Source organism: Vanellus vanellus (genome assembly GCF_965231255.1).
Source record: "Vanellus vanellus genome assembly, chromosome: 1".
NCBI lineage: Eukaryota > Metazoa > Chordata > Aves > Charadriiformes > Charadriidae > Vanellus > Vanellus vanellus.
In genome coordinates, this window is record NC_138905.1 from 2167688 (window position 1) to 2268654 (window position 100967).

General features: G+C 44.1%; 2 protein-coding genes across 2 annotated transcripts; one reads left to right on the forward strand and one right to left on the reverse strand.

Moving 5' to 3' along the window:
* The first annotated feature begins 19789 nt into the window (after nt 1–19789).
* On the forward strand, nt 19790–34461 carry SLC35B4 (solute carrier family 35 member B4). The gene is made up of 10 exons (XM_082498232.1): nt 19790–19891; nt 24822–24935; nt 25970–26072; nt 27197–27246; nt 28445–28526; nt 29922–29982; nt 30769–30878; nt 31100–31175; nt 32672–32747; nt 33682–34461. Exons 1-10 carry the CDS (start codon nt 19815–19817, stop codon nt 33926–33928), a joined length of 996 nt encoding a protein of 331 aa, XP_082354358.1. The 5' UTR covers nt 19790–19814; the 3' UTR covers nt 33929–34461.
* Nucleotides 34462–45949: 11488 nt separating this feature from the next.
* Nucleotides 45950–100398, reverse strand: LRGUK (leucine rich repeats and guanylate kinase domain containing; the record flags this gene model as incomplete). The annotated part of the gene is made up of 20 exons (XM_082491463.1): nt 45950–46101; nt 46498–46646; nt 51995–52129; nt 58633–58721; nt 61515–61669; nt 65375–65488; nt 66523–66724; nt 71681–71794; nt 72987–73083; nt 75780–75899; nt 80122–80228; nt 83224–83310; nt 84580–84660; nt 86869–87012; nt 90485–90609; nt 95930–96011; nt 97042–97142; nt 98177–98258; nt 98927–99034; nt 100174–100398. 20 exons carry the CDS (start codon nt 100396–100398, stop codon nt 45950–45952), a joined length of 2469 nt encoding a protein of 822 aa, XP_082347589.1.
* Between the last annotated feature and the right edge of the window lie 569 nt (nt 100399–100967).

The window sequence follows — 100967 nt, forward strand, 5'->3', positions numbered from 1 at the left end:
CCTGCGAGCTCAGTGCTTGCTCTGATGGGCACTACAGCACAGCTGAAGGACTGATCAGATGCCACTGAATTGTAAAATCACAGTTTAGGTTGGAAAGGGAGCCCCAGAGGACCCTTCTCCAAGCTGAATGGACTCAAATCTCCAAGCATCTCCATGTACGTCAATGCTCTCCAGCTCCCGTCCATCTCAGTGACCTCCACCGGACTCACTCCAGTATATCAATAACCCCCTGTATTGGCGAGCCTGAAATTGGACATCGCGCTCCAGATGCCACCTGTGTGAGGTGGTCTCTTCCCCCGCCTTGCTGGCTTCACTCTTAATAATGAAGCCCAAGATGCAATTAGCCTGATTTGCTTCAAGGACACACTGCTAAGCACAGCATCCAACCCTCCTTGCTTATTCTGGGTGGTTTTTTTTTTTCCTCATTCTGTGTGGTTTTTTAACCTTTTTAATGTGTATTTCTTGGAAAGGAGGCATGTTGCTGGTGTGTTATACCTCCGCCCAGGGCTCCCCATTCACAGAGATCACATTTTACATCAGCTCCTTCCCCCTCGAGCAGCCGACGCTGCCTGTACTTGACAACCTTTCCATCCATCCCTGTCCCACGCCAGCTTAAAATTACACCTTTGAAACTTAATTTGGAGATGTGGGGAGAAACAGGGGAGCTCCTGGCCTTTAAATTTAATGTTGCTCAGCAAGTCCATTTATCTTCCCTGTCAAACCGCACAGTTCGGTAGCACGCAGCCCCGGCCATTCCCATGCCCGAAAGGAAAGTATTAAACACCTGATCACTTCAAGACCTCAGAGCCTCCTCTTGTTCTAGGACATAGAGCTGGAAGTGGTGGGAAGGGTCATACATATCGCTGTCTTCGCATATACCCTGAAGAAGGGCTGGGAAGTGGCTCACCGAGAAGCCAGTCCCTGTGGGATGGGGAGGGCAGCCGCGTTTGCCCTCCAATTCATGCAACAAATGCATACTCAATCCAGCACCCACAGCCTGCTGCACCCCGATTGCAACCAACAGATGTTGAGGTTTCACCAACTGAGTGTATGGTCCCCATTGGAAGCTTGTGAGCACCCACCAGCAACTTACACCTGGTTCAACTGCTCACGTTCCACTTTGCTCACCATCAACACCAAAAATTCCTCTGCCAAGTTTCATGGTAATCCCTACCCACAGCTCTGCTTTTGAGGGAGAGAGGGTTGGAGGCACCAGACGTTTGAAATCACAGCCAGCCCCACCTCAGGGCAATGCACCACGTCTTCCAGTCCACAGCAAAACCGTGCAGCAAGGGAGGTGAGTCAAGATGAATGCAGAAGAACGAAACCCAGTAAGGTTCAACATTTTCATATCTCACATCTTCCCCGTGCATTGTTTGGAGCACATGAACCAAATCAACCACTTCCAGCCCGTGCCAGGTCACAGGCTAGTGGAGGTGTTTTCAACAGGCAGTGATCAAAACACAACCTGCACATACTTTCTTCTCATACCCTTTCTGCTCGGGCTCAGGCTATTAAAGCAACCGTAGCGTGGGGCTGGGGGCTGCTGAGGGGTTATGAAATATCTCCTCTCTGGACTTCCAGTTCACCATTCTATCGGCTATTTGATGCCCCATGGGAGGGGAATCCAGTGGCTAAGATACCACATACACATTGGTGATGGAACATGGAAGAATGGTTCCCCAGTATCCGATAGGAAGGCCACTCAAGGGGAGGAGAGCTCACCCTTCTACTCCCTCTAAGTGCTGTTTGGACCCAGACAGGCTGTGCAGCACCTTGTGAAGAGCCAAAAGCATTATCACATCAGTCGAATACATACTGGGTCAAACCAGACCCTCATGAAACATCAGTGACTCTGATGGATTGTCACCTCTGGATCCAGGCTAACTCCACACAACACAGATCTTTTTCTGTCTAAAACACAGTTTTTTGGGGGTTTTGTGGGTAGACTTCATGTGCAAACTTTCTCTTCTTAGAGCATAACAGGTTCACCAGTTAAAGAAGCTTTCTTCACTGTCAGACTTTTAGGGTGCCAGACTTGCCTTACACAGATATAAAGGGCCACAGACATCCAGTCTGGAGAGCAGTGGTCCATGGACCACTTCAACTCATGCACAGCAGCTTGTGAAGTGCCACTATTGAAACTATGGATGTACTGAACAAAGCCCAAACCTCTGGGCACTGGATGTTCTCCTGTCTGGTATTCCACGACACCAACCCAGCAAGCACTGACCACCGAGAATGACCAAAGCAGACCCTTAGAGCCATATATGAAATATATGGAAATGGTTTGTGCCCCCAAACCAATGTTACCACAAGCATCCCTTTTGCTGGAAAGGTGAGAGATGACGTGTAAAGGTCCACGGCCTGAATGGCCCTGCAGCAAAGTACCTGGAGTGCCAACGTGGAGCATCTCTTGGTACTTCTGAGGTTACTGTGGGGAAGAAGAGGAAATTTCTCTCTTGTGATGTTCAGCCACACCTCCAGACTGGCATATGCCTCTCTCTGGAGGTACCCACGTGCTGCCTGGAAGCCATCAAGATGCTCTATAGCTTCTGTTCCAGCATGATCCCCCTGCTTCCCACAGGACCGTGCATTTCCCTCCCCAGCCCAGCCTCGCTGCCTCTACCCCTGCCCTTCTCTTGCAGCATCACCTGGAGCTGAAGGGACCAGCCCTTTGCTTTCTGTTGAAGACACCTGCAAAGACATTTTCATATGTCTCAGCCATACCCTTTTTGCTCTCGTTAAGGGGCTCCAAGTCTTTCCTCAGTACCACAATCTTTGAAAACACTCCTAGCGCGATTTGCTCGTGGGAACAAAGCAAATATGGTCAGCCTTTGGGCTTTTGCCATCTTCCCTACAAAAGTCCAAGCCCAATTTCACAGAAATCAGCAACCAGGGAGAGGCTGTAAGTGCCTCGGCACAAACATCCCAACTACAGGAAAAATCAGCATGTAGGTCCCAGAGAAACCAGACAGAAGGGGGAACTCAACAGCGAAGGCAACATCACTTGGCACACCATGGAGGGGAAATACCCCTTATCCCCTTATTAAATTGCAGATGAATTAGAAACCACTTGTCCACTTAAATCCCATAATGTGGAAGGCACGTGTGCTTATGCTGGATGGAGAAAATGCCTTGAGATTAAAAAAAAAAAAATCCTCTAAACAAGAAATTACTAAATAAATGAAATTAAGCCCAATCAGAAGAAACAGGGACCTCCCCCATGCCTAACCCTTGGAAATAATACAGAACACATTTCACCGACTGTAGCTGAATGCTCTGCAGGAGGTACAGGGAAATACCCTGCTGGGATCCCACAGCAAGATGGGACTGGGAAAGCTGGGCTGGGGTCTCTGTTGTACTGGTCACACATCCCGTTTCAATTACTGGCACCATTTGGGAGCCCAGTTCACTGTCACGTGAGGCAATCGGACACAAGGCAGATGTCAGAAACTGGAGACACGGCAGTGAAGAGGTGGTAAGTCCCAAGACTGCACAGGGACAGTTATGCAGGGAGCATAACACAATGTTTCCTCACGTGATGGCAGCATTTTGTGCCTCCTGGTGGTGTGCTCTCTGTTAGGGACTGCTAATCTAAAGCAGTTGGGCGGTTTTCACCAGATGAGGATGTGGTTATGATATGTACTTACTCTGTCCATCCAGCCTTTAGCAAGGCAACGTGGACACACTTGGTAGAAGCAGAAGTAAAACCTTCTCTAACTCAGATACAAGTGCTTGTCCCAAGCTCGCAAGATGCTTCAAGTCCAGAAAATAATTTTCTTTCAATTCCCAGCAGTGACCACCCACAAAGCTCCATGGATCTTAAAAACGACAGCAACTGGCAGATCAGAAGAGTAGGGGATAAAATATGCAGTGGATCATGGCTTGCTTGGGAAATACTTTCCTGAGTTTATTGAAAACAAAGAACTTCTAAACACCTCCAGCCAGATATGGACTATATCCCCCCAAATATTAGTGAGAGCTATGACGGTTTGACCTTTTCCATCAAGTCCTCAAAATGAATGGTGAGTGAAGGAGACTCTGTCTCCATCACAAGCAGATGTCGAAATAAATGTAGCATGCTTGGTCACTCAAAAATGGACCTTCTAGCTGATAATTAACTATCAGCAGCCCAAGGCTGGAAGGCAGCAGCTGGATGCACTGCCAAGTTGCCTCAGACACAAGCTATGCCTAATTTGATCCTATTCTTCATTATTTAGAGCAGACTTTTTAAAAATTCTGTGTCTCAGCTGAATTTTAGATGGCTTCTAGCAGTTTACACAATTTTGAGAACAAGTGTAGATGAAATGAGCGCCTTCTTCATCTGAAGGGAGACAAGGACAGAACCCTTCACCCTTCAAAGGTGGTGCATCGGGATTCACTGGGCTGAACACAATCCCACAAATTGGTAATTAGCATCCTAGCAATTACTGTCCTTGGTCTTGTGGACAATACCCACTGAACTTTGCTTGGTCACAGATTTATGCGGAAAACCGTGGGGCGGGCTTTTCCCCAACCACTACTGATGGCCAACGTGGCAAATACATCATGCGACACAGTCACACCGCTGTTCAGCTGTCCTGGCCCTGCTCCCTCTGGGCTTTTAGTGACCACAGGCTTATGTCACAGTAGGAAACATCGAGCCCCTTCCACTACAGCTGGTTAGGGTGGGTGATGGGTTAGTGCAGGCTTAACTACCCATAAATCATCAGTATGGCAGCCTGCTTGGAGATGTCTAACCTGGTGGCAATGACAAGAAAGCTGGGTAAAACACCATGTCTTTGGGGTACGGAGCATCATTCCCAGACCGTTAAGTACTTTGGTGCCAACACCATTGCAGGTTAAGAGTTAACAAAGGATGTTCTTTCCATAGTGGAACAAAGGCAGATTTCGTGTTTTCAGCAGGAAGCTCCTTGCTCTTGTAGTGGGAGCGTTCAAGAGCTGTGTCTGTAGGACAGCAGTTTCCATGTGGGGTCATGAGTCTGGAAGCACAAATGGATGTGGGATCACATCCCTGTAAGTGGGAGCACAGAGGGAAAAGTGCAGGTAGCAGGAGCGTACAAGGGCCGTGCAGGAGTGAGTGAGTGTACAGGACAGTGCTGTGTAGTCCCTTGTGTTCTTCCCTAGGAGAGCTGGGGAAGGACGTTTTACTCGGGCATGCAGCGATAGGACGAGGGGGAATGGCTTTAAACTGGAAGAGGGCAGATTCAGATTGAACATTAGGAAGAAGTTTTTCACTTTGAGGGTGGTGAGGCACTGGTACAGGTTGCCCAGAGAGGTTGTTGAGGCCCCATCCCTGGAGGTGTTCAAGGCCAGGCTGGACGTGGCCTTGGGCAACCTGGGCTGGTGGGAGGTGTCCCTGCCTATGGCAGGGGGGTTGGAACTCGATGATCTTCAAGGTCCTTTCCAACCTAAACCATTCGATGATTCTATGATTCTAAAAAGCAAGAAAAGACCGACCTAAAAACCATCATCATCATCGTTTTTTCTCAGATAAGAGTACCTACAGTTTGCAAGGCAAGAAAAGGAAAACCTTTTTAGTGCATCCCAAGAGCAGCTCCCATACTCATGCCTCTGCAAAATGAGCAAAGAAGAGGCTTCAGTGCTCAGCCTGCCGAGGTATAATTAGTGAAAGGATGCCCAAGTGGTCACATAACCAGGTTGGGTAGCTCTGCTCAGCACCATTACTTTTTCCAGGAGCAAAAGGGAGCCCCAAAGCACAGCAGATTCCTGTCATAACTGCATTCACTCGAGATGCCTCTCAGAAGGAGCAAATCCTCACCTTTCACCTGGGCTGGCATTTCTATTTCACACTCGCACATACACACCTGCAACCTGACAATCCTGTGGATGCACTTAAGGTAACAGTAAACGCAAAGTGATTGATCTACAGATAATTTACCTTGGCAAGGAGGGCTACAAGTCAGCTATCAAGTGGAATGACAGACGCTGCGCTCCCATACGCAGGAGTGAACGGCTTCCCCGGATACGGGCATGTCTACAGCATCAAGAAACTGAATTAGCAAGAGCAAAGATAGCGGTGCCTTAACATAAAGACTGATGAGGTCATGCCCTAAAAGGACCCCAAGTCACGTTCCCTCCAACCTGCATGTGGACAAATGCCATTTTATTCTGTATCGTGTCGGCCAAATTAAAAGAAGAAGTTGAGAGGAAAAAGAATAAATGGCTTCTTGCCTTCTTGTCTATGTTTCTTGAACAGAGAAAGGGTGGCCTCTGTTATCAACCCTTCCTGGGGTCACTGCATGGCTCTTGACGTGGCTCTACCATGCACAAAAGTGCTTATGGCCGCTACAGAGAATTAAATGGACAGTAGAGGTGAAAAAAGGGATAAAAGCCATTTATGTCATGAAATACCATCAGGCTGAGACTGCTACTTTAGAAGAGAAAGAAATGGGGACAGCATAAAATTGGGAGCCACGTGTCAAACTCTCCACATGGTCAAGAGCCATTTGACCACATACCTAGCATGGCTGACGGGTGGGAGATGGCACCATCTTCACTGGCCTCCCACCACTCCTCGGCAGGGCACAGGCAGAGTCCCACATTGCCCAGAGAGGCAGTAGATGCCCAATCCCTGGAAACATTCCAGGTCAGATTGGACGAGGCTCTGAGCAACCTGATCTAGTTGAAGATGTCCCTGATCATTGCAGGGGGTTGGACTAGATGACCTTTAAAGGTCCTTTCCAACCCAAACCATTCTATGACCCCAACTGCAAGCCAGGTGCAGCTGAGAGCGGTACATAGATTGCAATTCTGAGTTACACGAATAGAAAGAATAACCAGTGATCATTAAAAATAATTAAAGCCACCCTTATACACAAGATTTTAAGCCTCCACTTCAGATTTTATATATTCTGTAAATATTAGGGTGCAAATCTAATGGGGGGGGAGCAAATTATCCCTAAATGTGCATCATACCCAGCAGACATCTCCTGAATCCAAGCACCCCAAAGAATATTTAGGGGACCTCACAGATCTCTTTTTTGCCCTTTTCCAAATACGTTTTGATAAAAGTAGGATTTACAAAACTGAAAATTCATTAGAAGGTCACAGTATAAAACTCCAGCACAGAGACAATAACAAGATACAGAATCGCCCTCACTTTCCCCCTTTGCAATATTTTTTGCAGTAATCTGAATCAAAATGAGAGTCACATTATCTCATCTCACTTTGGACTCTGACCCACAGTGACTACAATATAGCGCTTCCAGTCTCACTTACCTTGTCCATAAGAGACAAAATGAAAGGGGAGCATCTGAAATTCGGCAACCCACGCACCTGTAACGCATTTCGGATGGCTTCTTCCTCTGAAGCCTCGCCAAAGACTGAGACGGAGCTTGAAAAGGGGAAGATGAAAACTCCAGCCTCTCTGGAGGACACACTGAAAATCCTGCAGACTCTGGGAAAATTAAGATAGCTGAGAGTCAACCTGCTGACTCTCGTTCTGCCAGAGAGCTGCAGCTGGTGCCAGTGAAATATTTATGCAACGACAGCAGATGTTGCGAGCAAAGTATGAAGAAAGACATGAGAGCTGCAGTATTAGGTTGGGGCACCCAGTGGAGTGTTTGCTTCCCACAATGGCCAACAGCAGATGGTTAACAAGAGTGTAAGAGCAGGAGAAGCACATGGAGATACCTCCATCTTCCCAGCCTCCAGTGACCTATGACTTAGGGACCTTCTGAGGGACAGACTTGGAAATATCTTTGCATTCAATACCCTGTACAAACTTTTCTTCTATGGATCTTCTTACTTTGGAAACCACTTAAATTTTTAGCACTCCCAATGTCCCAATGAGTACTATGGGTTTACTACATGCTGCAGGAAAATGTTATGTCCTTTCATTAGTTTTCAACCTCCATCTTGCTTGTTTCCTTTGTTGCCACTCATAAGAAGAAACACCAGAAGTTTTTAAAATCTGGGAGAAACGTTGACTATTTCTTCCATATCCCCACTGCCATCTCTACGGCTTGGGAACATTTGTCTGTACATCAACGGCAAGATCAGGAATAACATTTAAGCACCAACAGCGCAACCTGGATAGTACTGAGGTGCCTGTGCTCACGGAGAGACTGAAGAAACCTGGAAGATCCACACAAGCATCTCCTAACACAGAGGGCAGCTCAGTTCAACCCAGATCCTGGACCAGCAATAACTGCAAATGAAATGTTGGCCCAGCAATAAATGCAAATATTTAGAGCCCCTGGAAATCTCCAGTGTTGGCCTGGTATCAGCCCCTTCTCGGAGACCTTGCAGCTAAGCAAAGTCCACAAGAGTACAGCGTGGCTGCTGCCCTAAGAGACCCGAGCTTAGCTCCCTCCCACATGGGTCAGAGATGATGGCTAGGGCTCGTCTTCAGACGGTCAACAAACAGGTTTCCCTCGGGGCTGAACCACGGGGAAGCTTTACCATGAGCCCAGGAGACAAGGGGCAGACTAATTGATGTACAACTGGAGAGGAGACCAAGTGTCCTGTGCTAGGAGCACCTGATGAGAAACCCCCAGCAACTTTCCCATTGCCTTCAAACCGTTCTCCCAATTCTCCACCCCTCATCTGGAAGCAAACAAGGATCATCCATAATCTATTCACCCTCACCAGCGCAACAGCCCCACCATAACTGCCCTGTACAAAAGAGGAAATAAATCTCAAATTGTTCATTTCAGTAAAAAAAAAAAAAAAAAAGGTATGAGGGAGCTGCAGTGCTGCTAGCTAAAGGGTTAAATGTGGTGCTACCCAGAGATAGCTCCTTTCCTAGCTCATCTCCCAGCTGCTGGGCTCTGGCCTGTTTAATGAAGATTGATTGCCTTCAGGAGGCCATCTCTGTCTAGACTGCCTATGGCCCGTTTTTATTACCCCCACCCACGCAAGTGAACCCAGGACCCAGGCACGGAAAAATTCCAGGCAATGGAGCAGCAAGAGATTAAATTGAGTTTTCTCAGAGCAAACAGAACCAGGTCTTCCCTGGCCCCTTTTTTCTCTTGGGTCTAATAATGGCTGAGACACCAACATCATTTTGTCAATGGGGGCCCAGAGAACATACCATTTTTCTACCGTGACTTATAGTCATGAAGTTTGCAGTAATCTAATCTACTGCCTCTGAGGCCTCTTGACTTTAGGTTATGACAGCACTAGGGAACTTGTGTCCTCACTGCAGCAGCTTTGCTGAGCTATCACAGACCCAGACCCGCAGCCTGTGCACACCAGCCTGAAGAAAGGCTGAACATGTGCTGGGTTTGCTGCAGAGAGCTCCCTGGAGTGCAGGACATCTGCTTTGCAGCCCCACCATGAGCCAGTGGAATCCCCACAGAGACAAGGAGGACATGAGATTATTGATGACTTGGCCAACTGAAGTCCTCAGACCATACTCATGCTATTGAGGAAGTGGACCATGGAAATATCTTCTGGCCCCGAGGCCAACAGACAAAATATAGTTTCTATCCACAGAGCTAAATTATCTTTATACTACCGTCCCCAAATAGGACTCATTGCGGGGCTCTTGGTCCATGCTCGCCCCAGACTGGTCCTGTGCATTATTTGGGAGTGGGATAGTTTGCTTGAGCTAAAGCCGTGCCAGGAACTGTGCTAATAATAGTGGAACAAATTTTCCATCCACTAATCTAGGAGTCCCCCAGTCCTGTGGCATGATGTGTCATCAATCTCCATAACAGGAGTGAACGAAAGTCACGGGTGGAGCAATAAATAAGGTGGACATAGACATCATGGCTGTTCTCTGAACACACTCTTGGAGACAGTGCAAGCAAAGAAGTGGAAGAAAGAGCATTGCATAGGAAAAGATGGATGAGAACCAGACATGGGTATATTTCATTTGGGGAAAAAAAAGTTTAGGGGAGTAGAAAGTTTCTAGCCCTCTCAGAAGGGATCTTGGAGCAACTTCCCAATACTTTAATGGAGCCCCTGTGAAGTCATGTCAAGTTACTCAGGGAGTGCTCTGGTTTCAAAGGTCTTTGACCATGAGACTTCTTCTGAATAGACAGGTAGGTCCGATTTTCAAAATCCCACACATCCCACAGTGCACAGAAATTAAAGCTCGGTGCCATGAGATCAGGAAGAACTCTAATTCCCATGACGTGGGAGCCAGAAGCAACGCAGCTTGGAGAAACATTAATAATGGACACAACACCAAGATAAAACCATGTTAGTGATGGTTTTCCTGGCTTTCACTGAGGGAAAAGTGAATTTGGGTCCAAAATTTGCAACACACTGAATCAAAACCACAGTGCTGAACAGAAGAAGGTCTGGGAAGTGGACTGCGATGCTGCAGCTTGCGAAACTCTTTAATACCTAAAGATGTATTCCCTTTCAATTTCCTTGTCACCAAAGGCTTTTAAAGCAACAAGCTCTACCTGCGGTGAATGCATAGTTTAGATGTGTAATCATAATGATTCTCTCATGCCTTGAGGATATAGTGAATTAGTGCATTAGTTCTTCATCTCAAGGCATGGGGGGGGGGAGGCAAACCCAGCATTAAATCATAGAAAATATGAAAAGATTTGCAAAGAGGGAGTGTTGGCACAGCTTAGCAGGGAGGACAAGCTGAGCTCACCACAGTGCCCCTTTCCAGGAGCAAGGTGGATCAGGACTTAGCATACGGAGGGAAGCCAGTTAGATGTTAGGCTCCAAAGGAGAAGAAAACATGCCCACGTTTTGCTACAGATAACTCTGATCCACTTTCTGGACAAGAGTACAAACAATTAAAAAAAAAAAAATCTCTTTTCCTCTTCTTTGCATGTCTTTAGGTTATTTTAATTGAAAGAACATTTCTATGAGAACCCATCAATCACCTCTGGAAAGTCATGCTCACTTGCCTACAGCATGGAGAGACATATCCAATGTGGGGAGACTCTCAGAAGGGAAAAGCGCTTCAGGTTGAAGTTCTTCCAGCTCATTTAAAGAGATGTCAAGTTTAACGATCTTAAGGAATGAGGAGGAGGAAGGGGGAGAGGGTTAACAAAAAAATGAATTAAGCTATTTCCAATTTTCCCCCATCTCCCCTCAAAATATGCCTGGAGTTTTTAGCCTTTACCATTTTTGACAAGTAGCAACACAAACAGGCAGTTCCAGCACCAGTACCGCTTGATCAAGGAGTTCTGCCTTGGAAATCACCCAAATAAAACTTGGCGGAGAAAAATAAAAGGAAACAAAAAGGGGGGAGTTTAAAAAGTGACAAAGAAGAGAGAGAAGGTCAGATCCTCAGCAGAGCAGTTTCTTGCATCTCCTCTTTGTCACGGGAGCCCCGCTGCTTTACACGAGCAAGGGACAGGCTTCGAGCGTGTCAGAGAAACATCTGTAAGCCAGAAAACCAGAAGAAAATGAAATGTTTGAGACAGCAGGAATGTCTCCTGCTCCATCCAGAGAAACAGCGATCATTTCTGAAATGCTAAGCTGAGAACGTGCAAGTTGCTAAAATGCAATGCTTTTAGCAAATAACTGAAATTGCTGAGAAAATATCTACCGAGGAGGGGGTGGGAGGAATACTTGGGGGACCTGGAAGTTTTTGATGGAACACATAATCCCAAGAATGTGACAATTTAAGGAGAGGCGAGAGACTTATCCGTTTTAACAAACCTAAAAATACATCAGTGATTTATTTTAGTTATTTTTAAAGCGACGTGATATCATAAAAGAAATGGAAATTTTAAGCTGACTACCACAAAAGGCTTCCCAACAGAGAAGCAAAAGACTCCTCCCCTGGCCAAAGCTGCAAAAATCCAGGGGTTGGGGACATTTCAAACAAAGCTGGTGAAAGTGGAGTAGCGCTTCTTGAATTTCTACTGCTGCACATTCTCAAAACAAAGGTGAAGGAGTTGAGACGGGAAGTTTTGGAGAACTGCACAGCAACAAGATGGCTGTTGGCAGAGCAGACTGTTGTAGGACATGAGTTGTGTCTCCCAACTTGTTGACACCTGGGTTCGATGAGTTTATGTTTCAGGCATACAAAAAGGACCTATTCCTTCCCATTGCTCTCCCACAAATATACACCTACTGTGGAGATACATAATATTGGAGAGGAGAGACAGAAATCCCAGGATCTGTTCCCTTCTTTTGCCCCGACCGATGTGACCTAGTCTCTGCCTATGTCTGCAGCTTAACTATCCCCACTATAAAATGAGATTAATAATAATAATAATCTGTCAGGCCTAAGAACTGTGAATGAGAAGCTCATGTTGGAAAAGCTAGGGTGGGTGAGAAGTCCCCATCTTCAGCTTCATGTTCTCACCACTGCAGTCTGAATGCTCCTAGTTCATATCAGCGGGGATCCAGCTCAACTTCGCCTACGGTAGGTTAAGCTGCGAGGGTCTGCACTTTCGGGGGTGCTCAGATCAACAGTAAATGGCATCTTGGCCATGGGATGACAATATTTGCTTACAGGTGCTGAAGGGGTGAGGGCAATAGTTCCCCTAGCAGTAAAAGCCTAACTCTCAGTACTTCAAGTCCCACAACCAGTTGCTCTCCCACTAAAATCCAGTATGCTCTTTCCTCTTTTGCCGACACACTGTTTCATAGAACGGGCTTGTGATAAAAAACAGAGGAAATAAACCCAAGAGTTCACCCTCTGCATATCCCTTCCCAACTTGTCAGAACTGTCATTGCTTTAAAATCTTTTCTTTACCTCGCAGGGAATTCAGTTTTGGGGAACAATTTCCTGGAAGAGAAAACAAGTCCAGTCTTGTCCGCAGAGCCAAATACCACAGGAGTTCTTCTTCTTTTAGTAGAAGCAGCAGGTTTGGATCCTGACATGAGCAGCATCACAAATGGAAAGGAGAGGAGCCAGATGATGTATCTCACCTCAGAAGGAACCTTGCTGGGTCTTCAGGGAAATCATTGATAGGTGCCTAAGTGTCTTATTCAACTGCTACTTGTTGAGTTACTCAACCCCACCACAACCAAAGCCCTAAATCTGGCACCTTCCTCCCACACTGTGGATTTTCAACGTGCTCAAAACTTATAAATCATCAGGAGACATCTTATCTCGTCTCTTAAGAAAATTGCAGAGAGAGAAAACAGTAAAGTCCGGGTCATGACAGACACCAGTTAAAAGGCAGTGAGTCCACCACTGCCGCCCACCACTCAACAGTCTGTCACTTTACCAGTTTTCCCATTCTTTGGACATGCCCTGAACGCAGGAACACAAGCCCACGGGGACTGGAGAGAGACCAATTTGCCAGATCTGAATCCCACCTCCAGAACTTCCACCAAGAAAAATATCGTTATCATTGTCATAACAACATTGTTATTGGAGATGACACATCACGCTCCATTTCAGCAGAGACACCACTGCTGGTGGGGAGAGGAGAGGTTTGCATGAACAGTGTAATACGTAGACAGACCAAAGATGCTGGTAAACAAAGGAAGGCCAAGGTGGAGCTCAGATGTATTAAAACTTGTTAATGTCTCCACTTGCAGTAAATCTGCCTCATAAAAGGCTTCTCTTTACCTGTGGCATCTCCATCTGACCACAAAGTCAGTGGTGAAGTAGTCTAAGGTGTAGCCAAAGGTGAAACCTAAGGTGAAATACTGAATTATTTGCAAGTTGTAGTTTATGGAGTTACAAATCAGGCATTATGTTAGCTCACTCTGTCTGCATCTTTCAAAATCTGCCAGGACTGAAGAACTCACCGTCTCAGAGATGCTTAAATTAAACATGCTACCTTGGCAGATCAACTTCAGAGATAGTCACACAATACTGGTGTGACAGCTCTGCCACCGCTGATACCCCGCGATTTGAATAGGCATTTGCAGCACTAAAAGTAGAAGTGGTTTCGGGCTGAGCCAAAGGTCAGTAACTGCTCTGCAACAGATTCACATCCCCTGTGGACCAGGCGGGGCAGAAGCCCTACAGCCTCTGCACATCAGTGTTTGTGTCAGAATTACCTGCCTTTTCCTGGCACCCGTCACATACGTACTGATTAGGAAAACATGTAAAATTGGTCTGATTGATTTGCTTCCCATGCATTAAGAACAGGATTGGTTTACTTCTTGGAAAAAAGCCATGCTTTAGAAAACAAGAGAGCAAGAAAGTCTTTCTGGGAAAGCTCAACTTTGAGAAACAAGGTTTTACCCATGTCAAAATGTTCCTGGTGTTTTGTCCGATTTTGCCCCACCTCGCAGGCTCAAAAAATGTTTTTCTGGAAACAAAACAAGAGAACTTTTCATGCAGGAGCTTACAGCTCTGTCTGTTTTCCCCCATCACTGCATCAAGAAGAGTGTGGCCAGCAGGTCGAGGGAGGTCATCCTCCCCCTCTACTCTGCCCTGGTGAGGCCACATTTGGAGCACTGTGTCCAGTTCTGGGCTCCCCGGGTCAAGAAGGACAGGGGAACTGCTGGAGAGGGTCCAGCAAAGGGCTACAAAGATGATGAGGGGATTAGAGCATCTCTCTGCTGAGGAAAGGCTGAGGGACATGGGGCTTTTTGGTCTGGAGAAAAGAAGATGGAGGGGGGATCTTATTAATGCTTATAAATCCTTAAAGGGAGGGTGCCAGGGGGATGGGAACAGGCTTTTTTCAGTGGTGCCCAGTGACAGGACAAGAGGGAATGGGCACAAACTGGAACATGGGAAATTCCATCTGAACCTGAGGAGGGACTTCTCTCCTGTGGGGGCGGCAGAGCACTGGCACAGCTGCCCAGAGAGGGGGGGAGTCTCCCACTCTGGAGCCATTCCAAACCCGCCTGGACGTGTCCTGTGCCACTGCTGGAGGTGCCCCTGCTCTGGCAGGGGATGGGACTGGGGGAGCTCCAGAGGGCCCTTCCAACCCTGACCAGTCTGGGATTCTGCATGATTTGTTCCCAAAGCAAAAACCAAAAATCCATGACCCTTTGGGGAAGCAAGTCCTGACTGTCTGCGCATCGGGGGCTGGGAAAAGTGGCAAACCACTAAACAAATTTGGCTTCCTGAATTCCCTGATCTTTTTTTCTCACCGGCAGCTGGAAGATGGCTCACAATGTGGTTCTGGGGCAGAGCTGCAGGAAGGATTCACTCAGCCAGCACAAACCTCTTCACCCAGTGCACTAAGAGTCCACAATTTTGCTTCGAACTGCATTTCAGAAGTCAGGAACTCAAAATGCTGCTGGGGCTCATTCAAACCTTGAAGTGTTACAGATTTGTGCTAGGGAAGACACCACCACCCCGCTTTTGAGCAGTGTTTCCATGATGTGAAAACCTGTTTTGTTTTATTTCAGCCATCTCTGAAGAAAATCAAAATAACACCGGCAGAAGCAAGACGAAGTTTGTAGGTAGAAGTAATATCTTTTATTAGAGCACCTGCTGTTGTTGGAAAAAAAAAAAAAAACGGATACGCTCTGGGCAGTAAAGAAAAGCTTTTTGTCCTATAGCTGAAAGCTTATTTAATTTCCCAGCTATATTATTTCAACCTACAAACCTCATCTTGTCTGTGTCCTCAGACCATCCTGGCTGCAAGAACATGGCCCCAAGAGCATCGCTGTCCATTCACAGTATGCAAGACAACTGGGCTGCGTTGCCAGTGAGTTAGTGTTCGCTCCTGGGAGAGAGACAGGGCTGAGAAATCGCTCTTGCTCAACGGATGCTTCCCCTGACATCCCTGGCTGTCCGCCTTTTGATACAGTGAAGGTGAACTGATTTTTAAATTCTTTCTGATATTGTATTTTTTTAATATTAATATATTTTTTCCTGTTTTCTGACATTGTCATTCATTTCGATATCACAGAATTGATACAAACTGAATTTTTAATGGATTTAATTTTTTTTTTTATTTTAATGGGAGGGAATTATACTAGTAGACCTTAGATCCGTGATCGGGATGACTTGTGAAGAACGTGCAAACAAGGAGCTGGGCAAGTTGGTCCAGCCTTACAGCAGGGATGAACCAATCTCACTCCATGCAAAGGGAAAAGGGCAAGACCACCAACAACATCTCTAGCCCCATATTGAGGTGACCTGGAAGTTTTTGCAGTGATCACGGAATCACAGAATGGCCGAGGTTGGAAGGGCCCTCTGGACCTCCCCCACTCCCACCCCCTGCCAGAGCAGGGGCACCTCCAGCAGTGGCACAGGACACGTCCAGGCGGGTTTGGAATGGCTCCAGAGTGGGAGACTCCCCCCCCTCTCTGGGCAGCCTCTGCCAGTGCTCAGCTGCCTGCACAGGAGAGAATTCCCTCCTCATGTTTATATGGAACTTCCTATGTTCCAGTTTGTGCCAGTTCCCTCTTGTCCTGTCACTGGGCACCACTGAAAAAAGCCTGTTCCCATCCCCCCCGGCACCCTCCCTTGAAGGATTTATAAGCATTGATAAGATCCCCCTTCAGTCTTCTCTTCTCCAGACTAAAAAGCCCCAAGTCCCTCAGCCTTTCCTCATAAGATGCTCCAGTCCCCTCATCATCTATGTGGCCCTTTGCATCATCTTCATGAGCATCATCTGACATGAGCCCCCATCCCCTAAGAACCAGACCATGAACTCAACAGACTGAGCGCTCTCCTCAGCCAGACAATTCATCCCAGAACCTACCTCATAGTTATAACATCAGAAAAGATGTTAAATACTGACTAGCCCAGACAAGACGGCCCTCCCATAGGTGCCAGGCTACAATGAACAGCTCAAAATGCTTTATGAGCTGACATTTGGGTTTTACTGTTACACTGGAGCAGTTCAAAAGAAGCAATTTGTTCTGTGGCTTAATGCATTTAGGAACCGAGGTGCGGCACATTTATTGTGGCAGAAAAACAACCTCCCCCCAGCTCCCCCTCAGCCTTTGGAGCACAAAGAAAGCGAATTAAAGGTGAAGAAGTGAGCACCCAAGGTAGCAAAAGCTTATTAGTGAAGGGAACAGAAAAAAATCGATCATTCTGACCTGTGCAGCAGCTGAGGATGTGGAAGCAGGAAACCCTGGAGACGTTACGCAGTGCCAGCAAGCCTGAGCAATCCTCTTTGTTTGTTGCTAATGAGCCATGGTGCTTTTTAATAATATATAAACCATTTAAAAGGACTCGATGGGAAGACCAAGGAAGCCAGTCGAAGCGTTTCTACCTAGAGCAAGGTCAGAAAACACTGAAATGTTTTGTGAAATGGGGGAACAATGAACTTCTGCCAGATACAGACCAAGAGCTCAGCAAAACTGCTGGGGTTCCCAGGGGGTGTCCCAGATGACTGGATCCCGAAAGTGTTATTTTTTGGCAGACCATCCTCCTGGAGGGTACACCCCAAGTTGAAATTCCTGGAAACATCACAAGAGAGGCCCCAGATCCCTTCAGTCTGTGATGCTTTTTTCAAGAGGTCACAGTGTCGGGGCAATCCCCAGCAAAAATACAGGGTGGGCAGAGAATGGATGGAGAGCAGCCCTGAGGAGAAGGACTTGGGGGTGTTGGGTGATGAGAAGCTCAACATGAGCTGCTCAACATGAGCAAGCAACATGCGCTGGCAGCCCAGAAAGCCCCCGGCATCCTGGGCTGCATTCCCAGCAGCGTGGCCAGCAGGGCGAGGGGGGGATTGTGCCCCTCTACTGTGCTCTGCTCTGGGGAGACCCCCCTGCAGTGCTGCCTCCAGCTCGGGGGGCTCAGCACAGGAGAGACATAGACCTGGTGGAGCGGGGCCAGAGGAGGCCACCAAGATGCTGCGAGGGCTGGAGCCCCTCTGCTGGGAGGACAGGCTGAGAGAGGGGGTTGTTCAGCCTGGAGAAGAGAAGGCTCTGGGGAGACCTCAGAGCCCCTTCCAGTGCCTAAAGGGGCTCCAGGAGAGCTGGGGAGGGACTCTGGATCAGGGAGGGGAGCCATGGAATGAAGGGGAATGGTTTTACACTGAAAGAGGGGAGATTTAGATATTGGGAAGAAATTCTCTCCTGTGCGGGTGGTGAGCCCCTGGCGCAGGTTGCCCCGGGAAGCTGTGGCTGCCCCATCCCTGGAGGTGTTCAAGACCAGGTTGGACGGGGCTGGGAGCAACCTGGGCTGGTGGGAGGTGTACCTGCCCATGGCAGGGGGGTTGGAACTAGGTGATCTTATAGGTCCCTTCCAACCCAAACCATCCTATGATTCTATCTGCAGGCAAAGTCCACAAGGTACCTGTGGATTCCTGATTCATACCTATAGTTTCACAGAATCATAGAATTTTTCCAGGTTTTCAGCCATAGCTCATGAGGACACATGCTCCAACCACCCCAGGTCTCCAGCCCTCAGATAAGGAGTCTGGAACCCTTGGATCTCCAGCTTGGAGACAAAGAGCCTCAAAACTCTCGCAGTGAGCAAAAGAAATGGGCAATCCTGGCAGTTTCGCCCCTGTCATTAGCTGCTTTTAGCAGCTGAGAAGCTGCCAAGGATGTCACATTCCCTGAAGAGCTGGAAATCATGAAAAGAAGTGCTTCATTTTTGGACTTATCATAGTTCTTTGCAATGTGTTAATGAGATTTCACAGTTGTGGTATTTAAAGAAAAAGATTCGGTCTGATTCAGATCAAAACTTTATTAAAAACAAAAGGAAACATCTACAGCATGAAAATTCCACTTCTTTATCAATATGGCTTCAATTGATCACAGAAGGCTTTGACAGATGCTTTGCTGGGCTCTCCACACAACTTTAGAACAGAAGATGCTTCACCCCTGATGTGCAGCCACGTTAAGAGAAAAAAATATGAATTGCTCCCACTGCAAGAATGCAGAAACACACTCTGTGACATGGCGATAAGGAGCAACAGGGCAACAACACAACCTAACAGGGACAAAACAAAACTGGAGGTGCCACAGAGGCTGTATTAAGCCCTACAGAAAGTCCTGGAGAGTCCACACGTTTGCGGCTGGATCCTTGGAGTGGTTGTGCTGGTTTAATTCATGTTTTTACCATGACTTGACGCGTTGTCTTCATCCTGACAAGAGAAGACAAAGTACCCGGTCACGCAGGCAAATTAATAGGTACGTCACTGCAGTGGCTGCAAGCACAGCAGCTTGGGGTGCAGTTTGTCGCCACACCACACCCCTCCCACCCAAACCCTCCATCTCCAGCACCGCAGGGCCCTTCTCTCCCACCTTGATGTGTGCGAGAAACACCACCTCCTCCATCGCTCTGAACGGGTTATTTTTTCTCTCCATCCCCCCTTGTGAAGCCCTGGGCGGCTGCTGGTGCTGTGGGACCCACACGGTCCCCAAGCCGCCCCAACACCACCATTTGTGCACCTTTTCATCCTTTCTCCCCTTCCCGGACCCTCCCTGTACCCCCCCACCATCTCCTCCCAAGTGCACAATGGCTTTTCAGACCCAGTTTTGCTGCCTCAGTATCCAGTGTTTTGACACCAGCCATGGTGACACTGACTGCATGGCCGCAGCAGAGCTTGCCTGTGGCCCTGAGACCACGGGAGGACCTCCCAGGAGGCTCCACCACAGGCCTCAGGCAAGCTCCATTTCACGTCGAAGCCATAATTTCATTATCTAAACCCAAACCGGCAATTAGCGGCTGTTCGCAGCAGCGCAGCAGCGCCTGAGCTGCGCCTCCGCCTCTTTCGCCTCACGCCACCTCAGCGCCGGGCCCTGCGCCGCCATTACCGCGCCCCCCCCTCGCGGAACTACAACGCCCATCATGCCTTTCGGCGAGGCGCCCCGAGGGAGGTGTGGTGATGAGACGCGGGGGCCGCTGGGAGTTGTAGTCCCAATCCGACCGTGGCGGCGGTATCGGTGAACGAGCGGCGGGCGGGGAGCGAACTACCGGCGCCCGGGAGGAAGCGGGGGCGGCGGTGGGCCGGGGCCGGGAGCGGGGCAGCGGCCCGGGAGCGGGATGCGGTGGCGGTCCGGGAGGCCGCCTCGCTGCTTGTGGCGGTATCATGCACCCGGCCGTGGCGGTGGGGCTGGTGTTCGGCGGCTGCTGCAGCAACGTGGTGTTCCTGGAGCTGCTGGCCAGGTGCGGGGCCGGGGAGAGGCTCTGGGGACAGAAGGAGAGGTTAGGGGCAGGAATGGGATGGGGGGGTCGGGTGAGGGTCCCCGGGGCTGGGAAGGCCGCAGGGTCTCCCCCCACCGGCTTCAGGACCTGTGAGGGGAGGGAGAGGCAGCGGCACCCAGGGGGTCTCCAAGAGATTTGGGGGGGGATGTTGTGAGAGGATTTGGGGGGTTGTGAGAGGATTTGGGGGGGTGGGGGGGGCTGGCCCTGAGGGGATGTGCGGCCCCAGGAGGGGTGGCCCGGCTCCTTCACAGCTCAGGGAGGCAGCCCCAGGCCTCGGGGCCCCTCGTCAAGGCTCCCAAGAGGAGCCCATGTGCGGATTGCTGAGCCTAAGCCTTTCTGTGTCGCCGTCTGATGGGTTTTGGGGGGTTTTGGGGGGCTGTTCCCCTTGGCTTGGGCCCAGTGTGGTCCTTCTGTGGGCCACTTTGGCATCTTGCACTGGGGATCTCCCATCACTGCCGACACAGGGACCATCGCATCAGTTAGGCCCTAAAGCATCCCCACTACCCCAGCTCTCTGATCCTTGTACAAGTAACGGCTGAAATCCCAAGGAGAAGACGTGCAGGAGCTGGCTAGGGGTCCCCGGGGACTGCAGGCAGGGCTGAGGGAATGTCGTCCATCTGGAAATGTGATCTTCGGCAGCATCACGCGGCTGCAAAGCCAACACAGTGAGGGCGAGGAGTCCTTTGTGGCACTCGGAGCGAAGGTGAATTGCCAGGTTGCAGAGAGAGGAGGGCTGACATTTGGGGTATGTCTGATCCCTGTGTCACCTTCCTCACCCTGAGGGGAAGGCCAGCATGGCTTAGAAAAGGTGATGGTCTGTTGGCTTTGTTTCCACGGCTGTTCAGCAAGCCGTGAAGGCAAAAGTGCTAGACCTGACTGGAAAAAAAGTAATGATTGAACTGGTTCTGTGTCTACAATCATAGTAAGTCAGCGTGGAGCTGCATCCCCTGATCATTCAGTACTATATCCACTTCAATCATGCCAGGCTTTCAAAAACGGTAGTTAAAACTTGTCCTTATTTTCTCCTTACCCATCATCATCCCAGATTGTTAGACTAAAAAGGGAGAGCCAGACTCAAAGCCAGCAGTGGGGATATTTGCTTTGAAGCCTGAGGCCAGGACAGAGGTACCTTAACACAAGGTTGCACAATCACTCAGCAATCACTGGAGAAATCAAGAAGCAGTTCCTGGAGGAAGAGACCTTGCATGGCAAGTTGTCTTTCCTCTTTGGGATTGCTCTAACCTCTGCCTTTCCTGCCTGGCTTGTGCTGCAATATCAGTGAGGGAGGAGGAATGGGCCCTGTCAAAGTGAATAAGGCTTCGGATCTGGCTTCTTGCATTTGCTTGCAAGATGCTTGCAAGACACACTAGGCTTGTGTGTCCTCCAGCCAGACCTTAAAACAAAAGCAAGCCATTTGGCCCTACTCAAAGGCTGCATTAGGTGTCTAAACCTCTGAAGGGATTTTGAGCAGCGAATCCTAGAAGTCCAATTGCAGATATCTAAGAAAAGCTGCTTTTTACACACAAGCTTCTCTTAAGCACTGCCTCTCATCCACTTTAGAAATTCCCCTGCTCCTGACAGCTCAGTTCCTGTGCCCCTTCCTTGCCCTGTTCACCTTTGGTCCCTAAATTGGGGTAGCACTTGTTATTTCTTTGGATCTTGGTGTTGTCTAGAGGGAAAAAAGTCCCTCTTGAAAATGAATCTTCCCATAACAAGCAAAGTCCTCGAGCAGGGTCACAGGAAAAGGCAGTAACCAGACTGACAGTCTGGTGGGGAATAACAAAAGTGATTGGAAGAAATTTGCTCAAGATTTATGAGGAAAGAATAAAGGAATGAGAACTGTTTAGTCTAGAGATGCCTGAGGACAGACAAAAGACTTTAAACATGTGGAGAATGGCTGTAGAGAAGAGAGAAATTTTTCTGCTGGGCTCTGGAGACAGAACAAGAAATAAGGGGTTTAAATGGCTGTGAAAGGGATATAAAGCAGGCCAAAACCCACGTTTGCTCCCTCTCAGTGTAGTGAAGTGGGTTCGTAAGAGAGAGAGCAGGAAAAATCCTCGATGGAGGTTTTCAAGAGTAAGTTAAACAAGCCCCTGTCTGAATAACAGAAGGAGGCCTGGACAGGGCAAGAAGCGCCATCCAGTTCATCCCATTTCCCCTGTCTGGAGCAACCCAACCTGCTCTGCTGGTGTCCTTTACTAGTTATCCTGGGGGGGGGGGGGTCTGTCTGAGCCATGATGCCAAAGCTCTGTGTGGCATGTACATACAGGCCTGGTTAGAAAGCCGGTGATCTGCTCTTTGCCTTCTGAAGCTGTGTCCCTGTGAGTTGCCTTCTCTGTAAAAATGGTTGAGACTCTGCGTGGTAAATCTCAATGGGGTTTCTTTCCTTTATGGTGCAAACGTGTGTGGGGGGGTTGTTTTTCTGCAGGGGCCTTTGAAGGAATTCTCTATGAAATGTGGAGTCTTCTGCAGTGAGGGACAGAAATCTTTCTTGGAAAAGTGATTTGGATGTGCTGAGCTTGGTCTGAGTGAGTACTCTGCATCAACGTGCCCCAAACTGTTGTGCAGAAATTGGGCTGATCTGTTTGTGCTCTGTTGATGCGACCGAGAGCCCCACTCTGGGCTGTTTCATCCTGCCGTCTGCTAGGGCTGCTAGACACTAACAGCCCAGGCAGCTCCGTCCTAGGAGTCAGGGTGACAGTTGAGTCGTAGTGTTTCTATGTATTGCTTCTGGAGGACTCTATCAGTTGGCTACAGCTAAAGCAGATCTTTGGTTGATATATCCAGACTTCTTGTCACTTCTTTTAGGTCTATCAGTGTGTTAGGATTGTGAGTCAAAGACATGGACAGACACAGCCTGGGATTTTTTTTTGCCTTTTTACTATCAGTCAACACACAACCTTGTGTCAACACCTTACTGATAATGTGAGGTCATATGTACAGCAAGTGACTGAATGCAAGGATCTGTGAGTTGGGAGGAAACAAAGTGTGGTGCATGGAGACAGTTGGTGTATTCCAAGTTTACACTTGCTTTCTATTCCCCCACAGAGATAAGGTTTACAGTCATGGAGCCCGGTCTCTGTCTACGGTTCAGTATCTTTTCTTCCCTCAAGTAACTTTTGAACCTCTTAACCTCATGGCACAGCAGGGATTGAAGTCTCATGGACAGTTAAGCTCTGAAAAATGTGAAAATTGGCAAATGAGCGGAGGGTAGGGGTTCAGGCTGGTACCTGCCCCGTGGAAAGGTGGCCTTTCCAGGTGCTGTTTGGTGGCAACCACATGCCAGCTCTGCATTAACCAGAGCGCTGCTGCTGCTTCTGAGAACTCGGGGGGGGGGGGGGGGGGGGTGGTGACATAGGAGATTTTGGAGGAGACCAGACCTTTGGCTCAGCTATCCAGGGGACAGTTTGGTTATTCCTGTTCTTCAGTGCACCTCTCAGCTTGCATTCTGCAAAACTGTGTCTAGACCCAGCCTCTGACTACTTGTGATGGCACGTCGTGTGAGCAAGCTGCATGCTTGTGCAGCAGGGTGGGGATTGGGACTCAGTGGCGTGCAGCTTCTCCATAAAGTCCTTGGCCTCAGTTTCCGTCTTGCACCACAGAAAGGAGAAGTGCTTGTTCAAATTCCTCTGTTTCCTGCTGCAAATAACAGTGAGCTTTCTGATTATCTGATGTGTCACAGCCTCCTCTGAGCCTGTGGCTGACTGTGTGCCTCCCAGGAAATCCTCCCTCACTCCCTGTAAGCTTCTTAGGAAGGAGGGAGGGTCTGCAGCAGGCATGTCTGCTAGGAATGGGTGAGCAGCATGCAGGGAGTGTTTGTTTAATGTCAGGCTGTTACCGGCTGTCTTGCCCTTGTGTGTAGTTCCTCTTCCCCCAGAATAAACACACAAGGTTGATTTGCTCAAAGGTGGTGTCATTTCCGCTACAAAGGTAGTGATAATTGCAGTGCCTGGGTCTCTCTGGGAGGACGAAGATGCTCAGCTAAGAGGGTCTCTTTACAGGTCAGACAGTGTTTTGTGGCTTTCTAGACCTTATGGAGTTTGAAAACTTCAGTGCAAAGCATGTGTCACATTAGCAAGCTCCCTGGCTTGTCTGACTGTCATGTGGCATTTAATGTCACAACCTTTTGGGGGTCCTGTGATAAGCTGTTGTGGGTTCCTTCTTGAACCTACAGCCAAGCTCTTGGCATCCAGCAAATGCAGGAGGGCAGAGTGCTAAAGCTTGCTGGAGAAATTGAAAGCAGGTTCGAGCTCATGCTCACGTGTTGTGGGGATAGGGTACAAGCAGAACTGTGGACACTACACTTTGGTCTGCAGACACAGACCTGACCTCAGCCCTTCTCTCGTGCAGTGGAAATAAGGGCTGTCAGAAATCCTGCTGCCTTCCTCCTGGGTGGACTCATCATTTCACCTGGCCTCTAACACACACAGTAGCTTGTAGGTACGGAGAGAGCCCTATCAAAACCACTTCCCCATGAGAAAGGGAGATCCAGCTTCATTATGGTTATGTTGGTGCTTGGTGTTGCTCATTTAGATTCTGTACCCTGGTGGGATGTTAGACAGACCGGTGAGATGCAACTGATTTCCTCTTTCACTTCTTGACCCAATTCACCGTGTGCCCCATCGCGGGGGTGGCTGCTCGCTTCCTCTTTGGAAATGGTTGAGGAAGGGATTGCTGCTCATCTATCTACAGGTAGAGATGAGTAAATATCTGCAGGGAAGTGTTTAATAAAGGCAACGTGAGAACCTGGACAGATTGAGTGGTAAAGCCCCTCCAGATTGATGCTCACTTTGGGATTATGAGCTGTTAGCCTCTTTTTATTGGACCCCAATGCAGTGTTTGTTCTCTGTGGCATTGCTCTTATGCTTGTCTTTCTTCTCCGTGCCTGCAGGCAGTTTCCAGGATGTGGGAACATAGTGACATTCTCCCAGTTCCTGTTTATCGCAGTGGAAGGCTTTATCTTCGAAGCCAACTTTGGGAGGAAGAGGCCAGCCATACCAATAAGGTACAGTCAATCTGAATGTTTTTGCTAGGCATGAATTGACTAGCTATCTATTATCTCAAGAAGTGTTTAATAAAATGGCTTATCCATTTATCCTGTCTAAATCCCATCCATTCTGCAGCATTTGCGAAGCCTCATTGAGAACCTGTCATGCCTGATAAAATATGAACTCCTCGTTTATCGAGAATTCTTAATAGGAAATTGCCACAGATACTTTCCTGTCCAAGAAACAGGGCAGTATTTCGCACAGTGAAGAGTCTGCTGCGTTTGAAGAGCTCACAGTCTCTTGGGCTTGGTGCAATGGGCGTGGGAGGGAGAGGTTTACTGGAAAGCCAGCCAAATTCTCTTTTGCATTTCTCCATCAGGGGTGATCTTGTCCTGATGATAGCCTGGCATGTTTGTGCTCTCCTCCCTGGCACTCAGTGGCTGAAGTGAAGTGAGGAGGTTTCGTGGGGTTCCTTAGCAGACTGCCTAGTCCATGGCAAAAGAGTGCTGTGCTGAGTGCTTGGGACAGAGATCCTCATGACAAAATGCTGAGGGCAAGTTTAGTGCCATTCATGGCTGCATCACAGCAAGGAATTTCTATTTGTGGAGGCTCTCTAGCTTAGGTTTAGAACCATGGAGGTGTTCAGCCTGGATTTGAGTGTTTTCTCCTTCCACTCAGGGTAGCGATGCCTGCTGGCAGAAATTGAATCCCCTTAAATCAAACCTTGTCTTATGCCACTGTCCTTAGGAAAGAGGGGTCTGGAGGAAGTCCATGCTAAAAGATCCCATCTGGGCTCTCCTCAGTTCCCCTTTGCTTCTGGAATTAACACAAGCTGAGCCAGTGCGTGTCAGCCTGATTCCTGTTCTAAGGACTTCTTTGCTATGTCCAAACTTGATTGATTACCTCGTTAGTCCTTGTCACAGACCCAAGAGCTGAGTGGGCGCCTGCTCAGGTCCAGACCTTTCTTTTTGCTGCTTAATCTGTTTGCAAGGTGTGTCTTGGCATCCCAGGGAGGTATATGCACAGCCATCAGCTGTTTTGTGTGTTTCAGGTACTATTTCATCATGGTGGCCATGTTCTTCACTGTCAGTGTGGTCAATAACTATGCCCTGAACTTAAATATCGCCATGCCGTTGCATATGATCTTCAGATCAGTAAGTACCGTCATACCATCCTTTTCCTCCTCATGTGACATCTCTTTCCAAAATCTCTGTAGGCGCTTTCCCTGATGCCTGTGTTCTGCCCACATCTCTTTCCCTGCAGGCAGCAAAACCCTGTGCAAATACTAAACTCCAGCTAACTTGTGGGGAGAGCAGCCTTGCTCTGAAGGCTCAGCTCACTTTCACAGTGTTGACTGTTAAATGTCAATGTAATGTCCCTGAACAGATGAGGCAACTGAGACTGAAGCAGGCTTCATGTTTCCAAAGGTGATGGAGAAATAACAGTGACAAAACCAAGCCCAGACTCTGGCTGTCAGACCCGGATGGTCTGAATTGCTGGCCAAAGGGACACAGCTTTCCCTTTCACACCACACAGCCACACCAAGTGGCTCATGTCCTGGTGTACATGTCTTTGTTAAACACCCCAGGTCAGAGGGCACGGATTTGGCCTAGTTCCACCTGCACTGTTACTGCATAGGCCTTTGCTTTGGAAAACACTATTAAAATGCATCTTCGCTTAAGTGTAGAAGAGTGTCAAGCTAAAAAGTCTGTTAAAACCAAAGAAAATGGAGCTTCAGCTGTTGGGAATAACAAAATCTGCTGGGCGGATCTGCTGTTCTCCCACAACACATCATGGGGTTAAGATACCTGAAGTCAGGAGAGCTTAAAAAGAAGAAAAACAGAGAACAGTCTAGGAGCCCTGTCCCGCATTAACCGTGAGGGATGGTTTTTGTATTGCAGCCCTGCAGTCAATCTATGGAGCCATACTCCACTTCCCAATTAAAAACAGGGATTTGGCCACGTTCTGGCCTGTAGCACACACCGAGTGTCATGCGTGGGCCAAAAAAGGGGGAAGCCCACTGGCCAGAAGATCCTAGCAGCCTATTTGCCCCAGCATCCCCGTTCCCAAGCCACCCAGCTCGACTTCTCCTCTCCTCCTAGCTGAAGTGAGACTCTTCTCACCCTGTCAGTCTCCCTGACCCTGTTCTGGCATTTCTGTTGGTGTTTTGTCGTCAGTTGTATTGAGTTTGTGGTGTTTCTCTAAGGCAGGCATCCCAGTTCGGGGAATTTTGTCATGCTGACCTTCTGTTTTGTTTTTCTTCTCTCTCCTTTCCCAGGGCTCTCTCATAGCAAGCATGGCTCTAGGTATCGTAATTTTGAAGAAAAGGTAAATCACAAGCCTCTTTCTTATATCATCGGAGAACACTTTGCTGTTGACTTAATCCTGACTGGTGTTTAGTACCCTCCCCTTTACTGTTAAGCATTCTTGTTTTACTGATGGGGAGACTGGGGCACAGAGGTGTGCCTGGAGTAGAGGCTGGAGTAGGTCCCTCTTCTGCATTTTCACCACCCCTCACTTCTTCATTTAAGGCAAACATGGACTGAAGAGAGAGCTTTTACACGTGACTGCAGCCCTCAGTGTTAGCTCTTTTCTTTCCTCTTACTTGTGTGAGGCCAGTACTGCTCCTGATGGATGGGTGTACTGGGTCTGGCTGGGATGGAGTTAACTTTGTTCATAGCAGCCCATATGGTGGTGTGTTTTGGATTTGTGGCTCAGTGTTGATAGCACGCTGATGTTTTGGCTATTGCTAAACAATGCTTACACAGTGTCAAGGCTTTCTCTATATTCCATTCTGCCTGCCTTGCCAGTGAGTAGGCTGGGGGTAGACAAGAAATTGGGAGGGGATGCAGCTGGGACAGCTGACCCAAAATGGCCAAAGGGATATTGTATGCTGTATAATGTCGTGCACTGCAAGAGAAACCAAGGTAGAAGAAGAAGAGGGTTGGAGGGATTTGGCTTCTTAGCTGGCCATGCTTGTGGGAGGTGGTGAGTGACTGCTTTTGCATTGGTTTTGTTGTTGTTCTTTCCCCCCCCTCACCTATTTAACTAGCTCGACCCATGAGTTTTCTCGCTCTTGCTCTTCTAGTTCTCTCCCCCATCCCACAAGGTGAGGGGAATGAGTGAGCGGCTCTGTGGGTGCTTGGCTGCTGGCTGGGGTCAACCCACCACAGTGGGCTAAGACATCAGGACAGGAGGGCCCTCCCAGCTGCTTGGGGTCTGGCTGCGGGACCAATGTGGGCATGTCCCCTGCCAATCCATCGCTATGCAGAGATCTGCACTGGCTTTGGTCTGAGAGGGTTCCTTTGCCACGGGCAAGGAGATCTTGGTCCAAATGCTTCTTTTTTGTTGCAGTTGGAGTAAGTTGGCCTTCCCTGCCAGCAACATCCAGCGTTAGGTAACGGGTATGTGCCCATTACCCCAAGTTCACACCGGTATAGTGGAGCAAAATGCAGTGCAAGGGAGCAGTAGATGAACAATGCGAAGCTGGGCTGGATCACTAACATTTTTCTTCTCCCCTGTGCAGATACAGCGTATCTAAATACATGTCCATAGCCCTGGTGTCGCTGGGGATCTTTACCTGCACTTTCATGTCTGCAAAGCAAGTGGTAAGGATTGGAAAGGGCCTGAGGTCATAGCTGTGAACTTTATTGACAGGAGGAGCTGCTGTCAGCACCTTCATCAGTCATTCCCTTTGCCTGACTATTAATGGGGAGACAAGATGTCTCCTGGCTCTAGATCTGCTCCCCAAAAGCTCTTGTTCCTGGTCTCATTTTGATGTGGTTTGGAGGGAAGGGATGCACACACATGCATGTGATTTAATTTAATTACAGATTCCTTTTATCCTGTGTTGTTCAGGTTGCTTTTGCTAAGAGTATACCATTATTCTTTTACCACAGAGATAACAGCTAGAAGTTCCTTTCTCTTGCCCTTACTGCAATGTGTTGCTGTTAGGAGCAGGTGAATCTTCAACAAAACTCAACTATCCTTGCTCTTTTTATCCCAGAAGAGATTGTCAGCTTTCAGGCTAGATTTTTCCAGCCCTGTTGTCATCCAACGTGACTTTCTGTGACCCTTGAAATAAAGTGCATGTATTTGGAGAACAGGAAGGAATGAAGAAAATCCACGAGTAACACCACTTTGGGCTTTTCCTGGGTCAGCACCCGCAGCCTGATCTTGTCAACTGAAGGCAGAAAAATGCCATAAAGTGGTAGTCAAGTGAAAATTGGTTGCACTTAATCCAGCTCTGAGAGACTGGAAATGAAACAGGGCTGTCCAGCCTCCAAGTCCCCCATCATTTAATAGCTTTCTGTACTTTCAGAATGTCTGAGGAAGGTCTGTGCTGTGCAGCCTTGCTCTGTATTAATCCAGATAAACACTCAGCAGGCATGGATGGGGTTTTGGTATAGAACGGACAGTTGTGGCAAAGATGAGTAATCTAATTTGCCCTAAACCACAGTGTGGGAGAGTTGAGCCAAGTCATTCTACCTAGAGTTTTACCCTCGGCTAACAGCATCTACAGGCCTGATTTCCTCAATGTCTTGACCGCAAGCCAGAGCCCTGGGTTTAGTACCTGACTAGGGCTTCGCCAGAGCCCTTGTTCTTTCCTGCACGCTCACCTCTGAGATGGGGACAGAGAAGCCGGCCAACGGGCTGTCTGTGGGAGCTTTCTAAGTGGCACTGATTATTTTTGTGGTTGAGTTCTGTCTCTGGCCAACCCAGGGCATTTCTTGCAGAAAAGCTATTTTGTTGATCAGACATTTACACTTTTTTCCTGAAATCTGGTGCATTCCCTGAAGCAGAGTGGAGAGCAAAGTGTGCTGTAGTTGCTACACCTTCGTTCAGCCAGGGAAGCGACTGGAGAATGTGAGGCCTTGGGCAGTCTTTGCTTTATGGACTTCCTTGGAACACAACGCACAAACCAAGACTGAGGTACAGGCAGGTCTGAATGAGCTCAGGGACATGGTTGCTCACGGTGGTTGTGTTATGTCTCCCTCCACCAGGCATCTGACTCCAGCTTAAATGAAGAGGACGGACTCCAAGTTTTCTTGTGGTGGCTGCTAGGTATGTGAGTGCTACATCTCCAGTCGACCTTGCTGGGATAATGACAAGACTCAGCTCTCTGGTGTCCTTGGCCATGTGGGTTGTGCAAAGAAGGCTGCGGTGGGAGTCCCTGCACTGAGGTTAAGTTGTGCTGAGCATCTGGTGGATGTTGATTTGCAAGGAATGGGGTTTTGTGGCCCTCATTAGCACCTTTGGTGGAGGAGACGCTCTTCATTTGTCCAACGAGTCAAATACGGGACCTAAAGGGTTTCTACAAGGTAGTGGCTTAGTGACGTTATGAGACTATAGCCACACGTGTTTGCAGGTATCTTCTTGATTTCTCTCTGCAAAAGCAGCCCTACCTGATGCTGTGAGCTGTGCTGCAGAGAGGGAGAGGGGCTGTAGATGGTTCAAGCATTCATTCAGCACAGTATTTCATGGAGGAGCCTCTAGAGTCTGGCACTTGAGTCTATTTTTATACCTCCAACATAGATTTATTGGTGGCTTTTCAGGGAAACTGGGATTGATGTATTGTCAGTAGTGGCAAGCAACTTTATCCCTGGTATCCTGCCAACTCTGCTTGCCAGGGCTGAGTCTCTTTTTAAAGAGATGATCTTTTCAGAAGTCTCTTGGCTTCTCAGCCTTTGTAATAAGATACCTGTGTCCCCAAGACCAGTGTCAGATTTTTGCCCATCTTATCAAGTCTGGGTGCTTTGGCTTTTATCACTGAAAGCTAAATTGCGGAAGTCTTCAAACTTGAGCTATGCCATGCCTGAGCAGTGTTTTAAGGCTGTGATTCTGTTCCAGGTATTGCTGCGCTCACCTTCGCCCTCCTCATGTCTGCCAGGATGGGCATTTTCCAGGAGATGCTGTACAAGCAGTTTGGGAAGCACTCCAAAGAAGCCCTTTTTTACAATGTAAGTCACCGAATCTTTTCTTTTGCTTTTCCTGGGCAGATAGAGCTCCTCAGAGAGTCCCTTCCCCTCCCACCCTGTACTCAGCACAAATCCAAAGGATCACACGCTGCAAGGCTGGAGCAGTGAAGGGAGCGCCCTCATCCAGATGTGTGAGGCCCAGGGTGAGAAGTGGGGTAGTTTCACGTAATCTGTTAACATCATGGCTTCGTTTTTCTCTCCAGCATGCTTTACCACTCCCTGGCTTTCTCCTCCTTGCCCCGAACATCTACCACCACGCAGTCCTCTTCAGCCAGTCCGGTAAGTATTGCACAGATGGATCCTTGCTCTTGTACCTTTCTGGTCCTCTGGAAAACGCTGTAGGAGGCTTTCAATCCAGCAGTTGCCCGTGTCAAACTGTCATCTTGGGATGTTCGAGCCCTTTGAATTTTTTGGGTTTGATAGAAAGCTGAAAAAAACCCACACTGTCTTGAGGACATAGTCCAACTTCTTCCCCATGGTGGCCTGGGTGCTCAGCATGCTTGGACAGGCGGTGACAGCTGACTGCTGAAAGCCCGGTCAGGGACAGCTGACCATTGGTGCCACAGCAGCTTGCAAAGCTAAGCCATGGAGTTACCATTTGGATCACTGTGGTTAAAGCCCCGGCTTCTCACTAATGCACGCGTTGGGCCCAGCCAGATTGCTCATCCATCCACCTTGAGCTATACATCTGCTTAAGTTTAATAGTAAAAATTCACCAGGCTTTTCAGTGCCAGCAAACTTCCTATATCCCTGGTTTTGTGAAATTACAGGGATCTGGAAAAGAGAAGGCTCCAGGGAGACCTTATTGCGATCTAGAGGGGGCCCACAGAAGAGCTGGGGAAGGACTCTTTACAAGGGCATGTAGTGATAGGATGAGGGGGAATGGCTTCAAACTGGAAGATTTAGATTAAATATTAGGAAGAAATTTTTCACCGTGAGGGTGGTGAGACACTGGCACAGCTTGTTCAGAGAAGTAGTGGAAGCTCCATCCCTGGAGGTGTTCAAGGCCAGGCTGGATGGAGCCTTGAGCAACGTGGTCTAGTGGGAGGTGTCCCTGCCCAGGGCAGGGGGTTGGAACTAGATGATCTTTAAGGTCCCTTCCAACCTAAACCATTCTATGATTCTGAGATCTTTGCTGAATAGGTTTGCTGGTTCTCTAATCCCCTCTGGGTAGGGGCGATGTTTGCATGCATAGATCGCTTTAACCTGTTCATTCATATCATTGTGAAATATTTCTAGCTTGCTACGCCTTTCTCAAGGAAAGCATGAGGTGACCCCTGGGGAAAGCAACACAGTAGTTCACAACAGGAGTAACGGGACCAAATCCTCAACAACAGGTGTAAACATGGACCCGTTGGCTTTTGTTTTGCTGGTGCTATGGAGGCTTTCTCATGCTAACTCTCTCAGCTTCTCAGAGCTGTACAGTTGATTCATCCAGTTTTAACAGTAGGACAGCCCTGGCACAAGAAAGCAAGACAGAGCTTTTCGTTTAATGGCTTTTTTTCCTTAGCCTCCTTCTTCCTCCATCTTCCTTTCTTCCCTACAGAAGTCCAAGCAGAAACATCTCTTGTATTTTCATTTATCACAGTACGAACAAGATAACTCTCCATTTGGAGCAAAATCAAAATATGCCCACACCTCAGTCTGCCTAATGCAGCGATGGCCTCCTGGAACTACAGCGTGTCCGGTGTCACGGTCAAGCCAGGACAGGAGGGAAACACCTCTCCTTGCATGTTCTTTAAGCGGTGACCTTGCTCCATCCTTTCTCCCTGCAGAGCCGTTCCAGGTCCCGGTGATCGGGCTGACCCTGCCGATCATGTGGTTCTACCTCCTCATGAATGTCATCACGCAGTATCCTTTCAGAGCTTAGCTTGAGACACGCCGCGGAGCTGGCAGCAGGGTGGGAGAGGAGGAGTAGGGTGGGGGTGCCATGCCCTTGGAGCCTTCCCTCCACTTGGGAGCTGATGTTCGTGTAACTCTTGGAAAATATAGAGTGAAATATAACCTGGGTCTTAAGATTTTCTCCCAGGATGGTGGAACCACCTGGCCACAAACACTTGGAAAATATACAGTGGAATTTAACCTGGGGCTTATGCTGTTTCCAGGGTGGCTGAAATCTGCCACTGCCTCCCCAGGGACAGACTGGCTGGTATAAACTCATGGTGGTTCTTTTAGCCAGCTCGAGGTAGAAGGGACAGATCAGGAGCCATTTGTGTGCCATATCAGCGTGTAGATTATTCTAGGAGGACAGCTCTGAAAGTCTGAGGAAGCCGAGATGGCATTGAAAAAGGGACGGACTGTTCAGTCCAAGGCCCTCTTACTATTTTCCTCTCACTGTTGAGAGAGTACGGTGCTCTGTTGCTGCTCACGCTCCTCCATGAAACCCCCTTGTTTAATCTGCCTTTCCCATGCCCCCTCAGGGGGAAAGGAGGACTTTTGCTGGGTATAAACAGAGAAGTCTGATTTTAACTTCTCTTGGCACCATGGCAGGGACTGTAAATGCTTCACGCCATTAACCTTTTGCCAACACATCAGCCCCAGCTGCTCTCCTGGGGTGGTTTTGCTGTCCCAGAGCAAGCTTGGGGGCAGACTGGGAGATGTGGGGTATTCCTGGGGTTTGTAGTCAAGCTCTTCATATCTGTAGAAATGCTGATGTAAAAACAGAATTTTATTCCCTTTATAACCAGACTGGGGCTATCCATTCCTCAGTCTGTTTCCTTCCCGAAGGTCTGCCCAGGTGGCCTTCCTCTTCAGCCCTGATGTCCCCTTACCTCCACCCACCCAGATACGTCTGCATCCGCGGTGTCTTCATCCTCACCACAGAGTGCACCTCCCTCACTGTCACGCTGGTGGTGACACTGCGCAAGTTTGTTAGCCTCATCTTCTCCATCCTCTACTTTCGCAACCCCTTCACAGCCTGGCACTGGCTGGGCACCACCTTTGTCTTTGTGGGGACTCTCATGTACACGGAGATGTGGAACAGCCTCGGGCCCTTCCTGGCCCGCTGGAGGAAGAGGCCGAAGGAGGAGTAACAGCCAGCAACTCTCTGCAGGGACCTTTTTATTGTTTTATAGAGCAGAGCAGCAGGGAATCCCCCAGAGGGGGTTGTTTTTATAACACAGGGGAGGTGTTGGCTGTGCCAAGCTCCTGGAAAACGTGCAGCCTCCGCTGGGAATCTACCTGCAATGGATCATGGAGAGATGATACGGTTATTTTTGCAAGGTTGCATTTTGGTTTTTATGCAACCCTTTTTGCTTCCAACCTCTCCCCCCATTTGTTTTTTTGTTTGTTTATTTGAATAACCCTTTTTAAGTAATGTAAAAGCTGACCCGGTTCTCTGTTAGGAGCCCAACCTTGTTGTGGTGCTGTTGTCCACTCCTAGCTTTGATGAGCTGGACCCTGAGCCTGTTTCATGCTGTCCTTTAATGTCCAGGTGGCCGTAACAGTTGTCTGATCTCCGGGGAACTGCTGTTTGTGCAGCAGGTTGTTAGTTACACTGGAAATGCTGTTAACCTGAGTCCTTGTTGTGTGATTCTGCCACCTGTGCTGGGATGACATTGGACATACCTGTAGTTACCACCTTCTCTAGAGCCTTCCAGTCTGCCCAGTAGATCCTCCACTGGGGAATGGCTCAGGGGGCTGATCCCCAAGCCACCAAGCCCCCATCACTAGCAGCAGGACCTAGTTGGGAGCCTGAGGAAACCAAAAAAGGGTGATGCTAATGGGACAGAAAGTGCCGCTGTGTGACCTTCACAGCCTTCTCAGGGAGACGGTGAAGTGCTGTTGAGGCTTCGCTGCATCCTCAGATGTTGCCCTGATGCTTCACCAGCCGGAGGGTGTTGTGGGTTCCTCCTGCTTTGGTTAGGTCCTCAGTGCAGGTCACTTTTCAGTCGCTTCCTACTTTTTCCCTTATTTACAAGCGTATTCAGTGGGTTTCGTTACCAGTAGTCTGCTGCAAGGAACTGTGCTGAGCCCCCACCGCACCTGTGGGCACCCAGATCCAGCCCAACCTCAGGGTTCAAATGATGCCAAGAAACTTAAATAGGGCCGGTACAGCTGAGCTTATTTTTGCTGCTGGGGACACACACACTGGTTTTGGTGTCCTTTCCCTCAGTTTTCCTCCCACTCCCTGGCACAGGACAGGTGTCCCTTAGTGTCACCCCTCACCTGGGGCAGGAGAGGCCTTCAAGAGCTTTGGGTGTGTCCCCCCATGCATGCAGGCAACACGTGTCTCCCAGCAAGGTGAGGAGCAGCAGACACAGCTCTTCTGGGAGCTGCTCGGTGTTGAGCAGAGCAACGGTTAGCGCGCAGCCTTGCCTTGGTCTCAGAGCAGTGGGGAGCACTGATTTGTGCTGCCTCAGTTTTCCTGGAGCACCTGGTTGTCATCAGTGTGATGCTGTTGCTGCTCAGTGGTGGTAATCGGGGCATCCAGCAATGTCAACCTGATTCGCATCAAGCTTGGCTGAGTATATATACTCTGTTATTCCTCCACCCAACATCCTGATGGCATCCAGCCTTGGTGTTTACAGCCCCTCCAATGTTAGACCTGCACTTGTGGTGGGTCATCCCCGGCTGGCAGCAAAGCACGACACACCTCCTCACTCACTGTCCCCCTCAGTGGGACCAGGCGGGGAGGAAAAGCAAAACCAAGAAAACCTGTGAGTAGAGATAAAGACAGTTTAATAAGCGAAAGAAAGAGAAAGGGAGGAAAAAAACCCAAGTGATGCCAAGACAACCACTCGCCACCTCCCACCATTAGACCTATGCCCAACCAGGCCCCGAGCAATGGCCATCTTCCCAAAAAAAAACTCCCCTCCGTTTTTATTGCTGGTTTTTACCTGTGTCAGTTGTCCTGGCTGTGCCCCTTCCCACCCTCTAGCCCACCCATGGCCTAATCACCCGTGGCGGGGGCAGAGTGGGGAACGAAGGGAAAGCCTTGATGCTGTGCACACGCTGGAACGCTGGTGCGTTGTCAGCGCTGTTTTAGCCCCAAATGTAAAGCCCGGCACCCTGCGGGCCGCTATGGAAGAAGTAAACTCCATCTCAGCCAGAGCCAGTACGACGCTGACGGAACCTGCAGCGTCCTCTTTCCTGAGAGGCTGAAGGGTTTTCCATTCTGGTTTTGAGTTTTTCCTGAGCCTGAAAAACCTCTTTTATTTTGAGTGTCACACATGGGATGTTTCCAGGGATTTTGTAGATGGGGAGACCGTTTCCCACCAGCTGCCCCAGCGCCTACCGCAGGTCAGCTCTCGCTTCCAGCTCTTTGCACGGGCTCCGGGAAGGACCCAGAGAGAGGTAAACCCTCTATCCTTCATCTTGATCTTCAAAGGTATTTACACGGTGCTTCAGCGGAGGCAGCGAGGTAGGGGAAGGCAACACAAAGTCAGCGTGAAAGCATCAGGGACAGTGGGGTTCATCAAAGCTTAAAATAAAGCTTAAAACGCCAGTGTAGCGTAAGGCTGAAGGCAGGAGCCGCGTTCCTGGTTGAGCAGCAGGAGCTGTAACTCCCGTTGGGTGGCCACGGTGGCTGTTGCGGTAGCCTGGGTTGGGGATTTAGCAAAGCAGTAGCTTTTTAGCATACAAAGTATGACTCTATGTAAACTGCTTGCTATGTCGCTCTTCCTATCGCCGAAATCTACATGTCGTCTCCAGTCTCTGTGTGACGCTGGGAGGTTTGGGGAGGTTCGGGTTTCTCTTCTTTTAACCATGTGCTATACTTGGTCCTCACTCAAACCAGGTGTCAACAATGGGTTATTATTTGTTGGCGTCAGGGGTATTTTTTTTTAACTTTTTACAGTGTGATCTGTGTGTTTCTGAATATTTATAATTGTTAGAGCATAGCAGAAGTGGCAGCGATTCCCTTCTGGCTGTGGGAGAGCAGGTGAGCTTGCTCAGTTGCGAGATGGAGGAGAGGTCCATGCAGAAGAGCCCCGTTAGCCAAAACTCATATTTGAATCCAGGGCTCCCCACCCCCAAAAAGGGGCTACGGATTTGTTTGGTTTCAATTTTTGCTGTAGAGATAATAGCACATATTTTTTAGCAGAGGCTGGAAAAGCAGGTGAGCCAAAATACTTCTGGCTCAGTGTTCTGGATTTGTAGAGCTTTTGGGTTGGCTGGTTAGGTTTAGGGTGGTATTTTTTGTTGCTGTTTGTTTTTCTAAAAAGAAAATAAATATATATCCTCTTCCAAACGTGTTGGTCTTGATTCTCCTTTCATGCTTTGCTACTGGTAATAAGCTGCTGGTGACTGGAAAATTAATGGGGCTCTGAAATCAACACACAACTTCTGCATTTAATATGAATATGCCTTTATTGTTCTCCACAGCTCCCTGAAAGGAGGGTGTAGTGAGGGGGGGCTCGATCTCTTCTCCCAAGGAACAGGTGATGGGACAACAGGGAATGGCCTCAAGTTGTGCCAGGGGAGGTTTATATTGGATATTGGGAAAAATTTCTTCACCCAAAGGGTTGTGAAGCACTGGAACAGGCTGCCCAGGGAAGGGGTGGAGTTGTCATCCCTGGAGGGATTTAAAAGATGTGTAGATGTGGTGCTGAGGGACGTGGTTTAGTGGTGGGCTTGGCAGTGTTAGGTTGATGCTTGGACTCAATCCTAAAGGTCTCTTCCAACCTAGACGATTCTATGATTCTACCCAGAAAGGCCATGCCCCTCTTGCTGTGCTCCTAGCTGCTGCCACGAGGCGAGAAGCTGCTCTCCTCAAATCCCACGTGCCTTCTCCTTCTCTTGGTTTGTAGCAGCTGATGGCAACTGCACAATGCAAATGCAGCCACACCGATGGGGAGCTCCGGGCCCCCCACGCCAGTGGACTCCCCGGGATGATGTTTGCCCCCATTATCTGCAGCCCTAAGCTGGGACCACCTGCCTCGTCCAGCCCTGTCAGCTGTGGTTCCTACTAAAGGGACTTCAAGATGGTGGGGTGTGGGAGGTGTAGAAAGGCAGGAGAAGCGAAGGGTGGCCTGGGGGAGGGAGGGCTCCTTTTTAATTGCACTTACAATAACTCCTATCCATTAACTTGCTGCAGATCATCTCTAATTGCACTCAGGTGGGTGAGTTGGGGCAGCCAAAGTCCCCGGCAGCACCCGCAGGGGTTGGGGGACCCGGCTCAGGGCAGCAGTTTGAGCTGAAGCCGGTTGGTACTGAGGACACCACCAGGATCTGAGGTCCCCCAGCAAGACCCAACAGCTGTTTTAGGCTCCCGATTTCCAGGATTCTTGTCCATGCAGTGCAGAATGCCGCTTCGCTTGCTGTGCCGTTATCCCAGGAGGGGTCAAAATAGGAACTGAAGCCTCCTGGCACCAGTGCTTAACCATTACCTCAGCCGGGACCTGGTTTAAAAAAACCCCAGCGAATATAGCAAGAAATTGGTTACTGCGGGTTTTCCAGACCCCGGTGATGGCTCCATCACTGCAAAACCAGTGATGCGGCGTTAAAATCCCAGTCATTGCTTCACATTTAACACACCTTTAAACCTTCCCCATCTCAGAGCTTTAATGGGCACCCTTAATTCTCCAGCAGTTACCAAGTATATAGAGTTCTAATTTAACAAATCATCTTTCCCCAGATGGCAGCCCTTCGTTTAATAAATCCTCATCAGCCGGGCTCCGCTTTCATCAGCTCGGAGATTTCTGTTCAAAAATCTTTTGCCTTTCATTAAATCTGGGCTGGTGTTTATTAATGCTTTCAATCTTCCCTCGGCACGGCGCAGCCTGGCTCGCCACGGTGGCTGGGAGAGAAACAAGGGGTATTTTTTTATTAAAGCGAGAGGGAAAGCCTTGAACTCCTTTGCGAAACGCGATGAAATCCTTGTCACTTCCAAGGTGTAAAAAAAAAAAACTTGCTCCCACCACTAAATTAAACGAGGGGGGCAGGAGAGGGATAAAGATGTCTCTGTAAATCACTGGGAGCCACACAGTTCATTTCTGTTCAGCGTCTTTCATTACAGCAACCGTAAATCAGCCGTCGGAGCCCAAGAGGGCAAGAAGGCGAGATTTATTGATGGGGGAAATTTGGGAGGGGAAGAACTCGGAGGATACAGGACTTTTCTTTTTTTTTTTTATTTGCCTCCAGCACAGCTCAGGCTCACAGGGCTCTGCTGGCACCTTCCTTCTTCAAAAGCTCTCCAAAGTTTGCTGGCAATTTTTAGTATTTATTATTCTTTTCCCCCTTCCATAGTTATAACCAGTCGGCTTTCACCCTCTGCTTCCCCCTCTCTCCTTGAGCGGCTGGAAGAGGGATGCACCGACCCTACGTTGACCAAAGGACCTCAGCACAGGGCATGGGAGCAGCTAATTTACCCCTTTCCAGCCTGAGAGGGAAGAGGCAAAGCAGGAACATCCTTAGCTCCACACAGCCCCATGTAGGAGGTGTTGGGGACCGGCCAGGGAAGGTGACACCATCTCTGCTGGGAAGACACCTGTGGTCGTGCATGCCAAGACGAGGGGCTGACCCTGCTTTGGGCCACGAGAAAGACCCTGGGTGGAAATAACCCCTGGTGTCCTCTTTAGAGGGCAAGAAGCAGATGCTGCCCAAAGCAGGACACAGTGGTGACACTTGAACTGCTGCTGAGAAAGTGGGCATGGCAAAGGGACCTAAACCAAGCAGAGGTGTCTTCCATCAGGACAGGAGGGGAGGACGCGGTCCCTGGAGAGTCATTCCTGCGGTGCCGGCAGCTGCTTCCACCCTTGAGAAGAGAAAGAAATACCCCAGCCCCCTCCATCAGCCAAGGCTGGTGGCTTGTTGGTAGACCTCCATTCCGGGAGCCTGGAAGACACTCATTGAGACGGTCGGTCGTGAAGGCGTGCAGCCACACACTAGCTGCATTTCAGGCGGTCTGAGGTCGTGTCGGCTGGGTGCAACCACTGACACGGGTGGGGAGTGCTGCATCACGGTGTGCAACGCTCGGAGTCCAGTAAATGTCAAGTGAGATAAGGGGAGGAGAGGAACATGGTCCTTCATAGTCCCCACAGTTGACAAATGGAAGTCCCCAAGCACAGGATTAGTGCAAGGAATACCACTCCAGGCTCCATTTTCCGATCAGACACAAGAGGAAGATTTTTCACACTGTGAACAATCCGCCATTGGAATAATATCTCCCCAGGGAAGCGGTGGATTCCCCATCATTGGACACTTTCAAGATTCAGCTGGGCAGGGTGCTGGGCCATCTTGTCATCTTGTCTAGACTGTGCTTTTGCCAAGAAAGGATGGAGCAGATGATCCTTGAGGTCCCTTCCAACCCAGGATTCTGTGATTCTATAATTCCTTTTGAACCCTACTAGTCTCCAACATATGGGAAATCATCTTTTTCCCGCTGGAGGATTTATGATGCCACCCCATCTCTGCTCCAGGCAGGTGTGAGCCTCTGTGCTGTTACCAGCCAGGAAAGCACTGGGGAATGGAGATGTGGCTCTCCAGAGAAGAACTCTTCTCTGGAAGGACCCTCAGCACAGGGGATTTTTCACTGTGGAGCCTTCATGCCTCTGTGATGGACGTTGATTTATACCTTCATGCTTCTACTTGCTCTGAGGTATGAGCGGGGAAAAGCACGAATGATAAAAATGTAGGAGCCGCCTCCTCCTCCTCCTCCCTTCAAGAAAACGAAATTCAGTCTTAGCTATGAAGGTTCCTCACCCTCCGCCTTACAGGAGGTAGAAAAAAATATCTCAGAAGCTTGAAATATTTCATGAGGGTTAACGAAAGGGTATGTCCAAGACACAAGATGTAGTGCAGAGCCTGCACGGGGTCTGCAGCGATGAGCAACCCGGGGGCTGCAGGGCTGACTCTGCACCAAGAGAGTCCTGCTTGAACTCCAAGCCCGTAGACCATGGGGAGAAGGTACGTGACTCCAGTTGGGCTGGCAAACGCAGCCAGCGTTGGAAGCAACAACTGGTAAATTGACGTGGGACCCAAAGTGGTTTGCAGGTCTGGAGTTGTTGAAGCAACACCATGGAAGCGCAGGGTGGGACCAGGGAAAGACCTTATGGGTCTCCTTGAAGCCCTTCACCAACTCTCCCTTGAGTCAGGGATGCAAAGAGAAACACGGGCAGTTGGTATAATCACACCGAGCGGCAACTCTCCTCACCTCCACCGCGGTACCGTTAAAAAAGAAATTATAATTCATTTTGACAGCTGCCAAATTAGCAGCATATTATGCAGCATATTCAATTAGACAAGCTCCCGAGGGAGCAGGCGGAGGTAGCGGGGCAGCCAGCTGCTGCTGGGACATGACGTGGTGCTTCAGGAAGGTATTTTTAGAAATGGACGTGTGTGGTCTGCAGAGAAATAAACAGCCCTTTGGTCAATACCGGCAACTCTTCCCCATCTGTTTCCAGAAAACTCTGAAAACAATAAAATAAAACAGTGCTGGATTTGCAGGGGTCTCACACGCATGTCAAGCTTCTACCAGTGGTTTCTATCTTCTAGGGTTTCTAGGGCCCATACCAGTGGGCTCAGTGGAGGAGGGAGGCCAGGAGATGAAGGTCAGAGTACAAAACCAAACCATTTACACCCATTTTTTCACAGATACAGCTACTAATTTGGGGAGCGGGTGCTGGAGAATCCGAGCTGCCACGTATCTCTGGCACTCATCTTCTACTGAGCCCGCAGCAGGTTGTCCCGGCTGCCTACGCACTCTGTGATGGTCTGTGGAGCATCTTGGCCTCTGGCACTCAAAAAGAGTTCAGCAGATTTCCAGGAGCAGCTACTTATGGACCTGTTCTGCAGCCCCTGGAAGTTGTCACTGAGCTGCGCATCGAACTTCTGGCTAGGAAACTTCCAATCTGCTCCTTCAGGCCCAGGTCTGTATTAACACACCATCCCCTTATGTCTAACAAAAGTGTCATTCCTTAATCCAGCAGCTCCTTATCCTGCATCTGTATTTCAGCTCCCACCACGTTGCTACTGGCCTTGGGGAGGAATCGGGATAAAACAGCTGCACTTAACTTCCCGAAACGCTTGTGCATAGAAACATAGAATCATAGAATGGTTTAGGTTGGAAGGGACCTTGAAGATCATCAAGTTCCAACGTTCCAACCCCCCTGCCATGGGCAGGGACACCTCCCACCAGCCCAGGTTGCTCAAACCCTGTCCAGCCTGGCCTTGAACACCTCCAGGGATGGGGCAGCCACAGCTTCTCTGGGCAACCTGGGACAGGGGCTCACCACCCTCAGAGTGAAAAGTTTCTTCCCAATATGTAATCTAAATCTCCCTTCCTCCAGTTTGAAGCCATTCCCCCTCGTCCTATCACGACATGCCCTTGTAAAAAGTCCTTCCCCGGCTCTTCTGGAGCCCCTTTAGGGACTGGAAGGCCGCAGTAAGGTCTCCCCGGAGCCTTCTCTTCTCCAAGCTGAACAACCCCAACTCTCTCAGCCTGTCCTCATAGGAGAGGTGCGCCAGCCCTCTCATCGTCTTTGTGGCTCTCCTCTGGACCTGCTCCAACAGGTTGATGTCCTTCTTATGCTGGAGGCTCCAGAGCTGGACACAGTACTCCAGGTGTTGTCTCACCAGAGCAGAGTAGAGGGGCAGAATTCCCCCCCTCGCCCTGGTAGCCACACTTCTGATGCAGCCCAGGATACGGTTGGCCTTCTGGGCTGCGATCGCACACTGCTGGCTCATGTTGAGCTTCTCGTCAATCAGCACCCGCAGGTCCTTCTCCTCGGGGCTGCTCTCCAGCCATTCCCCGCCCAGCCTGGAGCTGTGCTTGGGATTGCCCCCACCCAGATGTAGGACCTTGCACTTGGCCTTGTTGAACTGCATGAGGTTGGCTTGGGCCCACCTCTCCAGCCTGTCCAGGTCCCTCTGGATGCCATCCCTCCCCTCCAGCGTGTCTACCTCGCCAAACAGCTTGGTGTCATCGGCAAACTTGCTGAGGGTGCACTCGACCCCACTGTCCATGTCACCAACAAAAATGTTCAACAGTACAGGTCCCAGTACCGACCCCTGAGGAGCAGCACTCGTAACTGCTCTCCACTTGGACATCGAGCCGTTGACCACAACTCTTTGAGTGCAACTGTCCAGTCAGTTCCTTATTCACTGAGTGGTCCATCAGTCAAACCCACGTCTCTCCAACTTAGAGACCAGGCATAAGCATGGTCTTCTCTGCTTCACCCGAAAGACCTGGCATTTGAGCGGAGATGCAAAACTCCTGTGTTCTGACTCAGTTCCTGTTAAAAAAACTCATGAGATAACACCAACCGTTGGAATTTTCTCTGCTTTGATTTACCGACGTGTAGCACAGGGCAACGAGGCAGCACGTGTGAGAAGAGCGCAGCCACATCCTCCGGCTGGTAAAGCCATTTGCATTCACCAGGCAGCAACCACAGTTACTGGTTTTATTGAATGTTGAATGTTTAATTTAAAAAAGGGAAATTAAACAGCTTGTTATACTCCCCTCTGTAAAATTCAAGACTCAGAGACTTGTTTGACGATGACTAACTTAAGGTGTTACTCTGCTGTAATCCAAACACGCTTCCTGCCAATAAAAACAGAGTTCCCTGAAACAGCCCCGCTTTTATCTGCCAGTCTATAAATATATAGGCACCAAGTTACACGTTCTGTACTTTCAGCCAAAAATAAACGCTCTAAACTAAAACCCGACAAACTGCAAAGCTTCACAATCTGCTAAACGAAATGTAAATATTACATATCACCAATCCAACGGCACTTCTGCCCTCAAACTCCGCCAGATGTTCCACGCTTCAGGGTGCAGCAGGCGAAGGGCAGGTCAGCACCGTGCCGTTGTTTTCGGGAACCCGGTAAATCGGGTTAGCGATGCGATCTGCGGTCTGCTGGGGAGCGAGAAGAGGGCAAGTGAGAGTGTGTGGCCGTAAAAGCTTAGGGAGGGAAGAAACTGAGTATTTTGCTGAACTGACTTCAGCAAATTCAGCTGCTCCTTGTTTTTGTTTTTTTTTTTTTGTTTTTTTAAAATCATACTTCCACGTGTAACCCCACCGAACGTGCCACATTTGGAAGTATCTGAAAGCTGAGGGCCCAAGAACTGATTGCAAAATAGGAGATTCTCTTCAAACATTGTCGTCTGATACAAATGCGAGGAAGCTAACCAATACCCTGATCACAAGAGAACAAATCATTTCTTTTTACAACTGGGAAATAAGAGTAACTTATTTATACTCCACCTCTACGCTCAGCTCTATATAATCAAAATAGTGATACAATTCCTGCACTGGAGAGCTCAACATTTAAGACTGTTCCTGTAAATACAAGTAGTTTGAATCACTGCTCGCTCGCTGAAGGTGTACAAGGCTTTTGCAGGATTGCAGACTTTAAGCAGAGGAAATTCAGCACGGTTCAGGGATAACTTGTCATGTTTTGTCCTGTTTTACGCAGAAGGGAGTGACCGCTCCATGGGGTAAAGGGGAGAGCTGGGGCTGGACGTGAAAGCGGTTTCGGCTTGGAGCACTGGGCAGGAATGGAAGGAAAAGGGAAGAGACACCGCTGCGACTGGGGTATCACCCAACACCCACTGCCTTTATTTTCCAGAAAGTCTAGGTACACGGGTTCCTGCATTCCTGTCCAGGAGAAAGCTGATTTAGCTGCACCCACTGTACTACTTTCCCAATTTAAGCGAGGGGTGTGATCACCTCTGGCCCTGCTGTGTATGAACCACGAGTCACTTTGTACGTGCTCATTAACGGCGACACTGGCAAAACTACTACCAGCTGTAAAACAGCAAAAACTGATACAGTGATCAGCATCCATGTCAATCAACCCTGCAGCCAGCCCTAACAGCCAGCCCGGCTTCTGCAAAGGTATTTCTAGAGGCAAAGCGGCCATAAAGAGCCCCGTGGGATTTGGTGAAGACACTGAGGTCAGGTAGTCATTCAGCGGCAGTCAGGTACCCGCTTCGCTGGGCTGCTTCAGCAAAAAACCCACTAAGGCTGAAACTGCAGCTTCGGCTGCCTGAACTCCCTCTGAACCCAGGCCACGGAGCAGCCTTGCTTTTTGTTCTGCCAAAATCGATGATAAAAACCTGGTGCCACGGAAGAGCTGTTGTTCTTCAGCTTGAGGATACAGCCAGCTGCTATATGGAAAGGAAAATGCTTAAAAAGCTGAGTCGTTTTACAGGCTTCGCTGGAATTTAAGGTCAGGCTATCTGATTCTATCCATTACTTACCACGAGCTGTGTTGCCTCATTCCGTTCAACGAAAACCCTCGGCCACATCGTGAACATGCATGGTGAGGGAAACCGGAGCTCTTCCGTGGACATGACTTCACGCTGTGGCAACGAGGGGTATCTTCCGTGCACGCAAAGACCTCTAAGGCCACACGCAGCAGTAGGAACAGCAAACGCCCCTCCTTGGGGGAAGCTGCTCGGGGGAAGCAAAGGTGCCCCACTATCTGTTCTGTAAGTTGGTGGTAATGAAAATTAATCAGGACAAACATTAACTCAAGAGTTTTATTTACTTGTCAGAGCTCTGCTCCACATACAGAGAAACAAATCTTCACATACTACTTCAGCTAGTTCTTAATAATTGTACTGATTTTTTATTGATGACTCCTTACTAGGTTGTTTAAACACACTTGCAAATCAAAGAATTATGTCTCATCCCTTCAAAAAACCCCACATTTTATTAAAAAAAAGACTTGGAACTAGTTTTCACTCCCAACTTAACTCTGAACATTTCACAAAATCCCTCTTCAAAATAATTCAGTAGTACTACAATGCAGACAATATTATCAGAGGCCCTGATGCTTCCACACCTCAATTAAATCTATAATATCAGAGGAGGAAGAAAGAGAGAAATTAATGGAAGATACGGTCATGTGGCTGTTAGGAAAAATTCTATGCCATTTCCCAGCTGAGAGTGCCTGGGGAAATAATTTCGAACTTTGGGAAATACAGAAATTACTTTTTAATAAAGTTATAAATAAATAACTTTTGGGGGGAGAGTTAATCAGAAATGGATTTAGAAATAATATTTGATAGACTTTGCTTTGTTGAAGAGAAATGTATCAAAATCAGTGTTCCTGTTCGACAGAAAGATTCAGCGTAATCATGACAAAGCCTTGGCTAGTAGCAGCCATCAAGGGTTGGTCCTTTTCCGCCCAGTCGGGATTGGAGGTAGGACAGGTTTGAAGCGGGAGCTTGGCCAGTTGATGAGCTGAGGCATATGAGAAGAACCAGTGTTGGACGTGCTGTATTTTCTCTGAAGATTGCCACTGGGGAGTTCAGTCTCTGCAGAAGTTATAAGTGAAGAAGCAATTGAAAATGAAAAGTCAAAATTTACCACGAAGGACATCTCCAGCTGAAAAACCAGTGTTTTAGGGGGCGGGGAAGAGTAATATCCCCAGGAAGTCTAGTGTCTGCTCTGCCTCATACATGTGGAAGAATAACTTTACGCCTAAGCAGTCGCTATTTTTAATTTCCCCCAAAAGTTCATTGAGAGAAAGCTGCTGTATCGAGTATGGTGCATTTGCACTGTGGTGATTCTTGCACACCGAAACGTTGCTGCTTACGAGAGTGTTATTACCAAAAGCATGAAGAAGCTGTGCAGTCACCCAAATAAATCACTATAATTACAGTGAGACACACAGCCCGAGCAAAACTCTTACTTTGGAATATGTTTCAAACCTTTCAATCTATCCACTTCATTTTCAGCTCCTCTTGGATCGCGACGCTCAGCTTTGGCTTCTTCAGAGAGGCGAGCGTGGGGAAGAGGGGTCCGAACCTGCAGCCCTTCAGAAGTAGGCGCACCATGAGCAGGACCAGATTCCCTGGAGCTGAGAGAGGGAAATGATTCATGCTTTAAAACAGCAAAAAAAAAAAAAAAAAAAAAAGCCTATGCACCAAGTCTGACAGTATTACTGATGTTGCAGCCACACAGCTCAGTCAAAAGTCAGAAATAAATCCCAGTGCTTATCAATTACACAAAGCTTCTTCACACATTACAATTCTCTCAAAGCTTCCAGTGCCAGCAAACACAACTACGACCTCCCTCAATTTTCATTTATTGATTTAATTAATCAATCACACGGACAGGTGCAATAAAGAGGTTCATGTCACACAGTGAATCAGCTTCCCATCTGAGATCAGAACTTAGAGGTCCTTGTTGCCAAATCTGTGGTTCGGCACTGCAGACGATGTTCTCTCTTGATGAGTAAAAGAAAATAGGAATTGCCTTGAAAAGAAGCGTTTCTGTAGTAGCCAAGTGACAACACAGACCATGAGTAGCCATTTACCAGTGAGTAGTAGCCAAGGCTCCTCTGACCCATTACGTCTCTTGCAGAAAAACTAGTCAAAGCCAAAGCCTGAGTGGTCTGAGACCCTGACGATGATAACGACCATGTTGTAGCTTGTTCTAATAAAGGCTTTCCATTTCCATCTATATACTATCAATTTACTTCAAGAAAAGTAAGGAAAAGGCCTTGATTGATATGGAGAGATCAGTAACTACCTATTTAATGCAAAACTGTAATATATATCTGTAATATATATCTGGAGCAATGCTTAAGACATTTCATAATGTCTCTTTTCATACAGAAAGGACTGTTCCCGTCCAGGTGAGAGAAACTGATTTATGAATCTGGAAGGGAGTTCAAAGATCATCCACCCTGACCTTATCCGTGGTGCAGGCCAAAAGAAATTTCATCCTGTAATTCTTGCAAGGAGCATTTTAGCTTTTGAGAATACTGTGATTACAGTGTTCTGGGGAATAGAAAGTAAGTAGTTCAGTGGCATTTTAATAAATCCATACAATAAGAAGAAGGGACGATGAATAATGAGACAAAACAGTGTGGTACTCCCATATGAAACAGGTCATTATCTTCTCACTAGATGTACCGTGGAAGTCTGTGAGAATTTTGCCATTGCCTTCAAGGTAAAGGAATATTATATCCTGTAATGTACTGAGTGCTTGTGCCTTCCTCTGAGGTCTGCTGTGTCCAAGGATGCTCATCAAACGCTGAATGCTCTGGCCAAGTGCTTAACCCTAGTCGAAATCTCATTTTAGCTGCCTGTAATACACATCAGACGTAACTGTTGTAGGCATAAGAAATTACCAGGAGTAGTAAATCCAGGCTCAGTGCAAACAGCAGCTTGGACTCTTCAACAACATCTATTCCAATATCTAAAAGGCTGACTACTTCTGCTTTTGCTTCAGAGAACATAGTCACACAGTCGCCAACAAATAAAGGCATAATAGATATTATATAGCTAGAATTAACCCCCTGCAGATCTCTAGCTGCCACTACATGAACACGCTACGTTAAAATCCAGCATGCTAAGGTGTTCAACAAAAATCTTCATGGCCTTTCTCCCCAGCTGTCCCTTTCTTAAAGGGCAGAAGACGAGGTAAACTGTGGGAAATAATTTACATATCAGTTGGAAGGGTGTAAAGGGGAGGCAGTTACACAGGCTTTTCTAGTACAAGTGTCATAGGAAACATTTAATTTAATTAAGGATTCTTGGAAAACTACTCAATGAGAATAACATCAAAAATAAGTGGGAAAACTAGAGCTTATGAGGTTTCTGCCATCTAGACGTGCAAGGTATTTGGGAGGGGTGGGGCAGAGAAGTTGAGAACTTACCTCTCCTTTGTGCTTTTGCCAGGTGACCTGTAAATGAGTTTGGACAGCCTCACGCACAAAAGAGAACTACTATATGCAAAGCAGGCATGTGTTCCCTCTAGTAAAATTTCCCAGTCAGCTAAATGGAAAAGAAATGAAAAATAGGAATCTTAAGCCCCACCCAGTATTACCCCATGGAGTAATGAGGTAAATGGATTCTGTGTGCACTGAATACAAAATATTTTAGTAATTCGTTGAGAAGTAAAAAGCACTGGATTGCTACAGGTTCTGTTTAGATGATGGTTGCACTGGATTGCCAAACCCTAACATATATCATTGCACATGGTGATGTAATATTTCAGCTGATGGATATTTTTAATTTTATTGTGTTTGGCAGGAATGGGGACATGCAATTAAGCATTTGAGACAGTTCCTTGTTAAATGCACCTGTCAACGGTAGGTGAGGTTCTGACTCCACTCTCAGACTTGTAAATAATGAAGGTATAGTAACAGATTAAGAAGTTACAAATAATGAAGGTATAGTAACAGATTAAGAATTTAAGTTTCTACTCTCCAACTCACTATATTTTGCCACTCCTCTCTTCTCGTCTCCTTGTTATGCTGTAATCAGATCGTTTCAATATCCTTACTAACACCTCTACTGGTAAAAATAAGTAATGAAATACAGCAGGCAGGGACCCAAAGGATTTATCATTGCCTGTGATGAGTAGCAGTCCTTTAAAGTATAGTTGTAAGATATATTGCCCTAAAGGACTCCTACTCACCAAAGGCAATGATAAATTGTTTAAGCCTATAAGCAAAAACAAATGGAACCTCAGGCAAAAAAATTCCACACTTTCATGTGTGGGAGAGTTCAGCCTCCAGCAGAGGACTTCAATAATCCCCAGGAACTGGCATGGTAGGGTTTTTTTTGCGAAATCAGGAAAGACCAGGTCATCATAGGTCACTTCCAAGGAGAAGACCATAGCTATGGTCTTAGCAATAAAAAGAAGCCGTGGATGTAATTAGAAACTGTCCTCCCGAAAACTGCAGGTCGGTGGGCAGACGTCCAAACAAACCCTTTAATTTTCACTCTTGAGTAAATGCAGTCAGGATCACCTACTTTCCTTGCAAAGCAGATGTAACAGAACAACTGCAGGGCTTGAATGCAACAAGTGTTAGTGACCTGAAGAACAATGATGCCGTTTCCACCACAGCTCAAGCTTAAATAAAAACAGCCAGATTTGAGATAATGCAAAAAAAAAAAAAAAATTGGGATGTGGACAGGGTGCTCCCCAGTGAGATATCACACTAATCTGCAGTCCCTGATCTTGGAAAACAATATTTCCTTCATTGGTTGCGCCTGGAGGTCAATACATTCATGCTCTTACCCCTTGATGGCTTTTTTTAGTTTACTCTTTCTTCCATTCCAAATGTTGAAAGCATAAAATTGGAGAGAAAGAAAAAGAAAACATTAAACCACCTCAACATTCAAACAGAATCACTACAGGCTTTGCTACAATACTTCAGAAATGTGGGATTTTTCGCACCAATATTTCAAACGCGTCCACACAACAGCATTTCCATCAATCACGCCTATAAGCAAATTTCTTCCAAACTTTCCATATTTCTCTTGCAAAAGGATGTGACAACATGACTCTATATAGTTTTGCTGTAGGCCATGATGCATGCACAGAAAATGAATCAGATTAACAGTTTGCTTTTTCTCTCCTCACAGTTGTTTTTCCACTGTGTTATTAACAGTGCTAAACGAAAACACTGCTAAAGTCAAAACACCAAAATGTGGCGGAGTGGAAAGACATATTTATTCCCATATGTGAAGGGTAAGACCTTTACAACTCATCATAGCTTCACACTCATTTGAGTTATAGGTCTTGCCTCTTACTGGTAAGGACAGATGATGCAGAATCCCTCTGCAACCTATTACGCAGTTTTTTTCAGACTCTCACTCTGTTCCCCTTCAGCACACTCCACTGTGGCACAAATACTCAGGACAAATGAATCTGCAGAGGCCTACGGTTTCAACCTTTTTACAGCATGCTAATTAACTACTTGTAATTACAGTGGCAGGTAGTACATCACATAGAGGGAACTGGCAGTCTCTCTAGGATATAAAAGGAACAGGGAGATTTTTTTCAACAACAAGTTTAGCTCAGAATTCTGCTTAACAGACGAGGAATAAAGCGAATCTTACAAAGATGCTCAGCATTTCTCATTGGTCTGGTTTAACGTGAAAAGCTGCTTAGTGTGTGTTTAGGAGGTTATTTAACAGGGACTTTTAAAAGATGTGAAAACACATAGGTGAAAAATACATGGTATGGTATGTTTAAATACAGCAGGAAAGGTACCTTGGTTTGTAAGGAATGAGAACAAGATATCAGACATGGGATTGAACCCAGGATCAAATTCCAAGTTTACCAACCGCCATACAGCATAGGCATCAGTTGCAGCTTTCAGATGAGCTTTGTGGTAGGTTCCGAAGAGTGAGCAGAGAGTGGCTACAAGCGCACACCTATTTCCTAGAGTGGATGGGGGATCTGGTGTGTTATGCTTCACTAGGTCACGCTGTGTGGCATCCGGCTGCTTCTGTGTATCCCATCTGGGCATGAGATGACAACAGATGGCCAGAAGAGAGGAAAAAAAAGCTTATACAGGATACTGCATAGAAAGGCTGCAATGTCACTTGCCACAACAGCAGACAGGCTTGTTGGCAGACAGAGCTCAGATGTACTTAGGAAACAGGACCATTAGTGTAAGCCACAGCCATCTTGTAAGACACAATGTGGACCTGCAGAGCAAGTCAGGAAAACATAGCCTGCTTCATAGCTGAAGCCCTAAAAGACACAGAAGATGTAGCCTCTCCAAACCTTCTTCTATCCTCACCTCTCTACAAGCTTTAAATGAGATAGGAGCTGTTTCCCTCCCATGCCTCAGAGTCTGTTTAGCTGTGGTACAAATAAATGAGACTGTTCATCACTCACGAGCAGAGATGCTGGACAAGATATGAAGTGTAGCAGCAATGGCTGAGACAGTAAGAGCAGGTAAAGGTACTACAGAGCTCAGTATCCTGATGGGGCCTGCTGTTATCATCGATGAGATATGAATTTGAAGATGATGATATCACCCAGAGCCTCCCAAATGGTATTCAACAGTAACTATGGTAATCCTCTCAAGAGAGAATGAGAAATAACTCTGATAGCAATATCTGGTAAATTTGTCTAAAAAAATATTTATCACTCAAGTTCTGGTTTTCTATACCTGGACCAAGTTTCTTTCGGCATCTTTTTCCCTTCAAACATCCTCTTGACAGAAAACTCTTGACATTCCCTTTCTGTGTATGTGAATTATGGTGTCTAAATGAAACTATTCCCATGAATGACAAGACTTTGTTTTATGCTGCAGCGACACATGTTTAATAAGGCTGTTGATGTAACAGATGAGACAACTGCATTAGCTTGGGAAATGGTTTTAGATCTTGCACTTTGCAGCATTAACCTTCATTCCACCCAGCAATGAGCTGCTGTCTCAGAAACTGAACTCACCGACTCTCTGGGTTAGGCAGGGGGAAGCTCTGGTCTTGGGTGACATTCCTTCCATCTGAGAGCTGAGAAGCACGGGTTGTTGGTTCCAGTAAGTGTTGATGGGAGCCCCCTGGTGCAGGAGTGACTGCCAGGTCCCTGAAATGATACAAAAAGAAAATAAAGTGCTCGTTACATGCATTTATATACTGTGATAGCATAATTGTGCTTAATGAGTTAACAAGACCTGTTCAGATGGGGGAAGAGTGTTGTCTCCAGTGGGAGAGAAGCAGCAATAAGCAGTTGAGGGTACTAGTCCAGGCTCTATTTATAGCCAATGGAGAGGAACAGTCATGGCTACAGTATGAATAAACTCAAGCACAAGTAGAGATCTAAAGCAGGATGGATGAATCACTCTCCACTGAGACAAAACAGTGTAGGGCAACTTGTTGAGATAGAGACATTTTTATTAAAGACACCCAAAATCAGGTGAGATTAATCACACCCCTTGTAACTAACTCACAGGGTGAGAAGTTTCATCTTCACCGCCATTCATAACACCTAAAAAAAAAAATCATTCCTGGTAATTGCAGTATTGACACCACTTTATTTATAGACTTGAACCACAGAGGAAGCAGCACTGAAGAGTGCCAAACATGAGAGGACCTTAATGAAATGCTGAACTTAAAAAAATATGTCTTGAAAGATTCCATACATTCACCCCCTGTGCCAGAGCCGTCCCACTGACACACCTCAACTGACCTTTGAAGGAATCTGTTTTTAAGGGCCGTGAGCCTATGTAACTTTTGTGTGTGCCATTTTCTAGTTTCCCTAGGAAGCTTTTCAAGAATGTTTTTAACTGCAGTAGCAACTGCTGAACGCTTGCTCCACGGGAGAAGGTAAGTTTTTTAAGGAGGGTTAATATCTTTTCTGAAGACTCAAGGCTACAGTTTGGAAACAAACCCCAAAACGTTAAGTCCTCCATCATGCCCTCAGTCATGCTCACTACAGCAACAAGTATACTGCCAATTCCCCACAGAAAAAAAACAAGCAGCTGGAATCTCAAATTGTCTTTTCATGCCTCCTCGTCTTGCCAAAGCAGGACTGTTCCTCAATGTGGGTCTTGTGGTGCTTCAGTGGTGAGGCTTTCCCCACTTGTCCTCAAAAATCAGTCACAGAATCACAGAATGGTCAGGGTTGGAAGGGCCCTCTGGAGCTCCCCCGGTCCCACCCCCCGCCAGAGCAGGGGCACCTCCAGCAGTGGCACAGGACACGTCCAGGCGGGTTTGGAATGGCTCCAGAGTGGGAGACTTCCCCCCCTCTCTGGGCAGCCTGTGCCAGTGCTCTGCCGTCCTCACAGAAGTCCCTCCTCATGTTTAGATGGAACTTCCTATGTTCAAGTCTGGGCCCGTTCCCTCTTGTCCTGTCACTGGGCACCACTGAAAAAAGACTGTTCCCACCCCCCTGGCAACTTCCCTTTAAGTATTGATAAAAGATTCTCCCTCAGTCTTCTTTTCTCCAGACTAAAAAGACCCAAGTGCCTCAGCCTTTCCTCGTAAGAAAGATGCTCCAGTCCCCTCATCATCTTTGTATCCCTTTGCTGGACCAGCAGTTCCCTGTCCCTCTTGAACTGGGGAGCCCAGAACTGTGCATAATACACTGTGCATTGTAAGCAAAGTTTTTCTACTCCTCATCTTTAAATTTCCCTTCCTTTAGTTTCTTCTTATTATTAATACCTATAAATAAAGCTTCCCTAGTGTAAGGCCTGAAGCTGTTACTGTTTCACTGTCAAGCAACCGCCGGCTGGTAATGGTGTTTGTTCGTTATCGGCTCAGATCAAAACCTGAACCAATTACATAGGAGAAAAGGCCTGATTCCATTAACGGCCCCCAGAGCTGAGTGCTCTCAGAAATCATTTCTTGTAAATCCACATCATGGAAATAAAATAATAATAATAAAAAAAAGAATAAAAGAAAATATCTCAGCAAAGAACTCTGTTCAATATAATAGCACAGAAATGCACAGCCCGACAAGGGAGGTTATAAGAGTCAAAGCAGACATTTGAAGACAGGATTCAAGGCCAACCCTCTAAGGAGACGGGGCCACCACAGGAAAATGAACTCCACTTCCTGAAGCAAAGATTTGGGTTCAGAACCTGCAACCCACTTCAGAAGCTAAATCTCAGTCGATAAATAAACTTAAAACAACATGCCCGACAGCTGAGAAAAATATGCATATTTAAAGGTGTTATAGGGATGTTTTTTCACTTTCTATGTCTGCACTAAATGTCTTCTTTACATTGCCTCGCCACTTTTATACTGTCATTATAGGTGTTTAGGCTCAGAGTGTAATTCAAATTGCACCAGCTGATGCCTCAGCTCAAAAAAAAAAAAAAAAGGAAAACAGGCAGAAGAAGTTAAATATCACCCTGTGAAAAGGCATATCCATGCAGTTCAGAACAATGTCCTGGTTTTGTCATTAAGAGGGGCATAGAAATAAAACTGAAAAGCAAAATTACATTGAAGTCTGAGGTTGACTAGACAAGAGGGTCTACAAGAAATATGTGCAACCACATGCATGCAGATCTTGCGCTCACAGCAAGCAAATTCAACCTGGAGACAGAGTCTCAACCACAGGTAGACCACGGACCTTCTCTCTTACCAGTTCTGGCAAGGAGCTTCAGGCTAACTATAAAGTCTACAATTTTCTTCCGCCTCAGAAAAGCAAGATTGCATGTTATAAATTCTCCTCTTGGTGATGCCTGCTCTTGCTCCAGTTCTTTCAGCAACATTTTGATGAAATCAAGAAGTTAATCATTAGCTAAAGGCCTGATCTGAATGAGGCTTCAACCCAACCCATTATTTATTACCCTCAAACACACAGACAACCAGTGCAATTATTCAGAGCAAACTACTGAACGTTGCCCGTACATTATATTAGGCAATGAGACATCAAAATGACTTTAATTACACCTGCACACAGCTACAGGCAAAAAATAGAGAGGCCAGGTTTTCAGTACTTTGGATTTAAGAATCAAAATTTATGTAGATAACCCTGCGGGGCTGCAATAAATATGTTAGATTCTTGTGTGACACTGCTTTTAAAATTTTCTAACACATACTCAGGAAAATTGAGCAATATATTTCAGTTTGGATTAAAATGTGTAACGATGTGATTAAGCATTAAAGAATCTTTTAATATTTACAGATACACAAGAAATTCAAAACATCCAGTACCTCAGGAACTTCTTTGCTTATATCATTTTTGGCATCAGTTTCATGTATTTCATAGAATTTAGATTCACTCCTAACTGAAGCAGGGTTCTCATCCTCTGTGGCAGAGCTGCTGAAAAGCAAGCTGAGCTGCCTCTGCCCTCTACCATTTCTGGTCCACAACCACCTATTTGGACTCCCAGTCCTCTCTCAGCGTGATGCCAGCACAAGTGGCTCTTTTCAACAATAGAAATGAGGATACAAATCCTCAAATAAAACACGGCTTTAATGGAGCTATTCGTATAGTTTATACAACTAAAATCTAGTCCAACAGCTACAAACACTGTCTTCAGTTCAAGCAAGACCTTGTAGAAACATCGAGCTAATCGTATTGGTATTTCTATGTGCTAAAAACATACATAATCAATTACCTGCATATTTCACAAGTTTGTTCTTTTTAAATTATAATCACTTACTTTTTAAAGCACTTGTCTTATTTTGCTTCACGTTACCTGCAATGCCTTCAGAACAAAGTTTCATTCTACACCAATTCCATCCAGCACAGCAAGCGTGGACCTTCCTCTTCTATTTCCCAATACAATTTGAAATTAATCCACTTTAATGAACTTCCTTCTATCTGCCTCACTTTGCTCCAAGAGGTCATCTCCTCAGGGGTAGAACAGACAAAGCAAAATGCATGCTTGCTTCTCCCAGTCACAAGTCCGTACCTTCAGTCAATTCAAACTCCCCTGGAAGTTCAGGGTGAAACTGAGGCTTTAGATTGGAGTAACTGAAGCAGAGGGGGCATACTCTGTTCTCTTCGCTCCTCTAGAGGAGCGGCATTCCCCAGCGAGGGGTGCTATGGCAGCAAGCTTACGGCATCAAGATTCATCAGCTGAAACCTTGTCTATGGCTGGATGTGTTACCAGTGAAAGAAATCATATTTTTACATAAACAGCAGACTGATTAAGTGGACAAAGTACATTTATGCACTGCTGCTGACAATGAAAATAAAGAAAAGGTGCATCACGTTCTAAATAAAAATTCATCAGAACAAAGCTGACAAGATTAACGCAAGAACAGACAGCAAGAGTTTTTTCAAACTGGATTTTAAACAGGCATGACCTATCCTTTTTATGTAGCCAAGTAAAAAAAGAAATAAAAACCTCCAAATAAAATACAGCTTGAAAGAAAATAACTTAGAACATGGATATTCCATAGGAGAGAGAAATCTGGTAAGCACTAAAGCCAAGATGAATCCAGACATAACAATCAGATGACATGTCAAACCTGGATATCTAATGCAATAATGGCTGCATGAAAAGATAGATGTAATTTTTGAGCAACAGATGCAGAGACAATGAAGTATGATGCCTCAGACGAGACTATAGTGTCTTCTTTGCCAGCGCTTGTTGTAGGGACACTTGCAATACTCTGGACTGATCAATTTTGAGAGTTAATTAACAAATTAGAGAGACTTTATAGTAACCCTACTGAATTTACTAAGCATAGACTTACAGAGAAAGATGAAAAGACATTACAACATATATAGTTTACGTAAGAACCACGGAAAGGTATACAACCACATAACAATCTAACTGCCCCAAAATTATTTAGATGCTGCTGCTAATATTACTACGAATAATGACATAATGAATTACCTTGAGTCACCTCAGTTGCACAATCTGCGTATGATTTCCTCGCTTAGCCCTTGCTAAAAGCTAAAGAAAGCCACATCACCTTACATTTCCTGTAGGCTGAGTGCGCACAAAGACAGTTACCACAGCTAAGATGACATGCAATAACCTTTTAAGCTACTTGTGACCCAAGGTCCATAGTTATATACTGAAAGAAAGATCCATCAAGCCCTAGGTGAGCTTTTCCAAAGTGAAAGCCCCTCTCTTATGGGTATTTAAAACTTGATTCCATTCTATATAAACAAACACACTCAGTAGAACAACCATAACCTTGCTGCCGGACTGGACTACATGACCTATCAGGTTCTCTGCTATCTAATTGCTACATTCTGGGATTCAGATTCTCTCTCAGAATTTCAACCATTTTATAGCATTCAGATTTATGGCACCTCTTGACTTAACCTCTTGCATGGAATGGGGTGTTGTCTGCTCTTGCCTCCAATTCTGCCGAGTGCGTCTATCCCTTGAGGCCTGGTAATTGCAAATGCTGATTGGGGGTGACAGGATTTTCTCTCACCTGCCTGACAGCTCTGCCAAAGCAGTCTGATACTTAACTCCAAAATCAGCTTCCAGAGAAGGAGTATTGCGGAATAAAGGGAGCAAAGAGCAACAAACTCAGGCAGACTCAGCTGAACAGTTCACACTGCAACACTAAATCAAACCCAAAACATCTAGCAAAAGAAAACACTGATTTCCATTTTTCTTCTCATTTCAACATAATTCAAAATGAATGAATCATCTACTTAAAAAAACTTTTCTCTAAGTAAAGATTTGGAAAATACATCATAATTATGCATCTCTGCCTGTAAGCTTCTGCCATTGGTTTTCTAGAGACAGTTTAATTCAGTAGAGTTTTTTATTTTCCTTCTTTCTTTTTCTTTTTTTTAAATAGTCAATCTCCAGACTTTCTCATTGGAATGATTTTCATCAACACATCTGGTATGTACAATTGGTGACTGCACTTGTACAGCCCTGAAATGAGCTGAAAGGTGTGAACTTTTCTATTCGTTCTGATGATTGCTGATTTAGAGGCCTATGTGATACTTTAAATGTCAACACTGTGAGCCTTTTCACGGCAGGCAGGAAGAGCAAGCAAAGAAGAATTCAGATTAGGAAGATTTACACCAGGGGAAGGCAGGAGTGCCACAAAAGATCAATCAAAGAAGGTACATTGAGATTTATAGACTTTTAACACCATTTTTGCAGGGCTGTGACTATGAGGAAAAAGGAAGAGAGGCAGTCAAGACAGGATCCATTTGCTAAAAAAAAAAAGAAAAATAATTAGGAAATGGAGGCAGCTTTCAGAAATTCTGCGTTAAACAGAGAGATCCACAGAAGATGTACTGCAGCAAACAACCTTGTGCTGAGCACGGCTGTGACTTTCCAACACTAATTACTAGTAGTGCTAAAAAACATGCTGAAGACTGCGAGCTGCCAGAAAAATGATCCTTTTCTGCTCTCTCAGAGAAGCAGCATATAATAATTTCATAGTTTTAGACATGTTACTGTAGATGGCTCTGCCTCATACATTTTCGGTGTACATTTTGGGATTGCTGCACTCCGAAGTCAAAAGACAGGCAGTGTGTAATATATTTGTAGGGCTAGATTTAAAAGTGATAGAAAGGAGAGTCGTCTGTGAGATTTGCAATCCCTGACAGTTTCTAATCATTCCTCCTTAAGAGCAGTGGAGAAGAAATCTTAAACAGGCATTTTTCACTTTATTGCAAAGGACTCTGAAACCACTCTACATTACCTTTGAAACAGCTGGACATATACACTAGGTGCCTTCCCTGACAAAGCCTGACGTGCTGCAGAACGACGCCTTTGGAGAGAAGCTTCTTCCTGATAAAGAAATATGAACAACTTTATACAGCAACTTAAAAGTATATACGGTAACTTAATTGGCTGCGATATTCCTCTCCTGCTAAGACTCTAGAGTGTATGCATTTATATATTCTAGGAAAATAGCAGAGCTATATTATAACTAACAAGGTGCTAAATATGATTCACCGATCCACGCAAACCAAATATTCATCCGAAATCTTCCTGGCTTTGAAAAATGAAGATCTTCATCTCCAGTGAAGCTCCATTTCTTCATAGTAGTCAAAATGTGCCAGGATGTAGCAGGAAGGAATGTCTGCAGAGAACCACTTTTGATGCATCCCAACCTCCTGATATGTCAGAACAGATATAATTCTAGCTATGTTGTTGTCTTAAGCTTCTTTTGACCAGCAAGGAGGTGAATACAGAAGAATTTGCCTCCACTACGTCTTAAATACAGTGTCTCCTTGCTCCATCAATGCAGAAAACCTGCCTTACCAACTCCATACCAACCAATATTCTCCCCTCAAAGAAGGAATTACCTTTTGCAAATTTCATTTAGTTAAAATTACTCTGTACAATGAACACATTATGATATCAGCAGACTGGAAAATGTGGTCTTGCGTTTTAAGGGCGTGTTAATTAACATGTGCTGTAGAACAATGTAATTTCTCAGGTCAGACAAACGCAGCACTACAATGTGCTTAAAAAAAAAAAAGTAAATCACAGAGCACAGTTACTAAATCTTGAATTGTTATCAATTGATAGCCATTGATAGTTATCAATTTAATAGCTAAATCACATGTCTGTAGCAGAGATGTTTTGTCATGGAATGAGCAATGAAAGAGAATATAGTTAATCAGCTGAATGCTCACATTATGACTATTGTGAATTCCTTCGCTTTCCTTCACTACTTATGCTAAGTAAGGCTCTGCTTAGACGCTAACTGAACTTGTGTTTTGTTTTGCTTTCTTTTGGTAAGGATATAATTCTGAGCCTTCTTCTGTGTGGATTACAGGTATAGATACTTTTCTGTTCATACCTTGTATAGTTAATTACAGCCATACAAAATTAGCGCAGGGTTGGCACGTTCACAAGGGGTAAGGCTGCAGGGAATCAGATCTGCTATCTTTTCCCAAGCAGCAGATCCCACTTCTTATTTTGTTTGTGGACAATTCACATTAATTTCTTCATCTTTTTTATTTTCCGGTTCTACATGACGGGAGTAGAATGTAGTTACTGCAGTGACAGCACATTATTTGGGTGCCAAAAGCACAAAAATAATTTGCTTTCCCAAATGTAACAGTTTAGACAAAATCTGACAGACACAGAGGCCACAGACATATTTATATTCTTCTCATTAAATATGGTCTAGGAGGCACCTGTGTTTCACCTTGAATGTTTTACTATGTTGACACTTCAGCTGATGCTGTAAAGCTTTCTCTGCATGTAAAAATATATTGGGAACTTAGTGTAGTAAATAAATAACGGAAAGGTATTACCAGCAATGAACAAGGAGACTAATAAGAAAGCGAACCTTGCGGCCACTAAGTAAGTTAAAAGCAAGGTAAATGATAGCCTCCTTCATCATAAACCACTTCTCCCTGACTTGACAAAATGTAAGCTTCCAAAATAAAAATAAAAAAGATGAAATGAAAAAGGGAGAAAAATAAATTGCTGAGGTGGGAGTGATGGCAGAGTACCACCAAGGTAAGAAATATTCTGGCTTCTCTCTCACATTAAACTAACAAACCTTTGGACGACGGGATCATGAAAATAAACCACACTTGTGACATTTTTTTTAATTCTGCATGGCTTGAAAAGAGGTATTTCATTTCGGAAGACTGAAAGATGGGAGGTTCCCTATTTATGTCAGCCATTTTACAGCCATACCTTTCTCCACACCTAAGAGAGCCTTTTTTAAAGCCTGGGAAATGGGGGCAGAGGGGTCTGTTACTTTGCTCCATCTGCAGCACTAATTCTAAACATCAGAGGTAGTTATAAATACAGAGATTATATTGTACAAAAATTGTACAGCAAGTCATGCCTGCCAAGGCATCATTCATCATAATGACATCATCACCCTGGAATGGAACAACGTTTAAAGCTTTCATTTTTCTTTTTCTCTTTCTCCTGTCATTGTCGTATAAAAAGAGCATTAGACACATCTGCTTCACAGCCCCAACTCCCCCACTGCCTGCAAGGAGAATGAATGCCTTTAGGGAAAGGACTATTAAGGAGAAGTAAAAAAAGAGAGAGAGATGAAGCTGAAGTTGCAAAAGGTTATTTGAAATCCAAGCACACTCTTGAATCTGTTGATTGAAAAAGTAAAAGCAGGTAAAAAATGTGTTTAAATTTGATCTCTGGCAGTTATCACAGGTACACATGCCGAAAGGCTCGGCTGAACGAGTTTTTCCACTGCCACAGGATGGCGTTCATAAGTAATCTTCATTGTCCTATTAACTGCATCTAACTATTTCCTCTGAACTGGGTAGTTTCGTATCTTATTGTAGAAGTGACAGATGATATTCAGCTCCCTTACACCAGTACGCAACTGGATGAAATCCGTTACGATCAACAGATTTATTCTGGTGTAAAATTGAACAGAAAGGACAGCTTGTCCTCTCATCTGTGTTTACCTGCCTCTTTCTCATCAATCTGCCTTTAACTCTGGGGAACTGGTAAAAAATGTTGAAATGAAGATGGCCATAGAACAGGTGTCAGTTTTCTCTGGAGAAAGAAAGGTCTGGCTAATGTGTATTTTTTGCATATAACTTATAATTTCTGTCTAAGGTTAGAGTAAATGCTCCTTACCAGAGAGCTCAGTTGTGCAGCTAGTTTGTCCGAGATGCCTCCTGGAGAGGTTTTGGCAGAAGAGTCCAAGAACTCATTGACAGATGAAGACCGAGTTCCAGTAACTACTCCACCGGGTGACAATCTTTGCTCTTGCAAGAGCTGTATTTTTGAACCTAGTATGGAAAAGACACTTCTCAACAAAAACATTCTAAACACCACTTTGCTTACAGCAATCAGAAAGGAACTAGGCATTTGCAACTATCATCAGCTGGATTTTGGCACAATTCTGGATTTGGAAAAGGTAACTGTGAGAGTTATAAAGGATATAAAGTACATAGTTCCCAAAAAGCTTTTAAACCTTCCAAGTACTTCACAGATATAACAAATGTATCCCCCCTGAATAGTTAGGCAAATGAAAGTTATGAAGAATCTAAAAAAAAAAACAAACCTCCTACATTAATGGACTAGGAATAGGTGCCCAACCGTGTGTAAATGAGCTCATTTTGTTACGGATGCTCTGATATGCACCACTGTTATGACCTCTAAACTAATTACGGTCTACGTACTTAGAAGTTTTAACCTTCTCAGAGCTCTTAGAGTGTGATGGGTAGTTGGAGCGGTGCACCTTTTCTTCTGTTACTTATCTGAACTTCTGTGAACAGAAAGGCAAAGACTCGCACCACTGCTGTATCACAAGGAATCAGACTCGACTGTGAGCCAGAAAGCCAAAGACAGAACTAACTCGCTTTTTCCAAAAACATTTGTTTCAGATTTGAAAAATCTGTAAACTGGGATTTACCCTGTCTAGAAAATGGTTTCTAAATATGAAATTAAGCCACAGAAAAATTCTTATAATTATTGGTACATGACAGTCTGCAGAAATAAGAAATCATAAGAAAGGTTTGATTGCATTGTGTGTCACAGCACAAAAGCTTACACCCTAAGAAGTCACATACAAAGGCAGTGGATGAGAGGCAAAGAAACATCCCATCCATATGCATGTTCATATGCTAAATACAGTTATTTTTCTCAGCGTGTGCCTTTATAAAAAAGTTTCAACAGTCATCAGATGACTCTCAGCACAGCCATTATACACTGCTGGTTTGTAGCTGCCAGAAGATCATAGAATCATAGAATGGTTTAGGTTGGAAGGGACCTTAAAGATCATCTAGTTCCAACCCCCTGACATGGGCAGGGACACCTCCCACCAGATCAGGTTGCTCCAAGCCCCGTCCAACCTGGCCTTGAAGATCTGCTGTTAAGAACAGAAAAGATGAGACTTGGGATTGGTGTTTCTGTTTCAGGCGCAGTAAACTACTCACTTTGACAATGAGTAACTATCGAGCCTAACCTTCAGAGGGGCAGAGCTCCACACAGCCAAAACTTCAGTGGGATTCCTGGTGCCCACCATCACAAATCATCAGTCTTTGACATAAAAGTCCCTTTCCTCATTTGTAAAATACAAATAGTAACACATATACTGCAGGACTGCTGTGAGATATAATTAATAGCTGTAAAGCACTGAGTTCCGTGGATGAAAGCTGCTAATGCAAGTACAAAGTGTTACCAGCTCTGAAATGTATTACACTTCTGCTATAAAAAGTTTTTAAAGGAAGAACTTATCTATTTTCTCCCAGTATTTTTACTCTATACATGAGCAAAAAGATCTTGCACAGCAGTTCATTAAAAAAAGAATTAACAACCTATCATAATCTCACACAACCAATCTTCCCCCTGCTACTATCTTACTAAAAATGTCCATATTAAAGACAACCTTGGGGCAAGTTTTTTAAAATAAATTATTTCACACAGTCCATAAGAAGAGATGATCTCTAGAAATAGGATAGTTAAATTTATTTAAACACCTATAAATGAAGCTCTAAATGAATTTAATGGTGCATAGTAAATTTAAAAGTTACTTTATGGACAGCAGAATTACCAAAATCTAGGACTATTAATGAAGTTTCTGTAACTAGTGACAAGTCACTCACTGAAAGAACTCAGAACTGCTGAGGAATACAAAGTCCTTTAAAGGAACTCCAGATACATATATATATATATCTTCAAAAATACCATGATTACATAAAAATCTTTTATCTTCAATCCTCCCCCTTTTTATTCTTTCCTGATAATCTAGTTAGGGTTTGGTGGGTTTTGTTGCCCCTTAGGACAAAACGTCTCCAGTGTTTTTAAGACAAATAAGTAACAATATTATAGTAAATAAGGCAAGAAAGTCTTCTTTCTCACTTCAAACAAATGTGGAAGCTCTGGAAATGAAAATAAAGTGTACATAGTTTAAGATTAAATAAGATTCTTCAGAAAGGTCCCCACTGCTGTAGCACTGAGATGCCACAGTATGTGTAGAAGCTTTTTTCTTGTCCACGGGGAAATCAATATTTATTAATTCTTTCAGGATACAAAATCACTTGAAATGATGAACTGATGAATTTTACACTATCTTTCATTAACATTTTCAGACATATTTGCCCTCACTTCAGCTACTTTTATTTGCAGCCTTCTGAGCCACACAGAAGGTCACGAATATTGGCTGTGTGTTACTTTGGAAACTCATTAACTCTCCTGTTGCAACACATCTAACCAAGACAGCCATAAACCATGGAGGCTTTTGGAGTTAGAGGAAAGGGTTCACATAAACGAGCTTCTTATTAGTCCATGTTGCGCAGTACCTTAGCACCATAATGTCTGTTTCTTATTTCTTTTTCTCCACTATTTTAGAGATCATATTCTGCTTTCATCCCAGCTGGTAACCTGCCCTGTCTGGAATAAATTCAAGGGCTACAACTGAGCTCTCACAATATGTTAAGCTAATCTTAGTTATGCTGCCTCTGACAAGACTAGTCCTCCTTTCTTCCTCCACAGGCAGCCATGAAGCTCTCCTCCCCTACCCTTCCCTCCTTGAGCCAATTCTATAGCTGCATGATGAATTTGACTATGGAATTGATCTGTAAGAAAGTTGGGTTGTTTGTTTTTTTCCCTAGGTTAGTTTTTTAATGGAAGTTCCCTGTTCCAGATTACAAATGACTGCACAATCAGAAGAATAAGAGCAACGAGCAGACTAGAAATGCATAGGCAGGAGAGGCAAGTTGGGCACAACCACATTTTGTGGATTAGCGGGAAGTGACCATGAGGCTCCAGCCTTAGTCACTCAAGGGCTAAAAGGCTTCTGTTAAACACATTACTGACCATTTGGGTTTACTCCACAGTGGGTAGCCCCAAAAACATTTGGAGTGAGTTTATCAGTTGCCTTCACTCATCTTACTGTCCTGGTTCTCATATACCTCTTCATGCTTCTGGCTATCCTGGGGAAGAGAGTAAAGCAAGATCTCAGTGCCGTGCTGTTTTCTTGTCACTTAACAGTTTGATAGGCAAAAGCTATCAGCCACGGACACATATCTCGCTTGTGATTCATCTGGAATGAATGGGAGATCCTCAGCCCAAAAGCATCCTCAGAATCACAGAGTCGTAGAATGGTTTAGGTTGGAAGGGACCTTAAAGATCATCAAGTTCGAATCCCCCTGCCATGGGCAGGGACACCTCCTACCAGACCAGGTTGCTCAAAGCCCCATCCAACCTGGCCTTGAAAAGTCACCCTTGAAGGGTGACTTGAAAGCAACTGACTTTCTGCATATTATTGCTTCAGGGTACACAGAGATGGGAAGTACCTAGAAAGATCTCTGTTAAAGATTCAGATCCCTGGGAGGAATCAGCCCAGGACACCCATTACAGAGAAGCACGTCAAGTTCTCAAAGACAAGCCATGTCACAGGTTGCCTCATTCACAGATTTCAATTCTTGTAACAAATAAGTAGGAATACTCTACTGATAAAAACAGTAGCAGCATGTGCCCAGACACAGTACCTGCTCCGGCTCTGCTGCTCCAGTCCTGAATGCTATCAAAAACTGCAGGTGACTCCAAACCCAGGTATGCCTTTACAAGGAAACTTAGGTCTGTGAGTGCCTCATCCAATTCATCTGCAGAAAGGGATATGCATTTCATGGTGGAGAGAAAAGATACATAAGGAAAAAAACAAGCTTTCATCAGTACAAAGATACAAATCACAGAAGTTTGACACAGAAATGAATCCTTAACTCATCCAGCTCATCTCTTTGGGAGGAAAATCTTCATCTTCATAAATAGCACATTCAAGAAAATAATATGAAATTCACCTCAGTTCCTGCACTCACCTAAATATTCTCCTTCTGCAATTCGGTTTACTGTGTTTTATTTCTTTAATGTTACACTTAAATTGTAAGTTCCATATGCCCTTGACAATAACTACAAATACAATATTTCATACCACAATGATATTTCACCATCACTGGTGAAAATCACCTCCACAAAAGGGCAGACACGGAATGAACTAGAAAAGGATTCTTCTCTATCACCTGCTATCCTCAATTCCTAAATATCAAGAAGCAAACATTTGTTTTAATGAAATATCTACCATCCTCTCATTCCTTGTTTCAGGCTGGGAGACTTGAGCAAGTTGCTAAGCAGAAGAGTCCTGCAAGGAAAACCTTTGCAGCAGCCTTTTCTTTACAGTGAGACGTTGTCAGACTGCACATCAGCTGTCATTTCAACACTAGAAAAAAGCCTGCGCTGCCCAGAGATAATTAGGTCTGTTAGATCAAAAGCACCCTGAACTCTGCCCAGAAACCAACAGACAATTAGCAGAGATCAGTTTAATATTCTCATAGGAGACAACACTCTAACAAGTGTGCTGCTGAGTTCAATAGTTGGTTCACTTTCTAGATGGGCTCAAAGCACAACATGAACATAGCAGAGTCATTCAGTCCTGACACATCTGCAGAGCTTTTGGATTCCTGGGACAGGAATTAACTGGGAAAATCAATTAAGGAATAGTTTAAACTCTTACGCTGAACACCAAACCATTTGTCATCCTTAGTTTAATATTTGCCAGTGGCTTTGTTTGCATAGCAGTTTTGGTCCATCTATTGGTGTGACATTAGAAGTCAGATTAATAGTATGAAAGAGATTAACTTACCTGTGTTGACTACTGCGTCAAAGTATCCCGGAAAAACCTGACTTATTTTGATGTACATGTCCACTCTGGAGACTGCCTCTTCAATCTCTGGCCTGCTGAATAATCCCTTCCTCCGCAGATGTCCCTCATATTTTTCCTTGTTCATTGGTACTAACAGGATATATCTGGGTTTAAAGTAGGTATTTTTCAAGCTACGTACACCCTTTAAAATTAAGCAGAGAAACGTAATATTTTATTCCTGGAACTGAGTGCCTATTGAACTTGTAGCTGAGTTTAGGACAACTCTGTAGTTATCACAAATTACTGTGAAAGCAGTACTGGAAACCTGTATCCAATCTACAGGTCTCAAGATCTGCCATCCATCCAGCTTGACAAAATAGGCACATTCAAGATGAAGTGCCCTAAACCTACATGTGGAATGCGTTATATGAATAATATAACTTTTTTTTTCTAAATGCACTTTTGAAAGAATCCTTAGTCAAATTCCACAGTGATTTAAAGCATTGTTCTTCTCATGCCCACCAGTTAGCGGCTTTTCCTTCTTTTCCATCCTTTCTGTTACATCAGGACCTAGTTATTCTAAATGTGCCAATCACTGACCCGCACTGCTGTACTGACACACAGGACAGCTCATCTGCATCATCACTTTGGCCATTAGTTTTCCACTGTGAATAAACCAGCAGTTTTCTCCACAACTGGTGAATTTTTCGAAGGGAAAGTGTGCGACTTCATTGAGATACAGGCATATTTATTTTGCTGGAGCAGCCTGCAATGTTACCCCCTCCTAAAACTGGGCATAACCGCAACTGCCCAGCAGAGACACAACGCGCACATTCTTCATCTGCTACACTGCAGTCATCTGTCTTAACTTGAACCATTTTTATCAGACATAAACTATCCTGAATAGGGCTTTTAGTATAGCAGACCTAGGAAACATTTACACGTGCCTTGCATCAACTCTGCTGTAAGGACAACGGCTTCGGTTGGCACTAATTGACAGCTGAGGACTGCAAACACTTATAATCATTTCAGCCAGATCTGAAAAAGGAGACCTGTCTGCATGCTTGGACTTAAAGACAAGATCATATTAAATGATGCAGGCAATGATACCAATCTTGAATTTCCGATAGCTCTCCTCTGCACCAGCTCATACTTTGAAGAATCTTTTCTCTCTCCCTCTCACTCCATCTACATACAAACCAGGATATTGTAACCACGTAGCCCTGCAATATGGCATTGCCATAAGATTTGTACTGAGTTTTCAGGACCTGACCTTGTCCTGCTCGCTTTGAAATTCTCTTGACTTGGCTGTAACTTCGTATTACTTGGTTTAGCTGTGACAGCAATTTCTCTTGTTGATCCTGTTTCTGTATCTAATTATTCGACTTTTGTTTATCTTTGTGTCATATAACCATAGTTTTATATGGATAGCAGTAACACGCAGTTGTTCCAGGTAGAATGAGATGTTTATGACTCAATATAATATGGTGTAGATAAATACAGGCCTGGCATGACAGCAAAGACCTTGAGAAGTGGAAACACCGGACAATGTAGAGGACTACAGGCATGGGATGATGAGAGATAGGGCACAGTCTTGACACGAGGCACCTCACAGCTATAAACGTTTCAATAATGGTCAGCTAAAAAATGAGGGCCTGGAGCTAGACAAAGCTGGGTTTAGGGGCAACAAGAAGTAGTAGTATCTAACATACGTAAAGGGCGCCATTCTTAGCACTAGTGTGGCCAGCAGGACTAGGGAAGTGATCGTCCCCCTGCACTTGGCACGGTCCTTTTCTCCGGACCAAACTGCAAGAAAGACATTGAGGCGCTGGAGCATGTCCAGAGAAGGGCGATGGAACTGGTGAGGGGTCTGGAGCACATGTCTGATGAGGAGTGGCTGAGGGACCTGGGGGTGTTCAGCCTGGAGAAAGGAAGCTGAGGGGAGACCTCATCGCTCTCTGCAGCTCCCTGAAAGGAGGGCGTAGCGAGGGGGGGGTTGGACTCTGCTCCCAAGGAACAGCCGATGGGACAAGAGGAAACGGCCTCAAGTTGCACCAGAGAAGGTTTAGATTGGATATTAGGAAAAATTTCTTCACAGGAAGGGTTGTCAGTCATTGGAACAGGCTGCCCAGGGCAGTGGTGGAGTCACGATCCCTGGAGGGATTTAAAAGATGTGTAGACGTGGTGCTGAGGGACGTGTTTTAGTGGTCTCTGGCTTTGCACCCAGCTACGTGACCACCTACTTTCAGCTAGGCCTGTAATTGTTCAGAAATTGGAAAACTAGCAGAAAGCAACCCATGTTCCAGCCTAGTAACACTGTCCTCATCTGAAGTTAAACCATGAATGAGTTTTCTTTCTGATGAAGAAATAACAGAACAAACGATTCGTATGTCCCAGAACTATGTAGGAATAGGAAGGCAGCCCATCAATAGTCTGGGATGAGCAGGAAGGAGAAAAAAAGAAGAGATACAGAAAGCTTCTGATGTGCCCAATAAATTTTTTGTACAGAGACAATAGGATGATGGACTACCTAATATGAAATAAAGAGAGTATAAGGAAAGTGACCTTAAAATACAGAATGGAAGAATACAGGAATTGACAGTTTGAAATAAAAGAGATATTTGGAAAATAAAAAAGGAGTAAAATTTGAGTTTTCTGAATTTGCATATGAGGTCGAGAAAGGTCGAAGGACTACCTGAGTTGAAGACATCCATTCATTTAACATAGTTAAAGCACCTCAATTTTATCAGTTAACAGCATGGGGTTATAGAGAAGATGTTGACTAGTATTATATCCTACTTCCTCTGACTGCTCGGTCTGAATGACTGGATAACCAGCAACAAGTGCAATAGAGAGTGGTCTTTGGCAGGAGACAAGGTGTACTTGTATTTCTGGAAGCATGATGAGACACATTAGCCACTCTGCCACTACACCCATGGCTGGAACATGCAGCTCCTTCAATTGCTCTGCAGGTATCGGTGGCTACACAGGCACAGGGAAAGCACTGCTAACGTGCTTACTCCAACACATAACTGTGCGTCAGGATCGCAGCAGCTTCACTAACTGGAAGTGTAAGCTCAGCAAGATTTAACTTTTTAAATTTGTGTCAGTCTCCTTTATCAGTGAAAGATATACTCCAGATTAAAGGGAATGAACAGCTCTAAATTTTGAGTCTCAGCCCACAGACCATAATTAAAATTTCTTTTAATAGTGCTAAATCACTTTTGTTATGAGCCTCGCAGAAGATAATGGACTTCGATAACTTCTATTCAGATACATAACTCACCATTATTGTTTCTCATCTGCTAGCAGAGTCCACAGTGATACAAGACTATGCATAATTACTAGGTGATCTCAAAACTTCAGTGACAAAGGAGTTTCTTAGCTATCTGTCCATGACAGTAGCTTCAGTAATACCCAGTAAAAGTTATGGTCACTGCCTATGTCGCTGGTTTAACCTCCTTATGAATAAACATGACGTTCCATTAAGATCTTTCTCCTAAATTATTTGATAACACATCTACTTTGTGAAGGATTGACAGCTTTAAAAGGCACCCCATTCCATCATATTTAATCTGCTCCTATTTTTCTTCCCTTGTAAATTTAGGGTCTTGTCTGGCAAGACAACAAACACCCTCAATGCCTACTGCAATCAGTGGAGACTGAGGGTGATTCACAGTTCTCACAAGACTGAGGAAAAAGAGGAAATGGAACTACACAGAGACTAATCTATTAATTTGCTGTTTAATATCACCCAAGTAACAGGCACTTAAGAGCAGGATTGCAGCATTAAATTGTGGACCATTTGACAAAGGAGCTACTAATTTTTCAGCACTGACATGCTGCCATTCTGTTATTTGTATGTTTATACGCAAGTCAGTAAATATGTACAGCTTTATTTGGGCCAAAGGGGACTAAAACTCCTTATGAACACTAAGGTTCTTAACTGAAAACTAGTTTTTTGATAACCCATTTCACAAACAAAATGATCATCCTAAAATTAATTAAATTTAATATAATTTTTGCACAAGTCTCCCTAGTTATTCCCTCACCTAACTATGGATGCACAACTTAGGATCCTATGTTAGCACTGCAGTCTCCCACATTTCTTTTGTATATCTACTATTTTTTTTCCCATCTATCATGGAGTGTAGGAGTGTCTGTTAACTTGTAGTAATCCCCCAGAGGTAGAGATGAGCCCTACAACACAGTGAAACCCAGCAACACTCAGTATCACATTCTGGTCACTCTGTAGAGTCTCTCATTTTGAAAGCTTGTATAGATGGAGCTTATTTTGTAGAAAGAATTTGGAAGGAAACGTAGCACGACTTTCTGGTTTGTCACCTCAGTCCCTAGCTAGTCAATCTTGATCTAAGATAATGAGAAGTACACAATTAGAAAATTAGCTAAAGAGTTATTCTTTTGGGATTCCAATAGATAGGTTTTGACACTTTGTTTGTGACCTAGTTTCTTAACGCAGCAAGACTTCTGAGATTCTGCCATCTGTGCATGTGCACCTGACATCTCTCAGAGAGGGTAAAGTAATCCCTCAAAGACATTGTATCTTTTAATAGTTCGGCCCAAAATATTGCCTCAGGCTTGCATGCATCCTCCATTGCTTCATCAGCAAAGGAGAAGCATGCCATTCTTTTAGGGTTCATCAGTAGGTGGGCGGCTCTACACTAGCCCCACTACAAGCTACAGATGGGTGGAAAGCACATGGTTGCAAAGCTGAGGATACTGTAATGGAAAGTACCGGTGATGTGGTGGGGAGATGAGGCTGCTGAAGATTGAAAAAATAGGCCAGGAAATTTTAAGAAGCCAGCAGAAGGATCCACCTGACTAAATGTGGGTGTCCATAAAGGGAGTGGTGTGGTTTACCTATAGACAATGGAGAGCTACTTGATAGTAGTAGTGGAGTGAAAAATACACTTCATCTGACCAAACAACTACATCTCCAGTGACTGTAGTACCGCCCACACAACTAGTGCAAATGTATCAGCAGCTGGGCAGAAGGCCACAGGATTCTTCTTGAGTCACTAAGTGGCTGTGTCTAGGCAGCTAAAAGAAACCTTAGTCAAACTGTATGAATACCTCCCCAGGATAGTTCTCACAGAATGATTCATTCAAAAATGGTTAGGCAATAAGTAATCCTTACCTCTATTTCTAAGTGAACACAGGTTGCAAGACCCTCTCTGGCAATGGATTCTACAGTGTCTCTTCCAAGTCCGTAGTGATAGCCACTGTATTTATAGGTTGCTATAAACTTCCCCTGAAATTCAAACCAGCAAATATAATGACAAAGGAAATATTTTAAGGAAAATATTTTTAAGGACATATTTTAAGGGAAACGACTTCTTTAAAGGAGTATAATCACTCCGGACTTCCTTGCTTTCTCTCCCTACAAAGTTTCTCCCTGCCCAAATAATCAATGATAACAAGGCCAACGGGAGCACAAAATTTGCAGAGAAGAGCACAGTCAGTCCTGCAGGGTATGGGCTTGTACATTGTTCACGGATAATAAAACACCAGTGTCTTGAAAACAAGCTGCTGACAGGTTACAGCTTTCATTGGTTATTCATTCACACTGTAAAGAAAGCAAGATCTAAAACAAGGGGCATCCTTCTTTTGACATTACATCAAACCATATGGCCATGCCATACAAAACAGAAGATGCCAAAGAAAAAAGAGGACAGAAACAACTCTGCAAGGAGAATGCATAATTGGCCAAGAAATTTCAAAGTTAAAACCTGACAACTGAAACTTTGGTTCCCAATAGTGTGTCTAGGGAGATGTAAGCAGATTATATTCTTTTAAAATTAAACTACTTGATTACTGAGAGTTATCATTAAGGACCAGATCAGTTGCTGAGACTGCGTTGGCTCCCCTGTTTGTGTATGTACAAATAATGAGCTCTGCTGTGGCTTTTCAAGCCAAAGTTTTATTGCAGGCAGCAAAAAGCATCAGAAACAGTAGCTGGAGGCACGCTGCCTTCAGAGAGAAACACAATGCCTTTAGGGTGAATTTGCTACACTTTAAAAGACTGCATTCCCTGCAGGATTGCTGAAAGATTTTGGAAAAAAAAAAGGGGGGGAGAGGGGAGGAGAAAAAAAAGGGAAAAAAGAAGAGATTGCAGCTATTTCAAGAGTTTTTCTTTCCTGCACATGTAGTAGATATTTGCATATGGAAATAAGTTTATTTCTACATTATACTACTGTTTAAAGATTCCTACTGACCATTATGCCCCTTTAATGGTTTCTATATATGCATACAGAAGAAAAGACAGCACCAGTATACAACAAATTGTGGTTTCTGTGTATGAACTTAAGCCACGTAACCGTGAATGAATAAGCATGCACACACAGACACAAACTTAATATTAAAACCAAATAAAATCAGACCTGGACAGAAAAGTTGAGTTCACTCTGGGTGTAGGCCTACTAGGATACTAGTTAGGTACTTACTGTGTTCACCATTTTGTCAAATGCATCTTGAGAAACGAAATAGTAATCAAGTCTGTTTTCTTCACCAAAGTAAGCTGCCCTGGTGGTGTGACAGGGACTGGAAGATATATGGTATAATAAAGAAATAACCTGTTTTCAATCATAGAAGCAGCTATGGAATGGGAGGGGGGGGGAGAAGGGAGAATACTACAAATCATTTTATTTTTAAGAAGAGAAGAAATATGAGAAATATAAAGAGGTGCAAATCATGCCACTAATGCCGCATATTTGAAAGATTAACCCATAAATACAAAAAAAAAGTTTAAATGTAACATTACATTTTGGCTATAAATCCCCCCCAACCCAGGATAGCCTGAACTGAAGCTGTCACAGCACCCTGTAACAGAGAAATGATGAAACCATTTTTTTCCAGTTATGTCAGCTTGTGGATGATATAAAGTAGAATCCTAAATACGGAAAAGGAGACCAGGAGTTAGGCTGAACTGTGAGGTTAAAAAAGATATAAAGACCAACCTTTAAACAGACCCCTAATAGGAAGGGGAGAAACAATCCTGAAACTAGGAAGATAAGTGGGATACAAGGCAGGAAAAGTAATTGCCTGGCACCACATAAGGACAATAGGATAAACCTCAGACACGTGAGCTTACTACCAGGATTAAACACTAAAAAAACCCCAAACAAACCCCCCAAAACCCAGCTAAGTCAGTGCGTGTAGCAATTTTAGATTAAAGTATGCAGGGACTCATGTTCGATCTTAGGAAATTATATTTTGCTACTTGGGTCTGCTTTGTTTATTTTTTTTTTAATTTTTACATTAACATTAATATATCCTACATTTTACATGTGGGATAACAGGAATAAAAATGTGATGTGGAGCTTTGGCATTGATGCACACTGACAACATTTTAACTCTGTGACTTCTGCCGGATCACCCTGCAAAATACGGCAAAAAATATACCACCTACCAGGCCATTCCTGTTCATTTATTCGAGGTAGCTGAGTTATAAACCATTAAGAAGTTTAGCCTATAATGCAGAGCTTGACAGATCTGAACTATCACGGCATTAGAGGGTGCCACTTTTTGTTATCAGCAAGCTGTGGCAAATGAGAACAGTATGCTACACGTGGACTCCGTAAAATTTCACTTCAAAGGCCTGATTTTTCTTTAAGATATTATGAACACATCCAGCTTTAAAGGTCATGCCTGAGCACTAGCCAGATGGTTTGAGGGTCCAATTTCACTTTATTTTTTGAAACACTTTTAAACATTACAACCCTTCTTAATTGCAAGGCCATGTTTACATTCAAACTGCCAGGGTATCTTGCATGAAATACATTTTTAATGAGTGGAATGTTTGAAATTTAAAAGTGTAAGCCATAAAATTGCTTAAATCTCCACTGAATAATTAAAATACAACTTTGCTTTATGGTTGCAATTTTCTGCTCTGTTAAGATTCTGTCTCTCTCCCTTTTTTTTCCCCCTCATGCATTAAACTTTTAGGAAATAAAATACACAGTATAAAAACAATGCTCTTAAAAAAACCCACAGAGCTTGGAAAATTTCAGTTGGTGTTCAATTAGTTGGTAATTTCCAATCTAGTCTTTCAAAACACAGTAGTGGTTTTGAAGAAAGGCAAAAAGTCATTTTTCCAGTCACGTAACCTTCACAGATCTTTTCTTAAAATATTCTTTCAGCTTGCCAGTTTAATGATCTAATCCAGCAAGTGGCTACAATCTGAGTACAGAGCAGACAGAAATACATATAGGCTTCTTCCCCGTGGTGTATTACATTAGAGAAGAAGGCTACTACCAGACATCACATCGACACGCAGAGCATGGTCCTGTGATGCTAGGAACTCTGAGGAATCATTCAACAGACCCAGGTCCTATTGCGGCGAACGCTATACGTGTGAAACTATGGCCAAAGTCTGGTTAAAAATGAATGTATACATTCGTGTAATACAAAAAATGAGAAGACAGAGGAGAGAAAACATAACAGGAATACAGACCAGTGCTGGATAGCGTGTGCTATAGGAACTCTGACAGTTAGGTACTGTGAAGAATGGAATGGGTGGACAAGAGGAACAGCTTGCACCACCTAATTTTAGGCAACAGAGAGTGGTGATCTAACTTAGCCAGACTTCCTATCTACTGTGCACTGCAAATAGGTAGATATCTCAGGGAAGTGATTCACAAAGGCTGAATCTCCCTTGGAAAGAGATAGTTCCTCTCCACTAAATACACAGGGAGCCCAAGGCAGTCAGGATCATGATTCAGGCCTTTCAGATAGGGAGAATTAGTCCTCCCAGCAGGTGGTGAAGTCTGAAAGGTGCCATTTGCTTTGGTAACACTACTCACAGGATAATAAATTGGTCCAGCAATTGCACTTGCTTCTTTTCCTAGCTTCTGGATGCAGTCTGCACATGCATGCTAATGTGTTTATATGCAGGTACATTACAAAAATTAAGAGAAATGCATACATATCTAAACAGATGCTTAGGCTGAGGGGCATTAGTGAGCATAGATAGAACAGATCAATAAAAGGAGCACTAAACGACATGTTTTTGTTTGCTGTTCACCTTTGAAAAGAGCATGACAATTTAAATAGCTTTTCTCTTAAGGAAGTATTTGATGACTTCAGGCAATCAACCCACGGGAAGAGATAAAATGCATAGCAATGAACATTTATTGGTTGTCTTTAACTTCTAAAAAAACAACCAAACAAAAAAGAAACCAGCAGCAGTTCTAGCCTTGATCACTTGGTGTTCTTTTAAACGCATGGAGCAAACTTACCCGTATCTGAAGAAATTGTTGAACTGTCTGCAGATCTTATGAGTAAGCTCTCTCTTACCACAGGCTAGAGGGCCAGTTAATACCAGCATGGGGTAGGGAGCATCAAGACTAGGTAAAGTGCTACAAGAAAGGAAAAAGAAGGAGCTGTTACATTACCTACAAATAAAGTCTTCAGCGACTTTGTATAAAGCTTCTGCAGAGACTTTATCATCACTTCAACTAATCATCTCATCTGTCTATCACACTATTCACATTGTTCACAGTGTAGACAAAAATGAGGAGAAGTATGTGCTCAGTTTGATATACTCTAAACATAAAAATAGCACAAAATACTACATTAAAGACCCCTGGGTCTCTTTTGCAAAAGGAATAATGTTATGTCTACTATAATCTCTTCCAATTTATAGCCTTTTCTAAAGCTCCCTCCGCAGTTATGGTGTTGCTGGGATTTGTTTAAGAGTTTTCCAAGTCTATCGCAGAGATGGTAATATTTTAATGATCAGGATAATAAGCCTAGCATGAACCTGCACTCTGTCCTACAAACCTTTACGCACTCCTGCACATAATCTTGCTGACTTCCATGGCCTTGCCAGATGAAGGTGGAATTTGTAAAGAACTCTTCAATTCAATACAATGAAAAACACTAAGATCCTTAAACTCCACTGAACACAAATAACACTACAATAAAAGAACCCAAAGTGCTGCAAAAATACAAAGCCCTCCATTTTCTCCATGCTGAGCAGATGGTTAGAGCCTCAGATTTCCAGTTCTAGCTGTAAATCGTAGAATGAATAGCAATTCTGCGCTTTTGAGTGTCCACCAATTTATTTAGACAGCTAAAAATGGAATGCAACTTCAGGCACTCATTTTTAAATCTCAGCTAGGTCTTGAGATTAGGCCACTTGATAATAGGTCAGAAATGTTGAAATAATTTCAAACCCACTTATTTTTAACTAATAAATATCTTTAACTAAATTTAAATTTTAAAGTGGAAGAAAGCCACCAATGTCTGTTAAGCTTTCATTTAGTGTGATTTAAAACAGATGAACACAAATTCCTGAAAACAGAGTATATTTCTTTTTCTTTTTCTCTTACAGTAACTAACACTATGAGAGGTAATTATAACCATCCAACAGAAGCATGGAGGAAAAAGATTTCAAAGTAATGGCTTTACTTTTTAGGTTTTTAGGTTCAGCAAATCAGATCTATTTTCTACCAGAATATATGTATACAATGGGACTCGATGCTTCAGAAGTGCTAAGATAATAATGCAATTCAGTCTCCTAATTCTCCTGTGGAGTACTATCCTCACAGAAGAAATAACAGATACACCTACTAAATGAAGAGACTGGCTCCAGTCTGTACATATGTGCTGTTACTAAACTGTGCAATGAACCCAGATCCTGGGTCAGTCTTCCATCCACTAGACTATTTTAAAGCAAGACAGTAGCAGAACCCATGGGAGATTTAAGCATTTTTTACCCACTGTGACGATGGGTGTCACTTACAAAATATTAGACAACATTAGCACAGTAAGCTATTAGCACAATACATTCAAAATACTGGAGAAGGTAAAAATACATTTTAAAAATCCTCATCCGAATCTGTTAGGTTGTGACATTCTGTTCAATTCAAGAAATATCTTCTTCCTCTCTTGATTATTTGAGCTGTTCAGACTGTCTTTGCGTTTTCTGACAATTGTGGTAAGGAAAATACCAGTTCAAGACAACATGATCCCAGGAAGTATTAGTGACAGTTGTGGATACTATAAGTGCGTTATTACAAATGAACCATTTCAAAGATGGGAATTCCAGGAAACATGCTTAGTGACTAGACATTCAAAATTTATCAAGACATAGCAGCAAGGTTCTTATTCTTGCTCAAGGCCACGCCCTTCGTGAATAATGATGTCAAGGCAGGTCGGTGAAGACAAACCCCTTACTTCAACATAGTTTTAATATATTCCTTCTCCATGCACAGAACCTGTTACATGCTTGCAAATTTTAGAGTTCCTCTGTAATTTTTTTTTTTTCAAGGAAGTGTTATATCCAGTAATGATACAATATATCATTACTTGACATGATTATGCTCAGTTCAAATTCCCTTAAATAAATTTCCATTGCTCAAATTCCTCATATCCTCAAATTCCTCTGATTTAATATTTCATCAGAAAATCATGGAGAACCTTTCCACAATACTATCTTTCATTACATCACTACACACGCTTACTAGTTCTCAAAAGATAAACTAAAAGTTTTGGGTTTCCTACTTCTTGGCTCATTTAACGTGCATCTTTCAACTTTCTTTGTCTTTGGCAAGAACAAGAACATACTGCTGTGCAAGATTAATAGATTTCAAGGCCAGAAGGGACTCCTGTGATCATCTACTCAGACTCCCTTCATCACACTGGCAACAGGATCTCCCCGAGTTAGTTCTTTTTTCAAGCCTGATACCTGAGGTTCCATTAAAACATATTTTAATTAAAAATGTTCCAGTTGTGGAGAATTCTTGGTACCCTTGGTAAATTTTTCCAATGGTTAATTACCTACTTTGTTAAAAATAATCATGCTCTATTTCTTCTCTGAATTTATCCTCAATAGCCAGATACCAAGTCTCATCATGTACTTACCCAGTAGACTGAAGAGCCCTCTGTTATTAAATTTCTGCTCCCCATGTAGCAGTTATAACTATGATCAAGCTACCTTTTTAAATGTCACACGCATTTACAGTAGGGGAAAAATACATGTAATATTGTTCAGTGGTGTGTTACCACGTAATTAAAGATAGAATCACAGAGCACGCAGAGAGAAGGAATGGCATAAAAAACTTAATGCTAATGTTTGCTGACTGCAGAGTATGCAACAATGTAAGTTTTTGCTTTGTTTTCCGGTTTTATTTTTAATAGAGATATTACTAAACCAGAATTAATTATAATCTCATCTAAAAATATAGATGCAAATGAACTATACCAATTTGGTTCCAATAAGCATTTCATAGCGTACAAGACTGTAACGCATCATCATTAGGAAAATTTCATTAATGACTGTGTTGTGTGCTTTCCAGCTGAGCATGGGCAAACATTCAAAGCATCATTAACAATTTTGGTCAGTACCATAAATGCTGGTCTGCGTGTTTATATGTTTGTGTATACAATACCTCTGACAGAAAGCAGAATTGTTTCTTTCCAGCAATGAAGATACACATACACAATCCAATAAACAAATATTTAAATAGAGCCTATGTCTGCATTGGAAGAAATCCATGCCTTTAGGTAAAACTATTGTGCTTTTCTTTTTAAGAAATCTCCAACCCTGCAAAACAGTAAATAATTCTTCAGGGTTTTTTTTAATAGGCGGTTAAGACTTCTCAGAGGGGATGGTTCATCGCCGCGGGGATGGTTCCTGTCTTTCATCAACAATCCCAGAAAACACAAGACTCGCAATAAAGATATTATAAAAATATAAATTTCTGATTTATTAAATCATGCATCATTATGAGTTAAGATGGCCAAAATGGTGCTAAAACAGGGTGTGGGGCACAAAAGTTTATCTCTGTTCCCACTGTAGCCAATATAATAATAAACCAAGTATACTTCACAGTATCTTCCATCAGAGTACGACAAAGCATTTTCCAAGCATTCATCAAGCAAATATCATAACACATCTGCAGAGCAGCAAAGTATGGCTTTTTCCATTTTCTAGATGAGAAATGAGACTGAGAGAAGTCACCTGGCACAGCAATGGCAACCTCGGAAAAAGAACATTTATTTGCCTCTCCCCTCTGTGCTTTAAACAGCAGTCAGCATCATCTCCTCCCAAAGGCAGCAGTAGCTGGACTTCCCTATGTACAAACTTGAAAATTTCACCTTATGAATATAAAACGTGCCCCAAAGCCACAAAATAAAGTCATTTTGTTCACAACAGGATGCCAACAGTGTGAAGAGAAGGACTAAGCAGAATAGGAAGAAGATATGTTTTACAGCTCTCTTCTGCCTCTAGAGATTTTTAAATTGCCTTTGGGTATTGATAGAATTTTTGCATCTTTCATTTATGGTGCAAATGGCCATCTGTTTCAACAGATTGTTTAAAAGAAATGGAGCTGCGGACAATCTGTCTCAGACTTTAGAGGTGAATGACTAACTTTATTTCATAATCAATTTCAACCAAATAAGATTTGTCTAATTTCCAGACTGCTACCAGGATACTATGGAATGTCTCTTCATCGTTAGAATTAATTCAGGGGTGGGAGAGGGACAGAAAAATGTCCCTCTAAATATGACAACATATTCTGCTTTACTTGAGTGCCACCCTCAGGAGCTGATGCGAAGTGGAGGTAAGCTTACCTGTCAAAGATTCTCTGGGGCTGCAGCACGCTATACATGACGTGAGTCATATGATCTTTAGCTGCAACAACTTCTGGAGGAGGATCATATTTATTCACAGCAGCAACCTGTTTCCATAGTTTAGAGCCAAAAGAAAGAAGAGCAGTGATGTCATTGTTTCCAGCTGCAATATGCTTCGCAGCTCACTATGAGTAATGATGGTTTCATATTTATGAGGGTCACTCTTTGTATTTGGGTTGTCTGTGAGCGCTCCACTACATAAACCTTTTCAGGGGATTTAAGCACAATTTGATAGATGGATGGAAGGCAGCCAGACGTAGCTATCTTTAATATATTCAACCTTTTACTGGAAAGAAAAAAGGATGCCACGTAAGATGCAAAGTAATTTTGCTTAGGTTTTAATTATCCATTAATTTGCATCCTCTGAGTGCTGGTGGAAGATGCCAAACTAAAATCCTTAGGGACTGAAGCCATTCATTTATTCACCCAAAGAGGAATAGAACGGGCATTAACAAAGTAAGCAAACTGCAATTTTCTCCTGACGATGCATTTCTGTCTTTCCTGGGAGGAAGAGCACTCAAACTCCAAGGATTCCTTCCATCTGTTCTCTTGAAAGCTCTATTGAGGGTACTGACCACTAACGAGTTGTATAGTTTTTAGTATTATTAATGCTACCCACTCAGAAACAGGTTAAGAACCACTGAGTCATTTCATGTAAACCATCAAATATCAAGTAGCCGACATAATGCTGCAGTAAGCTCTGAGGACAGCCATGTCTGTATTAACAAGTAGTATGGTGCAACAGGAGTGGATCAGGATCACCCTGATCTGGGGTTGGTACTGGGACCTGTACTGTTCAACATCTTTGTCGGTGACATGGACAGTGGGGTCGAGAGCACCCTCAGCAAGTTTGCCGATGACACCAGGCTGTTTGGCGAGGTAGACACGCTGGAGGGGAGGGATGGCATCCAGAGGGACCTGGACAGGCTGGAGAGGTGGGCCCAAGCCAACCTCATGCAGTTCAACAAGGCCAAGTGCAAGGTCCTACATCTGGGTGGGGGCAATCCCAAGCACAGCTCCAGGCTGGGCGGGGAATGGCTGGAGAGCAGCCCTGAAGAGAAGGACCTGGGAGTGCTGATTGATGAGAAGCTCAACATGAGCCAGCAGCGTGCGATCGCAGCCCAGAAGGCCAACCGTATCCTGGGCTGCATCAGAAGTGTGGCTAGCAGGGCGAGGGGGGGAATTCTGCCCCTCTACTCTGCTCTGGTGAGAGCACATCTGCAGTACTGCATCCAGCTCTGGAGTCCCCAACATAGAAAAGACATGGACCTGTTGGAGTGGGTCCAGAGAAGGGCCACAAAGATGATGAGAGGGCTGGAGCACCTTTGCTATAAGGACAGGCTGAGAGAGTTGGGGTTGTTCAGCCTGGAGAAGAGAAGGCTCCAGGGAGGCCTTATAGCAGCCTTCCAGTACCTAAAGGGGGCCTACAGGAGAGCTGGGGAAGGACTGTTTACAAAGGCATGTAGTGATGGGACAAGGGGGAATGGCTTCAAACTGGAAGAGGGGAGATTTATATTAGATATTGGGAAGAAATTTTTCACTCTAAGGGTGATGAGGCACTGGCCCAGGTTGCCCAGAGGAGTTGTGGAAGCTCCACCCCTGGAGGTGTTCAAGGCCAGGCTGGATGGGGCTTGGAGCAACCTGGGCTGGTGGGAGGTGTCCCTGCCCATGGCAGGGGGGTTGGAACTCGATGATCTTCAAGGTCCCTTCCAACCCAAACCATTCTATGATTCTATGATCTTTAAAGCAAAACATTCAGTACTCGGTGCCCAACATCCACACTATTTTGGGAGGAGTAGGACCTCATTGCACTCTAGCTCTAGTTTGGTCCTTTGGTCTCGATTAGTGGCTAGAAGCACATTAGGTGCACCCTGGTGCACATCATCTAGTTAAGGTTAGTCCAAAAGAAGTCTAGGTCATGTGTTGTGAGACTATTCCACTATGAGAATCAAGCATGGCATGCTGGACAACTGGGAGTTTCACTTCAAAACTACACTTCTGACCTAAACTACAACATTTCTGTATATCCATTTTGTGTGTTTCTGAGACAGAAGAGCTGCTGTCTCCAAATTCAGTTTGACAAAAGTTTACGAGGCTAGAGTAAATATCCTAAAACAACCTGAAGTGAGGATTTTCTGAAATTACTTTAATCATCCAAAAGTTAAGTACTAGTCTAAACCAGTTATCCAGGCTTAATTTTACAGTCCATAGAAAAGGAAAAAATTATTTATTTTATCAGAAGGAAAACAGATTGCCACATAAGACAAAGACTAAGATCAAAATCTCAGGGAGGTGGGGTAAATTACACTCTGGTATTATCCCTTCTCTGTTTTCATGATAGCGAGAGCGGGCATTAAACAAGAAGTTAATATTTATGCAGCTAAAGTTAGGAGTGATGAGTTTTCTGTAAGGATCATTTTTAAAGGCTAATTCCCTGAAATCAAACCCCAGTTGGCAGCTATTAATCCTAACAGTTCTAGCATGGCATGGGCCCAAATACTACACACAGCAATTACATTACAGTAAAAGTGGCACAAGAGGGAAAGGTTTCCATTACAATAGAAAGTTACTGTAAGCAGTCTGAGCAGGTTTTTTCGGGAGAGAAGATTTTATAGTAAAAGCTGTATAGAGTAGGATGGGAAAAAAGCGTCATTATAACTTTCAGAGTTCACTTTGCTGGACACAACACTAAAAAAAAAACCCACAACAGTATTTTAGAACTAGCACAGTGGTTACCACTTCAGAGTAATGAATGTAGTTGCCTGTTTAGATTCACTAGCTGAGTAACAATGGCTGCTAAGTAAATTCCTCCACTGAACAAAGCTTTTAGGTAAACATTGCATTTTTACATACTACAACTGCTCCAGAAATTCTGTATATCTATATAACTGCATTTAAAAGTAAAAGTCTTTGAATTTGTAGCCTATCTTGGGGGCTGAAACACAGGAGATTTGTCACACCCAAATGACTACAAAGCTAAATTTGCCTGCAGTTTTTTATATTCTTTATTTAGAAAAATTCCAGAATGATATGATTACATACCTTTTCTTCCACTGAAATCTTCTTGAGATCCAGTTCTGTTAGTTGGAGCAACATGAAAATCGCCAAGAGCCAATAATCTGTTTGCTCCTGAAGCACAAAGTTTCCACTTTGACATAAAGTACTTAACTTCATCAATCTAATATTTAATTTCAATGGGTTGAAATTAAATTGGCCTTAATACATTGCAACATAAAAAGCTTTTTAACCTGAAGGATGGCAATACACTGGAAAAAGTGACCCCCCACCATAAGCTTAGCTTCTGCAGGAAAAGCTGATATTTGTTCAAAAGTCTGTAACTACCTTATTCAAAAGGTCAAGCTAGGAATTTAAAAATCACCACCACACCCACTAGACCACCAGGAAAGTCTGTTGGAGAACTGAAAGCGTTATCTATACTGGGATTACAGAATGAACTATGATTAATACTTCCAACCTTAGTAGTACTATAGGAACTTTAAAAGAGAATTTACATTATAAATTTGTCATAATACAGCTTTTTAAGTCTGAGACAATAAAAAAATTAAAAATTAAAAATTAAAAATTAAAAAGCTGACACTGACAAGTTCATGAAGCTTCAAATTCTAAAACCAGTAAGGTCCTGTTAAAACAGCTGAAATTGAGACAGCTGTCTTAAGATGATTGTTGCATGTATAAGTTATTAAAACAGTAACTGAAAGGAATACAATCAGACTTTGCTTAGGGGAAGGACATCTAAACAGAAAAAGGCTTTCAGATTATGGAGGACCAGGGGCTGCCTATTTCACGTATTTTTTCATGCTAATTTCATTGTGTGCCACAACAGACCGTTCTCATGAAAGCCAATACAAAACCAGCAATTACAGGAAGAAGTTAAACCCTGAACGATTTTCTTCTCTCTGACTTTGGAAATCACTGTAAAATTCAAACATAATTTAGAAATCAGAAATGTCAGGACAGAATCATCTTTGATCACTCAGACAAATTACAAAAGCAGAGTCAAAGTCAGGATTTCTGATATTCGGCAAATGTCGTTGTTGATAAAATGGACGTTTAATTCATTAATTGAGGAATATTATGGGAGCTATAAATGAGAACTGAATAAATCCTAAAGAAGAAAAGAAGATACAGATTCCAAAGACACATAATTTTAAAAGGGGTACTATTAAGTTCTTTGAGCTTTTCTCGGGAACAATCAAGTTCCCAGACAAAGGTGGGTAAACATGCCAGGGAAACCATCACTCATTATTTCTTGTACTTGTTCCCTGAAATGACCTGGCCACTCTCAGAGATACAAATTGAGGCTAAATGGATTCTGGTGTGACCCAAAACAACAGTTCTCGGTTCTTATTTTTGGCTTCCTCTTTAGTTCTTTCTTACCTGTACAGGATTTTTTAAAAGATTTAAAACTCTGAGGAGAGGCAGATCTTCAATACATTTGAGTTCACGCAGCTCAGCAATCTAATTAGTGACAGAAACAGAGCATAAATCAGCAACAACAGAATCCATGATAACTATGGGGAAAAAAAGTATTTTAATCCCTGCTCTTAAAATCTGGACATAAAAAAAATTCATTATACTCACAAAATGGGTGTACATGTTAACTGCATTCAATAAGGCTCTTCCAGTCACAAAAGGCAGACAACTTGGATGTTAGCTGGAGAAGCAGTATAATGCAGACAGCAATTTCAAACCACCTGCGTGGTTCCAGTTCTTTCAAATGTCAAGCCCTAACGCATTTAGCTTTTATGTGGCTGATGTGCTTAAATGAGGCAATTCTACAGTTATATTTGCGCTTCAGTTGACTAGCGAAAAAAAATCCTTATAAGAGTTTTTCACTAGAGCTCAAGTTTATCCTGCCTAACTTGTAGCACTTGATTGAAAAGCACCAGCAGAGTTGTCCTTGGCTGTCTGTGTCCAGAGGGTGATGCATTCCACTTACGGTCTCATCTATCCACAAAGGAAGCCTGGGTTGGCTCCACTCAGGCACATGAGATAAGCATTAGAAGTTACTGTGGGATTAGTCAAAGTCACACTAGAGGCACTTGTGCTGGACCCTGAGCGAACAGTTGTAAGGCTCTCAATTAAAACAAAATGGGTCAAATGGAATTCACGTCACCTCATTTTAGCCATCTGTTAAGTTAGCCCAAGTCAGTCACTTAACCTCACTTTATAATCAGCAGACAGAGGCAGTTCCAGAGGTCACCCGATCCATGGTAGGATGGGATGAATCGCCTTGTAAGGATACCTGGTGTTCCTCCACTGCTGAAAGACTGAACCTTGAAGACTTCAGATTCTATCCCTAACTTACATTCAGCTTCTGTAAAGTGTCTAAAAACTTAACCATAGCCTATCCTATATTCATTTTGAGATAACAAGAAGCCCACTGTGGAACAGTTTTGACCAAGTTAAATGTCATTTGGATGGGTTTCCTAAATAAATCATAGAATGCCAGCTGTCACCATCTGAAAAGCACTGAAGACATATATGAAAGACGTGGTTTGCAGCTAAACCTATCGTGCCCATCTTTGAAAAAACAAGCATTTAAGATCATTCTGGGTGGTAGTGAGCTGAAGTAACTCAGATCTTTCTGTGTTAATTACTTAAAATTCTCTTTAAATTATCCTTCAAAAGGAAATGTTCAAAAAATGGTGACTCATTAAACAGTTTCAATAACATCATTAAAAGAGGCAAATTTTGATGAGGTAAAATTAATCGCTTTTGCGTGCTGTAAAGAACAGTGGAAACTATATGAGGCAATGGAAATGGTGTTATTAATGCTAATAGCAACCATACTATTAGCTAGTTTCCTGTCTTGTGCAATTGATGTACCTTTAAATGTCAACCTGAACACAGTGTAAGAAAAAGACTTCATAGTGTCTTGAATTAAATCCTGTAAATGTATTTTGCAAGTGGGAAAAGGACAGAAAATGTTCAGCTCCTGACTTATATTTTTATTTCATATTTTCATAGATTTTTTTTTTTTTAACATGCAGATCTGTCTTTGATGTCAAAATGATTCATGAATTGACAGTCTTTTCAGTTAAGGATCCTGGAAGCCCAATATCAAAAGTATTATGTATATATGGCTTGGGTTTCAAGATTCAAATATAAATGACTTGGATTGTATCACTGTATATCCAGTGAAAATTCTGCTGCATAACAAAAGCCTCTTTATAACAGAGTACACGCAGTTCTGCCTTACAGGAAGTTTCCAGCTGAGAGCTCAGAAGAATCTGTGGTCATAAAATTGGGCTGAGAGACATTAGCAAAAACCTCCTGAGGCCTGGCAGTGGAAAAGCTGTGATGTAAGTAAAGATCCTCAAGAATAATCAAGCTGAAAAAGCTGCATACTCATCCCTATCTTATCCACTCAAGGGAGCACTGTTAGTTCTTTATGTATGTGAGCACTAAATACTACAGAACTGATACCTACATAAAGATAAACCTATCTAGAGGTATTAAATAAGGCCTGAGGAGTACACTATCAATCAACATGTGAAACAGTACTGGAGTGAAACACCAAAGGAAAGAATGTCATCTTTTCTAATATTCATTTCTTGCAGTGCTGCAAGATTTTTTGATTAAGCCTTAAAGGGATTGAATTTTAGAAGAAAAAATAAATTATGCATTCTTAGAAAAAGCTGAAATCAATATTAAATATGCTACCTGGTTATCCTCTAGGTTGATCACCTCTAGTAGATCGTGTTCCTCCAAGCCTTCTAGACTAGATATTTTATTGCTAGATAGGTCCAGCTTCTGTAGAGTTTTCAAGCTGTCCAACCCAGTTATCTTCTCAATCCGGTTAGAGCTCTAAGAAGAAATGAAAGCATGTGAACTGTTGATAAGATTCTACGGACAGAAAACAACATTACTGAGGAAGAACAGAGTTCACTTTATTATTGAGAATCCTATTACAAATAGGCCTGTTATGCATTAGCCCCATCTTCATCTTGAGACGACATACTACAGCTTTCCATACTGCTCAAGGAAAAAAGAATCAACTATCTTCTGATTAACTTGTCTTCAACTCACCTTGAACAGCAGCAAGACACAATAGCAATAAAAAGAGCTCCAGCATTCTTTTAAAGCTGATACTGCCCGAAGGATACTCTTGTCAGTATCCAACTCAAAATATAGAAAATAGATATGCACATAAAAGTATAGAATATATATACATAAATACATAGAATTTCCCTCTGTAATCATGGTTATATTTACACTTATGATTACAGAATAAATAATGAAACTATTAAGTTAGAACAATACAGTACTGTCTTCTTTGGACTGCAGGCAGTCTATAAAAATATCTCTAGGATACACAAGTTCATCTTAATGCATACTAAGTGAAGGCAGACTTTATTTACTGTCAGTGACAGCATGCCCAGAAATGTTAAAAGAAAAAAAACCAAACCCACCTTACTGTAAGTTCATCTAGATTCTAACACAAGAAATGACCCAAGCTTTTGAGAACTCATACCCAACTATCATTGTTTTGCATTCCTTCCAAAGAAGGTACAAGGTAGAAGACCTACATTAATTGCTGGACACCAGATGGCTTCATTTCTCAGGGTCTCACAAATCATATCCTTGTTTCTGCTACGAACTCCAAACAGGTATAACACGCTAGGTTCTGTACTCGTCTTTGTCCCAGTGGCCACACGTACCCAGATGGCCTCTCAACATGATTCTTTCTGTATAACCTTGCAAGTTATATTTTTCCACCAGCATCACCTTGTGCTGAAAGCTTAGAAGCCTCATATTCTATTAATAAATATTTAGGAACTACTGAAATAAATAAGCTAGCTGACTCTAATGTTAATCCAGTTGTCTGTCCTTGACATTTTTCTTGACTTTTAAATGTTTAATTAGGTTATTAATAGCATGGAGGCTCTCTCTTCTCTTCCTGTTCTTTGTTAGACCTCTGTTTCATAGGATACAGCTTAGAGCTCTAGTTGCAAAATGCTATGCAAGACGTGCACATAAAATTCTGTGAACAAAAGGGATTTGTGTAGAGATCCTTTTTTGCAAAGTATAAAATTCCTAAGAGTCCAGTTCATTAGAGCTGCGCTTCTTATTTTTTTTCAAACATAAGCAGAATAAAGGCTTTTGGGTATAGCTAGGCAGTATTTACAGTTTTCGAAGCCTTTCTTCCAAACTTCAGACCTTACTACTCTTTCAACCTAAAAAGCTCAAGGGAAAATGGAAAAGAAAGCTGAATCAATGGGAAGAGAGGGGATGACTGTTCCCACGAAAAAAAGAACCACATTTCATTCTAATTAGTAAAAGAAAATGCTATGCTAAAATCTGTCTATTTACATAATTTCCACATGACTATCTACTTTGCTAATTAAAACAGGCAAGCAGTTGTATAAATGCTCATATCAGCATATACGAACCAAAACTGAAGAACACGTTCATATTAATAAGGTTTAGCTGTTAACATAACCTCCAAAACATTTTACAGAGCAGATAACCATGAGTAACAGAATTATTATTAGGCCTTATAACAGATGAGGAAATCAGTGCGCACAATGGTTGAGCGACTTACTGTGGTTGTCCCTGAAGAAAGCCTTTAGAGTAAAGATCTTCCTGTCAGCTTAGACTGTCATACTCCTATAGTTCATTTCAGAACTTTTAGACATGATTTAATCTTTAAACATGATTTAATCTTTAAACATGATTTAGGCATGACTTAATCTTATCCACTAAAAATGAGACAAAATTCAGTTTTATTGCCACTAAGGGCATAACTGGAAGCTACCAAAGGCATTATATATCCAAAATGTAAGTATATTAAAAATACGCTACTGAGCATTATTTGAATATATTATTCAAAACATACTACTCCCCACTTTTAAATGTGAATACCTTTCCTCAATATCGAAGCAGTAATAAGTACAAGGGCCAATCAGGCCTTGATGGGTACAGACCTTAGGTACTCTTTTCTATTCCAATTACTACAGAACAGAAGAAAAATCTTTAAATTTTAAAAGGATTGGAAAAGAATATTTCTATTCTTGATAAGGGATTCATTCGCTTTATCTAAAACATTTATGTAGGTGCTTAAAACTAATGTAGCAAATATGAGCATATTTCTACATATAGTTTTTTGGTGCTCATTTTTAAAATCCCATTAAATATTTTTAAGTTACTATTACAAAGTAAAACCTATTAAGAAGTAGCCTGTTGTATTTTATACCAACTGAATTGCATTAAAAACAGTTTTGGCTTGTGCTTCTGTGCAACCTCTATGTTGATGACTTTTCCTATCAAGTATCTCAAAATGATTTAGAAGAAAGCATTGGTATTATTAAGGGCATTTTACAAACATGGAGCTGAGGAACACTGAGATAAATGCCTTCCCAAGACCTGTAAAAGAGCAAGATGCCTGCAAACAAGTGTAGGCATTGACAGAAAGGGGTCTATATCTAGGCTAGTTACGCTTGGCTATCTTCATAGCCAACAGAGAGAAACAGGCACTTCCAAGACCTGATGCATCTTGTGTTAATGTAGCTGTCAGCAGCTGGATCAGAATAATGAAATATTTCAAGCGTCCATTTCTCTCCACTGACTTCTGAAACAGCAGAGAACAACTAGCTCGCGTGCAGTTGTCTACACTGCAGAAATCTGAAGCCAGGTATGATAAAACCCACTAAAGCATCTAGAAATGCAACCTACAAATGTTGTATTTAAACAAACATACCCTAGATATCTTGATGCAAAGCTGGCAATGGAAAGCTTCCAATCTCATTAGAAAATTCTTAAAACTAAAACAAAGATCCTTTATTGATATATCAGACTAGCATAGCAAATGATTTATTTTCTAAAATGAATGCAGGCTTCTCAGTCCTCACTTTTCCCTCTCCCGTCCTAGCCCACTGCTATCATGAATGCAACTTTATGAGAAAATGTACTTTTAAATAAAATCTTCGTTGTGGGACTTGCACAGTGTGTAACTTCTTACACAACACCTAAGCAACAATGAAACCTCCCCAGAGCAAATGCAAAATACCTTTGGAGAAATTCAAAACCCAGCTGGACAAGGCTTTGAGCAACCTCTGCTGAAGATGTCTCTGCTTTGAGCAGGAACCCGGATCAGATGACCTTCACAGCTCCCTTCTAACCTACATCGTTCTATGATCCTCTGTTAATAAAAAACCTGCCCAGTATTACACATACCTCTGTATGGTAATTTGTTAGGTAATTACCTTCACGTTTATTAAGGCATTAATATCTTGATAAAAGAAAGACAGGCAAACAACTAGAATTACTTCTTTCTTACCAGATTGAGTATTTTGATAGGTAAGTTCTCAAGGCCACTGATTGCAATGAGTCTGTTGTGTGACAAACTGAGATGAGTCAGACTGTGACACTTCTCCAGTCCTCTTATCTCCTCTATATTATTAACTATACAGAGGTTTTTGCATTTAAGGAAAATAACCAAACACAAAACCTTAGCAATAATTAGTCACTAACTTAGCCAATGGAGCTCAATTTTATGATATGGGGAGCCAGACATCAAATGTTTCATGCTAAGGAGTTTAAAATTCTGGAGAGAGGAAGATTTTCCCTCAGTTGAGGAGGACCGGGTCAGAGACCACTTGGCCAAGCTGGACATTCACAAGTCCATGGGCCCTGATGGGATGCACCCGCAAGTGCTGAGAGAGCTGGCAGATGTTATTGCTAGACCACTCTCCATTGTCTTTGAAAGGTCATGGAGAACAGGAGAGGTGCCTGAGGACTGGAGGAAGGCTGACATCACTCTGATCTTCAAAAAAGGCAAGAAGGAGGACCCAGGGAACTACAGACCGGTTAGTCTCACCTCTGTCCCTGGGAAGGTAATGGTGTGACTCATTCTGGATGTCATCTCCAAACATGTTGAGGAACAGGAAGTTATTGGAAGTGGTCAACATGGATTTACCAAGGGTAAATCATGCTTGACCAATCTGATAGCTTTCTATGATGTTCTAACTGGTTGGCTGGATGAGGGGAGAGTCGTAGATGTCATCTACCTTGACTTTAGCAAGGCTTTTGACACTGTCTCCCATAACATCCTCATTAGGAAGCTGAGGAAGTATGGGCTAGATGAGGTGACAGCGAGGTGGACTGAGAGTTGGCTGTGTGATAGAACTCAGAGGGTTGTGATCAGCGGCACAGAGTTAGTTGGAGGCCTGTAACCAGTGGTGTCCCCCAGGGGTCAATACTTGGTCCAATTTTGTTCAATATATTCATTAATGACCTGGATGAGGGGACAGAGTGTATCCTCAGCAAGTTCGCTGATGATACCAAACTGGGTGGGGTGGCTGACACCCCAGAGGGCCGTGCTGCCATCCAGCGTGCCCTGGACAGGCTGGAGAGCTGGGCAGAGAAGAACCTAATGAGGTTCAACAAAAGCAAGTGCAAGGTCCTGCACCTGGGGAGGAAGAATGCAAAGCACCAGTATAGGTTAGGGGCGGACCTGCTGGGAAGTAATTCTGAGGAGAAGGATCTGGGGGTCCTGGTAGACAGTAAATTATCCATGAACCAGCAGTGTGCCCTTGTTGCCAAGAAGGCTAATGGAATCCTGGGCTGCATAGGGAAGAGTGTGGCCACTAGGTCGAGGGAGGTCATTCTCCCCCTCTGCTCTGCACTGGTGAGGCCACAACTGGAATACTTTGTCCAGTTTTGGGCTCCCCAGTTCAAGAAGGACAGGGAACTGCTGGAGCGAGTCCAGCAAAGGGCAACTAAGATGATTGAGGGCTTGGAGCATCTCCCTTTTGAGGAAAGGCTGAGAGCGCTGGGACTCTTTAGCCTGGAGAAGAGAAGGCTGAGGGGAGACCTTATTAATGCTTACAGGTATCTAAAGGGTGGGCTGAAGGAGGATGGAGCCAGGCTCTTTTCAATGGTTCCCAGTGACAGGACGAGGGTTAATGGGCACAAGTTGGAACATAGGAAGTTCCGTTCAAATACACGGAAAAACTTCTTTACGGTTTGGGTGCCAGAGCAGTGGCAGAGGCTGCCCAGGGAGGTGGTGGAGTCCCCTTCTCTGGAGATTTTCAAGACCTGCCTGGATGCAGTCCTGAGTAATGTGCTCTGGGCAATCCTGCTTTAGCAGGGGAGTTGGACTAGATGATCTCTAGAGTTCCCTTCCAAGTCTGAAACTTCGTGAAAATCCCAGCTGCTCACACCCACCCCTTTCCGAAGCTTACTGCCTCCTTGTTTGACTGACATAGCTTTTTTAACTTTGATATTGTTTCTGTGATCTGGTTTACAGTGCAGCCCTTCAAGCTGGCGTAACCGGACTGGTGGTAAATCAAGAAAGTAGTGGAAATGAGGGAAAAGGAGTACAGGGAAGGATCTACGTTGCCAGCATCTTGGAAAACTCTGCTGTAAATCTCTAGTCTTCTCATCAGATGTATACATGCAGGATAAAACATCGGAGTCTTTAGGTCTTTGACTTTAACTGGGCACCAGGCATGCTAGATTAGCTGTAGAATACAGGCACTTGGCTGAGTCATCAGAGGAATGTGCGACCTTTTTACATTTATCATAGAATCATAGAATCAGTGAGGTTGGAAGGGACCTTTAAGATCATCAAGTCCAACCATTAACCTACCCTGATAAAAACACCACCACTCCTAAACCATGTCCCTAAGCACCTCATCTACCCTTTTCTTAAACACCTCCAGGGATGGTGAATCCACCACCTCTCTGGGCAGCTTATTCCAATGTTTAATAACCCTTTCAGTGAAAAAATGCTTCCTAATATCCAATCTAAACCTGCCCTGACATAACTTGAACCCATTTCCTCTTGTCCTATCACTTGTCGCCAGGGAGAAGAGGTCAGCTCCCATCTCTCTAAAACCTCCTTTCAGGTAGTTGTAGAGGGTGATAAGGTCTCCCCTCAGCCTCCTCTTCTCCAGGCTAAACAACCCCAGATCCCTCAGTCGTTCCTCATAAGGTTTGTCCTCCAGACCCTTCACCAGCTTTGTAGCCCTTCTCTGGATTTATGGAGTACTTAACATGGCTGACCTTGACCTCCAAGCATTATACACAAATTACCCAAGTAATAACAGATGATAGTACTATATGGGGCTATTTCACTCTAAATTATACCTGTTCTATACTGGCCATCTGGTACTGAAAGGGGAAAGTGTATTTTAAATTAACATTCAACTCAAAAGCAGCAGTAAAAGTAGTAAGGATTTCTCTCTGCAAACTTCAGCATTAACATAACTACCCAGATTCCTTAAAAAAAGCAGGTTTCCTTTGACAACAAGCTATGTCTGATTGCTGTCTTACAAGGGGATGAACTGCAGAGGTACATGGCTCTGTATCTCTCCACTGTACTGAAATCAGACAACTCTGATCTCGGCATAGAATTGTTTGGTGACTGAAGTTAAGCAAGAACAATTGCACTTGCATTCTAAGTGTCCAGGCTGGAACTAGTTACATAAAAACCCCCAAAAATATAACTGGAAAAAAAAAAAAAGAAAAAAAGCCAGAACACGCAGGACACAGAGAAATGGCTTTAGGCAATCACAGAAGAAAACATTTTTAATTGACTTGAGAGAATGAACTCTGCCTGCAAAGAGGGGCAAGTGAGTTTTCATTCATGCTTCTAGTCTTACCAGGCAGTGTACAAATTGTCAGGATTTTTTTCTCTCAGCCTGAATGACATTGTAGCCAAACAAAATGTAAGCTTAGCCAGGGATAATAGAATGGTCTCTAATAACTATGACCTGACTCTATTTTTTCCTAACTGCATTCCTACATAGGGATTTAATTGTACGCTACCTCAGTTCTACACTCGCAGGCCAAGATGGTGAAGGAGAGGAGGAGAAATGAGCTATTAAGCACAGATTTATCTTTTCGGTGGACCTCACAGTAGGCTGTCCCTGTCATTGTAGAAAAGAAACCAAAACCATCCACATGCACTGATATTTGACAGATATTAATTGATTTGCATACAAAATAGAACTGCTTCTCTTTCAACTGAGGAGGAAAAGTTTTGGCAAGGAAAAAATATAGTTTAAGCCATAAGCATCAATACGAGGCAGCAAATTGCTCAGCACTAAAAAACTAATACAATCAGTTTTAGTCCTTTAATGAGTCACTATAATGTTTTGTCAGGTATTATTGCCCAAGCTGTCTCCCTTTCTGGTTTGGGCAGTTTCCTCCTTGAAAACTCATTTATAAACCTGTCAGGTGTGCTTGTGTGTGCACCTGTCAGAAAGAAGTTACAATGACCTTACCATTCTGTATCATAATTCACTTAAATATGGTAAGAAATGCTTAGTTACTGTCAACGAGAAATGCATGCCAAACATTTCTGCTACTGCCTGATATTTAATATAGTATTTTCATTTACGATTACAAAGAACAGCTTGTTTCGTCTGCCATGTCTTCGGTGAGGAGTGCTTGACATGGGTTAGGAACAGTGCCACTTTGCTATTCTAAATTCTAGACTTCTAAATTCTGCACTCACTTTCCTCTATTTCAGAGAGGCCCGTTGCAACTGTATGCATGAAACCGTTTTTCTCCCCAATTCAATGGCATCTTCATTGACAAATGAAGAAACTGAAGACAGCACGCTGCTGCATTGAAACCAAATGAAAAAATACTGATTCAGATCCGCAATACAAATCTCTGATCTTTTTTTTTTTCCTTTTCATTTTGCTGTATGGTTTTAGCTCTGCAATGGAAAATTAGAATTGCAAAGGGATGGTGTCTCAATGCCATTTTCTGACAAGAATCGTGTCACCTGCACACCTTGTAAAACGTGTGAATAATGTAACCTGGACGCCCTGCAAATGCTTTATCTGCTCCTACATGAAAAAGGCATTGTATTAATATCGTTTGGTAATGGGCTACTTTGAGAACAAGAGACAGAGAAAAAACTGCAACAGCCTGCTGTCTTCTCCTTTTCAGAGAGCAAAAAATCAAGATGCATTTATGAGGCAAAGAGGAAACGTTCACAAGCACTCAGGAAGCAACTGTAAGTAAGGCAGCACATCAACATGAAACTACAGAAGACCTCTCAGAAAAGCATAGGAGAATCTTTAGGGAGACTAAGAGTTGTATGGACAGCCTTGGAGAAGTAAGCAATTAAGAAACGTAATCTGCCGGTTCACGTTTAACTGATTTCTGCCAGAACAGTGTTTCTAATCCCACAAAGTGGGTAGCACAGTGAGAGCGTGGAAGGTGGGGAGAACACCTTTGCTCTGTGTACTTCCCTCAGCATACTCTAGGGACGTTTCTCTCCCCGAAACATTCTCTTCATTGTCATTAAGCGGCCTTGTCCTCCACAGAGCCTCTACAGTCCCTGCATAATTAGCTATGTCTAAAATTAAACAACATGCATCTTTTTCATTTAAGGGATCTTAGTGTTCCAAACTAATTTCCTATTAACCTTTCTTATATAAAAATACTGGGATTATTTATTACCTCTGCCAGGCAAAGACAGTGTGACACATCAGTTTTTCAGTTTTACATGATGCAAACGAGGGGGTTTTGTGTCCCTCTAGCAGGCTAATACCTTACATGTATACACAAACACCTTTAACACCAGGCATGCTTAAGTAAATTAAGATCAGTTTCACCACCAGAATTATACTGCTTAATCTTGCTTCTAAAGACAAAACTGACATGAAGGAAAAATACAAAGAAAACAGGTATCTATTTGAAGCAAACAGCTGTTCAGAAAGCAAACAAACTTTTCTCTCATTCAGGTTTCCATAAAGGATACAATCCAGCAAGAGTTTAGTAAGTGACAGGTAGGCTGACAAATCTTGCATTTTAGGTATATGATTGTATGAAAAATCTACTTCCTAAAGAAAAAAGGAAACAGAAAGTTAGGGTTTTTTCCTCAGCATTTACAGCTGTACTGTGAAACTAAAGGACTGTTACATTAAACTTGCAATCAAGGGTGTGGAAGAAGTAAGATCATTAATATTGAGACACAAACAGAAAGGCACAGATAGAATTCACATTTTGGGAACTTCCAAAACTATACACTCTTCCAACAACATTATCATTAATGGTCCTGTCATTGTGCATACATATCAAAAAAACTAACAGAGAAGACAGAGAAATACATAAAGGTTGTATTTCAAAACAACCTCCTGCTTTTTATAACCCAAAGTGGACAACAAGAAAACAACATCAAAGGGAAGACTAGCACAGAGCTACGCTTTAAGTACTTGTTTCACGATAATGACTGCACCAGTCAATTTGAAAGGCAAGAACTGATCCCACTAAAGGTGTGATGAATTCGTCAAGCCAGGAAAAAAGCCTGGCTGTATTATTTTACTAGGGCATGTAGCGATAGGATGAGGGGGAATGGCTTTAAACTGGAAGAGGGCAGGTTCAGATTGAACATTAGGAAGAAGTTTTTCACTGTGAGGGTGGTGAGGCACTGGCACAGGTTGCCCAGAGAGGTTGTTGAGGCCCCATCCCTGGAGGTGTTCAAGGCCAGGCTGGACGTGGCCTTGGGCAACCTGGTCTAGTGGGAGGTGTTCCTGCCCATGGCAGGGGGCTTGGAACTCGATGATCTTCAAGGTCCTTTCCAACCTAAACCATTCTATGATTCTATTTACCTCTGGCTAGAACAGTTAGCTGTACAATACACTTTCCCGTGGCATGGCAGGGTTCAGAGTGTGAGAGAAAATAAAAGACTGAAACGTGCAGTGTAAAATACTGAAACATTCGGAAAAGCTATTAAAATGTCAAAAGATATAAGAAAGAATACTAAGGAAAGCACAAAAATTTGCTTTTGCACATGTCCAAATACAATGTCTAAGTTAGACTTAGAAAACCGTTTTGAATTTAAACCTATAAAATGCATTTTTTGCAACTTACCTTGAGATTTTTAGGTGGTTTAAAAACAAAATATGTAGTCAATTCATTGTTGGAAGCATTCAGTTCTAGTAAGTAAGGCATGTGACTGACACAAGAAAGATCTAATAACAAAACAAAATGTTAAATCCTGTACATGAATGCATAGATAAATGCAGAGATCATCATGTCAAGATGTAATAATTACGTCCAACAGCAATCAAGAATCAATTTGTAGTTACACATTCAGAAAGTGATGTCTGAAATGCAGAAGTCAGCTACATTAACACCTCCTATTAGAAAAAAAGGATGGTTTCTAAACCACAAAGAATATTCAAGCTCTACATTAAATTTCCGTTATGTAAACTGATTTATCTATAAGCCAGAATATAGTTTTATTAAGACAGAGACTACCTCTGTCTTAACTTATTAATTAGTGGAGAAAAGTATTTAGGTTACTACTGAAGACTAGTTGCTATGGAAAAGTCCCTGCTCTGTTCAGACCTAGCCTTCACACACAAACTATTAGCAAAATAAGCACGGAGCAGTGCTGCATTACAAAAATGCTGCTATTACTGGGCTCCGGCACCTCCAGTGACATGAATATGAGAGAAATAATGGAATAGGTTGCCCACCACAGCTTATTCCTTTTGATGTTAAATTAAAAAATTAGTTGGGGAGTAGGAGGGAGAGGGAGGGGGTAGAAGATGGTGGAGTTTACCCCAGTCTCCATTTGTTACCTTTCTAAACTCAGGATATACTTTTTTTCATTTTGTTACCAATGGGAAACCTTGACAAAGGAAAACCCAACGCTGGGAAAGTTGTACCAGACGTAACTTTAAATATTGTGACATCTACACATGTAAAAATCTCAACCTTAACCTTGTATTGACATGCTTGCTTTCATTTTATCTTTGGATAATAAACTGGACAATAATCTCCATGTTCCCACTGATAGGCATATGCTGGTGCAGCTGTCTGAATGGTCCATACATCATTCTCAGGAAGATCTAGCCATCGTCTCATTCTGTAGAGCTGGTGTAGTTACACCAATAAAACATGGACCAGGCTTTGTGATATTAAAGCTGCATGGTACAGTGCATTTCTCATCTTAAATGATTTCACAACCCAAGAATTTACTAGTGTATTTACTACATACCATTAATTTTATTATATGAAAGTTCCAGCTTCTGTAGGTGAACATATCTGGAGAGAATGTTAATGTCACTTAACTCACGACCCTGGAAAAATAAAGCAAAGAGACTTTAATAACTTTAATAACTAGGTATAACACCCAGTTTCCCAAGAGATACACAGGAGTGGGAGATATTGAAGAGGTGCCCAAAGGTCCCTCCAGCCAGATGTGTCAGAACAGGATGACATATTCAGAAAGTGATGTCAGACCTGCAGACCAGCCATGAATGGAGAAAATGTCAAAAGAAGACTTGAAAACACAACTAGGAGAGATAGCTGAAGCTAGGAAAAATGTCAGAAAAACAAGGCTGCATAGAAGAGGGAGGGGCAGCAAGTAATCTTTAAAAAGACACAAGCATTTAACTTTCTGAAGGGACAATTAATGCAGCATTCTCAGGTCTTTAGCATGTTCCTCTATTTTTTCTCCAGCTGGCTGAAGCAGGAAAACACATTTTCACACCTGAAGACTGGGTAAAGAAAAATCTTACTGCTGTTGCTACTAAGTGAAAAAAAAAAAACAATACCGATATGGCAGTTGTCAGCAGGATCCGTGCTGTGTCTTGTCAAAAGTCCCATGTACGTGAAATGGCATTGACAGGGAGAGACAAAAATCTGCCTCTTGAAATTTTTTTAGTAGACCAGCTATTTACTGTTAAAAAGAGGAAACCTTTGAGCAGAGAAGCACTTTATAATGATGTTCTTTGCTTATACTTACTGAAAGCGACAGATTAAGATAAACATATTCAGTCCCAGGGGCTGAGCGCCCCAGTTTGTGGAGTCCCTCAGCCACAGTGTCTTCATCCAACACTCCATCAAACTGACCCTATAAAATACCAGGAAGGGGGGGGACAGGGAGAGGAATGGATTAAGGGGAGATTTATGAAACAAAATTCCACACTCGGTAGAATCTGGGGGCTGCTTGGGATGCAACCTGGAACAGAGTTTAATAGTTTTCAATCAAACGCTGCTTTCAGTGCTCCATCACCCTACTAAGGCACTACACATTAGGAAAAATGATGAATACAGCCCTTGAAACAGATAAATAGAAACGTGTCACATACTAGCTCTATACATTTTAAAAGCTTCAACATTTTTGGGGGACTAATTTTTTTTTACCTTATGGTTTAAATGCGCAGCTCTAAACAGGACCTGTTTCCAGAGATGTTGAGCCATGAAACTCACATTGATTATGAATGTTAACATCTCAGCAAATCAACACTAACATAACCCCAGCGTTGTACCCCAATATGCACATTATTGGAAGCCCTTTAAATTTGTTCAGCATGAGCAGCTAGCACTACTCTTCAGAGAACAATCTTTGCCAAAGAGGGTACTTGACAGATGGCACTAATGAACCACTGCGTAGGTTTAATGAGAAAATAAGCCAATGGCTTGTGAAATTCCTATGAGCTTGGAGAAGTCACACAACAATTGATAATCTAGGGACCAAGATAAATAATGTTTCAAGTGGTAATCATCTAAATTATAGCACCTTCGTGTTATAGCAATGAAGACTACAGATGCATTTCCACTAGGTAAAAATATGAGGTGATAATGCTGTCGCAGTGAACACTTTAGAGCCCAGCAGAGCAGAGAGGAAAAATTCACTTGTGTCCAGGGGGGTTATTGAATCTCAGGGTTGGGCATATAAACAGGAAATGGGTTCAATTTGGCCACCTATATGCCAACTTATTCTTAGTCTTTACATAGCAAGGTGAGAGAGGGGCAATCCTGGACACCACGGGGATGGAAGGGACCCTAAAACAAGGCAGAAGTGGGAAGTGAGGGGAATCAGACCATACCAGCCTATCCCCTCTTTGGGGAAAAGAGAAAACACTACCTGGTGCCCCCATCATCTCCCTCTTCTTTCCCCCACCACTACGGTGAGTGATGAGGGGGTAAAAGGGCTCTTCCCTCGCAAGCAGACCCCTCCCCACATAGCTGGGGGGCACTGAGCTGAACCTCGGTGAGCTGTGCCTCCTCTTCCTCTCCAGCATCCTCCTCCTCCTCCTCCTCCTCCTGCTTGTCCTCTTGGTGAGGCAGGCCGAGCTGTGGCTGCCGCAGGCTGGGCCTGTCCTGGGACAGCTCCCCGGGGATCCCCTGGGAGAGGTGCTGCGGGGGGCCATGAGAAGGGGGAAACAGCTTAGCGAGGTCACCCTCTCCCCCCTTCTCCTCGCTCCCCGCCATGAGGTGTAATAAGAAGCGAGGAAGACGGAGGGAGCTGCGCTATAAGTGCTTGGCACTCGCGCACCACCCCGTCACCCCTCCGAACGGGCCGCCGCCATCTTGTTTGCTTCTCCTGTTGTCATGGAGACGGGAGAAGCGCCACTCCCCCCGCGGGAAAGGGGATTCGCGCCAGCCCTCCACGTCAGCCAATAGAAAAGCGGCAGGCGAAGCGATGCAGGATGGGAGTTGTAGTTCTCCGCTCCGGGCCCGCTCGCAGGGGCGGCACGCCGCAGAGCATGCTGGGAGTTGTAGTCCGCCTGACAGGCAGCCTCCTCATGGGGTGCCACCCGCCTCGCTGAGGCTTAAGGGACCGCTTCCCCCCCCCTCACACGGCCCCTCGTCTTTTCCCCTCTTTCCCCACTCCTCCACTGCAGAGGGAAGAGTGTGTTCGCCTCGGTCTGTGTGTTCCAGATCAGGATGCAAAGGCGGGAACTGACAGATAAATAATCTCCAGGGCACCATTACCCTGCCGCAAGGCCCCAGGCCAAGGTGGGCTTTGTGCAAGATGGCGGCTTTGACCAGTGGCACCA

Bases quoted from the DNA above. Each gene is read 5' to 3' on its own strand.
- SLC35B4 (XM_082498232.1), top strand. From the start codon at position 19,815: ATGCACCCGGCCGTGGCGGTGGGGCTGGTGTTCGGCGGCTGCTGCAGC. The intron at 29,983-30,768 runs GTATGTGAGTGC...ATTCTGTTCCAG, and splicing joins TTTCTTGTGGTGGCTGCTAG to GTATTGCTGCGCTCACCTTC. The intron at 30,879-31,099 runs GTAAGTCACCGA...TTTTCTCTCCAG, and splicing joins AAGAAGCCCTTTTTTACAAT to CATGCTTTACCACTCCCTGG.